Source organism: Ranitomeya imitator, chromosome 4 (assembly GCF_032444005.1).
Source record: "Ranitomeya imitator isolate aRanImi1 chromosome 4, aRanImi1.pri, whole genome shotgun sequence".
Classification (NCBI taxonomy): Eukaryota; Metazoa; Chordata; class Amphibia; order Anura; family Dendrobatidae; genus Ranitomeya; species Ranitomeya imitator.
In genome coordinates this window covers 681,566,013-681,706,633 of record NC_091285.1, presented here as the reverse complement: position 1 = coordinate 681,706,633, position 140,621 = coordinate 681,566,013, and the positions used below count along the sequence as shown (strand labels likewise).

Sequence of the window (140,621 nt, the reverse complement as noted above, 5' to 3'; positions counted from 1 at the left end):
CATATTTCACTGTTTTTATGCCTGAAATATCACCAAACCACTATCAGTACTTAAATATATCAATAGAACCATCTTTGGTAGATGAATACATCTCCAGAACCACCATCAGTACATGAATACATCATCAGAACTACCATCAGTACATGAATATATAAAAAAGAACCACTGTCAATTTATCTATAGAAATAAACTAATATGTTCGGAAAACGATCGTCAAACATGAATTCGGCATGAATATAGTACATTCGGATTTGTGATCAGTAACACAAGCATTTTTCTTAAAATCCGAAAAAGTCGGTGACATTCGGTAAAAGATAGAATAAAAGCCGGCAATTCATATGCCTCATTCAGTAAAATCACAGAGTGACAGGTTAGCATAGAAAAGATAGGATATACACACAGATAATACATAGATATATAGATGTCAGTGACACACACACATATATATATGTATATATATTACATACATAGAAGAAAAGCCGGCAATTCATATGCTGTATACAGTATAATCACAGGTTAGAATAGGATATATACACAGAATGCATAGATATATAGATGTCAGTGACATACACATGTATTGTATACAGTATATGTATATATATTACATAAATAGACAGAAGAAAAGCTAGCGATTCATCTGCCGCATACAGTACACTGTGTGCAGAATTATTAGGCAAGTTGTATTTTAGAGGATTATTTTCATTATTGATCAACAACTATGTTCTCAATCAACCCAAAAGACTCATTAATATAAAGCTTAATATTTTTGGAACTTGGAGTGGGTTTTTTTTTAGATTTGGCTATCTTAGGAGGATATCTGTCTGTGCAAGTAACTATTACTGTGCAGAATTATTAGGCAACTTAATAAAAACCAAATATATTCCCATCTCACTTGTTTATTTTCACCAGGTAAACCAATATAACTGCACAAAATGTAGAAATAAACATTTCTGACATGCAAAAGCAAAACCCCAAAAATTAGTGACCAATATAGCCGCCTTTCTTTATGATGACACTCAGCAGCCTTCCATCCATAGATTCTGTCAGTTGCTTGATCTGTTTACGACCAACATTGCGTGCAGCAGCCACCACAGCCTCCAGACACTGCTCCGAGAGGTGGACTGTTCTCCCTCCCTGTAGATCTCACATTTTATGAGGGACCACAGGTTCTCTATGGGGTTCAGATCAGGTGAACAAGGGGGCCATGTCATTATTTTTTCTTCTTTGAGACCTTTACTGGCCAGCCACGCTGTGGAGTAGTTGGAGGCATGTGATGGAGCATTGTCCTGTATGAAAATCATGTTTTTCTTGAACGATACCGACTTCTTCCTGTACCACTGCTTGAAGAAGTTGTCTTCCAGAAAATGGCAGTAGGTCTGGGAGTTGAGCTTCACTCCATCCTCAACCCGAAAAGTTCCCACAAGTTCATCTTTGATGATACCAGCCCATACCAGTACCCCACCCCCACCTTGCTGGCGTCTGAGTCGGAGTGGCGCTCTCTGCCCTCTACTGATCCAGACTCTGGCCCATCCATCTGGCCCATCAAGAGTCTCTCTCATTTCATCAGTCCATAAAACCTTTGAAAAGTCAGTCTTAAGATATTTCTTGGCCCAGTCTTGACGTTTTATCTTATGTTTCTTGTTCACAGGTGGTTGTTTTTCAGCCTTCCTTACCTTGGCCGTGTCCCTGAGTATCGCACACCTTGTGCTTTTTGTTACTCCAGTAACATTGCAGCTCTGAAATATGGCAAAACTGTCGGCAAATGGCATCTTGCCAGCTTCACGCTTGATTTTCCTCAATTCATGGGCAGTTATTTTGCGCCTTTTTTGCCCAACACGCTTCTTGCGACCCTGTTGGCTATGTGCCATGAAGCGCTTGATTGTTCGGTGATCACACTTCAAAAGTTTGGCAATTTCAAGACTGCTGCCTCCCTCTGCAAGACATCTCACAATTGTGGACTTTTCAGAGTCAGTCAAATCTCTCTTCTGAGCCATTTTGCCAAAGGAAAAGAAGTTGCCTAATAATTAAGCACACCTTATATAGGGTTTTGATGTCGTTAGACAACACCCCTCCTTATTACAGAGATGCACATCACAGGATTTACTTAATTGGTAGTTGGCTCTCAGGCCTGAACAGCTTGGAGTAGGACAACATGGATAAAAAGTATTACCCAAAACAAAAAAGTGAATTGCAGAGCAAAATACAATTAGATGTATAACTTTTATTAAGAATTAATACAAAAAAGTAGCCATTAAAATACATAAAAAGAAAAGTAACAAGGATGGTGACACCTAAGTGCCATGCCCAGCTAAAGCATAATACAATACAAGTGTACGGGGGTATACACAAGGTAAACAATCGGACAAATAAGCCCAATAGAGGGGGGGATAGTGGGACAAGATTAGTACACTTAAGAGTTAATATTATGGCTTACATAAAAATGCAAGTGCACAGACAATATAGATAAATAGTCACAGTATATTACGTCAATCAATATGATAAAATATGTATGTATGTATTTTATGTATTTTAATGGCTGCTTTTTTGTACTAATTCTTAATAAAAGTTAATTGTATTTTTCTCTGTGATTCACTTTTTTGTTTTGGGTAATATGTCGTATATGATGTGATAGAGCCAGGGGCGGACACTGACAGCTTTGGGCCCCTGTGTAAGAAATGTGTCTGGGCCCCCCGCCCTGCCCAAAATGCTACTTATGATGAGGGCAATCTGGCTCTGAGCAACCAACCAGATTGCCCTCATTATCGAAGGTTAAGATTTGGTTCTGCTGGTTCCAGCGCAGTCAGACTTGCAGTCAGGTGACAACTAGTGTTCGCGGTCAGTGAACAGAACACTGCAGACTCTCAAGTTGGCACATGGCAGCAAGCGTGCGAAGTGCATCCTCTTGGTTATGTGATTACTGTGGGAACCGGCAGAGCCTGACCATGTATATATTATATTACGTTATATGTCTGGTATCTGATAGTATACTACAAATAAAAGTATGGAATCATGTAGTAGACTGCAGTAATCTGTGTACTGGGTGTTATGTACTATAGCACTGATGGCGAACCTTTTAGAGACCGCAATCTAAAATCCACTTATTTATCGCAAAGTGCCAACACGGCAATTTAACCGGAATACTGTGGTTTTAGATTAGAAAATCTCCTACATTAGCGCGCTATAGCGTCTATAGCAAAGAGCTTGTAAGCGCTGCACTCCAAGCCAAAGATGCTAGCCACCGATTGCAGTGGAGGTCTGTTCTTGAGAATGAAGAGGATTTTTATTCCAAAGTAAAATTGCCAAGTTGTTTGTTTTTTACAGCCTCTTTGCAACTGTAACCCTTTATCATGATGAGAATAACCCTTTAAGCCAGGGATGTCAAAGTAAATTTGCATATTCCTCCATACAGTGAAATGGGCCTCACATAGTGCTCCATACTGTATAATGGCCCCACATGATGGTGTCTGCTGTATAATGACCATATATGATGCTGCCTACTGTGTAATGGCCGCACATGATGCTCCATACTGTATAATGGCTGCACATGATGCTCCACACTGTATAATGGCTGCACATGATGCTCCACACTGTGTAATGGCCACACATGATGCTCCATACTGTATAATGGCCCCACATGATGGTGCCTACTGTAAAATGGCCATATACAATGCTGCCTACTGTATAATGGCCACATATGATGCTCCATACTGTGTAATGGCCACACATGATGATGCATATTGTATAATGGCCCCACATGATGCTCCATACTGTATAATGGCCACACATGATGCTCCATACTGTATAATGGCCATATATGATGCTGCCTACTGTGTAATCGCCATACAATGCTCCATACTGTATAATGGCCACACATGATGATGCATATTGTATAATGGCCCCACATGATGATTCTCCATACTCTATAATGGCCCCACATGATGCTCCATACTGTATAATGGCCATATATGATGCTGCCTACTGTGTAATGGCCATACAATGCTCCATACTGTATAATGGCCCCACATTATGCTGTGCACTGTATAATGGCCCCACATGATGATGCTCAATACTGTATAATGGCCCCACATGATGATGCATACAGTATAATGGCCCCACATGATGATGCATACTTTATAATGGCCCAACATGATGATGCATACCGTATAATGGCCCCACATGATGATGCATACTTTATAATGGCCCCACATGATGATTTATACAGTATAATGGCCCCACATGATGATTGATACAGTACTAGATGTTGGCCCGATTCTAACGCATCGGGTATTCTAGAATATGCATGTCCCCGTAGTATATGGACAATGATGATTCCAGAATTCGCGGCAGACTGTGCCCGTCGCTGATAAATCGAGGCAACCTTTATGACATCATCGTCACCATGGCAACCATTATGACATCTACGTCGATACTGTGCCCGTCGCTGATTGGTCGAGGCGAATTCGCGGCAGACTGTGCCCGTCGCTGATTGGTCGAGGCAACCTTTATGACATCATCGTCGCCTGGCGGTCTTGACCAATCAGAGACGCGGGATTTCCAGGACAGACAGACAGACAGACAGAAAAACCCTTCTATTAGCAGCAGTATTACCCTATAGCCATGATTTAGTGCCCCTTTTATGGTTTTTCTTTAGCTGTGAATTTAGTCACATATACCGTATGTTATGGTGCACTGCTGCTTGCTATGCTCACCTTGTAGTGTCCCTGTTCATCCTCTATCAGCAGCAGTACGCGCGCCTGCTGTGGTCCTGGCTCCCTCGTCGGCTTGCGGCGTCTCTTGGTGTCATGGTGACGGTCATGTGATATGACGTCACGTGGCACATGACGCCGCTGCCGCCGTGCGATCCGGTTACCATAGTTGTGCGTGCGTCACAGGAAGCTGGCTATGGGACGTGATGTTAGGTATTCAGCGGCAGGTTATGCTGACACATGTGTACTGGATGTACGTATTAGGCTGTGATAGGCTCGCCGGTCTTTTTAAACTCCCTCTTCCTCTTCCTCTGTCACAGACAGACAGACAGACAGAAAAACCCTTAGACAATTATATATATAGATAATGGCCTCACATGATGATCCATACTGTATAATGGCCCCACATCATGACGCATACAGTATAATGGCCCCACATGGTGATGCATACAATAAAATGGCCCCATGTGATGATGCATACAATATAATGGCCCCACATGATGGTACATAGAGTATAGTGGCCCCACGTGATGATGCATACAATATAATGGTCCCACGTGATAATGCATATAATATAATGGCCCCACGTGATGATGCATACAATATAATAGCCCCACATGATGATGCATACAGTATAATGGCCCCACATGACGCTGCATACAGTATAATGGTCCCACATGATGCTGCATACAGTATAATGGCCCCACATGATGCTACATACAGTATAATGGCCCCATATACTGCTCCATACTGTGTAATGACCTTGCATTACAAAAAAAATACTCACCTCTGTCCGTTCCAACACTGATCTAGTCTCTTCATATATCAGTCCTACCTGTAGGCATGCGCACCATCTCGGCAATAGTGCCGCCGTCACTCTCCTCAGACTGCGCACCATCCCCGTCCTCAGCAAGAGCGCAGACTGAAGGAACGGCGTGCGGCCTGATGGGAGAGTTGGGGTGCGTGTCCACTGTCTGGATTACATCCAGATTAGCTGCGGATTGAACGCTTCGTGCAACCACAGCGTTCAATCCGCAGCGTCCAGATATTACAACATAGTGGAGGTGATTTTCTGAAATCCCATCTCCACTATGTGTGGTAACACGCACCCGGCGGCCCTGCGTTTTCGGACATGCGGCGCGTCTTTTTAGAACGCAGCATGTCTGTTTACCGTCGCCGCAAGGTAAATCCTTGAATGGGGTGTGGAGATTCCGGATATGTGCAATGAACACATCCGGAATCACCGGGCGTATAGAAGGGGGCGGTGCTTTGGGCGGAGTGAGTTTTCCGCTCTGTCCAAAGCGTCGGCAATCCTCAACGTGGAACCTTACCCTTAGGAGCAGAGTGGCCGTGGTGCTAGTGATGAGGGTCTGGGAGATTACAAGCGGGCTGAGAAAAGTGATGGCGGAGCTAGTTTTGAAGAGATGGCACGCGTGCCATAGGTTTGCTACCACTGTACTGTACTATGTGCACATTTATAGTGTTACATGCACTGAGCACTGACCAGGCTGGAGGAACTCACATTATAATATCTGATATATAATGCGGGATGTCCTGGAGCCGGGCTCGGGGTCACACAGGCGCGCAGGTGACGTCAGATCAGCAGACACACAGCCAGCTGTGTATCTGCAATAGGGGGATGCCGGCCGGCACTTGTACACTGCTAATACAGAGCGAGGCCTGCACCGATCTACAGCAGCAGAAAGCCGGGCCCCTGTATGCCCCTGCCTGCAAGGGCCCCTCTCCACCCCCGGGCCCCGGTGCGGCTGCAGCGGTTGAACCGGCGGTAGGTCCGCCCCTGGATAGAGCTATTTATTCTTGGCCGCTGTTTGGTAAAAAAAATGCATAAAAAGTATCATGTGATCAAAATACAACTTGCTTACTAATTCTGCACACAGTGTATAATCACAGAGTGACAGGTTAGAAGAGAATAGATATCTACACATAGAATGCATATATATATATATATATCTACTATATAATTGTCTAAGGGTCACTTCCGTCTTTCTGTCCTTCTGTCTTTCTGTCTGTCACGGATATTCATTGGTCATGGCCTCTGTCTGTCATGGAATCAAAGTCGCTGATTGGTCTCGCCACCTGCCTGTCATGGCTGCCGCGACCAATCCGCGACGGCCACAGTCCGATTAGTCCCTCCCTACTCCCCTGCAGTCAGCGCTCGGCGCCCGCTCCATACTCCCCGCAGACACCGCTCACACAGAGTTAATGCCAGCGGTAACGGACCTCGTTATGCCGCGGGTAACTCACTCCGTTACCACCGCTATTAACCCTGTGTGACCAAATTTTTACTATTGATGCTGCCTATGCAGGCTGGGCAATATACGACGTGGCTGGGCAATATACTACGTGGCTGGGCAATATACTACATGGCTGGGCAATATACTACGTGGCTGGGCAATATACTACGTGGCTGGGCAATATACTACGTGGCTGGGCAATATACTATGTGGCTGGGCAATATACTGTGTGGCTGGGCAATATACTACGTGGCTGGGCAATATACTACGTGGCTGGGCAATATACTACATGACTGGGCAATATACTACGTGGCTGGGCAATATACTACGTGGCTGGGCAATATGCTACGTGGCTGGGCAATATACTACGTGGCTGGGCAATATACTACATGACTGGGCAATATACTACGTGGCTGGGCAATATACTACGTGGCTGGGCAATATACTACGTGGCTGGGCAATATACTACGTGGCTGGGCAATATACTACATGACTTGGCAATATACTGCGTGACTGGGCAATACACTACGTGGCAGGGCAATATATTATGTGATCGTGCAATATACTACGTGGCTGGGCATTATACTACGTGGCTGGGCAATACACTACGTGGCTGGGCAATATATTATGTGATCGTGCAATATACTACGTGGCTGGGCAATATACTACGTGGCTGGGCAATATACTACGTGGCTGGGCAATATACTACGTGGCTGGGCAATATACTACGTGGACATGCATATTCTAGACTACCTGATGCGTTAGAATCGGGCCACTATCTAGTATATATATATATATATATATATATATATACAGTTAGGTCCATATATATTTGGACAGAGACAACATTTTTCTAAATTTGGTTATAGATATTACCACAATGAATTTTAAACAAAACAATTCAGATGCAGTTGAAGTTCAGACTTTCAGCTTTCATTTGAGGGTATCCACATTAAAATTGGATGAAGGGTTTAGGAGTTTCAGCTCCTTAACATGTGCCACCCGGTTTTTAAAGGGACCAAAAGTAATTGGACAGATTCAATAATTGTAAATGAAATGTTTATTTTTAGTACTTGGTTGAAAACCCTTTGTTAGCAATGACTGCCTGAAGTCTTGAACTCATGGACATCACCAGACGCTATTTCCTCCTTTTTGATGCTCTGCCCGGCCTTCACTACGGTGGTTTTCAGTTGCTGTTTGTTTGTGGCCTTTCTGTGTGAAGTTTAGTCTTTAACAAGTGAAATGCTGCTCAATTGGGTTGAGATCAGGTGACTGACTTGGCCATTCAAGAATATCCCACTTCTTTGCTTTAATAAACTCCTGGGTTGCTTTGGCTTTATGTTTTGGGTCATTGTCCATCTGTAGTATGAAACGACGACCAGTCAGTTTTGCTTCTTTTGGCTGGATCTGAGCACACAGTATGGCGGCTCTGAAGACCTCAGAATTTATTCTTCTGTCCTGTGTCCCATCATCAATAAACACTAGTGACCCTGTGCCACTGGCAGCCATGCATGCCCGCGCCATCACGCTGCCTCCGCCATGTTACAGATGATGTGGTATGCTTTGGATCATGAGCTGTACCACGCCTTCGCCATACTTTTCTCTTTCCATCATTCTGGTAGAGGTTGATCTTGGTTCCATCTGTCCAAAGAATGTTCTTCCAGAACTGTGCTGGCTTTTTTAGATGTTTTTTAGCACAGTCCAGTCTAGTCTTTTTATTCTTGATGCTTATAAGTGGCTGCACCGTGCAGTGGACCCTCTGTATTTACTTTCATGCAGTCTTCTCTTTATGGTAGATTTGGATATTGATACGCCTACCTCCCGGAGAGTGTTGTTCACTTGGTTGGCTGTTGTGAAGGGGTTTCTCTTCACCATGGAGATTATTCTGCGATCATCCACCACTGTTGTCTCCCGTGGTTGCCCAGGTCTTTTTGCATTGATGAGTTCACCAGTGCTTTCTTTCTTTCTCAGGATGTACCAAACTGTAGATTTTGCGGATCCTAATATTGTAGCAATTTCTCGGATGGGTTTTTTCTGTTTTCGCAGCTTAAGGATGGCTTGTTTCACCTGCATGGAGAGCTCCTTTGACCGCATGTTTACTTCACAGCAAAACCTTCCAAATGCAGCACCACACCTCAAATCAACTCCAGGCCTTTTATCTGCTTAATTGAGAATGACATAACGAAGGGATTGGCCACACTTGTCCATGAAATACCCTTGGAGTCAATTGTCCAATTACTTTTGGTCCCTTTAAAAACAGGGTGGCACATGTTAAGGAGCTGAAACTCCTAAACCCTTCATCCAATTTTAATGTAGATACCCTCAAATGAAAGCTGAAAGTCTGAACTTCAACTGCATCTGAATTGTTTTGTTTAAAATTCATTGTGGTAATGTCTATAACCAAAATTAGAAAAATGTTGTCTCTGTCCAAATATATATGGACCTAACTGTATATATATATATATATATATATATGTCAGTGACACACACACATATATGTATATACAGCTCTTGCAAATATTAAGAGACCACTGCAAAATGTTCAGTTTTTTCTCTTGAGAGGTATATTTTTGAGTAAAATGTAAATTGTTCTTTTATTCTATAAACTGCTGACAACATGTCTCCAAAGTTTCAAGCAATACATTTTGTATTTATTTTCTGAAAATGAGAAATGGTCAAAATAACAAAAAAATGCATTGCTTGCAGACCTCAAATAATGAAAAAAAAAGTTCATAATCATTTAGAAATAACAATACTAATGTTTATACTCGGGAAGAGTTCAGAAATCAATATTTTGTGGAATAACCATGATTTTTAATCACAGCTTTCATGCGTCTTGGCAGCTTTCCACCAGTCTTTCACACTGCTCCTGGTACATAAATGTAAGCAGTTCTTCTTTGTTTGATGGCTTGTTACTATCCATCTTCCTCTTGATTACATTCCAGAGGTTTTCATTGGTTTTCAGGTCTGGAGATTGGGCTGCCCACGACAGGGATTTGATGTGTTGGCCCTTCATCCACACCTTGATTGACCTAGCTGTGTGGCATGGCGCATTGTCCTGCTGGGAAAGCCAGTCCTCAGAGTTGGGGAACATTGCCTGAGCAGAAGGAATCAACAGTTTTTCCAGGATAACCTTGCATGGGGCTTGATTCATACGTTTTTCGCAAACATTAACCTGCCCAATTCCAGCCTTGCTGAAGCGTCCCAAGATCATCACCGATCCTCCACCAAATTTCACAGTGGGTGCAAGACACTGTGGCTTGTACGCCTCTCCAGGTCTCTGTCTAACCATTAGATGACCAGGTGTTGATCTGAGGATTCACAACTGTATACTTAGCCTTTACTGGCTATGAAAATGAGGGACCCTAAAAAAATGATGTAGGGCCCCCCTATAATTAATAACCAGCAAAGGCTATGCAGACAGCTGCAGGCTGATATTAATAACCTAGGAAGGGGCCATGGATACTGCCCCCCGAGGCTAAAAAATATCAACTCTCAGCCGCCCCAGAAAAGGCGCATCTCTAAGATGTGCCAATTCTGGAACTTAGCCACGCCCCCATTACTAGCCCCATAGTCATATTGTATAAAAACACAGACACCCAGAAAAAAGTCCTTTAATTGAAAGAAAGACACAGACCCCTTTAATATTCTTAATTAAACCATATTTATGACCTCGCCCATTCCCCGATGCCCTTGTCATCTATGAAAGAGGTAAAAAAAAAAAAACAACCATATTCCTCACCTTTTCGCAGAGATGCTTGTAATCCAATTGTCCCACGAGGGGTCTAGCTCTGTTACATCTAGATGGCAGGCTGCATGGTTGAGCTCAGTGTCTGCGTGTGAACTGCTATTCCCTGTCTGAGGGCACCACGAGCGTGAGAAAGTTCTCCTGCTCATGGTGCCATCTGACAGGTCCTGTGAGTTCACGGCCGTCTGACAGGTCCTGCTAGTTCACGGCCAATAAACTTTCTGACGTCAGCGCTAGCGCCGTGGGAAAATTTTAATAAAATGGAAAACTGTGTTTAGTGTTACAGTATTTCTAATAAAGAACTTTATTCTGTGTCTTTATTTACCATACATCTATATGATTAGTAATGGATAGGTGTCTTATAGATGCCTCTCCATTACTAATCTGTAGGCTTGATGTCACCTGACAATACAAAAGTGACATCAACCCCACAAATATGAACCTCACTTGCCACTGCTACAGGGCAAGTGGGAAGAGCAGGGCAAAGGGACAGAATTTTTGCATCTAATAGATTTTCTGGGCGGCTTCTGATGGGTTCAATACCCATGGTTCCTTACCAGCATGAGAATACAGCCCCCAGATGTCTGCTTTAGCAAGGCTGGTTGTCAAAAATAGGGGGGGGCTCATGCCATTTTTGTATTATTTCTTTAAATAATTAAAAAATATGTCATGGGGACCCCTCTATTCTTGATAATCAACCTTGCTGAAGGTAACCCACACAGGCTTTTTTATTATTTATTTACAATGCAGGAGTGGCTGATGAATACTGCCATCTGCCGCTTCTGCTCTCACTGTTATTAGCGGCAGCAGGCATCAGCTAATGGGAGCTGTAGTCCCATCAGCTGACACCGTTGAACGGGTGAACGGAGGTAAAGTTTATACCTCCGATCACAGCTGAGCGCTCACGCTGTCTTCTGACAGCGTGGGAACCATGGCTCTCTGACTGGAGGGGATGATTTCACCTCCGATCAGAAGCGCTACGCTGGTGTTTCCCATGCTGTCACACAGCTTGGGAAACACTGGTCATTGTGCTGTATATGTTCGGCTATATTCAGCGATCGTGAGCTGAACAGAACATTGAAATATTTGCTCATCTCTATTAATGGGCAGCAGGGTGGATAAAAATCAATGTTTTTTTTAAAAAAATCAAAAAAATCGGATTTTTTTTATTTAAATCGGGTTTTTTTTATTTAAATCGGATTTTTTTTATTTCAATCGGATTTTTTTCAACAAACTGCTTTTTGAGGAAAATATTTTACCATCCAAAGGTTCTTCCATCATGAGATAAAGCTGAGTTGTTTAACTCAGTAGAATAAAGGCTGTATACAGTGGGGCAAAAAAGTATTTAGTCAGTCAGCAATAGTGCAAGTTCCACCACTTAAAAAGATGAGAGGCGTCTGTAATTTACATCATAGGTAGACCTCAACTATGGGAGACAAACTGAGAAAAAAAAATCCAGAAAATCACATTGTCTGTTTTTTTATCATTTTATTTGCATATTATGGTGGAAAATAAGTATTTGGTCAGAAACAAAATTTCATCTCAATACTTTGTAATATATCCTTTGTTGGCAATGACAGAGGTCAAATGTTTTCTGTAAGTCTTCACAAGGTTGCCACACACTGTTGTTGGTATGTTGGCCCATTCCTCCATGCAGGTCTCCTCTAGACCAGTGATGTTTTGGCAACACGGACTTTCAACTCCCTCCAAAGGTTTTCTATAGGGTTGAGATCTGGAGACTGGCTAGGCCACTCCAGGACCTTGAAATGCTTCTTACGAAGCCACTCCTTCGTTGCCCTGGCGGTGTGCTTTGGATCATTGTCATGTTGAAAGACCCAGCCACGTTTCATCTTCAATGCCCTTGCTGATGGAAGGAGGTTTGCACTCAAAATCTCACGAGACATGGCCCCATTCATTCTTTCATGTACCCGGATCAGTCGTCCTGGCCCCTTTGCAGAGAAACAGCCCCAAAGCATGATGTTTCCACCACCATGCTTTACAGTAGGTATGGTGTTTGATGGATGCAACTCAGTATTCTTTTTCCTCCAAACACGACAAGTTGAGTTTCTACCAAACAGTTCCAGTTTGGTTTCATCAGACCATAGGACATTCTCCCAAAACTCCTCTGGATCATCCAAATGCTCTCTAGCAAACTTCAGACGGGCCCGGACATGTACTGGCTTAAGCAGTGGGACACGTCTGGCACTGCAGGATCTGAGTCCATGGTGGCGTAGTGTGTTACTTATGGTAGGCCTTGTTACATTGGTCCCAGCTCTCTGCAGTTCATTCACTAGGTCCCCCCGCGTGGTTCTGGGATTTTTGCTCACCGTTCTTGTGATCATTCTGACCCCACGGGGTGGGATTTTGCGTGGAGCCCCAGATAGAGGGAGATTATCAGTGGTCTTGTATGTCTTCCATGTTCTAATTATTGCTCCCACTGTTGATTTTTTCACTCCAAGCTGGTTGGCTATTGCAGATTCAGTCTTCCCAGCCTGGTGCAGGGCTACAATTTTGTTTCTGGTGTCCTTTGACAGCTCTTTGGTCTTCACCATAGTGGAGTTTGGAGTCAGACTATTTGAGGATGTGCACAGGTGTCTTTTTATACTGATAACAAGTTTAAACAGGTGCCATTACTACAGGTAATGAGTGGAGGAAAGAGGAGACTCTTAAAGAAGAAGTTACAGGTCTGTGAGAGCCTGAAATCTTGATTGTTTGTTTCTGACCAAATACTTATTTTCCACCATAATATGCAAATAAAATGTTAAAAAAAACAGACAATGTGATTTTCTGGATTTTTTTTCTCAGTTTGTCTCCCATAGTTGAGGTCTACCTATGACGTAAATTACAGACGCCTCTCATCTTTTTAAGTGGTGGAACTTGCACTATTGCTGACTGACTAAATACTTTTTTGCCCCACTGTATGTGTAACATTCACAATGCCATGCTCTTCCAGAGGTTTCTGTAGGATTAGTGGGCAGTTTCTCTCCTATATTATCACAGACGCTCGCTTTACTTACGCAGTTCTCAAAACTGAATTTGACTCCGCAAAGGTCCCAGCCTCTTCTTCACGGCAAAAATGTTACAACATGAACAGAGTTGAGAAAAAGACCTTAATCCTATTGTTCTACAAACCTATGAATACAGAATCAACCCCTTCAGTGCCAAGTCCAAGAATTTAGACAATATGTTTCTGATTGTTTGGAGTGAGAGAATCAGCTGTGGAGGATATCCACTAATAAAACATAACTTTTAATATTAAATGCTAAAAACTGCACATCCAACAGGACACAAATGAAAAAAACATACAAAGTGCTCAGGTGAACCAGTGCTCAATAAAAAAGAATGGTTGGATCTCACCCAAGCTGCCGGACACTGTATACTTCCGTACGACACAGTAGAGATCCAATTAGATGAGGAGGGGCAGGGCTGAAGTAGTATGTCTACCCTGTAACCCCTCTGTAACTCCTGTCCTGACAAGGACAGGCCCCAAATGGACCTTGCTCTAAGGGACCAGCCCACCCAATATGTGTAAAGGCAGAGTCCCAAAACCTCTTGAAACGTAGAATCTTCCTCCCTACGCGTTTCAACTCCGGTCATGGAGAATCATCAGGGGAGTCATATGGAAAAAAGTGCCAACGGGCACAGAGATGTAATAGATCTATAGCTTTTTGGGGCATACAGTGCACATGGTTTATTAGGCAGTTTGATCCGTTCCGGGTTTTCCCATATCCCAGTATATCAGGTACTAGGGGGAGGGGCTTTGGGTATATAGAGAGGCTTCACAGAGGTGGGTTGTACTCTACCAGAGACTGTGGACACAGACGGTCATCTCCAGCGTGGGTTACCTAGCCACTGCAGGCCCCACAATTTAGACGGACTTACATCTCTGTGCCCATTGGCACTTTTTTCCATATGACTCCCCTGATGATTCTCCATGACCGGAGTTGAAACGCGTAGGGAGGAAGATTCTACGTTTCAAGAGGTTTTGGGACTCTGCCTTTACACATATTGGGTGGGCTGGTCCCTTAGAGCAAGGTCCATTTGGGGCCTGTCCTTGTCAGGACAGGAGTTACAGAGGGGTTACAGGGTAGACATACTACTTCAGCCCTGCCCCTCCTCATCTAATTGGATCTCTACTGTGTCGTACGGAAGTATACAGTGTCCGGCAGCTTGGGTGAGATCCAACCATTCTTTTTTATTGAGCACTGGTTCACCTGAGCACTTTGTATGTTTTTTTCGTTTGTGTCCTGTTGGATGTGCAGTTTTTAGCATTTAATATTAAAAGTTATGTTTTATTAATGGATATCCTCCACAGCTGATTCTGTCTTGAGCCAGGGGGTATATATATGGTGTGTTTTTTGCACACTATTGCTTTTTCTGTGATTGTTTGGAGTGGAATAGATCTGCACAACACAAGAAGAATGTGAATCTAAGTGTGAGGAGGAGGAAGGGCAAGCATAAAAGAAAATGAAAGTGAAACTTTGAGCACAATACTGCAGCATAGCCACAGACAGACAAGTCTGGATCTGTTTGTGTGTACGATCTGAGGTTTATTACATTCTTTCCTTATAATGGCAGCAGGCCGTAAAAGAGACCCAGTTTGGGAATATTTTAATGAAGCTCCTTCGCCTATCGGTAAGGCAGGCATGCGTGCAAAATGCAAACGATGCAACAAAGAGATGCAAGGCCAGGTGGCGCGAATGAGGCAACATCATGAGAAGTGCGGTGATGAACATGACCAAAGAAACACTTCTGAACAGGCAGGATCTTCAGGTTGGTAAACATTTTTATTGAATCCTATTTCTAAAGACTGAACTGTCATGTGTGAGAAAAATTATATTTCTTATTATTACTGCATGTTACTGTCATTTGGTACAGTTATGAAGAAAAACAAATATTCCTTTTGGGGCAGGGGCAGTGATGTGTTGTGTACAATAAGCAGAAATTGTATAAACAATAAAATAACAGCATTGACTTTTTTTGTTTAGGGGAATTCATGGATTCTGGAAACTATCCACCTCCAAGATCACCATCATCCTGTTCTACAGTTTCAGAGTTCTCCATCCAGGATAGTGCTTCATTAGCAGCAGCAGCAGCATCATCATCAGACACCCACAGCCACATATCACCATCACCCAAAAGGAAGAAAAAACCTTTACCTCCTGGAACCACCATAGATAGGTTTGTGATAAGAACTAGCAGATTAGAAAAAGTTGATTGATGAAAAAATTGCCCAGTTTATTTATGCAACGAACTCTTCTTTCCGTCTGACTGAGAACCCACATTTCATTAATATGGTTCAGTCACTGAGACCAGGATACAGTCCACCCAGCAGAGCTGATGTTGCAGGGAGACTGCTGGATCAAGTGTATGACAGAGAAATGGAGCAATGTGCAACAGCTCTGGAGGGTAAAATTGTTAACCTAAGTATTGATGGGTGGAGTAATGTCCACAATGATCCTATTGTATGTGCTTGTATAACAACAGAAGAAGGTAAAGTCTTCCTTGCACAAACAACTGATACGTCAGGAAATGTACACACAGCAGAATACTTACAAGAAGTGGCAGTAAAAGCTATAACGACATGTGAACAAAAATTCAAATGTCTAGTACGCAGTTTGGTCACTGACAATGCTGCAAACGTATCCTAGATGAGAAGAGATTTAGAAGAGCAGGGAGGGAATACAAAGCTGCTAATAACATATGGTTGCAGTGCTCATTTGCTGCACCTCTTAGCCAAAGACTTAAGTGTTCCAGAAATAAAGGCTAATGTTGTTGAAATTGCTAAATACTTCCGTAATAATCATTTTGCTGCAGCAGCTCTGAAAAGGATGGGTGGAACCAAGCTAACGCTCCCACAAGATGTTAGATGGAACTCTGTGGTGGACTGTTTTGAGCAGTGTATCAAAAACTGGCCTATTCTGATGACACTTTGTGAAGAAAATCGAGATAAAATAGATGGCACTGTCACGGCCAAAATCCTCAACATTGGGCTTAAGAGAAATGTTGAACATATGCTGAGCTTCCTGAAACCCATCTCTCAAGCTTTAAACAAAATACAGAAAAATAGCTGTTTTATTGCAGATGCTGTTGAAATTTGGAAGGAACTGAGTGAACACTTAAAAACAGAACTACACATGGACAGAATTAAATTACAAGCAGTAAACAAATGAATGGGACAAGCACTGACTCCAGCTCATTTTTTGGCAAATATTATCAATATCCAATATCAGGGTCAAAACCTAAGTGCTGAGGAAGAGGAGTTAGCTATGACATGGGTATCCAGCAATCATCCATCTTTAATGCCAACTATAATAAACTTCAGAGCTAAGGGGGAACCATTCAAGAAATATATGTTTGCTGAAGATATTTTAAGGAAGGTCACACCAGTAAACTGGTGGAAGTCACTTAAGCGCTTGGATTTAGAGACTGTTCAAGTAATGATTTCACTTTTAACAGCAGTAGCTTCTTCTGCAGGCGTTGAAAGAATATTCTCTTCCTTTGGACTCATTCATTCTAAATTGAGAAATCGGTTGGGACCCAATAAAGCAGGAAAGCTTGTTTTTCTTTTCCAGATTATGAATAGGAACAAAGAAGAAGATGATGATGAAGATGACAACAAGTGAGCTACAGAGGACAGCAGGGACAGTAGTATTTAAGTTTTTCATGTGTCGGCTGGGCTGACAGTCTAAGTTTCTTATAATATATATATATTTTGTTTAGCCAAATTAGTTAACAAACATGGATGTTTGTTTAAGCAAATAACTTATGATGTAATGTTGTTATTGTTTCAGTTGAATAAATCTATTTAAATTGTTATTAAGGTCAGGATTATTTTTCTCCTTCCTAAGTACAACAGAACAGTGGTGTCCAAATATGAATGATTAACCCATTAAACTGGGGAGAAAAAAGTAATATAAAAAGTGATTCTAAAAATCTTCATCTACTTGCATGTTAAAGTAGCAAGAACTAGTTTAGGTAGAAACTTTGATTTAAATCACTGATTTAAATCAAGCCTTACTGACTAGTGATTTAAATCGTGATTTAAATCGTGATTTAAATCAGTTAGATTTAAGTCAAATCCACCCTGATGGGCGGTCACCAGATACTGATGATGGAGGAGAAGGGCAGTCACCAGATTCTGGTGATGGAGGAGACATGCTGTCACCAGATACTGATGATGGAGGAGATGGGCGGTCACCAGATACTGATGATGGAGGAGAAAGACTGTCACTAGATACTGATGATGGAGGAGAAAGACTGTCACTAGATACTGATGATGGAGGAGAAAGACTGTCACTAGATACTGATGATGGAGGCTACGGGCAGTCACAAGATACTGATGTTGGAGGTGATGGGCGGTCACCAGATACTGATGATGGAAGTGATGGGCGGTCACCAGATACTGATGATGGAGGCTACGAGTGGTCACCAAATACTGGTGATGAAGGAGACAGACTGTCACTACTGTAGATACTGATGATGGAGGTGATGAGCGGTCACCAGATACTGATGATGGAGGCGACGTGCGGTCACCAGATACTGACGATGGAGGTGACGTGCGGTCACCAGATACTGATGATGGAGGCGACGTGCGGTCACCAGATACTGATGATGGAGGCGACGTGCGGTCACCAGATACTGATGATGGAGGCGACGTGCGGTCACCAGATACTGATGATGGAGGCGACGTGCGGTCACCAGATACTGATGATGGGGGTGACGTGCGGTCACCAGATACTGATGATGGGGGTGACGTGCGGTCACCAGATACTGATGATGGGTGTGACGTGCGGTCACCAGATACTGATTAGATTTACATTACTCTTTTGTTCATTCATTTTCCATTTTGTTAATTTATCAAAAATAAACTATTATCACTTCTAGTTTTATAATTTTCTGGCTTTGCAGCATTTTCTCCTGCCTAAACCTTCAGCACTGTTCTGTACATTGCGACATGTTTTGTTAGGACAGCATCTATAGACGCGTTCTCCCTGTATACAGACATTTCTGACATATTCTTGTGTCGGCTCCTGGACGCCTTTCTCTGCTCTAAGGAAACAATGACAGTAAAACGTTTTCACAACTCTAGAAAGTCCCATCCGTGGGAGAAATGTCATGGGAGCGGCAGATGGTAACTATGTGGACAGAGACACGAAGATCAAGTGTCAAGATTCTGCTACATAGCTGCATAGTTCTGCTTTTTTTTCCTTTTTCTTCTCTTGTGGATTGTATCTTCCATACCTACTGATTACAGTGAGACTGGCGCGGGCTCCTTCCATCTCTCCAGATGACATTTTAAGGAAGGAGTAAGGATAGGCAGTTACTTCAACCTTCCTGTTAAGAACACATGCATGCTCGGTGAAGCTGAGCGTGCATGTACGTATGTGGTGGGACTGAGAGAAACAGCTGTCGGCTGAGCGATCCGGCACTTGTCAGACATATAAGGTGAATAGACAGAGATGTGACGTAACCACTGGGAGAGTAGAGAGGGCGGTTGCCCTGTGCCCCACTCAAGATGGTTCATCCGGAGCTACCGCTATCACTAACTGTATCGGAGAGGGCAGCTTGTGTGATGGAGCAGGTTGACATGTTCTCCCTGCACTAACACTCTCCTTTCTGTAGGGCGCCAATTGCTTTAAGCCTGTGGTCTACAGAACGGCAGGGTGATGCAGAGACAGAGGCACCGGCGCACGCACAGGGCGTCAGAGTCCAGAGAATGGTGATGTCCTCACGCAGCTCCAGATGTCAGGCGCATGCTCCGGCGCTGTGCAGGATTGGGTTACTATAGCATGTTTTTTGTTTTAACTTAAATGTGTGGTATGACTGTGGAGGCATCATAAAGTATGGCGACCCTTCATATATTGTAGGGATTACTGTGGGGGCACCTCATACATTGTAAAGGCTAGTGTGGGGCCTTCGTAAAGTGTGAGAGCCATTATACTGTGTGGGAGCTAATATGTGTTCCATTATACAGTTTAACGGCTACTGTGCTACACCCTCACACAGTGTGGGACCCTCATAAAGTGTGGAGGCTACTGTTGGTGCCATTATACAGTGTGGAGGCCATTATACATTGTGGGGCCTACTGTAGAAGCCATTATACAGCGTGAGTGCTCTCATACTGTGCGATGACTGCTGTGGGGCCCATCATACTGTGTACAAAGGAGCTGTGGGTCCATCATACTGTGTATAAAGGGGCTATGGACTCATTATACTGTGTATAGAGGTGCTGCAGATCCATCATACTGTGTATAAAGGAGCTGTGGGTCCATCATACTGTGTATTGAGGAGCTATGGGATCATCATACTGTGTATAGGGGAGTTGTGGGTCCATCATTCTGTTTATAGGGGATCTGTGGGTCCATAATACTGTGTATAGAGGAGCTATGGACTCATACTGTGAATAGGGGAGCTGTGAGTCGCCCTCCAGGGCATTGGGGTACCTGGTACCGGGTCCGGTGTTCACAGGGGGATATCACGGTGGCAGCCCGGTCCGTGGCCCTGTGCACCCATGTAAAAGGGGATAATTGAATAAAGTTTATGTTCATGACACCACCTGTGGTATTCGGTCAGTGGGACCGACGCTATTTTAAGGGGTCCTCTGGGGTGATGTTATGGCAGCTAGATGGTGTACCTTCCCACAGGTGAAGTGTATCCCCAGGGCTCCCGGTGTGTAGATGGAAGATGATGAGAGGTGCAGTGAAGAATGAGGACACAGGTTTGCAGTCTCTTTACCTGGTTTACTGAAGACTTCAGGCAGCCACAGTCCAGGGCACCAAATCACAGGGCAGGCAGAGTCCGTCTGGCTTGGAAGCGAATCCAGAGTCCCCTTTACCAGGTGGAGATGAAAGCCTTCCTCTAGTGCGGTGGTGTTGTAGTCCCTTACTGCCTATGGCTTCAGATAAAGTCCTCACAGTTCTTCTCTCTGTCCCCCATATAGGATAGGACAATACCTGCATGACAGGTAACTCGAGCCTTTTTACAGGGACTCTAGCATGCCCCAGGCTCTATGTGTTACTGTGTCTCAGGTGTGTGTGGCGGACAGGTACCTTGCAGTTCAGCTGTCCTGCTGGTCTCTGCTGTAAGTCGTAGAGTCCCTTACAACCTCGGTGGTCCGGCTACCGGTTATCTGCGCTTCAGAAGGAGGCAGCCTGCTCGTAGCTGGTCTCCCTGATGTTACTCTCCTGTGCTTCGCTCTCCTTCACGCTCACTGAACAATGTTCTTTCCTTCTGTATGTCTCCTTCTTTAGGAGCTGTAGTGCTTCAGACTACATGGCCCCTTCAGTCCTTCTAACACTCTATGTCAGTCTGCTTCCTCCTCTGTCCTTTGACAGAATCCAACTCACTTCCCTCCATACCACAATATATCTGCATATGCAGGGGAGTCACCTAGAAATAGGATCAAAAGCTCCCCCTTGTGGCCTGGAGGGTGAACATGTTGTGTGCATTGTGGATACCTGATAAAGAAGATCTTTCATCGCTTCCAAACGTAACATCACCCTTCCCGTGAGGAAAGCAATATTACTGTGACGACCAGGACCCTGGGGCGCCACAACTGAGTGCGCGGAAGGAGCGACGGCCGGAGCGCAGGCAGAGAGGGGTTAGGGGTGTCGGCGACTGCTCCCCTGTGTGCCCGTGCTTCCGCCATCACTGTGCTGAATGCCTGCGGTCGGAGGAAGGTGACAGACGGCCACCACGGTTGAGGGGCCATTTATATGCCTCGTCCCCCTAAGCTGAACTCCCAGCTGCCCCCTGACCTCACAGTGTATCAGAGCTCTGCCAGACTGCGGAGACTACAGCCATGATAAAACATCAGGACAAACACTCCTCCATCTGGCTCGTTGGTCTAGGGGTATGATTCTCGCTTTGGGTGCGAGAGGTCCCGGGTTCAAATCCCGGACGAGCCCAATTTTTTTCCTTTTTTTTTCATAAAATGCTATAATAATGAAATTATTCATTATATTCATTATAGTGTTTTATTAAAAAAAAAAAAAAGGAAAAAATTGTTGAAGAGAAACCTATTTTTCAATAAAAATGTTGCATTTTTCCTATTTAAATCTCCAGAAAAATAGGAAATAAGAATCGATATATAACGTTATAAAACGCAGTGAAGAGCCAGGGTCTGCAGATGACTGTTCACACAGGAATTACCGGATAAAATGGAAATTTAGGAGGACAAAAAAAACATTCCTGGCAGCGGTGGGATTCGAACCCACGCCCCCGAAGAGACTGGAGCCTTAATCCAGCGCCTTAGACCGCTCGGCCACGCTACCGTGGTGACAGAGCCCATCACACGAGGCTCAGACTGTCGCAGGCAGAGAGATTAATATGAGTTTTCGGATTTTTTTATTTATTTTCCATTTATTATTTTTATTCCATCTTATAATAAATGCAGAAGGAGCCGCAGGTTCTCGGTTTATGTCGGGTTGTACCACACGAACCTCCTCATTCCCGCCATGAACGTCATCGGAAGCAGATCTGCTGGGCCTGAGTCGCTGAAAGTCCCCGGAATTTCCCTCTTTGTCTATTCTGAGCGACATTTCTCCTGCGCTTTAATATTTTCGAGGTTCTGTGAATTGGGTGCACTTCATATTTTGACCACCAGGTGGCAGGAGATTAGATGTCTTCATGGGTGTAACTGCGTAGTTTGGACACCAGGTGAGGATAACGGTTCACTGTAGTTGGTAAACAAATGTAATTCACACGTCTCAACACTAGGTGGCGAAATTCCGTTTTTTTTCTGGGCAAAGTAAGATATTGTAGTTTGCATATCTGGACACTAGGTGGCGAGCGTTACCAGGTTACTACTATACTGACGCAGCAGGGAATGCAGTTCACATTTGTTACCGCTTGATGGCGACGGTACCACAGACAAGCTCTTCCGCCAGTGAATGATGCCTGGTGATGTCGTCACTTCCGGGATTTTTATTGCCAGTACTTCCTGAAGTTTGTAAAGCATGGAGTGAAGTTGGGGCAGGAAAGTGTCTGGTTGCCATGGAGATTCCGAGGTCTCAGGTGGGTGTCGGGCTGTGATTGGTGGAGATGATGGTTGTCAGCAGGTCCTGACTCTTTCTGGTTGCAGGAAACCTCCTGGCTGCAGGCGGCGGAAAAACACATCCAGGAGCAGCTGAGAGCGGGGGAAGAAGGGAAGGAGCTGATCCCATGTGTGCGGGCGCGGAGCCCCCGACTGCCGCTGAGCTACAGGTACGGTCCTAGAGTCCCCGGCGGAGGCGCACAGTCCCCGGTAGCTATACTCAACGTGAGGCGGCCTCCCCCGCAGTGTCCCCGGAGGAGCGGCGTCCCCCGCAGCGTCCCCGGAGGATCGGCGTCCCCCGCAGCATCCCCGGAGGAGCAGCGTCCCCGGAGGAGCGTCGTCCCCCGCAGCGTCCCCGGAGGAGCGTCATCCCCCGCAGCGTCCCCGGAGGAGCGTCATCCCCCGCAGCGTCCCCGGAGGAGCGTCATCCCCCCGCAGCGTCCCCGGAGGAGCGTCGCCCCCCGCAGCGTCCCCGGAGGAGCGTCGCCCCCCGCAGCGTTCCCGGAGGAGCGGCACCCCCCGCAGCGTCCCCGGAGGAGCGGCGTCCCCCGCAGCGTCCCCGGAGGAGCGGCGTCCCCCGAGGAGCGTCATCCCCCCCCCAGCGTCCCCGGAGGAGCATCGTCCCCCCGCATCGTCCCCGGAGGAGCGTCGTCCCCCCGCAGCGTCCCCGGAGGAGCGTCGTCCCTCGCAGCGTCCCCGGAGGAGCGTCATCCCTCGCAGCGTTCCCGGAGGAGCAATGTCCCCAGTAACTCCCTGCAGGAGCGTTGTGTGTGGCAGTTCTCCGCCTGTCCTGTAGGGGTCAGTGTGTACTGAGGGGTTTCGCCTCTGTGACTATCTCGTTTCTTCTCTCGCAGTTTCACACCGATCTCGCAGCTTCTCGCCCTTCAGCGCTCGCCCTGCGTCTCCCTCCTGGGCTGGGACACTGAGCAGTTCCAGCAGTGGAGCCGTGAGGGGTTGGGGCGTGGGACAGGATCGGGCGGTGCGCCCCCCACCATACTGCCGCGGGCACGTCTCCTCCTGGTGGGGTACATCACAGACCAGTCCGCTGATGGGAACCTCTACATCCAAGATGCCAGCGGCTGTGTGCCATGTGAGGTGAAATGCCACAGACTTCACTGAGGGCCCATAACCTGCAGTGCCTGAGAACACCACGAGAGGGCGCCACTCCACCAGCGATGCATTGACAATGATTGTTTCTCTACAGATGTCTCGGTTTGATTGCTCCTGTCTGGGCTTGCTGCACGTCTTCCCCTGCTGGACTTTTATCCCGACTTCTCAGACAGGAGGCTACGTGGAGGTCCTGTGCCCCCCGGTCCCTGTTATCCGTCCCGAGGTCCCAACAAAAGTCCCAGTAGATTCCTCCTCTATCTCCCCTGAGTCTGCAATTCTGCTTCTAGGTGACGGGTAATGAACCTCTCCTGGCACTCCTGATACCTCTCTCCCTTCTCCTACTGACACCCTGCAGCTTCTCTCCTCTTCTTCTCCTATCTCCCTGCAGCTTCTCTTCTCCTATCCCCTTACAGCTTCTCTGCTCTTGTCCTCTTCTCCTTCTGCAGCTTCTCTCCTCTTCTCCTATCCCCCTGCAGCTCATTTCCTCTTCTCCTCCTATCCCCCTGCAGCTTCTCTCCTCTTCTCCTCCTATCCCTCTGCAGCTTCTCTCCTCTTCTCCTCCTATCCCCCTGCAGCTTCTCTCCTCTTCTCCTATCCCCCTGCAGCTTCTCTCCTCTTCTCCTATCCCCCTGCAGCTTCTCTCCTCTTCTCCTCCTATCCCCCTGCAGCTTCTCTCCTCTTCTCCTCCTATCCCCCTGCAGCTTCTCTCCTCTTCTCCTCCTATCCCTCTGCAGCTTCTCTCCTCTTCTCCTCCTATCCCCCTGCAGCTTCTCTCCTCTTCTCCTATCCCCCTGCAGCTTCTCTCCTCTTCTCCTATCCCCCTGCAGCTTCTCTCCTCTTCTCCTCCTATCCCCCTGCAGCTTCTCTCCTCTTCTCCTCCTATCCCTCTGCAGCTTCTCTCCTCTTCTCCTCCTATCCCCCTGCAGCTTCTCTCCTCTTCTCCTATCCCCCTGCAGCTTCTCTCCTCTTCTCCTATCCCCCTGCAGCTTCTCTCCTCTTCTCCTCCTATCCCCCTGCAGCTTCTCTCCTCTTCTCCTCCTATCCCCCTGCAGCTTCTCTCCTATTCTCCTCCTGTCCCCCTGCAGCTTCTCTCCTATTCTCCTCCTATCCCCGCAGCTTCTCTCCTCTTCTCCTATCCCCCTGCAGCTTCTCTCCTCTTCTCCTATCCCCCTGCAGCTTCTCTCCTCTTCTCCTCCTATCCCCCTGCAGCTTCTCTCCTATTCTCCTCCTGTCCCCCTGCAGCTTCTCTCCTCTTCTCCTATCCCCCTGCAGCTTCTCTCCTCTTCTCCTGTCCCCCTGCAGCTTCTCTCCTATTCTCCTCCTGTCCCCCTGCAGCTTCTCTCCTATTCTCCTCCTATCCCCGCAGCTTCTCTCCTCTTCTCCTATCCCCCTGCAGCTTCTCTCCTATTCTCCTCCTATCCTCCTGCAGCTTCTCTCCTATTCTCCATCTATCCTGCAGCTTCTCTTCTCCTCCTATCCCCCTGCAGCTTCTCTCCTCTTCTCCTATCCCCCTGCAGCTTCTCTCCTCCTCTTCTCCTATCCCCCTGCAGCTTCTCTCCTCTTCTCCTCCTATCCCCCTGCAGCTTCTCTCCTATTCTCCATCTATCCTGCAGCTTCTCTTCTCCTCCTGCAGCTTCTCTCCTCTTCTCCTCCTATCACCTCTCCCCATTATATTCCCTGTATCCATCCTCTTCGTATCCCCATGTCTCAGGTGACTTCTCTCTTTTCCCTCTGCAGCCATCATCCCCGTGGAGCCCGAGTGTCAGTAACCGGTCACCTGTTGTCGGTCACGTCACTGGTCACCATCCGGAGCAAAACCTTCTTCTTCTTCTTCCTTCAAGATGCAAAACGGTCCATACCTGTGATCGTACATGTGAGTGATTGCTGTATCACCCTGCAGGGGGAGGAGACTCCAAGCTCCTCCTATCTGTATCACCCTGCAGAGGGAGGAGACTTGTAGCTCCTCCTATCTGTATCACCCTGCAGGGGGGGGAGACTTGTAGCTCCTCCTATCTGTATCACCCTGCAGGGGGAGGAGACTCGTAGCTCCTCCTATCTGTATCACCCTGCAGGGGGAGGAGACTCGTAGCTCCTCCTATCTGTATCACCCTGCAGTGGGAGGAGTCTCCTATCGCCTCCATTTTGTTGTGCCTCTTTTTTGCAGGTTCCCTCCAAGCTCTTCTGGTTTCGGGTGTTGGAGGTCGGTGAGACGTATGAAGTCACCTCGCTTTCCTTGTCGTCTCTCCGTGGGTCACCTCGGCGGGTGTTCGCTGTGACCTCCTCTTCCCTCATCGCCCCGTGTTCTGCACTTTCTCCATCTTGTTCCTCTACTCCCGTTATGGAGAATTCAGAAGAACTGACAGAACCGAGTGAGACCAAAGCGTCCGATTGTGGCCCCCGGGAGCGAGGGACGGCAAAGCGAAGTAAAGAATCCAAGACCTTAACCTACAAGGTGAGGCGCGAGGGTGGCACATGCTGGGAGTTGTTGTCCAGCCTCGTTACTTGATGTAATACCGTCGTCGGTCTCTAGTGAGCGCTGATGAGTTCTCCAGTGGTTGTGCACAGATCAGCGGTGCCCGGCGGCTGCTCATCTCCTCCGGGGTGAGGTGTGACTCCTGTTCTCTCTCTCAGGGGGTCGTCACACGGGTGTTGAATGCCCCCGCGGGCTTATATGAGCTGGACGGGGCGCTGCTCCTCTGCACGGCGTACACCCAGCTGCAGAACGGAGGGCGAGGACTGAGAGTTGGCGCCAGGGTGGAGGTAAGGTGACGGCACGGATGAGGGGTTGTATGCCGCCGTCCCTCGCTAATGTCTCCTGTCCCGGTGTTTAGGTCTGTGACGCCCACCTGCAGCAGTCTCCCAGCCCTCTCTTCCCCTCGCTCGTCCTCTCCTGTTGTCTCAGGAGCCGGGTCCGAATCTGCGACTTCTCCCGTCTTGACGCCCCGTGCGCCCTGTTCTCCGGGTCCGGGAACCTCTACCTCCACCTGCTGTTCTGCCACCGCCTGCGGCTGCCGGAGTTCCTGTGGACGTGTCATGTCCTCGACAAGCTGCAGGAGAAGTGAGCGGGGCAGCGGGGCCAGACACACCCTGGGGGGCTCGGGCAGGAGTAACGTCATGGGGTCTTCTGGCTTTCAGATTGTGTCCACGTTTGGTCAGACAGAACTGCGTCACCCGACCCCTCAGTGACGGAGCCCAAGGTCCGGCAGAGAAACTCCTGTTCCCCACCCTGTCCGCATGGTCCGGCGGCCGGAGAGAGAGGGATTTACAGGAAGAGATGGTGGCAGATCCACACGACTGTCCTCTGCGGCAGGTAGGCAAGGGTTAATAGGGGTGTCGGGGTGAGCGTCCCTGACCTGCTGATGGCCTGTCCTCCTTCCTCTTCAGTACTCTCCGCTGCCGCCACCATGGTGCCTCCCACCTCTCTCTCTCGTCCCCTCTTTGATCTGCTCCGCTCAGAACCTGCGACAAGAGGAGTCAAATCGCCGCCTTCACTGGTCCCGTTACTGGCTGCGATCCGGAGATCTGTCCCCACCTCACGTGAGCATGAGTAGATGCGGAGTGTCCCTTTAAGTAGGGCGGGATGTGGGACTGGGCATCCACCTAATCGTACTTTAGAGAATTCAGGCGACTTTCCCTTTAAGCAGTGACTTCACCCGTCGGGCTGACGGCTACACGTCTGTGTCCTAGCCGCCCTCTTGTCTGTCTCCTCAGGTTCTCCTCGGGGTTCTTCAGGCTTCTTCCTCAGGATCTCTCCTATTAAAGGATCAGTCGTCTTCTCTTACCTGCCTGGTTCTGCCGACTCCTCCGATCGCCTGGATCGGTACGTCTTCTCCGGGCGCTCGCCCCGATGTTATCTCTCCCATCGGTCCTCATGGTGACATTTGCCATGCTCAAAGACCCTTTTCCCATTTTTGTATGACCAGTACGGAAAACCGACTCAACATGGCTTCAATGTCTACAGACAGCCGAATTTAGGAATATAATGGGAAACCCAGAGTTAGTGAAAATGTTCTCATTGATTTCCAGAACGAAAGTTCCGCATGGGGAAGTAAACCCCTTTGACACTGCTTGGAGACCAGCAGCAGAAGAGAAATCTCTGCACAGCGCTGAAAGGGTTCATGTCTTCATGCCCGTCCCTTCAGTCTAGAAATTGGCGATGATCTAAGATCACAGGCTCCACCTTTTGGGAGTCACTTATCAGGCGATCACTTTTACTCACTCCCCTTAAAAAGAAGACCTCGCAACAAATATGTAATTATTTTTACCTGGTGTGAATGCCGCTGTTCTCCTGAATCCGGCGATGTTTTTCTTTTCTTCCTACGCCTCTTCGTTCCTGAGATACGGCCTCCTCTTCCCTGGATATATAAATCTAGCCTTTTTGTCCAACTGGGCGGAGTTCTAGACTCTGCGTTTTCTTGCGGTCACGCCCACTAAGTAACATGACCCGATTTGCATCCAGAGAATAGAAGGCCATATCTCGGGAACGGAGAGGAGCAGGAACAAAAGAAAAACATTGCCGGATTCAGGAGAACAGCGGCATTTACATCAGGTAAAATAATTACATATTTACGGGAAGTGATGGATCACCTTTAAGCTTCCAGGACTTTTGTTTTCTAGGCTGTGTCCTCGTAGTTCGTCACTATCAATTAGTGACGGAAAACATAAGGGATAAAGACAATGACGAGGATGCACGGAGCAAGTAAGAGTCTCCTCACAACTACATGCCACGTACGTGCCGAGGTCCTTCTTCTCAACTCCCGGCCTTCTTTCTCAGGACTTACGCCGTGTTCCTCACACAAGATGTGACGGTCCTTCACTCCTCCCATTCCTCATCTTCCTGCCCAGTTCTGGGATCCATTGAGCGACCTTTGGTTAAAATTCCGAGACTGGAGACCTCCTGGCCTCATCGCCAGCTAGTGGTGGATAGCCTGGAGGGGAGGCACATGAGACACGGCCATGACACGGGACTTCAGTTCCGGGCTACAGTTTCATGGGTGGACATCACAGAGACGCCTCCGGAGAAAGTGGACGGAGATGCCAGAAGATCGGGTAAAGGTGACTCCAAGGTACGAGTAGTGGGAGCTGTTGTCCTTTGATTCTCTGTTATCTGTCAGTGACCCGGAGTAACTGATTCTGTTTGTGTAGGTGATACTCCTCTTCTCCTCCTCGTCTGTCCGCTGGTTCAGTTTCCTCCAACCTAACCGCTTGTATCGTCTGACTGCAGCAGGTGTAATGGTGAGCGCCGCCATCTTTTCCTGCACTTTCTGCCCTACCGATGATCACTTTTCACCTTTTGGTCCTTGAATTAGGACTCAGGGATATTTGACGGTGTCTCTGCTCCTCCGGGGAATATCGTCCATGCTCCTCGGTGTCTCCAGGTCCTCGCTGACTGGACGCTAGAAGATGTAGAGGTGACTTATCCGCTGTCTCTTCCGCTCTGAGCTAGGTCTTCTCCACATGCTCATATGTCCTGGCTTTGTGTTTAGGGCACCGCGGTCTCACCAGGTGCGGCTGATGGCCTGTCTATAGAAGAAGCGCTGAGGGACAAGTAAGTTGCTCCTCAGACATGGCCTCGTGTCTCAGCCGCCATGTTTGATCCTCACACACTCGTGCTGTCTCTTCCAGCTCCAGCGGTTCTCTGCTGACTGTGACCGGCGTGGTGTCCAGCCGTACCATGTGCCATACACAGATGAGGGCAGTGCCGTCTAACCATGGTGAGCATGGCGGCCCATCTACTGCCACAGGGTAACGTCTGGTGTGACCCCCTGTCCTCCTCCACAGATGGCTTCCTGCCTCCCGGAGCCTCCATCAAAGTGATCCTAACCCAACCCCAGAGCCATTCATCTGCCTCTGTATATCTGGATGTCTCAGGTGGCCCCTACCCTCTGGGGCTTCTCCCGGGGGCCACGGTTATGCTGCAAGGACTGGAGAGGAAAGTGTCCAGGTATTGTCAGATCTCCCCTTACTGCTTAACATTGTAAGATGAGCATCAGCTCCTATTATTCAGCACAATATCTAGGAGTATACAGTATATATGAGAAAGGCATGAAAATATCGCTATAAACACACATTACTGCTCCAGAGTGACATCCTGTATTATACTCCAGAGCTGCACTCACTATTCTGCTGGTGCAGTCACTGTGTACATACATTACATTACTGATCCTGAGTTACATCCTGTATTATACCCCAGAGCTGCACTCACTATTCTGCTGGTGCAGTCACTGTGTGCATACATTACATTACTGATCCTGAGTTACATCCTGTATTATACCCCAGAGCTGCACTCACTATTCTGCTGGTGCAGTCACTGTGTACATACATTACATTACTGATCCTGAGTTACATCCTGTATTATACCCCGGAGCTGCACTCACTATTCTGCTGGTGCAGTCACTGTGTACATACATTACATTACTGATCCTGAGTTACATCCTGTATTATACCCCAGAGCTGCACTCACTATTCTGCTGGTGCAGTCACTGTGTACATACATTACATTACTGATCCTGAGTTACATCCTGTATTATACCCCAGAGCTGCACTCACTATTCTGCTGGTGCAGTCACTGTGTACATACATTACATTACTGATCCTGAGTTACATCCTGTATTATACCCCAGAGCTGCACTCACTATTCTGCTGGTGCAGTCACTGTGTATATACATTACATTACTGATCCTGAGTTACATCCTGTATTATACCCCAGAGCTGCACTCACTATTCTGCTGGTGCAGTCACTGTGTACATACATTACATTACTGATCCTGAGTTACCTCCTGTATTATACCCCAGAGCTGCACTCACTATTCTGCTGGTGCAGTCACTGTGTACATACATTACATTACTGATCCTGAGTTACATCCTGTATTATACCCCAGAGCTGCACTCACTATTCTGCTGGTGCAGTCACTGTGCACATACATTACATTACTAATCCTGAGTTACATCCTGTATTATACCCCAGAGCTGCACTCACTATTCTGCTGGTGCAGTCACTGTGTACATACATTACATTACTGATCCTGAATTACATCCTGTATTATACCCCAGAGCTGCACTCACTATTCTGCTGGTGCAATCACTGTGTACATACATTACATTACTGATCCTGAGTTACATCCTGTATTATACCCCAGAGCTGCACTCACTATTCTGCTGGTGCAGTCACTGTGTACATACATTACATTACTGATCCTAAGTTACATCCTGTATTATACTCCAGAGCTGCACTCACTATTCTGCTGGTGCAGTCACTGTGTACATACATTACATTACTGATCCTGAGTTACATCCTGTATTATACCCCAGAGCTGCACTCACTATTCTGCTGGTGCAGTCACTGTGTACATACATTACATTACTGATCCTGAATTACATCCTGTATTATACCCCAGAGCTGCACTCACTATTCTGCTGGTGCAATCACTGTGTACATACATTACATTACTGATCCTGAGTTACATCCTGTATTATACCCCAGAGCTGCACTCACTATTCTGCTGGTGCAGTCACTGTGTACATACATTACATTACTGATCCTGAGTTACATCCTGTATTATACTCCAGAGCTGCACTCACTATTCTGCTGGTGCAGTCACTGTGTACATACATTACATTACTGATCCTGAGTTACCTCCTGTATTATACCCCAGAGCTGCGCTCACTATTCTGCTGGTGCAGTCACTGTGCACATACATTACATTACTGATCCTGAGTTACATCCTGTGTTATACTCCAGAGCTGCACTCACTATTCTGCTGGTGCAGTCACTGTGTACATACATTACATTACTGATCCTGAGTTACATCCTGTATTATACCCCAGAGCTGCACTCACTATTCTGCTGGTGCAGTCACTGTGTACATACATTACATTACTGATCCTGAGTTACCTCCTGTATTATACCCCAGAGCTGCACTCACTATTCTGCTGGTGCAGTCACTGTGTACATACATTACATTACTGATCCTGAGTTACATCCTGTGTTATACTCCAGAGCTGCACTCACTATTCTGCTGGTGCAGTCACTGTGTACATACATTACTGATCCTGAGTTACATCCTGTATTATACTCCAGAGCTGTGCTCACTATTCTGCTGGTGCAGTCACTGTGTACATACATTACTGATCCTGAGTTACCTCCTGTATTATACCCCAGAGCTGTGCTCACTATTCTGCTGGTGCAGTCACTGTGTACATACATTACATTACTGATCCTGAGTTACCTCCTGTATTATACCCCAGAGCTGCACTCACTATTCTGCTGGTGCAGTCACTGTGTACATACATTACTGATCCTGAGTTACCTCCTGTATTATACCCCAGAGCTGCACTCACTATTCTGCTGGTGCAGTCACTGTGTACATACATTACTGATCCTGAGTTACCTCCTGTATTATACCCCAGAGCTGCACTCACTATTCTGCTGGTGCAGTCACTGTGCACATACATTACATTACCGATCCTGTATTATACTCCAGAGCTGCGCTCATTAGCTTAGTCTCCAGAGATGGCTGCTCTGACTATAACCTGTGTGATCGGTGGCTGTGGATGCTGACGTTTGCTCCTCTCTAAGGTCCGGCAGTGTGTACCTCCGCAGCGTGCCCACCACCCTTGTGAGCATCGTGAGCCCACCATCGGAGAATGTGTGAGTTGGATAACGCTGACAGTAGTTTCTGCAGTTTTCCACTTTTGTGTGACTGAAAGCGGTAAGATGTGAACTTTTCCTGGTCAGCGTTCTCTTTCCAGACCTCCGCTGGCTGTCATTTGTTCTCGTATTCATGTTACATTTTGCCTGCACTGATACATTGTAACAACCCCTCAGCTGTAAAATATATATATCTATTTCTAAAATCACTGCCAGCAAGCAGATATAGTAAAAAGGTGACTACACTGAGTGTGATGGATCTCGTCCTCTGTGCTTTCAGTGATGATGTTGCTGCGCCCCCCCTTATACTGCTCAGGCATCTGACAGGGACCCCCATTCCTCAGCGTGCGCTGTGCTCCGTGACCTGTGTCCTCAATATGACGCTGTGCTGGGACTGCTCACGGTGTGGGGACACATTCATGCAGGTAATGCCACTGTGCGCCCACCTGGTACCCGTGCCGTCACTCACCCTCCACCTGTTACCCTGCAGGGAGCCTGTGGACGCTCGCCCTCCTGCACCGCCCAGTCCGGGGTCTTCAGAGCCAAAGCCTGGTGAGCAGAGAGCGGCCCCCGATCTCCTCTTACCTGGAGGAAGAGAAGAGCACAACTGTGGTGACCTTGTCCTTCTTCTCAGGGTGAAGGCGGAGGACGGATCCGGAGAGGCGCAGGTCTTCCTGCAGGACGAGGCGGTCTCCGTAATGCTGGGAATCTCCCGCCGGCTCTGGGGGGCTCTGCAGGGGCGGGTCTTATCAAGAGGGAAAGTGATGGTGAGGAGCCGAGGAAGGAGCGAGATGCCGGTACGTGTAGAGACCCTCATAGAGCGTGATTGTAGACAGTGACCAGGAGACTTACACCCGTCCTCTCCTGCAGGGTGAGGAGGACAGCACAGACCCTCTGGTAGACCACCTAACCTTCCTGACGACCCGGCCAGCCATCTCCCGGCCTTTGCTGCTCACCTTCAAGCAGCGGGTGGAACCTGTAGGATCCGTGACTCCAGGTGAGACCCCGTAGCGCTTCTACTCCTTCCTTCCCATCTCTTTATTTCTTTAGGGCGGGGGCCACAAATCCTGATCTATGGTTAGGACTGGAATATTTCAGGAGGTGCATGGAGTACGCACCCGCCTCTAACAGCAGCGACCGGCGCCAGCTGCAGAGACCAGGGCATGCAGGGACAGGGACATTGCAGGGTGTCAATGGTAGCCGGGGTCAGCTGCCATCTTGGTGTGTCTGGAAAGCCAAACCACAGGCTGGGTTTCCAGAGGACACCGTGATTTGTACTACCGCATTTCCCCCAAAATAAGCCCTACTCTGAAAATAAGCGCTAGCGTGATTCTCTTAGGGGCCCCAGCATTTCTATTCCGAGGTTCAGACTGTTTAAGGACCTTTTGGTGACATCTCGATCATGTGACTAAAATGTCACCAAAGGTCCTTTAACTGCATGAGTTTAGAAGAACTGAAGAGGATGCAGGCTGGTGTGTACCGTATGGGACGTGTGTATATACCCGTATATGTATGTGTGCATTGTGTATATACCCGTATATGTATGTGTGCGCAGTGTGTGTATATACCGGTATATGTATGTGCAGTGTATATACCCGTATATGTATGTGCAGCTTGTGTATATACCCGTATATGTATGTGTGTGCAGTGTGTGTATATACCCGTATATGTATGTGCAGTGTATATACCCGTATATGTATGTGTGCATTGTGTATATACCCGTATATGTATGTGCAGCTTGTGTATATACCCGTATATGTATGTGTGCGCAGTGTGTGTATATACCGGTATATGTATGTGCAGTGTATATACCCGTATATGTATGTGCAGCGTGTGTATATACCCGTATATGTATGTGTGCAGTGTGTATATACCCGTATATGTATGTGCAGCGTGTGTATATACCTGTGTATGTGTGCGCATTGTGTGTATATACCGTATGTATGCGCAGTATATGTATATACCCGTATATGTATGTGTAGTGTGTATATACCCGTATATGTATGCGCAGTATGTGTATATACCCGTATATGTATGTGCGCATTGTGTATATACCCGTATATGTGCGCAGTGTGTATATACCGGTATATGTATGTGTGCGCATTGTGTGTATATACCCGTGTATGTGTGCGCAGTATGTGTATATACCCGTGTGTGTGCGCAGTGTGTATATACCCGTATATGTGCAGTGTGTGTATATACCCATGTATGTATGTGCATTGTGTATAAATGTATGTGTGCGCAGTGTGTGTATATACCCGTATATGTGCAGTGTGTATATACCAGTGTATGTGTGTGCAGCGTGTGTATATACCCGTATATGTATGTGCAGTGTGTATATACCCGTATATGTATGTGCAGTGTGTGTATATACCGTATGTATGCGCAGTATATGTATATACCCGTATATGTATGTGCAGCGTGTGTATATACCTGTGTATGTGTGCGCAGTGTGTATATACCCATATATGTATGCGCAGTATGTGTATATACCCGTATATGTATGTGCAGCGTGTGTATATACCTGTGTATGTGTGCGCAGTGTGTGTATATACCCGTATATGTATGTGCAGCGTGTGTATATACCCGTGTATGTATGTGCAGCGTGTGTATATACCCGTGTATGTATGTGCAGCGTGTGTATATACCGTATGTATGCGCAGTATATGTATATACCCGTATATGTATGTGCAGTGTGTGTATATACCCGTGTATGTATGTGCAGCGTGTGTATATACCCGTGTATGTATGTGCAGCGTGTGTATATACCCGTGTATGTATGTGCAGCGTGTGTATATACCCGTGTATGTATGTGCAGCGTGTGTATATACCCGTGTATGTATGTGCAGCGTGTGTATATACCCGTATATGTATGTGCAGTGTGTATATACCCATATATGTATGCGCAGTATGTGTATATACCCGTATATGTATGTGCAGCGTGTGTATATACCTGTGTATGTGTGCGCAGTGTGTGTATATACCCGTATATGTATGTGCAGCGTGTGTATATACCCGTGTATGTATGTGCAGCGTGTGTATATACCCGTGTATGTATGTGCAGCGTGTGTATATACCGTATGTATGCGCAGTATATGTATATACCCGTATATGTATGTGCAGTGTGTATATACCCATATATGTATGCGCAGTATGTGTATATACCCGTGTATGTATGTGCAGCGTGTGTATATACCCGTGTATGTATGTGCAGTGTGTATATACCCGTGTATGTATGTGCAGAGTGTGTATATACCCGTGTATGTATGTGCAGTGTGTATATACCCGTATATGTATGTGCAGTGTGTATATACCCATATATGTATGCGCAGTATGTGTATATACCCGTATATGTATGTGCAGCGTGTGTATATACCTGTGTATGTGTGCGCATTGTGTGTATATACCGTATATGTAGATTCAAGATTCAAAGAAGCTTTATTGGCAGGACCAGATACGCATCAGTTTTGCCAAAGCAAGTGTATAAAGGCAATAGTGATAGGGACTGTGGGGGTGTTGGGTAGGAGCTGTAAGGAAGGTGGATGGGGGCAAATCCAGGGTGGGGGCTATAGTCCATGGCATAGGGGAGGTGGATGGGGGCAGATCCATTGTGGGGGCTATAGTCCATGGCATAGGGGAGGTGGATGGGGCAGATCCATTGTGGGGGCTATAGTCCATGGCATAGGGAAGGTGGATGGGGGCAGATCCATTGTGGGGGCTATAGTCCATGGCATATGGGAGGTGGATGGGGCAGATCCATTGTGGGGGGTATAGTCCGTGGCATAGGGGAGGTGGATGGGGGCAGATCCAGGGTAGGGGCTATAGTCCATGGCATAGGGGAGGTGGATGGGGGCAGATCCAGGGTAGGGGCTATAGTCCATGGCATAGGGGAGGTGGATGGGGCAGATCCAGGGTGGGGGCTATAGTCCATGGCATAGGGGAGGTGGATGGGGCAGATCCAGGGTGGGGGCTATAGTCCATGGCATAGGGGAGGTGGATGGGGCAGATCCAGGGTAGGGGCTATAGTCCATGGCATAGGGGAGGTGGATGGGGCAGATCCAGGGTGGGGGCTATAGTCCATGGCATAGGGGAGGTGGATGGGGCAGATCCAGGGTGGGGGCTATAGTCCATGGCATAGGGGAGGTGGGTGGGGCAGATCCATTGTGGGGGCTATAGTCCATGGCATAGGGGGGGTGGATAGGGGCAGATCCAGGGCGGGGGCTATAGTCCACGGCATAGGGGAGGTGGATGGGGCAGATCCATTGTGGGGGGTATAGTCCACGGCATAGGGGAGGTGGATGGGGCAGATCCATTGTGGGGGCTATAGTCCATGGCATAAGGGAGGTGGGTGGGGCAGATCCATTGTGGGGGCTATAGTCCATGGCATAGGGGGGTGGATAGGGGCAGATCCAGGGTGGGGGCTATAGTCCATGGCATAGGGGAGGTGGATGGGGCAGATCCAGGGTGGGGGCTATAGTCCATGGCATAGGGGAGGTGGATGGGGCAGATCCATTGTGGGGGCTATAGTCCATGGCATAGGGGAGGTGGATGGGGCAGATCCAGGGTGGGGGCTATAGTCTATGGCATATGGGAGGTGGATGGGGCAGATCCATTGTAGGGGCTATAGTCCATGGCATAGGGGAGGTGGATGGGGGCAGGTCCAGGGTGGGGGCTATAGTCCATGGCATAGGGGAGGTGGATGGGGCAGGTCCATTGTGGGGGCTATAGTCCATGGCATAGGGGAGGTGCATGGGGCAGGTCCATTGTGGGGGCTATAGTCCATGGCATAGGGGAGGTGGATGGGGGCAGATCCAGGGTAGGGGCTATAGTCCATGGCATAGGGGAGGTGGATGGGGGCAGATCCAGGGTGGGGGCTATAGCCCATGGCATAGGGGAGGTGGATGGGGCAGATCCATTGTGGGGGCTATAGTCCATGGCATAGGGGAGGTGGATGGGGGCAGATCCATTGTGGGGGCTATAGTCCATGGCATAGGGGAGGTGGATGGGGGCAGATCCAGGGTGGGGGCTATAGTCCATGGCATATGGGAGGTGGATGGGGCAGATCCATTGTGGGGGCTATAGTCCATGGCATATGGGAGGTGGATGGGGCAGATCCATTGTGGGGGCTATAGTCCATGGCATAGGGGAGGTGGATGGGGCAGATCCATTGTGGGGGCTATAGTCCATGGCATAGGGGAGGTGGATGGGGGCAAATCCAGGTTGGGGGCTATAGTCCATGGCATCATAGTTCTCTTTCTCGCAGTCTATGACATTCGCTCACATACCGCGCTGCTATCTCCACTGCTCTCTCTTCTTCTCCCAGCAAGATATAGGTTTTCTCTTCCTCTTTCATGGTGATGAAGTCCGGGAAGAGATGTGAGAGTCTCCTGAAGTGAGTGTCCCTCACTGCTGAGTATTTGGAGCAGTGTAGCAGGAAGTGGGTTTCGTCCTCTATGGCCTCCTGATCAGTGTTGGCATAGTCTTTCCTCCCTGGGCTTGTAGCTCTGCCTGTGTCGGCCACATTCGATGGTCAGACTTTGGGCGCTGAGTCTATATCGGCTCAGGATCTGGCGGTCTCTGGGGTCCGGGAGTTTCTCCAGATATGGGGCCAGTCTGTAGTCTCTCTGTAGGCTCCGGTACATGGTCAGTTTCTGTGAGCTGATGATATCATTCTTCCAGTCACTGACATACCTCTCCTGGCCTTCGTCTGCCATCTTCCTAATTCCGGCTTTTGTCAGGTTGTTGTGATTGGTGTTCTGGTCCGGTTGGGTTTGCCTGGGCTGTTCCGAGGGTTCTGGTTTTTCTGTTTCACCTTCATGTATCAGGGCTTTATGGTGATAGGAGCTTGGATTGCTCCTATGCAGGTGAGCCCGGAATGACAGCGCCCTCTTTAGAACTGTTAGGTGTAGAGGGAATCTGCCCAGCTCGGCCCGACAAGCACTGTTGGAGGTGCTCCGATGGACCTGGAGAAGGTGCTTGCAGAATTCCAGGTGGAATATTTCTGTTGGACTGGAATCCCACTTTGACCAGTCTGGGTAGGTGTGAGGACCCCAGACTTCGCTGCCATACAGGAGGATTGGGGCGATGATGGAGTCGAAGATTTTTAGCCAGACCCTCACTGGTGGCTTCAGATGGTAGAGTGTCCTTCAGATGGCATAGGTTTTGCAGGCCATATACCCATATGTATATACCCATATATGTATGCGCAGTATATGTATATACCCGTATATGTATGTGCAGTGTGTATATACCCGTATATGTGCAGCATGTGTATATACCCGTATATGTATGTGCAGTGTGTATATACCCGTGTATGTATGTGCAGCGTGTGTATATACCTGTGTATGTGTGCGCATTGTGTGTATATACCGTATGTATGCGCAGTATATGTATATACCCGTATATGTATGTGCAGTGTGTATATACCCATATATGTATGCGCAGTATGTGAATATACCTGTATATGTATGTGCGCAATGTGTATATACCGTATATGTATATACCCGTATATGTATGTGCGCAGTGTGTGTATATACCCGTATATGTATGTGCAACGTGTGTATATACCCGTATATGTGCAGTGTGTATATACCTGTGTGTGTGCAGCATGTGTATATACCCGTATATGTATGTGCAGCGTGTGTATATACCGGTGTATGTGTGCGCATTGTGTGTATATACCCGTATATGTATGCGCATTATATGTACAGTGGGGCAAAAAAGTATTTAGTCAGTCAGCAATAGTGCAAGTTCCACCACTTAAAAAGATGAGAGGCGTCTGTAATTTACATCATAGGTAGACCTCAACTATGGGAGACAAACTGAGAAAAAAAAATCCAGAAAATCACATTGTCTGTTTTTTTAACAATTTATTTGCATATTATGGTGGAAAATAAGTATTTGGTCAGAAACAAAATTTCATCTCAATACTTTGTAATATATCCTTTGTTGGCAATGACAGAGGTCAAACGTTTTCTGTAAGTCTTCACAAGGTTGCCACACACTGTTGTTGGTATGTTGGCCCATTCCTCCATGCAGATCTCCTCTAGAGCAGTGATGTTTTTGGCTTTTCGCTTGGCAACACGGACTTTCAACTCCCTCCAAAGGTTTTCTATAGGGTTGAGATCTGGAGACTGGCTAGGCCACTCCAGGACCTTGAAATGCTTCTTACGAAGCCACTCCTTCGTTGCCCTGGCGGTGTGCTTTGGATCATTGTCATGTTGAAAGACCCTGCCACGTTTCATCTTCAATGCCCTTGCTGATGGAAGGAGGTTTGCACTCAAAATCTCACGATACATGGCCCCATTCATTCTTTCATGTACCCGGATCAGTCGTCCTGGCCCCTTTGCAGAGAAACAGCCCCAAAGCATGATGTTTCCACCACCATGCTTTACAGTAGGTATGGTGTTTGATGGATGCAACTCAGTATTCTTTTTCCTCTAAACATGACAAGTTGTGTTTCTACCAAACAGTTCCAGTTTGGTTTCATCAGACCATAGGACATTCTCCCAAAACTCCTCTGGATCATCCAAATGCTCTCTAGCAAACTTCAGATGGGCCCGGACATGTACTGGCTTAAGCAGTGGGACACGTCTGGCACTGCAGTATCTGAGTCCATGGTGGCGTAGTGTGTTACTTATGGTAGGCCTTGTTACATTGGTCCCAGCTCTCTGCAGTTCATTCACTAGGTCCCCCCGCATGGTTCTGGGATTTTTGCTCACCGTTCTTGTGATCATTCTGACCCCACGGGGTGGGATTTTGCGTGGAGCCCCAGATCGAGGGAGATTATCAGTGGTCTTGTATGTCTTCCATTTTCTAATTATTGCTCCCACTGTTGATTTCTTCACTCCAAGCTGGTAGGCTATTGCAGATTCAGTCTTCCCAGCCTGGTGCAGGGCTACAATTTTGTTTCTGGTGTCCTTTGACAGCTCTTTGGTCTTCACCATAGTGGAGTTTGGAGTCAGACTGTTTGAGGGTGTGCACAGGTGTCTTTTTATACTGATAACAAGTTTAAACAGGTGCCATTACTACAGGTAATGAGTGGAGGAAAGAGGAGACTCTTAAAGAAGAAGTTACAGGTCCGTGAGAGCCAGAAATCTTGATTGTTTGTTTCTGACCAAATACTTATTTTCCACCATAATATGCAAATAAAATGTTAAAAAAACAGACAATGTGATTTTCTGGATTTTTTTTTCTCAGTTTGTCTCCCATAGTTGAGGTCTACCTATGATGTAAATTACAGACGCCTCTCATCTTTTTAAGTGGTGGAACTTGCACTATTGCTGACTGACTAAATACTTTTTTGCCCCACTGTATATACCCGTATATGTATGCGCAGTATATGTATATACCCGTATATGTATGTGCGCAGTGTGTATATACACTTATATGTATGTGCAGCGTGTATATACCTGTGTATGTGTGCGCATTGTGTGTATATACCCGTATATGTATGCGCAGTATGTGTATGTGCCCGTATATGTGCGCAGCGTGTGTATATACCCGTATATGTATGTGCAGCGTGTGTATATACCCGTATATGTATGTGCAGTGTATAAACGTGTATGTATGTGCAACGTGTATATACCCGTGTATGTATGTGCAGCGTGTGTATATACCCATGTATGTGTGCGCAGTATGTGTATATACCCGTGTGTGTGCGCAGTGTGTATATACCCGTATATGTGCAGCATGTGTATATACCCGTGTATGTGCATTGTGTATAAATGTATGTGTGCGCAGTGTGTGTATATACCCATATATGTGCAGTGTGTATATACCCGTGTATGTGTGTGCAGCGTGTGTATATACCCATGTGCAGCGTGTGTATATACCCGTGTATGTGTGTGCGTGTGTATATACCCGTATATGTGCAGTGTGTATATACCGTATATGTGTGCGCAGTGTGTGTGTATATACCCGTATGTCAGTGTATATATACCGGTGAATGTATGCGCAGTGTGTGTATTGTTATGAATTCTGCTCTTGGGTTCCCTCCAGTGGTTGTAGGTGGGAATGCAGTTGTCTCTGAGTCACAGTCCTGGCCAGGTGTATCTGCTGATTGCAGTTCTGACTGGGATATTTAGGTGTGCAGGATTCATTAGCCCTTGCCAGTTGTCAATGTTTCTTCTGAAGTGTTGGATCACTTTCTGGCTTCTCCTGCTTAGCTGTCAATTCAGCAAAGATAAGTGTCTGGTTTTTGTTTCAGTGGCACACATGCAGTGTGCTTAATAATTCTGTGCTATTCGTGTTTTTCTCTTGTCCAGCTTAGACTGTGTCATTGTCTTGTTGGATTCTCTGGAGATGCAGATATACGCTCCACATCTTTAGTTAGATGGTGGAGTTTTTGTATTTTCTGCTGTGGATATTTTTGGAAGGATTTTTAATACTGACCGCTTAGTATCCTGTCCTATTCTTTCCTATTTAGCTAGTGTGGCCTCATTTGCTAAATCCTGTTTCCTGCCTGCGTGTGTCTTCTACTACTCACAGTCAATATTTGTGGGGGGCTGCCTATTCTTTGGGGTTCTGCTCTGAGGCAAGGTAGTATTCCTATTTCCATCTATAGGGGTATTTAGTCCTCCGGCTGTGTCGAGGTGTCTAGGTTTTGTTAGGTACACCCCACGGCTACTTCTAGTTGCGGTGTTAAGATCAGGGTTTGCGGTCCGTATAGTTACCACCTACTCCAGTGAAAGTTTTCATGCTGCTCCAAGGTCACCTGATCATAACAGTGTATATACACTACGATTCCAAAGTTTAGGGTCACCCAGACAATTTTGTGTTTTCCATGATAAATCATACTTTTATTAATCCAATGAGTTGCCAAATGAATGTAGAATCTAGTCCAGACACTGACCAGGATAGAAAAAAAGATTTTTCTTGGAATAATAATTTTCTCCTTCAATCTTTGCTCCCTTTGCAGCAATTCCAGTATTGCAGACGTTTGGCATTCTAGCAGTTAATTTGCCGAGGTAATCTGGAGAAATTTCCCCCCATGCTTCCAGAAGCCCCTCCACAAGTTGGTTTGGCTGATGGGCACTTTTTGTACCATAAGGTCAGTCTGCTCCCACAACAGCTCAATGGGGCTGAGATCTGGTGACTGCGCTGGCCGCTCCATTACAGATAGATACCAGCTGCTGCTTCTTCCCTAAATAGTTCTGGCATAATTTGGAGGTGTGCTTTGGGTCATTGTCCTGTTGTAGGATGAAATTGGCTCCAACAAGCGCTGTCCACATGGTATGGCATGGCAAAATGGAGTGATAGCCTTCCTTATTCAAAATCCCTATTACAAATCTCCCACTTTACCAGCACCAAAGCAACCCCAGACCATCACATTACCTCCACCATGCTTGACAGATGGCATCACTCTTCCAGCATCTTTTCAGTTGTTTTGCATCTCACAAAGGTTCTTCTGTGTGATCTAAACACCTCAAACTTTTTTCCAATCTTCCTCTATCCAATGTCTGTGTTCTTTTGCCCATATTAATCTTTTCCTTTTATTAGCCAGTCTCAGATATGGCTTTTTCTTTGCCACTCTGCCCTAAAGGCCAGCATCCCGGAGTCGCCTCTTCACTGTAGACGTTGACACTGGCATTTTGCGTGTACTATTTAATGAAGCTGCCAGTTGAGGACCTGTGAGGCGTCGATTTCTCAAACTACAGACTCTAATGTACTTGTGTTGTTGCTACGTTGTGCAGTGGGGCCTCCCACTTCTTTCTACTCTGGTTAGAGCCTGTTTGTGCTCTCCTCTGAAGGGAGTAGGACACACCGTTGTAGGAAATCTTCAGTTTCTTGGCAATTTCTCTCATGGAATAGAATTCATTTCTAAGAACAGGAATAGACTGTCAAGTTTCACATGAAAGTTCTTTTCTTCTGGCCATTTTGAGAGTTTAATGGAACCAACAAATGTAATGCTCCAGATTCTCAACTAGCTCAAAGGAAGGTCAGGTTTATAGGTTCTCTAATCAGCCATACTGTTTTCAGCTGTGCTAACATACTTGCACAAGGGTTTTCAATGGTATTTTAACCAGCCATTAGCCTTCTAACACAGTTAGCAAACACAAAGTACCATAAGAACACTGGAGTGATGGTTGCTGGAAATGGGCCTCTATACACCTATGAAGATATTGCATTACAAACCAGACGTTTGCAGCTAGAATAGTCATTTACCACATTAAAAATATATAGAGTGTATCTTTGAATCACTTCATGTTAGCTTCATTACAAATTTCCTTATTTTTTTGAAGAAACGCAGTTTTTTTTCCAAGTGACCCTAAACTTTTGAATGGTAGTGTATATGTGTATATATATATAATATATATATATATATATAATCGTATTTAAGCGGAGTGAGTGTATATATACATGTTTGTATGAGCAGTGTGTGTGCATAATATATATATATATACGTGTATAATTATGTGCAGTGTGTATATACACACACACGTGTAACTATGTGCAGTGTGTGTATGAGCAGAGTACACTATATTTCTAATTGGAGGCATTTTCTGATATTATTACACCTGCTACATATTGGGATTGGCACCGACCTTTGTCTGTCTGTAAATCTTCTTGTCCCGCACTCATGTTGTTACTACTGATCCCCAGCCTCATCGCAGCCGACGCGCTTCACGCGGGCAGAGAGAGAATACGTCACCCGTGTCCCGCCCGCCCCTATGGTCACCTGTGTACAGCTCCAGGAGGTGGAGCCTCGGACCTTGTGTCACATGATCAGAGGCCGCAGGAAATCAGAAGTTAGATAAACGACGTTGTAAAGAATCATTTGTAATTAAATAATTTTATAGCTAACATTTCCTTGTAGTCATTAAAGGGGAACTCCAGCAAATCCGCCGCTCTCACAATTGAGTTCTATGAGGGCAACAAAAATTCCCGCACAGGCTCCTTCACCAGTTAAGAGCTCCCATAGAAAGCGAGATCACGGCCACCTCCATTTCTGACAGCCACCGCCCGCGTCCCATTCTCCTTCCCGCCACTGCCATCTATCGGACGTGCTTCCAAGACAGATTCAGATCTCTGCGGTTGAAAAGCATCATGGCGCTCAGGGACCGCTTTTGAAGAAGTAGATTTACGTTATCATCTCTGATCATTTCATTTCTGAAGGGGCTGACCTTTTTCTGATGTCAAAAACCACGTAAACGTGTGTGTACTGGCGTGTAAGACACAGATGTGCCCATTGATGACAGATTCAGCGCAGTCTAATGAATATCGGGCCTCTGACTGATGATTTCAGGGAGAGATAAGGATCTGGATTATCTGATTTCAGACTGTGGATCCTTTTAAGTGATAAGCAGCCGCCAGAGATGTCTGGCAGCGTCCCTCTCATGGTGCACATAAGTGCACTCGGCAGAGTGAGCACTCCAGTGTATGGGAGAGTCGGGCGAATGATTGGAGGTCTATAGTGGATGGGGGATTTCAGTCCAGCACATTGACCCTATAATGATCTAGTATCACATCTAAAAAATTAAAGGGACATTTAAGTGCACCATGCCATCTGCTTGTTTTCCCCCTATCTACAATCCCCCTTCTTTGATTGACAGCTCTGGTTCATAAAGGCAGAGGACGGAGACTGATGAAACACAAGTAGGTGGGAATGTATATTCACATGTCTGACCACACCACTGTGCAAGGAGCACCGGTACTTGGCTAGAGCGGTCATTCTGTCTTCCCTTTAACAATTATTACATCTACATGAATAAAGCACCAGAACCACTATCAGTACGAGTACGTCACCACTAGTATATGTAAACATTACCAGAATCATCATCAGTATATAAATAAATCAACAGAACCTCCATCAGTATGAATATATAGCCAGAACCATCATAGTACAATAATACATCACCAGAACCATCATCCGTACAAAAAAAACAGCACAGGAACCACCATCAGTACATGAGTACATCATCATCAGTATACACTACTCACAAAAAGTTAAGGATATTTGCCTTTCCGGTGAAATTTATGCAAAGTATAAAAAGTTCACATTACATATATTTTATCATGAAAGTAGGGCATTTAAGTAAAAGCATGTGATGGAGATTGTTTCAATATATTGTTTGAGATGAGGCAAACGCCAGCAACAGTGGTGGGTTCACATGTAAAGCGCCATGGAACAAATGGCGCTATAACAATAAATAATAATAATAGTATAGCCCAGCAAAAAAATTTCAGTATATCAATAACTTGTCGTGTGGCCTTGAGCATCAATTACATCTTGACAATGATGTCTCCTGCTGTTCACAAGTGGAGTTATTGTCTGCTGAGACATGGTGTCACACTTTTCTTGAAAGGTAGCCCTCAGGTAATTGAGGTTCTGGGGCACAGTTACGAGCCTCTATACGGCGACACAGCTGATCCCATAGGTTTTCTATGGGATTAAGGTCTGGATAAAGTGCAAGCTGCTCCATTTGAGGTTCCCCAGTCTCCAGCAGTCATCCCCCAATGATGCAACCTCGATGAGCTGGAGCATTGTCATCCATGAAGACGACATTAGGCCAGTGTTGTCCGTGCAAGAGGCACAATGGCTGGATTAATTAGGTTATTCCAGTAGTATGGGCTTGTGACTGTACCATTCACACAGTGTAGGGCAGTTCTGACTAGACACACCTGTTCACACTGCGGCACCACCAAAGGCTTGTCTGGTGACCACAGTGGCTGATGTACAGCCCTCTCCATGATGTCTAGAACATCGTTGGCGGCAATCATTTCTGCTCAGCAGGAATAGACTTGAATCAGTGAACAGCACTGAGGCCCACTGGTCCCTCATCCAATCGCTCATGTGGGACAATGACGCCTGGGGGTCATTTAGGATCATTCTGAAATTGCCCTCAAAACCCAAATTTACCTTTTTGTGAGTAGTGTATGTAATCATTTCCAGAACCATCATAAATATATAAATCAACAGAACCTAGATCACTATATCACCGGACCCATCATTTGTACAAAAATACATCACCAGAACCACCATGAGTACACAAGTATATCACCAGAACCACTAACAGTATGAGAATACAGCACCAAGCTTCGTACAACTACCGTAATTGTCATATTAGCTCAGCCCCATATACAGTTGTATCTCATGAAATTTCAACTCCCAATATGTCCTTAAAAACAGCTAGGAGTTATTATTGCCAGCCATTATCAGACTGAGGATCATACAAGACCCACAGTACAGATTAGATGCAGGCAGGCAGAAGCACTATTAAATATTTAAAGAGTAGCTAGGTAAAAAGGAAAATATCTGCCTCACAGTGTTTTCAATCCGAAGAGATCGCTGACCATTGTTAATAGTAGAAAGTCATATTCCGGGCTCCCGAGCTTTGCGCATCTAACAGGTCTTTTGAGCGATTGGTGGGGGGGTCTTGCACAATTCTGAAAAGTAGTGGGTCTTAAAAGGCCTAAAACCTATGAAAAATATGCCAAAAGTTTATCAATTACTCTTTAAAAGGTGCATTTACACTGTGGGTGATAACTGGAATCATCTAAACGGGTTGTTTGTTCGTAGGGTGAAATGATTTTTAAGCTTAAAGTATCCTCATGCTCGGCAGCACATCATCCTGTGTACACATGTGCTGCCGAGAACAGTTCTGTGAGCACAGACCAATAATGTTACTAATCATTTTATGCACATAAAAATGCAGTTGACCGGTCTATAAATCTAATAAACTGCTGTTCGGCTTCATGGACTAGAGCTGTGCTCCTGAATAAGTAATTGCCCCTCACTGTGGTCCATGTAAAAGAAAAAAATTTTTTACAGAATGACCTCAACACTGTCCTTCCCCGTAGGATACCGACTCCACACTATCCGCCCCTAGAATAAATACACCACACTGTCCACCCTTGAGAACTACATGCCGCACACACCTTGCTCCTTACTGAGCCCACTCTTCACACTGCCCCCCCCACACTCTATGCTGGTCCCTTCTCCATACGGACACCCCCCATATTGCACCATCTCCATACAGACCCCTTCAGTGTGAGGAGGTGACGTCATTGTCTGCATTTAGGCCCCCCAACCTGGGGCAAGGAGATCCTCCGTATCCGGCTCTGCATACAGACTCCATAGTAGAGGAGATGGAACGAGGGGGGAGAAAGTGCAGAAAGAAACAATGGGCATTCGGGGTCTCATGGTGGGAAATTAGAAAAAAAAAAAAAAACTCCAATGTAACTGCATAAAAAGCAGAAAAGATGTTTTCTTTTTATTTACAGAACCGTAGAAATGTCGGACATAAGACTACGACCAGCCCGTCCCCCGCCCGTCACACACGGCCAAGATAAATTAAGACAGTTCACAAAAATATATATATATACATATATATATAAAGACGCATCCATCCTGTTCTTCATATTTAAAAATGGCAGCACTCGCGTATCTGCAGTCCGCAGAGATCACGTTCGATAAAACAGTTTTTGAGGGTCCCGTGTTTCCATGTCTAAGTCACATAGGAGGAGATGGGGGTGTAGTAAGAAGTCTTCACGCCCCTTCCCTCCCACCGCTCCTGGCATGAATCACAGTGGCATGGATATATACATAAGGCAGCTTGGAATTGAGAAATAGGTGGAGGGGCTCAGCTCGTCACCGCCGTGTCCCTTGTGAATTCTTCGCCTCCCGCTCTGCACTCCTCGCCCTCCTCCATCATTATGGACAAATCCAGATCTTCCTCGTAATTGGGGGCATCCGGGGAGCAGCCTGTGCAGGACTAAAGAGGACAACACCGGGTTAATACCACTAAAACATGTAGGTGGGTGGAGGTCTCTGCGTGTCCGAGGGCTAGGACGAGAATCAGATGGGCGACATCTAAAAAGGCAACACTTGGGCCATTGTAGGGGGATACAACCTCTGCTCTAGATAACTAGACAGAGCCTCCCGCTCACATCCAGGTGTAAACTCACTGTGATGTTGATGACGTGGGGTAACCTGCCCTTCCGGACCCAGGTGTGGACCTCTCCCAGCTCCCTCTTCTGCTCCTCGCTGAACCTCGGCTGGTTCCTCTGCAGCTGTCGAAGCTTCTCGCGATCTTCCTGCAGGACTCTCTCTAGGTCTCTGTGAAGAAGGATTGACCTTACGTAAGAAGGCGCCGACCCAAGACCACATATTAGCAATGAGCAGTCGTACTCTAAGTGTCTAACCTCGATGGAAGCTGGTAGGACATCATGACCTCGTGGTCCGCGTTGGCCATCAGAAGCCACAGAGGGTCCTGCATGACGTATCTGATCACTTTCTGCTCTACCTCTTCCCTCTCTGCCTTTTTGACTCTGAGGTCAGTCTCCGAAGAGTCGATGCTACCAAAATATTTGCTGGTGTTGCTGCTCTCGCTGCTTCCTAGGGGATATTAGAAAGGATTTGATTGTGCATAAAGCTCTAAAAAATAAAATATGTAAATGAGTAAAATAATTTTCTACGGCTCGGGATCACGTCTTGGCACACAAGTCTATACATTGGACAGCTTTTGGCTTCGCACCACATGCCATTATGGCCAAGCAATTTCTCCTGACGATACTTACGGGTTCCACAAGCCGATGTGCTGCCTCCGTTAGAGCCCATTGATCCTGAGGCAGCGGATCCGGTGCCAGACCAAGATTCCTCATGGAGAAGCAAATCCAGGAGATCGCTGGAGCTGGAGAGAGCGTCGTTGTGCGATGAGGACTCTTGCAGATCGCCCTGAGAGGTTGAGGAGTGAAGGTCATGGACAAGACGAAGACCAGACAACCAAAAGGGGTCATCAGACACGTGGAAACCTAAGTGATGTGTGAAAGCCTCACCATGCAGTTCTCGGGCTGTCTGTTGTCTTCTCCGTTCCCAGCTTTGGCCCCGCCGGCGGTGGTACTCCCAGGGATCACTACTCCTTTATCTTCTTCAGTCTCCCATTCCCCTCCAGGAGCAGCGGAGACTCCTGCTCCTCCACTGCTCAGCTGCGGGAGCTCCTCCATCTGCAGCAGGTCTAACTGCAGCGGGGAGCTGCACCGTGATGGGAATAATCGCTGGGGAGGGGACGAGGAGCGCGATGGAGGTGGGCAAGTCACCAGGGGTTGTGCAAGAGGAGGAGCTGGAGTCTGAGGTGGAACTTCAGAAGCTGCGGTCGACGTGTCGGGTGTGGGATTAAAGGTAGGAAACCCAGAGACTCCGGGATAAAAAGGAGGTGGCACTGGCGGAGGCTGGAAAAGATAATTGGGCAGCACAAGGGCTACGATCGGGGTGACAAGAGGGTATCTAGGGAGTGAAGGTGTAGGTTCAGGAGCAGGGGCCCGGGGAGAAATCATGGGAAGGGGATAACTAGGAATGCCTGGGGGCGGAGGAGGAAGGAGCGGCGGCTCCGGATGAGGGGCTGTAGGAATGGCGCTTGGCAATGCCAGTTTGCCTTGCTTTGGTCGCTTGGCTTTTGATTTCCTGCTTTTGCTCCGACGCCCCCCTGTATTCGCACCTTCCTGTGATGGGGTAGAAGGCTTGTGAGCGGCATGTTGCTGGTGGGAGAGTGAAGCCTTAGTGCCTGTAGGATTAGGAAAAAAAGTGTGAAAAAAAATAAATAAATAAAGAGTACGAGAAATGCACCAAAACAGAAATATCAAACCGAAGAAAGAACGGACCTCTCTGAACGCGTTGGTTCTGCTCGTCCCAAACACCAACAGGAATCGGCTCAAAGACCCTGATCTGGCTAAGATTGTGGACTCGGGTGAGGAAGGCCTGCTCTTCACGCTGCGTGTGGACCGACAGAACCTCTTTGGTCAGGCCCAGTGGCCGTATCGGAGGTGGTGCTGGGCACGAGGGCTCTTCCAAAGGAACCATTTCGCCTGTGGATGTTTGTCAGCAATAGAGGAGAAGGAGGAAAGATGATAAAACGCGTTAGACGTATCCAATATGGATGACACCACCGCACAATTATTGGCACAGACTCCTGCGGGAATTCCACTTCCCCCACTCCACGGTATTAAGTTAGAAATTTACCCGAGTCTGGTGGCTTTTTGTCTCCTACATGGACGATTGTGCTGCTAAAGCTTCCTTGGCTGGTGATGGAAACCACGCTCTCCGCCTTGCTGGGCGGTAATGGAGGCAGCGGAGTGAGAGGAGCGGACCCGACTGCGGAGGGCGTAGGAGGAGGGCGCAGTTCTGGCCTTTGCCGTGGACCGTTTGAAGGGTCTGCAGAAACATACAACCGGGCGTATGAAACCTCATTTCTCTTCTCCTGCGTCTTCCCGCTTCCAACTGTCCGGATTCTCACCCTCTTTGTCACTCTCGCCAGTTTTTAGCTTCTCCTCCTCTGAGGTTGAGGACGTGTAGGACGAAGAGCCACATTTCCTTTTCACAGTGCTGGGAAGGTTACAGCTTTCCAGGTATCTAGAGGAGAGAAAGGAAGAGTGAGAGGAAAGGGATGACGGTGGTGCGCAAAGGGACAACGTCGGTGCGCAAGGGGTAGACGGAGCGGAAAGGGATGGCGCAGGTGCGCAAAGGGACGACGTTGGTGCGCAAGGGGATGACGGCGGAGTGGAAAGGGACGACGGTGGAGCGCAAAGGGACGACGGCGGTGCGCAAAGGGACGACGGCGGTGCACAAAGGGAGCATTGCTGGGGTCTGCCCTCACCGGATGATGCTGTCTAGGCAGTTGATCTGCTGATAAGAGTAGTTTGAGGTCTCCTTCCGCGTCAGCTCCTCGGGGACACATTGAGGGCGGCTGGGCGCAGTATCAGGTGGTGGATTGTCTGCACCAGCGAGAACAGTGCGAGGAGGGGCGAGAGCTAAAAGAAAAGGAGCAGTGTAAAAAATAAATGTCTCAAACGGACAGCGATTCTCTGAAGCCGCACATACCCTGAAAATGTCCTCTGTGGTGCGGGCGGATCACCCGGGACCCCAAAAACATCTGCTGACCCTGACTCTTCACCTTATGCACGTTCTGACAGAACTCCTGAAATGTCATCTGCAACGGAAAAACACAAACCTATAACTTTAACGCCCTACAGTGGGTGGGGCAGACAGCTGTATCACCCTGCAACGGGAGGAAACTGCTAGCGTTCGGTTTTATCAATGGCCACAGGTATATTGTGATTTCGGAGTCGCCCACTCACAGGTTTGGGGTCTGTGCCCTCTTCGATGACCATGGCGTTGCTGTCAGTGGATGAAGCGTTGCAGTGAAATGGCTCCTGGGAGGTGTTGCTGCCGCCGCTGCCGTTACCGCCAGGATTGGTGTTGTGTACGGGCTGCAAGATATAAGGGGGAAAAAGATTGAAGTCAATCATCCAGATGTCAGAAAACCAAGCGCTCACAACTTCATGACCGGATTCGTCAGACTGCGGCCCCCACGATGAGATGACCACTAAATGTAAGGCGCAAGCCCCCATAACAACGCCGTACCTGCATCAGGATCCGGTGGATCTGCTCGGATAGCTCCTGAATATCAGGATCTAGTGACTTCATCTCTGCCCCTTTGGGCGCTGTAAAGACGTCTTCATTGAGAGGGCTCCTGCAGAAGAACGGTCGGGTGAGACGGTGCAGAAAAGGGGAAAGAGGATATGGGCCCCCCGACCTCGTGGGGAGGGGAGATTACTCACGTCCTGGTGCGAGTACGCGGAAAAGAGGATATGGGCCCCCGACCTCGTGGGGAGGGGAGATTACTCACGTCCAGGTGAGACTATGCGGAGAAGAGGATATGGGCCCCCCGACCTCGTGGGGAGGGGAGATTACTCACGTCCTGGTGCGAGTACGCGGAAAAGAAGATATGGGCCCCCCCGACCTCGTGGGGAGGGGAGATTACTCACGTCCAGGTGAGACTATGCGGAGAAGAGGATATGGGCCCCCCGACCTCGTGGGGAGGGGAGATTACTCACGTCCGAACTTTATGTCTTCCAAGTATGAAAGAAACTTTTCTGCTCCAAGGATTCACAAAGCTGCTCCAGCTGGTATCGATGGTGACGTACTCCCCGGAGCGGGCGCACAGACGAATGGGCGAGTGGTCGAAAGGCTGCCCCGCCTGCTGCAAAACTGGGAGGTGAGAAAACAGGTCGGTCATTATGACACCCAGTGCCCTACTGGGTGACTACCCTAAGGGCACCCGCTGGATGAGCGGCAGGCGTCTGGCAGAGTTACCTTTCTTGTGAATGGCCAACATGAGCGGCCGGTCCTCGGGATGGATGAAGAAGAGGACGGGCATCCCGATGAGATCCTGCGGGAGGTATCCAAGCAGAGGGACCGCCCTACCACAAATAATAAGGAGAGGGTGAGGCCGGCGATGGCTGGGACGGGGCGGACGGAGGCGTAATACACTCACCTCTCATCCACCTCCTGGAACACGCAGCTCGGCGTATGTCTGGTGGTGAAGATCCTCTTATCTGCAGGGATGCGGGGGGCTGCGGACGACAGGGGCCGGTCACACAGGCAGAAACCACACTGGGTGTCCTCCCTCCCAAACCTCTTATATTAATCCCCCAACTATACTCCAGTCACATCCAAATCTGCAGAGACGTTTCTGGCACCATGAACTGCAGCCAGAGACTGACAAATGGTGGCTGCGGTTACCGGCCTCAGCAGCTGACCCCGCGCCATACGTGGGGACCAGGCCGAGTGTATGCTTATACACCCTACGTCGGGAAGGGGTTAAATGCAGCTTTGGTTGTGACTGGAGAAGAAATAATCACTTGGCATCAGTATAACATATTTGGCGTCTCACCCTCGTATCCAGAGTGGATTTTCTCGGCGATCAGCAGACAGCATGGCTGACCCTCGGCGTGCTCAGAGTCTCGTACCTTCATCAGGTACGGGGTGAGGCGGAACGGGTGATAGCGGAGATTCATATCCCGCTCTCGGCCCCCACTGAAAACACACACCTGCAATAAGACCAGAGCCGGGGAGACCACAGCAGCAAAGGGGGCACGATAACGTGGAGGGTGACAGTGGAGGGGGCAGAGATGGGACACAACGGGGTGAAATGGAGACACAGAGGAGGGAGAATAGGGGCTGTCGTGTGTGTGCCGCCGCTGCAGCCCGGTCTGCAGGACACTGGTGTGACCGGCGGTGCCAGAGCCGGTGCCCTCCACGTACATGTGTCAGCGACACCGATACACCCACCGGGGCGGAGAGAGGAGCTCACACACAGCGATCTGCAGAGGGGGCGAGCGAGGGGAGAATGACGCACATCGTGTCTATGTTAATTACAGGGTCCTTTGTGTCGTGGCAGAAGGAGACGGATTAAGTGAGGTGGGCGAGAAAGAGGGAAGGTCTCGCCTGTGTGTATGTATATGGTCGTGTGAATGGCGTCCTCCCCACCTCTGTACAGTCACCCTTCTTCATACACACCGGTGTGAGAATACGTACACCGCGCTCACATCACCGGGGAAGGCCGGACCTCCCTCCGTCCACAGATCACTAACGAGACCACCAGGGTCTATACTAATAGATCCCTCCATCCACAGATCACTAACGAGACCACCAAAGTCTATACTAATAGATCCCTCTGTCCACAGATCACTAACGAGACCACCAGGGTCTATACTAATAGATCCCTCCATCCACAGATCACTAACGAGACCACCAGGGTCTATACTAATAGATCTCTCCATCCACAGATCACTAACGAGACCACCATGGTCTATACTAATAGATCTCTCCATCCACAGATTACAACGAGACCACCAGGGTCTATACTAATAGATCTCTCCATCCACAGATCACTAATGAGACCACCAGGGTCTATACTAATAGATCCCTCCGTCCACAGATCACTAACGAGACCACCAGGGTCTATACTAATAGATCCCTCCATCCACAGATCACTAACGAGACCACCAGGGTCTATACTAATAGATCTCTCCATCCACAGATTACAACGAGACCACCAGGGTCTATACTAATAGATCCCTCCATCCACAGATCACTAACGAGACCACCATGGTCTATACTAATAGATCTCTCCATCCACAGATCACTAACGAGACCACCATGGTCTATACTAATAGATCTCTCCATCCACAGATTACAACGAGACCACCAGGGTCTATACTAATAGACCCCTCCGTCCAGCACTGTATTACTACTCTACTAGACCACCAGGGCTGGCAGTCTAATTATCAGTAGCCAGGAGTGGGACTGGCACACACTGCGTATACTGGTCAGTCCTGCACCGTCTCTGTATACACCGGGCTTGTGTCGTCAGTGTCTAGGGGGCGCAGTATAACGGGGGCAGCACTTCTCTCCTCTCTGTATAAAGTAATTATAAATGAGTGACGTCACTTTGCAGCATCCCCCGATTGTACAATACCCACCTGATCCGGCAGAACACAGACTTCTCCTGCGTGTAGTCCATGGACGCCGTCTCTGTAGTAAAGAGAAAAAAGGATGAGAGGAAACCGATCGCCGTCATCATTATCTCACACCATTCCAGGGACTGAATCTAGATAACAACCACTCGGCCACTGGACCCCCTGGGAATGTGTCACCCCGTTACACCAAGAAAAGTATTATTAATCCACTAGACCAGACGGTAAACATAAACCACTAGACCACCAGGAATAATACTCACTAGGTAACTACGGTACCAGGGAGATTATTATAAGCCACTAAAAATAATACAAAACTAAGCAACTAAAGCACCAGGGAAATTATTATAAACCACCAGGGACAGTACTCACAGGACAACTAGAAGACCAGGTAAATAAATTAGATACTATACAACAGGGGATCGAAAATAGAAGCAAGGTATTTGGGCACCGCATAGCAGTATTACATTTATAATGAGAAAAGTATATTTGAGGGGTGGCTAATGTACGCAGAGGGTAGGGGAAAAAATGTACTCGAGGGGGGTGGCACTAATGTACTCGAGGGGGGTGGCACTAATGTACTCGAGGGGGGTGGCACTAATGTACTCGAGGGGGGTGGCACTAATGTACTCGAGGGGGGTGGCACTAATGTACTCGAGGGGGGGGGCACTAATGTACTCGAGGGGGGGTGACACTAATGTACTCGAGGGGGAGGGCACTAATGTACTCGAGGGGGGTGGCACTAATGTACTCGAGGGGGGTGACACTAATGTACTCGAGGGGGGTGGCACTAATGTACTCGAGGGGGGTGGCACTAATGTACTCGAGGGGGGGCACTAATGTACTCGAGGGGGTGACACTAATGTACTCGAGGGGGGTGGCACTAATGTACTCGAGGGGGGTGGCACTAATGTACTCGAGGGGGTGACACTAATGTACTCGAGGGGGGTGACACTAATGTACTCGAGGGGGGTGACACTAATGTACTCGAGGGGGGTGACACTAATGTACTCGAGGGGGGTGACACTAATGTACTCGAGGGGGGCACTAATGTACTCGAGGGGGGTGACACTAATGTACTCGAGGGGGGGTGACACTAATGTACTCGAGGGGGGGTGACACTAATGTACTCGAGGGGGGTGACACTAATGTACTCGAGGGGGGTGACACTAATGTACTCGAGGGGGGTGACACTAATGTACTCGAGGGGGGTGACACTAATGTACTCGAGGGGGGGCACTAATGTACTCGAGGGGGGTGACACTAATGTACTCGAGGGGGGGTGACACTAATGTACTCGAGGGGGGTGACACTAATGTACTCGAGGGGGGTGACACTAATGTACTCGAGGGGGGTGACACTAATGTACTCGAGGGGGGGGACACTAATGTACTCGAGGGGGGGGACACTAATGTACTCGAGGGGGGTGACACTAATGTACTCGAGGGGGAGGGCACTAATGTACTCGAGGGGAGGGCACTAATGTACTCGAGGGGGGTGACACTAATGTACTCGAGGGGGGGGACACTAATGTACTCGAGGGGGGGGACACTAATGTACTCGAGGGGGGTGACACTAATGTACTCGAGGGGGAGGGCACTAATGTACTCGAGGGGAGGGCACTAATGTACTCGAGGGGAGGGCACTAATGTACTCGAGGGGGGGTGGCACTAATGTACTCGAGGGGGGGTGGCACTAATGTACTCGAGGGGGGTGGCACTAATGTACTCGAGGGGGGTGGCACTAATGTACTCGAGGGGGTGGCTTAGACAGGGAATGTGGAGAACAGACAAGCTTTACCTCCAGAGGTGCAGTTGCTCCAAGATGGAAGGTGATAAGGTGCTGTGGATCCATAAAACACGCTGACGTCCTGCGGAGCCAGAAACTCTGCAAAGATGGCACCTTTGAACACGTCCCGTTTGCAGTGCAGGATCAGGGATGCCTGGTCTGAGATGTACACGATGCGACCAGAGATGAAGGAGATCGCCACCGAGAAGGTGTCCTGTGATACGGGCACAGAAGAGTCAGCACAAATGTTTCCTACTGCTCTCACTTCACTGCACTGTTCTCTCCACTCCTCTACCCATGTCAGCCTCTGAAGGGCGCTACAAGACACGTATGAAGAGGGTTTTCTACTCTAACAAGGATCTTCTTCACACTTACCGGGTTTTTTAGCGTGTACTCTGACGTGACGCTCTCCACCTCCTCGATGGTGAAGCTGGACATGTCCAGGCTGCAGGGCTGAGATTCATCAATGGTCCATTGCTGGTAATATTCCTGATTTGCTGAGAGGAGAAGTAAGAAATGGCGTTGATATTCCCTAATATTTTTTAGGAAACTCGATAATTAATAAACTCTACGACTTTCTGATTAAAAAAAATAATAATAATAATAATACACTGTAGAGCTCAATGTCAACAAGCTGCTCAGAAAGCCCAACAGTTGCCACAGCCCAAACAAGGTTGCACTCCACGACTACTGACCTCGGACTTGTTTAACGCAAGAGAGTGCGTACTGGAGCGTAGCAAGGGTCCCCGATTTTCCTTTCCCCCTCTTTTCAGATGGGAGACGAATCTTCAGCTCTTTCAGGGCCTTCATCAGCTCTTTCTGATTTTTCTCGCGGGCGGACTGCTCACTACTGTGGGTACAACAGTGGAAAAGTGAAGTGAGAGGAGATAGAAGAGACCGGAGGTCTTGTGATGACTCGAGGGGAGATACTGTGCAGGATCATCACCGGCTTTACCGTCAGCCGGCAGCCTACTGACACTGAGAGCATATGTCCTCATCTACAAAGTCTGAAGCTTCCGGACAGCATTTCAAAATCTTGGCTAAGCTGAATTGTGACTACAGCTCTGGATATTAGGTTTGGAGACCTACCTGCAGCCGCTGGTGGAGGGGTTGTCTTGCTCGGAGCTGGCGCTCAGGAGGCTGTAGGCGATGGAGCTGCTCGGAGGCGACAGGCTTTGAGAGTTTGTACTATAGAAGGAGAGGACGATACGTTTCTATACAGTGAAGAAACCTATGGGCCAACACTTGACCAAAACACAAGGACCCCCATGCTGACCACGCAGCCCACCTTTTACTGCTCTCTGTGGTCTCCAGCATGGCGGAGTCCTTGCCGTTGCCGCTGGTGCTGCTGTGGGAGCTGCGGCTTTGCCTTGACTCGTTCCCGTTGGATTCGTTCCCGCTGGAGCCGTGGCTGTTTGTGTCGGTCTCATCTTGTTGGGTTCCTTCCATCTCCCGATTCCCCCGTGTTCTCCTCGCCCTCTCCCCGAGAGGAGGAGGAGGTTCACATGGCCCATTCATCCCCTGCGTGTCGGCCTGTCACAAGCGCTGACCAAGAGAAGAAAGGAGACGATCTGCCGAGGAGGAGAAGGAGGATGCAGGTGAGGACCTGGGCAGACACCGCCTAGGACACTGTGCACATTACATCTCATAATCCCAACCTGGTTATGTCACAACGCAGGAATCTGCCCGCGACACCTACACAACACTGCCTGCATGACCCTTATATAACGCACAGCCTACAATACGGCGAGAGAGGACACCTGATCTGCAGGGACATGTAACACGCACATCCCACACCAGCGATGCAGACCCCAAATGTACCGCAGTGGTACACACCAACCAGCCACAACAATAAAACCACCAACATGCGACAAGAGCATCAATTGTCTCCTTCAGATGGAGCCCGTCAGGGGGTGGGATACAGGAGAAGGAACAGAGGGCGAGGACAAGACCACACCATCTCCAAAACAGCAAGACTACTAGGTATTACCACTATTATCTTACATCTACACAAGGGGCAGTATTATAATAGTTATATTCTTGTACATAGGGACAGTATTATAATAGTTATATTCTTGTACATAGGAGCAGTATTATAGTAGTTATATTCTTGCACATAGGGACAGTATTATAATAGTTATATTCTTGTACATAGGAGCAGTATTATAGTAGTTATATTCTTGTACATAGGGACAGTATTATAATAGTTATATTCTTGTACATAGGAGCAGTATTATAGTAGTTATATTCTTGCACATAGGGGCAGTATTATAGTAGTTATATTCTTGCACATAGGGGCAGTATTATAGTAGTTATATTCTTGTATATAGAGGCAGTATTATAGTAGTTATATTCTTGCACATAGGGGCAGTATTATAATAGTTATATTCCTGTACATAGGAGCAGTATTATAATAGTTATATTCTTGCACATAGGGGCAGTATTATAGTAGTTATATTCTTGCACATAGGGGCAGTATTATAGTAGTTATATTCCTGTACATAGGAGCAGTATTATAGTAGTTATATTCTTGTACATAGGGGGCAGTATTATAGTAGTTATATTCTTGTACATAGGAGCAGTATTATAGTAGTTATATTCTTGTACATAGGAGCAGTATTATAGGAGTTATATTCTTGAACATAGGGACAGTATTATAGTAGTTATATTCCTGTACATAGGGGCAGTATTATAGTAGTTATATTCCTGTACATAGGAGCAGTATTATAGTAGTTATATTCTTGTACATAGGGGCAGTATTATAGTAGTTATAGTCTTGTACATAGGGGCAGTATTATGGTAGTTATATTCTTGTACATAGGAGCAGTATTATAGCAGTTATATTCTTGTACATAGGAGCAGTATTATAGTAGTTATATTCTTGTACATAGGGGCAGTATTATGGTAGTTATATTCTTGTACATAGGAGCAGTATTATAGTAGTTATATTCTTGTACATAGGGGCAGTATTATAGTAGTTATATTCTTGAACATAGGGACAGTATTATAGTAGTTATATTCTTGTACATAGGAGCAGTATTATAGTAGTTATATTCTTGTACATAGGAGCAGTATTATAGTAGTTATATTCTTGTACATAGGGGCAGTATTATAGTAGTTATATTCTTGTACATAGGAGCAGTATTATAGTAGTTATATTCTTGCACATGGGGCAGTATTATAGTAGTTATATTCTTGTACATAGGAGCAGTATTATAGTAGTTATATTCTTGTACATAGGAGCAGTATTATAGTAGTTATATTCTTGTACATAGGAGCAGTATTATAGTATAGTCTTGTACATAGGAGGCAGTATTATAGTAGTTATATTCTTGTACATAGGGGCAGTATAATTACCGTACTTTATTATTGTACAGAGAACACAGACCACTCCCTCCAAAGCTGATCCTGTCCTGGACTCTCCTGTTCCTACCAGTAGTGGATAAACCAGTATAATAACTGCACTACAGATGACGGTATACACCAACAATTGCCTGATTTGTCAGATTTAGGAGCTTTCCTTACAGAAGTTATAGTCTTGAGTCCTGTCAGTGTCACCTCGCCCCCATCAGCCTTTAGGATCCACTAGCTTACTCTCACTGTCCTGATACATATGAGCAGCCATTGGTGATGTGAATCGCACCCTGACAGGTGCGTCGGACTCCTCTGGTGTCGGTGCGGTGATGGACAGCGCTGTGTGGGGGGGTGGGGCAGCCATCATTGTTCTCTAGTGTTGCAGACTGGTGCCTTTGTACTTCAAGCTGATGGGAAACCACAACCCACAGCATGCACTGACATCTGCCATACATATAGGCCATGTTCACACAGTGCATTTTTTACTGCGGAACCGCAGCGTTTTTGCCGCTGCGGTTCCGCAGCTGTTTTCCATGCAGGGTACAGTACAATGTACCCTATGGAAAACAGGAACCACTGTGCACATGATCCTGAATTTCAAAAAAAAAAGCCGCGCTGAATAACTGCGGGAAAAAAGAAGTACCATGTCACTTCTTTTTTCGGAGCCGCAGCGGTTCTGCACCCATAGACCTCCATTGTGAGGTCAAACCCGCAGTAAAACCCGCAGATCAAAAATAGATCTGCGGGTTTTATTGCGGTTCGTGGTGCAGAACCGCTGCAGCAGGAAGTGTGGGGAAGCGGGCGGAAGTGCGTGGGTGGAGTGTGGCTGCCCCGATCCCACCCCCCCCCCCCCCATGCTCCGATGCCCCTCCCCCGTGCTCCGATGTCCCCCCCCCCCCGTGCTCCGATGCCCCCCCCCCCCCGTGCCCTAATCTCCCCCCCTTATACTTACCCGGCCTCCCAGTGTCCGTCCGGCCGTCTTCTCCCTGGGCGCCGCCATCTTGCAAAATGGCGGGCGCATGCGCAGTGCGCCCGCTGAATCTGCCGGCCGGCAGATTCGCTCCAAAGTGCATTTTGATCACTGAGATAGGTTATATCTCAGTGATCAAAATAAAAAAATAGTAAATGACACCCCCCCCCTTTGTCACCCCCATTGGTAGGGACAATAAAAAAATTAAGAATTTTTTTTTTTTTTTTTCACTAAGGTTAGAATAGGGTTAGGGTTAGGGTATTTTCAGCCATTTTAGCCCTAAAAAGCTTCCTAGGAAACACACAGTCTCTGCATAGAAAACTGCATAAAAAAAGGGATCAAAAAACGCATCAAAAAACGCATCAAAAAAGGACAAAAAAAGGACCTGTGTTTTCTGCCAAGAGCTGCAGTTTTTTAAAAAAAACAGTCCTGAAAAAAAAAGGATGGAAATCAGGAACGTGTGAACATACCCATAAGCTCCAGCCCCGGACAGAGGCCCCCCCATGTATGAACCGATGCAGCCAGTGACCCCCCCCATGCGTCAGCGGTGCGGCCGGTGACCCCCATGCGTCAGCGGTGCGGCCGGCGACCCCCCATGCGTGTGAGCGGTGCGGCCGGCGACCCCAGTGCGTGTGAGCGGTGCAGCCGGCGACCCCAGTGCGTGTGAGCGGTGCGGCCGGCGACCCCAGTGCGTGTGAGCGGTGCGGCCGGCGACCCCAGTGCGTGTGAGCGGTGCGGCCGGCGACCCCAGTGCGTGTGAGCGGTGCGGCCGGCGACCCCAGTGCGTGTGAGCGGTGCGGCCGGCGACCCCAGTGCGTGTGAGCGGTGCGGCCGGCGACCCCAGTGCGTGTCAGCGGTGCGGCCGGCGACCCCAGTGCGTGTCAGCGGTGCGGCCGGCGACCCCAGTGCGTGTGAGCGGTGCGGCCGGCGACCCCAGTGCGTGTGAGCGGTGCGGCCGGCGACCCCAGTGCGTGTGAGCGGTGCGGCCGGCGACCCCAGTGCGTGTCAGCGGTGCGGCCGGCGACCCCAGTGCGTGTCAGCGGTGCAGCCGGCGACCCCAGTGCGTGTCAGCGGTGCAGCCGGCGACCCCAGTGCGTGTGAGCGGTGCAGCCGGCGACCCCAGTGCGTGTGAGCGGTGCAGCCGGCGACCCCAGTGCGTGTCAGCGGTGCAGCCGGCGACCCCAGTGCGTGTCAGCGGTGCGGCCGGCGACCCCAGTGCGTGTCAGCGGTGCGGCCGGCGACCCCAGTGCGTGTGAGCGGTGCGGCCGGCGACCCCAGTGCGTGTGAGCGGTGCGGCCGGCGACCCCAGTGCGTGTCAGCGGTGCGGCCGGCGACCCCAGTGCGTGTCAGCGGTGCAGCCGGCGACCCCAGTGCGTGTCAGCGGTGCAGCCGGCGACCCCAGTGCGTGTGAGCGGTGCAGCCGGCGACCCCAGTGCGTGTGAGCGGTGCAGCCGGCGACCCCAGTGCGTGTCAGCGGTGCAGCCGGCGACCCCAGTGCGTGTCAGCGGTGCAGCCGGTGATGGTGAGAGCGCCCTCTGCCCGTCTGTCCCCGTGTCACACACCTGTCCTCCTACCTGTGCGCCGCAGCCCGCAGAGGACGGCACCGTGTAACATCCGGGGCTCAGTGTGGGGCTGCTCTGGACACACTGTAACGCACCTTCTGCTGTGCTCACTAACACTGTACTGACAGCAGGCAGAGCCCCCACAGACCGGACCCAGCCCCGCAGGAGGCGACAGGAGCCCCCCCAGAGTCTCTCACCGGCTCCCCGGCAGCTCCGCGCCTCCTCGTTCTCTGCCCGTCGCCGTCTTCTTCTCTTCACTAACCTCCAGTCCCTGCCCTCCTATAGGCTGCCGCTGCTGTGACGTCACGGCTCCGCCCAGTGAAGTAATCGCCCCCACACGTGGATCGCAGCGTTGCTGGCCCCCCTCCTCCGAGTGCTCCGATTGGAGGAGACAAAGCGGCCAATGGCGGAGCGGCTCCTGCATAACATGCAAATGTGGAGCGTGCGGCTGTCCGCGCTTAACCCCTCAGCTGCTGCAGCGCGCCTGTCATTAACCAACGCACATTCCCTGCAGGTCTGGGTACAGTAGGAAAAAAAATGAAAAATCAAGATTTTATCAAGTCATTTCTCATGATTTATTTTAATAAAATTTTGATTTTTTTTTTTTTTTTTATTAAAACCTATATTCAACGTTTTTCATCAAATTGTACATTTATCACGTTCATTAACTCTTAGATGTCACTTTCTTTTTACAATACAGATTTCCTTTTATATAAAATATATATATATATTACATCAGGCTGGACTGGCCCAGAGGGCAGGAGGGGAATCCCCCGGGGGCCCCCGACCCCACCATATGGGGGCAGCTCCTCACTGTGGAGATATAGGACGAGGCTGAAGTTGGTTTCTTATTCAGCAGATTCTTATTCGGCTATTTTTTATTTTCTGTTTTTTTCAGGTTTTGGTATAAAAATAAACCATTCTGAGTATATAATAATATGCGGTCATGTGTCCTTTTGTGAATACACTTAAAAACAGATACAAAATTTAGAAGGCTGGCACAAAAATGGGCATCAAAGTGGGCACTGAGGTATGGTATTGAAGGGGTTAAATGCCTTTGTGCCACTGATCTAACACCTGATTTACATATTTACTGATGCCCCACGTGAAATCCATGTCACTCCAGCCTGGCACAAATGGGTTCTGGGCATCAAAACTGGCATCAAAGTGGGCAAATCACCCATTTTCACAGATTTGAATAAGTAACAGCTATTTTTAAGGGGTTAAATAGCTTTGTGCCACTGATCTAACACCTGATTTACATACCTACTGATGCCCCACATGAAATCCATGTCACTCCAGCCTGGCACAAATGGGTTCTGGGCATCAAAGTGGGCAAATCGATGCCCAGAACCCATTTGTGCCAGGCTGGAGTGACATGCATTTCATGTGGGGCATCAGTAAATATGTAAATCAGGTGTTAGATCAGTGGCACAAAGGCATTTAACCCCTTCAATACCATACCTCAGTGCCCACTTTGATGCCCATTTTTGTGCCAGCCTTCTAAATTTTGTATCTGTTTTTAAGTGTATTCACAAAAGGACACATGACCGCATATTATTATATACTCAGAATGGTTTATTTTTATACCAAAACCTGAAAAAAACTGAAAATAAAAAATAGACGAATAAGAAACTGAACGAATAAGAAACCAACTTCAGCCTCGTAGATATAGGTGTGAACGGGGGTCGTGTAATATGTGTATGCAGGTGAAAAGTGGCCCCCAAAGTCAGTGTTACTGGGGGGCCCTGGGCGGGCACTGTATTACATATAATAACTGCCATGGACAGTGTGGGGTCTCCTGACAGTGTGGGGGTCTCCCAGCCGGCGCCTTTAACGCTTCTCCTGCCAGTGTCTGAGCACAAGGACTTTGGCGCAGAGAGCGGCCAGCACCGGAGACGGTGCCAAGAACATCCTGTTCTCGCCTAGGGAAACACAGACTGTGTGGAGAGAGACCGCAGGGAGGAGATCCGGGGGAAAAGAGACCGCAGGGAGGAGATCCGGGGGGGAAGAGACCGCAGGGAGGAGATCCGAGGGAGAGGAGACCGCCGGGAGGAGATCCAGGGGGGGAAGAAGAGACCGCCGGGAGGAGATCCGGGGGAGAAGAGACCGCCGGGAGGAGATCTGGGGGGGGGCAAGAGACCGCCGGGAGGAGATCCGGGGTAGAAGAGACCGCCGGGAGGAGGAGATCTGGGGGGGGGGGGAAGAGACCGCCGGGAGGATATCCAGGAGAGAAGAGACCACTGGGAGAAGATCAAGGGGTAAAGAGATCACCGGGTGGCGATTGGCGGGGGGGGGGGGGGGGTAAAGAGATCAGGGGGCAAAGAGACAGGGGGGGAAAGACTGCCAGGAGGAGATCAGGGGGGGAAAGAGACCGCCGGGAGGAGATCCGGGGGGGAAAGAGACCGCCGGGAGGAGATCCGGGGGGGAAAGAGACCGCCGGGAGGAGATCCGGGGGAGAAGGGACCGCCAGGAGGAGATTGGGGGGGGGGGGGGAAGACCACTGTGAGGAGATCGGTGGCGGGGAAGATCAGACCACTGTGAGGAGATCGGGGGGGGAGACCACCGTGAGCAGATCGGGGGGGGGGGGGAGACCACCGTGAGGAGATCGGGGGGGGGGGGGGAGACCACCGGAAGATCAGGGGGGGGGGAAAGAGACCACGGGAGATCAGGGGGGAAAGAGACCACCGGGAGGAGATCAAAGGGGGGGAAGAGACCGCCGGGAGGAGATCAGGGTGGGGAAAGAGACCGCCGGGAGGAGATACGGGGGGATCCCCCACTGATATCACAGCCCGTCACATAACGAGCTCCCCACACACAGGGGTGACGCGCGCTGGACGCTCTCAGGTTACCGCTCCCTTACATAAAGCCCGGTGTCATGATAACGGCTTATATAAAGGCTTATTATGTAAAAGTGTGCGAGGCAGTGTGAGCTGTGGAGCCGCAGCCGAATCGGATTACCTCCGTAATGGGTGGGCTATCAATTACAAAGTTATCTAATCATACAAGGTAATGGCCAGGGGTCCCAGGGTGGTCACAGGAAGGGAACAGGGTCCCAGGGTATGGTCACATTGTGATTTTCACTCATATCCTCATGGCGCCCACCAGCTTTTTTGTGAAGCCGTGACCTGAACACCCTGCTGGATGGGAGCAGGACCGACAGCCTGCCGTGCTTCCTGGAGGATTAACCCGTGCCCGCATCCTCCACCAAATGCGGCAGAAATCCAGATGGATGCAGCGTATTCTTATTGGAGAATCTCCCACACTGCACACAGGGTGTGATCGGTCATTATTGTGGCAGAATCAGGAGTGGATAAATCTACATCTGTGGCAGCGGAGACTGCACAACAGGCGTGTGAACGCCACCCTACGGTGAGCACGGAAAGCAGAGTCAAAAGGGGCCCGGGTCCGGCCATGATGCACAGAGGGGTCCAGGCCCAAATGCAAACAGTGCTCCCCTCGGATTCCCAGGGAGAATCCAAGTGATGAACCCCCAAATCTATGTGCAGGGTGTAAAACAGACACTTAAGGAGTGGAACCTCCAAGTCCGACTTTCCAGGGTCACCATAAAGCATAGTGCCCTCCTGCCGTATGCAGCACGGCCATCTCTCCAGTCTCTCATATACTCCATCAAAGCCGGCATCCATCCTTCTGTCTAACCAGCTGTATCATCCTCTGAAACAGGAGCAGCGACCACAACAGACTCTCCTCATCAATGTCTAACATCCGGCGTCTCCCCCGTGCCAGGGCGAATGCTGCTCATCTATTCATACAAGCCCCCAGGACCCCAGAACATGACGCATCAGCCACCACCAGCCAGAGGAAAAAAACATAGACTCATTCCCAACATCGGCTCAGTCGAGGTCCCACTCATTACGTAAAGAGGTGCAATGTCTTCTATCCCCTCCCGGAAAACCACACCAAGTCCTACTCTAGTGGAAACAAAGAGTGGGGGTCCGAGTGATGGAAAATATCTGCAAGGATGTAGAGGAAAACTGTAGTTACTGTAGTTATCCTAGCGCAACCGCGACCATATGCACAACACAGGACAATCAGTGACCTCCTCATGCTCGTCCACAAGGATCCTCCTCGTGATCGTCCGCAAGGATCCTCCTCGTGATCGCCCGCAAGGATTCTCCTCAGGCATCCCTAGCAAAGACCCTCCTCACGCATCCTCCTCAAGGACCCTCCTCATGGCCATGACGCTTCCTTCCGTCATCCCATCTTGTTATCACCCTTGCAAAGTTCTTCTCAAACACAGTTCAGAGGGTCCATGCTGGGTGGTTAGACACTAGTGTGTCCATCCAGGCCCATTATCAGGTTTTCAGGTGACTCCTCGTGAAGTACTGCCATGCATTCCTCACAAGGAAAGCGATTCGTACACGTTTTTTTCGGAGTTCCTGGTGAATATTACTTCGGACCATTAATTACCCCTTTGTATGTTTGTGTGTTAGGAAGATTGAGATGTGAACTCCGTGGGCACAGCCAGGGGAACTAGAGGGCACCTAAGCGTCCCACCACAGCGGTGGTTACTGCCCTAGGAGACCAATATTCCCAGGCTTGACTATTGAGTAATGTGGGAGCTGGAGTTGTACCAAAGCCTTATGACCCTTACCTTGGGGTCCATACCACTTGCCCTGTTGCTGGAGCTCTCAGACAACAGTACTAAAACCGCATCTGGCCCCGCCACCCATGTATGATGGAGTCTAGCTGTTCATAGGGTGGATCAACAACTTCTTGACCAGACGTTCGGTCAATGGGGAATCCATCGCGGCATAGTCAGCATCATACGTCTCCGCGCCCATGCGTGGAGTCACAGAGTCAGGCTGTGATGGTAACTCTTATTAGATTACCGCTGCCGTCAGTTACAAGTAGAGGAATCGCACGGCCAGCATGCAGGATATAGGTAATGGAGGAGTGTGTGACTGACGGCTGAGGAGGACAAGAAGAGGAGGGAAATGTGCAATCAACAGGGGGATTACTCTCCAGAGTACAGCGAGGATCCCTCCCATACAATCCACACCAGTGACCCAGAAACCACCTGGGGGGATTCTCCACAAGGAGGTGTCCCGAGGTGCAGCAAGTTCTGCGCGCTGCTCGGTGCGGCCTGTTATGATCCGGTGACCTTGGAACCGCATGAAACTTTCTCTGGAGTAGGTGGAAACTGTACTGACCGCAAATCCTGATCTTATCACCGCAACTAGAAGTAGCCGTGGGGTGTGCCTAACAAAACCTAGACACCTCGACACAGCCGGAGGACTAAATACCCCTATAGATGGAAATAGGAATTCTACCTTGCCTCAGAGCAGAACCCCAAAGGATAGGCAGCCCCCCACGAATATTGACTGTGAGTAGGAGAGGAAAGACACACGCAGGCAGGAAACAGGATTTAGCAAAAGAGGCCACTCTAGCTAAAAAGGAAAGGATAGGACAGAATACTAAGCGGTCAGTATTAAAACCCTTCCAAAAATATCCACAGCAGATAATACAAAAAATTCCACAATCTAACTAAAGACGTGGAACGTATATCTGCAACTCCTGAGAATCCAACAAGACTGAGAAAATACTGACACAATCTAAGCTGGACAAGAAAAAACAAATGAATAGCACTGAATTATTAAGCACACAGCATGTGTGCCACAGAAACAAAACCAGACACTTATCTTTGCTGATTTGGCAGCAAGGCAGGAGGAACCAGACAGTGTCCAACACCTCCCAACAACCATGGACAACTGGCAAGGACTAATGAATCCTGCACACCTAAATACCCCAGTCAGAACTGCAATCAGCAGATACACCTGACCAGGACTGCAACCCAGGGACAACTGCATTACCACCTACAACCACCAGAGGGAGCCCAAAAGCAGAATTCACAACAGCAGCCTCTGGATCGGAGACGTTTCCCCAGCAGATCCCACAGGTGATCGATCGCAACGAGATCTGTGGAATCTGGAGACGAGTCATCACATGGATCGTTGTCACGTTCCTCCGACCACTGCTGACAGATCACACAATGACTGACCACACCGGAAAAGGCACTGGCATTCGGGAATCTCGCTGCCATGTAGGAGGGTATTGTGCGGTCACATCCACATGATGCCAGGACACAACGTTTCCCGCAGAACATTGCCCCATCGAACTGCTTCCGCCGGTGTGTCTTCCCATAATGCATCTCCTCCATGCCATCTGGTGAAACCCCGGGCTGACCACATGATGGGAAACGGGATCAATCAGACCGAGCTGCCTTCTTGTATGGTGCCAAAGTCCGGATATTACCATATCCCACAGGGCACGTCGTCTGCACTGGAAACGCCACACAGGGCCCGCCGTCTGCATCGGGAACACCACACAGGGCCCGCCGTCTGCACCGGAAACGCCACACAGGGCCCGCCGTCTGCACCGGAAACGCCACACAGGGCCCATCGTATACCGGGAACACCACACAAGACCCGCCGTCTGCACTGGAAACGTCACACAGGGCCCGCTATCTGCACCGGAAACGCCACTCAAGACCTGACTGTCAGGAGACGCCAAACAGGGCTCGCTGTCTGCACCGGAAACGCCATACAGGGCCCGCCGCCTGCACCGGAAACGCCACACAGGGCCCGCCGCCTGCACCGGAAACGCCACACAGGGCCCGCCGCCTGCACCGGAAACGCCACACAGGGCCCGCCGCCTGCACCGGAAACGCCACACAGGGACAGCCGTCTGCACCGGAAACGCCACACAGGGCCCATCGTATACCGGGAACACCACACAAGACCCGCCATCTGCACTGGGAACGCCACACAGGGCCCGCCGTCTGCACCCGGGAACGCCACACAAGACCTGACTGTCAGGACACGCTCTGCTCCCATCTCATTATCGGCCTCATTTTTACTGTAACTTCAGGACCTGACGTGACTCGCAGTGAAATATGTCGCAGGTGTAACCAAGTGATCGCCCCTCAGGCTGATGGGGTCTACGGATGCAGCTGTATTAACACTTGGCTTTATGATTTCTCATTCTCTGAGCTCTCTGCTTGCCGTCAGTGACTGGAGACCTTCCTTATCTCAGCTCCTGCACACGTCACTCGCCAGTGACCTCAGATGCTAAGGACGGCCATTTTGCGAATGGGCAGGGTAATGAGGTGATTGGCTACTTTGAACGCAGTGAGTGTGGTCTTCAGCCCTGCACGCTCGGGGACACGGGTCTGCGCCGATACTTCTCACCTTCCTTCTGTGAGCTTCTCTCCCTGGCCACGGGGCATGAGCGAGGTTAGTGGGGCAACCAATGAGGGCGCAGCTCAGAGGATCCACACACGACCCGAGCATACGTTGGGGCAGCATACGAGTGGGGGATGTTCTGTGCGTCACTGCTCGGATCACACCCATACTGGGCCAAGAAAGAGCAGAGAAAGAAACCGAGATACACAACGTGGTGGCAGGTTAGCGCTGCCCGCGATCAGCCCTGATGTCATCAGCACAAGGGGGTCCGGTCTGACGACATCATAAAAAAACCCAACTTCTGAGACCCAATGGAGAGAGAGAGGGCACTTATATAGGCAAACTACATGATCAATACACCTAGACGTATCACATGACAGAGTGACGCCCGAGTCCTAAACCCACACAGGGACAGACCTGCCGTCCACGTACAACCGCTGTAACATGGGGATGAGCGGCAAGAAGGCGAGCGGTGACATAATACTCTATCACCGGACTCCACGTTATGTAATAACAGCATCACGTAATAACAGGGAGGAGGGAACCAAGGACAGCAGCTACATCACCACAAGGGGGCAGTATTATAGTTATATTCTTGTACATAGGAGTCAGTATTATCTACTATATAATTGTCTAAGGGTCACTTCCGTCTATCTGTCCTTCTGTCTGTCTGTCATGGATATTCATTGGTCGCAGCCTCTGTCTGTCATGGAATCCAAGTCGCTGATTGGTCATGGCAAAACGCCCATGACCAATCAGCGACGGGCGCAGTCCGGCGACAACATGGCCGCTCCTTCCTCCCCGCAGTCAGTGCCCGCTCCGCACTCCCCTCCAGTCAGCCCTCACACAGGGTTAATGCCAGCGTTACCGGAGCGCGGTGTAACGTACTCAGGTTACGCAGCTATTAACCCTGCGTGACCAACTTTTTACTATTGATGATGCGTATGCAGCATCAATAGTAAAACGGTCTAATGTTAAAAATAATAATAATTAAAAAAAAAAAAAAAAACGTTATTCTCACCCTCCGATGTGCGCCCTGTCCTCGGCAGTGCAGGCGGCAGGTTCCGCTTCCAAAGATGCTATAGGAGAAGGACCTTTCATGACGTCACGGTCATGTGACCGCGACGTCATCACAGGTCCTGCGCTCATACCAACCCTGGGACCGGACACCGCACACAGGCGCCGGAACTACAACGGGCTCTTCGGATGGTGAGGATATGTTTATTTTTTAACCTGTTACATACGTGGCTGGGCAATATACTACGTATCTGTACTGTATACTACGTGGCTCTGTGCTGTATACTACGTGGCTGGGCAATATACTACGTGGCTGGGCAATATACTACGTGGCTGGGCAATATACTACGTGGCTGGGCAATATACTACGTGGCTGGGCAATATACTACGTGGCTGGGCAATATACTACGTGACTGGGCAATATACTACGTGACTGGGCAATATACTACGTGACTGGGCAATATACTACGTGGCTGGGCAATATACTACGTGTCTGGGCAATATACTACGTGGCTGGGAAATATACTACGTGGCTGGGCAATATACTACGTGGCTGGGCAATATACTACGTGTCTGGGCAATATACTACGTGGCTGAGAAATATACTACGTGTCTGGGCAATATACTACGTGGCTGAGAAATATACTACGTGGCTGGGCAATATACTACGTGGCTGGGCAATATACTACGTGGCTGGGCAATATACTACGTGACTGGGCAATATACTACGTGACTGGGCAATATACTACGTGACTGGGCAATATACTACGTGGCTGGGCAATATACTACGTGTCTGGGCAATATACTACGTGGCTGGGAAATATACTACGTGGCTGGGCAATATACTACGTGGCTGGGCAATATACTACGTGTCTGGGCAATATACTACGTGGCTGAGAAATATACTACGTGTCTGGGCAATATACTACGTGGCTGAGAAATATACTACGTGGCTGGGCAATATACTACGTTTCTGTGCTGTATACTACGTGGCTCTGTGCTGTATACTACGTGGCTGAGCAATATACTACGTGGCTGGGCAATATACTACGTGGCTGGGCAATATACTACGTGGCTGGGCAATATACTACGTGGCTGGGCAATATACTACGTGGCTGGGCAATATACTACGTGGACATGCATATTCTAGAATACCCAAATGCGTTAGAATCGGGCCACCATCTAGTAGTAGTTATATTCTTGTACATAGGGGCGGTATTCAGTAGATATAAATCCAACTAGATGGTGGCCCGATTTTAACGCATTGGGTATTCTAGAATATGCATGTCCACGTAGTATATACCCTGGATCTGCCCCCATCCACCTCCCCTACAGCTCCTACCCAACACCCCCACAGTCCGTATCCCTATTGCCTTTATACACTTGCTTTGGCAAAACTGATGTGTATTTGGTCCTGCCAATAAAGCTTCTTTGAATCTTGAATCTTGTATATTGCCCAGCCACGTAGTATATTGCCCAGTCACGTAGTATATTGCCCAGCCACGTAGTATATTGCCCAGCCACGTAGTATATTGCCCAGTCACGTAGTATATTGCCCAGTCACGTAGTATATTGCCCAGCCACGTAGTATATTGCCCAGTCACGTAGTATATTGCCCAGTCACGTAGTATATTGCCCAGCCACGTAGTATATTGCCCAGCCACGTAGTATATTGCCCAGTCACGTAGTATATTGCCCAGCCACGTAGTATATTGCCCAGTCACGTAGTATATTGCCCAGTCACGTAGTATATTGCCCAGCCACGTAGTATATTGCCCAGTCACGTAGTATATTGTCCAGTCACGTAGTATATTGCCCAGCCACATAGTATATTGTCCAGCCACGTAGTATATTGTCCAGTCACGTAGTATATTGCCCAGCCACATAGTATATTGTCCAGCCACGTAGTATATTGTCCAGCCACGTAGTATATTGTCCAGTCACGTAGTATATTGCCCAGCCACCTAGTATATTGCCCAGTCACGTAGTATATTGCCCAGTCACGTAGTATATTGCCCAGTCACGTAGTATATTGCCCAGCCACATAGTATATTGCCCAGCCACGTATGTAACAAGTTAAAAAATAAAGAATAAACATATACACACCCTCCGAGGGCCCCTTGTAGTCCTGGCGCCTGTGTGCGGTGCACGCGGCATCTTCCGGTCCCAGGGTTGGTAGCGCAGGACCTGTGATGACGCCGCAGTCACATGACAGTGACGTCATGGAAGGTCCTTCTCGCATAGCATCTTTGGAACCGTAACCTGCCGCTTGCACTGCCGAAGACAGCGCAACGTCGGAGGGTGAAAATAACCTTTTTTTATTATTATTATTATTATTATTATTATTTTTAACATTAGATCGTTTTACTATTGATGCATACGCAGCATCAATAGTAAAAAGTTGGTCACACAGGGTTAATAGCTGCGTAACCTGAGTACGTTACACCGCGCTCCGGTAACGCTGGCATTAACCCTGTGTGAGAGCTGACTGGAGGGGAGTGCGGAGCGGGCACTGACTGTGGGGAGGAAGGAGCGGCCATGTTGTCGCCGGACTGCGCCCGTCGCTGATTGGTCGTGGCAATGGTCGTGGGTGTTTTGCCATGACCAATCAGCGACTTGGATTCCATGAAAGACAGAGGCCGCGACCAATGAATATCTGTGACAGAAAGACAGAAAGAAAGAAAGACGAAGTGACCCTTAGGCAATTATATAGTAGATATCACAATAATAAACACACTGCAGCGAGGAGCCCTGATGTGAATACATCTAACAGCAGCTACAAAGTGTATAAAACATGCACAAAAATGGGCATCAAAGTGGGCACTGAAGGGCGCGACATGACTTTGGGCCACCGATCTCACACTGCAGACACAGACAGGGATGCCCAAATAATGCCCAGGTGACTGCGGTTGGCCCCAGCGGGTTCTGGGCATCAAACTGGGCAAAAAGCCAATTCTCCCTGATTAGAGTAAGGCAACTCTTTTTCTAAAGGCCCCTTCACATTAAGCGACGCTGCAGCGATACCGACAACGATTCGGATCGCTGCAGCGTCGCTGTTTGGTCGCTGGAGAGCTGTCACACAGACCGCTCTCCAGCGACCAACGATGCCGGTAACCAGGGTAAACATCGGGTAACTAAGCGCAGGGCCGCGCTTAGTAACCCGATGTTTACCCTGGTTACCATGCTAAAAGTAAAAAAAAACAAACACTAGATACTTACCTACAGCCGTCTGTCCTCCAGCGCTGCGCTCTGCTTCTCTGCTCTCCTCCTGTACTGTCTGTGAGCCGGAAAGCAGAGCGGTGACGTCACCGCTCTGCTTTCCGGCTCACAGCCAGTACAGGAGGAGAGCAGAGCACAGCGCTGGAGGACAGACGGCTGTAGGTAAGTATCTAGTGTTTGTTTTTTTTTACTTTTAGGATGGTAACCACGGTAAACATCGGGTTACTAAGCGCGGCTCTGCGCTTAGTTACCCGATGTTTACCCTGGTTACCAGTGAAGACATCGCTGGATCGGTGTCACACACGCCGATCCAGCGATGTCTCCAGGGAGATCCAGCGATGAAATAAAGTTCTGGACTTTGTTCAGCGACCAACGATCTCCCAGCAGGGGCCTGATCGTTGGTCGCTGTCACACAGAACGATTTCATTAACGATATCGTTGTTACGTCACAAATAGCAACGATATCGTTAACAATATCGTTATGTGTGAAGGTACCTTAAGGTTTAAATGACCTTGGGCCCTGATCTTATAACAGCAGCACAAAACAGGACGACTCAGGTTCTAAGGCTGATGGAGAGGTTACTGGTCAGACAAAAAACCTGCAAAGGGAGAAACTTGTCTCTGTACTGATTATCGCCTGTGTGATGGCGAGTATCAGGGACGCAGTCATATAAAGGGGCTTTCCTACAAACAAAAGTTTGCTAAAATCAATACATCTTGGAATAACAATAGGTTCCACAATTGGATGTGTGTAAATAAAATGTTCCTGTGCTGAGATAATCTTATAAATGTGCCCCTGTTGTGTGCTGTGTAATGGTCGTGTCCGACCATACAGGGACATGTTCAGATCATACCACAGCTCCTGGGGTGAGGGGGGGATCACAAATGATAAATGATTATTTCTTCGAAGTAAAACATTGTTTAAAAACAGGCAGAATCAGCTGTGATCCCGTGCTGTAAGCTCTGTATATTCCCCCCCCCCTGGCCAGTAGATGTGGTATGATCCGACCATGTCCCTGTATGGTCGGACACGACCATCACACAGCAGGGGCACATTTATAAGATTGTCTCAGCACAGGAACATTTCACTTACACACATCCAATTGTGGAACTTATTATTATTTCAAGATCTATTGATTAAAATCTATTTTTATTGATAGGTAAACCCCTTTAACCTCTTAAAGAGAACCTGTCAGCATGATGTGACCTGGTACAGTAAACGTTTGGCCCATAATGGCCTGATGTACCGATGTAATGGAGACTCGAGGGAAGAAATCCGGAGCCCGGGGTTTGTTTAATCCACCCGAGAAGTTTTTGTGTGAGGGAGGAGGGGGGAGACAGCGGCTCCGCTATGGCCCCCAGCACGAGCCTGTGTTAGAGCAGCCCATGCAGATACATGACCTGCACCTGCCCAGCAGAAGGGCGCCGGTGGCCGCACATGCCCAGAATAACATTGTGCTCTCCAGTAAAATGGAGGGGCATGCGTAGGCCGAGGGCTCAGCTCGTCATCAATATCCCAAACTGCACAAGCGCCACCTACAGCACAGAAGGAGCGTGCAACATGTAAAAAAGGAGGCTCATACAAATGGAGAGGGGCCACGGCAGAGGCGAATACCTGACTCATAGCTCCGCCCCCAGCTACACCCCCACAGTACACGTCTCATAGCTCCGCCCTACAATCCCCGTCCCATAGCTCCACCCAGCAGTCCCGCCCAAGAGTCCCCACCCCATAGCTCCGCCCCACAGCTCCTCACCAGTCCCCACCCCATAGCTCCGTCCCACAGCTCCTCACCACAGTCCCCACCCCACAGCTCCTCACCACACTCGCAACCCCATAGCTCCGCCCCACAGCTCCTCACCAGTCCCCACCCCATAGCTCCGCCCCACAGCTCCTCACCACACTCCCCATCCCATAGCTCCTTGCCACAGTCCCCACCCATAGCTCCTCACCAGTCCCCACCCATAGCTCCGCCCCACAGCTCCTCACCAGTCCCCACCCCATAGCTCCTCACCAGTCCCCACCCATAGCTCCGCCCCACAGCTCCTCACCAGTCCCCACCCCATAGCTCCTCACCAGTCCCCACCCCATAGCTCCGCCCCACAGCTCCTCACCAGTCCCCACCCCATAGCTCCGTCCCACAGCTCCTCACCACAGTCCCCACCCCACAGCTCCTCACCACACTCGCAACCCCATAGCTCCGCCCCACAGCTCCTCACCAGTCCCCACCCCATAGCTCCGCCCCACAGCTCCTCACCACACTCCCCATCCCATAGCTCCTTGCCACAGTCCCCACCCATAGCTCCTCACCAGTCCCCACCCATAGCTCCGCCCCACAGCTCCTCACCAGTCCCCACCCCATAGCTCCTCACCAGTCCCCACCCATAGCTCCGCCCCACAGCTCCTCACCAGTCCCCACCCCATAGCTCCTCACCAGTCCCCACCCCATAGCTCCGCCCCACAGCTCCTCACCAGTCCCCACCCCATAGCTCCGCCCCACAGCTCCTCACCAGTCCCCACCCCATAGCTCCGCCCCACAGCTCCTCACCAGTCCCCACCCCATAGCCCCGCCCCACAGTCCCCACCCCATAACTCCTCACCACACTCCCCACCCCATTGCTCCGTCCTACAGCTCCTCACCACAGTCCCCACCCATAGCTCCGCCCCACAGCTCCTCACCAGTCCCCACCCCATAGCTCCGCCCCACAACTCCTCACCAGTCCCCACCCCATAGCTCCGCCCCACAGTCCCCACCCCATAACTCCTCACCACACTCCCCACCCCATAGCTCCGTCCTACAGCTCCTCACCACAGTCCCCACCCCATAGCTCCACCCCACAGCTCCTCACAAGTCCCCACCCCATAGCTCCGCCCCACAGCTCCTCACCACACTCCCCACCCCATAGCTCCGCCCCACAGCTCCTCACAAGTCCCCACCCCATAGCTCCACCCCACAGCTCCTCACAAGTCCCCACCCCATAGCTCCACCCCACAGCTCCTCACCACACTCCCAACCCCATAGCTCCACCCCACAGCTCCTCACAAGTCCCCACCCCATAGCTCCGCCCCACAGCTCCTCACCACACTCCCCACCCCATAGCTCCGCCCCACAGCTCCTCACCACACTCCCCACCCCATAGCTCCGCCCCACAGCTCCTCACCACACTCCCCACCCCATAGCTCCGCCCCACAGCTCTTCACCACACTCCCCGCCCCATAGCTCCGCCCCACAATCTCCACCAGTCCCCACCCCATAGCTCCACCCCACAGCTCCTCACCAGTCCCCACCCCATAGCTCCACCCCACAGCTCCTCACCACAGTCCCCACCCCATAGCCCCGCCCCTCACCAGTCTCCACCCCATAGCTTCGTCCCACAGCTCCTCACCACACTCCCCGCCCCATAGCTCCGCCCCACAGCTCCTCACCACACTCCCCACCCCATAGCTCCGCCCCACAGCTCCTCACCACAGTCCGCACATGAAGAGACTGTTGTACCACAGTAGTCAGTGAGGTCCTCCAGCAGATGAGGCCAGGGCCGCCATCAGGGCATTACAGGCATCACTGCAGTATGGGGCCCGGTGATGAGGAGCAAAAAGGGGGGCCCGAGCGAGCACGCTGGCAGCCGGTCCGGTCCGCGCTCTGCTCGGGCCCCCCCTAAACATTTTTATTCAGGCTGCGGCTGCGCGGCTGCCACTGTGCCTAAATGAGCCCTGTAGCTTTAAGGCGGCCGGGCCCGCGGTGCATCATGGGCCGCAAGTTCGTGACGTCACATGCTGCCCTGCTCCACTTCCTCATTCCGGAGCAGAGCAGCGTGCAATGTGCCACCACGTGGCTGCACCTGCGGATGGTGGAGGAGCAGACGGCGGAGGGAGCAGAAGAGACAGGCGGCAGCGGGGGACCACCGGATGACCAGACGGCGGAGAAGAGGCAAACGGCAGCGGTGGACCACCGAAGACACTGGGGGCAGAATGCTGGAGACACTGGGGGCAGAATGCTGGAGACACTGGGGGCAGAATGCTGGAGACACTGGGGGCAGAATGCTGGAGACACTGGGGGCAGAATGCTGGAGACACAGGGGGAGGATGCTGGAGACACAGGGGGAGGATGCTGGAGACACTGGGGCAGAATGCTGGAGACAGTGGGGCAGAATGCTGGAGACACTGGGGCAGAATGCTGGAGACACTGGGGCAGAATGCTGGAGACACTGGGGCAGAATGCTGGAGGCACTGGGGCAGAATGCTGGAGACACAGGGGGAGGATGCTGGAGACACTGGGGCAGAATGCTGGAGACAGTGGGGCAGAATGCTGGAGACACTGGGGCAGAATGCTGGAGACACTGGGGCAGAATGCTGGAGACACTGGGGCAGAATGCTGGAGACACTGGGGCAGAATGCTGGACACAGATACAGGGGTAGAATGCTGGACACAGTGACAGGGGCAGTATGCTGGACACAGGGGCAGACTGTGAGACCCGGGGGCAGAATGCTGGACATTGGGGCAGAATGCTGGACATTGGGGCAGAATGCTGGACATTGGGGCAGAATGCTGGACATTGGGGCAGAATGCTGGACATTGGGGCAGAATGGAGATACGGGGCATGATTAGAGACATGGGGCAGGATGAAAGACATGGGGGCATGACTGGGGAGGATTGGAGAAGGGGCAGAATGGAGACACAGGGGGCATGATTGGAGACAAGTGGCAGGATTGCAGACATGGGCAGAATGGAGACATGGGGCATGATTGGAGACACTGGGAACAGAATTGGAGACAGATCGTGCAGGATCATGGGGCAGGATGAATATGATGGAGACAGATGGGGCAGGATGGAGAGATCACATGGGGCGATCATATGGGGCAGGATGGGGAGATCATATGGGGCAGAATGGATACTCATGAGGGCAGGATGGGAGAACATATGGCTGACGCCAGGAATGAGACACACGGTGGCCAGGATGGGGAATATTATTACCATAGGGGCTAATTTAGGGATATTATTACTGCAGTGATGTACCATATTTATTTTATTTTTTGAGGACACGGTTTTAAATGGGGGGGCGGTCCTGTTACTGTGTAGAGTGACACCATGTTGCCTCTTTTTCTTCATGTGGTGTAATGTAGAAGTTGGGAAAAATTAAGTAATGTATTCTACAAGCGGAGCTCGAGATAACTGTGTTATTTCCAGCAGAGAGAAGTCCTGGCTGGATGAAATGATGGAGGTCTGTGCTGGATGAAAGATGAAGGACTTCACCTAGAGACGTCACTGGTGAGTCAGTGTGTTACCTATACACTGACACCATACACTGTATACTATATACAGAGGTCCTGTGTACAATGTCACCAGTGATCTCTGTATTATCTGTACACAGACACTACATACTAAGTACAGATCTTCTGTGTATAATGGCACTTATGGTGATCGTATGGTGCTTTTTTTTAATTACTGATCAGAATTGTAGTATTCAGTCACTATGTGGTGGTATTATGTGGTCTGGTCATGGTGTTGTGGTATATGTTCTTTGTATGTGATATTATTCGATCACTGTGGTGGTAATATGTCATCTGGTCATGGTGTAGCGTTATTTGTTCTTTTTATGTGATATTATTGGTCATTTTAAAAATTGAAAAATAAATAAAAATATACCTAAATTGTATTGCATATTTTAACAAATATTTAATAGGTTACAGTAGAGTAGGGCCCGGCCAAAAGTGTCTACCGTGTTATGGTGGCGGCTTAAAAAATCTTTTGGCCAAAACAAAAGCTGCCGGCTATATGTGTGATCTGGTGATGGGAACTGTTAATGTGTGATTGGTGAGAAGTGGAGATTTTCCAAGAGAGAGTGGTGGGACTGTGGACAGTTCGTGGGGTGGAGCCTGGAGGCGGGGCTGGGGTGGAGCCTGGGCGGAGTCTCAAGGGGGCCCCCAAAATTTCAAGTGGCAGCCCTGGATGAGGCCACTCACCCCGCGGGGTCAGGCGCTCTACATTCTGTAATCACAGGGTAGGTCGGTCACTTAGATGCCGGCGGTGCTGCCCAGGACCCCCGGGGCCGCAGTCACCGGGATTAGATGCAGGTATCGCAGTGAGATCGGCGGCCCAGTGCCGTTGACCCTTTGGCGGCCGCCTGTAGCGCCTCCTCGCGGTCATTTATTATTGGGATTATTGTTGCTAAACAGGTAAACAAAAATCAGAAGGAAAAACTCCAAGTAACCCCCATCAGCTGTGACAGGCAGCAGCCTGCACATCCCTCACACCTGCTGACGGCTTCCAGGAGAACATGCCCCGGATCACTGTGGAGATGCGGTAACCATGACAACAGACGATCGGCCGATCTGTGAGCGAGAATGATCGTGCGATGTCTTACCTGAGCCGTTATCTCCGTGTGGCCCCCTGCAGGCGGCGCTGGTAACTGGCGCAGACCTGTCCGGTCACCGGATAAATGCGAGGACCGGGGACGTATCGGGTCACAGTCTGCGGCCGCCAATCCGGGTCTCTCCGGGTATCGCTATGTTCCCGGTACCCCCGCACGGGCGTCTCTCCGGGTGTCTCTATGCTCCGGGTTACCCGGTGTCCGGGCGTCTCTCCGGGTTACCGTCTCTGTGTCCCGGGCGTCTCTCGGTCTCCGCCGCTTTCTCCTGTGACAGCACTGTGTGTACCATTCCTCGCTCCACGTGAGGGCGAAGCACAGAGACTCATCTCAAGTGCTGATTGGCTGTCCCAGATTCTTATCCCCGCCTCCTGTATGGTGATTGGTTGGAAAAGAGGCGGGAACGAAACGAGGTGAGGAGACACGAGACCAGGAGTGTGTGTGGTAAACAACAGGCACCGCAGCGTCCTCCACCTACATTGCAGACACCGCACCGTCCTCCGCCTGTACACTACACACCGCACCGTCCTCCGCCTGTACACTATACGCCGCACCGTCCTCCGCCTGTACACTACACACCGCACCGTCCTCCGCCTGTACACTACACGCCGCGCCGTCCTCCGCCTGTACACTACACGCCGCGCCGTCCTCCGCCTGTACACTACACGCCGCGCCGTCCTCCGCCTGTACACTGCACGCCGCGGCGTCCTCCGCCTGTACACTACACGCCGCGCCGTCCTCCGCCTGTACACTACACGCCGCACCGTCCTCCGCCTGTACACTACACGCCGCGCCGTCCTCCGCCTGTACACTACACGCCGCGGCGTCCTCCGCCTGTACACTACACGCCGTCCTCCGCCTGTACACTACACGCCGCGCCGTCCTCCGCCTGTACACTACACGCCGTCCTCCGCCTGTACACTACACGCCGCGCCGTCCTCCGCCTGTACACTACACGCCGCGCCGTCCTCCGCCTGTACACTACACGCCGCGCCGTCCTCCGCCTGTACACTACACGCCGCGCCGTCCTCCGCCTGTACACTACACGCCGCACCGTCCTCCGCCTGTACACTGCACGCCGCGCCGTCCTCCGCCTGTACACTACACGCCGCGCCGTCCTCCGCCTGTACACTGCACGCCGCGCCGTCCTCCGCCTGTACACTGCACGCCGCGCCGTCCTCCGCCTGTACACTACACGCCGCGCCGTCCTCCGCCTGTACACTACACGCCGCGGCGTCCTCCGCCTGTACACTACACGCCGCGCCGTCCTCCGCCTGTACACTGCACGCCGCGGCGTCCTCCGCCTGTACACTGCACGCCGCGCCGTCCTCCGCCTGTACACTATACGCCGCGCCGTCCTCCGCCTGTACACTATACGCCGCGCCGTCCTCCGCCTGTACACTACACGCCGCGCCGTCCTCCGCCTGTACACTACACGCCGCGCCGTCCTCCGCCTGTACACTACACGCCGCGGCGTCCTCCGCCTGTACACTACACGCCGCGCCGTCCTCCGCCTGTACACTACACGCCGTCCTCCGCCTGTACACTACACGCCGCGCCGTCCTCCGCCTGTACACTATACGCCGCGCCGTCCTCCGCCTGTACACTACACGCCGCGCCGTCCTCCGCCTGTACACTACACGCCGCGCCGTCCTCCGCCTGTACACTACACGCCGCGCCGTCCTCCGCCTGTACACTACACGCCGCGCCGTCCTCCGCCTGTACACTACACGCCGCGGCGTCCTCCGCCTGTACACTACACGCCGCGCCGTCCTCCGCCTGTACACTACACGCCGTCCTCCGCCTGTACACTACACGCCGCGCCGTCCTCCGCCTGTACACTACACGCCGCGCCGTCCTCCGCCTGTACACTACACGCCGCGCCGTCCTCCGCCTGTACACTACACGCCGCGCCGTCCTCCGCCTGTACACTACACGCCGCGCCGTCCTCCGCCTGTACACTACACGCCGCGCCGTCCTCCGCCTGTACACTACACGCCGTCCTCCGCCTGTACACTACACACCGCGCCGTCCTCCGCCTGTACACTACATGCCGCGCCGTCCTCCGCCTGTACACTACACGCCGCGCCGTCCTCCGCCTGTACACTACACGCCGCGCCGTCCTCCGCCTGTACACTACACGCCGCGCCGTCCTCCGCCTGTACACTACACGCCGCGCCGTCCTCCGCCTGTACACTACACGCCGCGCCGTCCTCCGCCTGTACACTACACACCGCGCCGTCCTCCGCCTGTACACTACACGCCGTCCTCCGCCTGTACACTACACACCGCGCCGTCCTCCGCCTGTACACTACACGCCGCGCCGTCCTCCGCCTGTACACTACACACCGCGCCGTCCTCCGCCTGTACACTACACGCCGTCCTCCGCCTGTACACTACACACCGCGCCGTCCTCCGCCTGTACACTACACGCCGCGCCGTCCTCCGCCTGTACACTACACGCCGCGCCGTCCTCCGCCTGTACACTGCACGCCGCGGCGTCCTCCGCCTGTACACTACACGCCGCGCCGTCCTCCGCCTGTACACTATACGCCGCACCGTCCTCCGCCTGTACACTACACGCCGCGCCGTCCTCCGCCTGTACACTACACGCCGCGCCGTCCTCCGCCTGTACACTACACGCCGCGCCGTCCTCCGCCTGTACACTACACGCCGCACCGTCCTCCGCCTGTACACTACACGCCGCGGCGTCCTCCGCCTGTACACTACACGCCGCGCCGTCCTCCGCCTGTACACTGCACGCCGCGGCGTCCTCCGCCTGTACACTGCACGCCGCGCCGTCCTCCGCCTGTACACTATACGCCGCGCCGTCCTCCGCCTGTACACTACACGCCGCGCCGTCCTCCGCCTGTACACTACACGCCGCGCCGTCCTCCGCCTGTACACTACACGCCGCGCCGTCCTCCGCCTGTACACTACACGCCGCGGCGTCCTCCGCCTGTACACTACACGCCGCGCCGTCCTCCGCCTGTACACTACACGCCGTCCTCCGCCTGTACACTACACGCCGCGCCGTCCTCCGCCTGTACACTATACGCCGCGCCGTCCTCCGCCTGTACACTACACGCCGCGCCGTCCTCCGCCTGTACACTACACGCCGCGCCGTCCTCCGCCTGTACACTACACGCCGCGCCGTCCTCCGCCTGTACACTACACGCCGCGCCGTCCTCCGCCTGTACACTACACGCCGCGCCGTCCTCCGCCTGTACACTACACGCCGCGCCGTCCTCCGCCTGTACACTACACGCCGCGCCGTCCTCCGCCTGTACACTACACGCCGCGCCGTCCTCCGCCTGTACACTACACGCCGCGCCGTCCTCCGCCTGTACACTACACGCCGTCCTCCGCCTGTACACTACACACCGCGCCGTCCTCCGCCTGTACACTACACGCCGCGCCGTCCTCCGCCTGTACACTACACACCGCGCCGTCCTCCGCCTGTACACTACACGCCGTCCTCCGCCTGTACACTACACACCGCGCCGTCCTCCGCCTGTACACTACACGCCGCGCCGTCCTCCGCCTGTACACTACACACCGCGCCGTCCTCCGCCTGTACACTACACGCCGTCCTCCGCCTGTACACTACACACCGCGCCGTCCTCCGCCTGTACACTACACGCCGCGCCGTCCTCCGCCTGTACACTACACGCCGCGCCGTCCTCCGCCTGTACACTACACGCCGCGCCGTCCTCCGCCTGTACACTACACGCCGCGCCGTCCTCCGCCTGTACACTACACGCCGTCCTCCGCCTGTACACTACACGCCGCGCCGTCCTCCGCCTGTACACTACACGCCGCGCCGTCCTCCGCCTGTACACTACACGCCGCGCCGTCCTCCGCCTGTACACTACACGCCGCGCCGTCCTCCGCCTGTACACTACACGCCGTCCTCCGCCTGTACACTACACACCGCGCCGTCCTCCGCCTGTACACTACACGCCGCGCCGTCCTCCGCCTGTACACTACACACCGCGCCGTCCTCCGCCTGTACACTACACGCCGTCCTCCGCCTGTACACTACACGCCGCGCCGTCCTCCGCCTGTACACTACACGCCGCGCCGTCCTCCGCCTGTACACTACACGCCGCGCCGTCCTCCGCCTGTACACTACACGCCGCGCCGTCCTCCGCCTGTACACTACACGCCGCGCCGTCCTCCGCCTGTACACTACACGCCGCGCCGTCCTCCGCCTGTACACTACACGCCGCGCCGTCCTCCGCCTGTACACTACACGCCGCGCCGTCCTCCGCCTGTACACTACACGCCGTCCTCCGCCTGTACACTACACGCCGTCCTCCGCCTGTACACTACACGCCGCGCCGTCCTCCGCCTGTACACTACACGCCGCACCGTCCTCCGCCTACATTGCAGACACCGCACCGTCCTCCGCCTGTACACTACACGCCGCGCCGTCCTCCGCCTGTACACTACACGCCGCGCCGTCCTCCGCCTGTACACTACACGCCGCGCCGTCCTCCGCCTGTACACTACACGCCGCGCCGTCCTCCGCCTGTACACTACACGCCGCGCCGTCCTCCGCCTGTACACTACACGCCGCGCCGTCCTCCGCCTGTACACTACACGCCGCGCCGTCCTCCGCCTGTACACTACACGCCGCGCCGTCCTCCGCCTGTACACTACACGCCGTCCTCCGCCTGTACACTACACGCCGTCCTCCGCCTGTACACTACACGCCGCGCCGTCCTCCGCCTGTACACTACACGCCGCGCCGTCCTCCGCCTGTACACTACACGCCGCGCCGTCCTCCGCCTGTACACTACACACCGCGCCGTCCTCCGCCTGTACACTACACGCCGTCCTCCGCCTGTACACTACACACCGCGCCGTCCTCCGCCTGTACACTACACGCCGCGCCGTCCTCCGCCTGTACACTACACGCCGCGCCGTCCTCCGCCTGTACACTACACGCCGTCCTCCGCCTGTACACTACACGCCGCGCCGTCCTCCGCCTGTACACTACACGCCGCGCCGTCCTCCGCCTGTACACTACACGCCGCTCCGTCCTCCGCCTGTACACTACACGCCGCGCCGTCCTCCGCCTGTACACTACACGCCGCGCCGTCCTCCGCCTGTACACTACACACCGCGCCGTCCTCCGCCTGTACACTACACGCCGCGCCGTCCTCCGCCTGTACACTACACACCGCGCCGTCCTCCGCCTGTACACTACACGCCGCGCCGTCCTCCGCCTGTACACTACACACCGTGCCGTCCTCCGCCTGTACACTACACGCCGTCCTCCGCCTGTACACTACACGCCGCGCCGTCCTCCGCCTGTACACTACACGCCGCGCCGTCCTCCGCCTGTACACTACACGCCGCGCCGTCCTCCGCCTGTACACTACACGCCGCGCCGTCCTCCGCCTGTACACTACACGCCGCGCCGTCCTCCGCCTGTACACTACACGCCGCGCCGTCCTCCGCCTGTACACTACACGCCGCGCCGTCCTCCGCCTGTACACTACACGCCGCGCCGTCCTCCGCCTGTACACTACACGCCGCGCCGTCCTCCGCCTGTACACTACACGCCGTCCTCCGCCTGTACACTACACGCCGCGCCGTCCTCCGCCTGTACACTACACGCCGCGCCGTCCTCCGCCTGTACACTACACGCCGCGCCGTCCTCCGCCTGTACACTACACGCCGCACCGTCCTCCGCCTGTACACTACACGCCGCGCCGTCCTCCGCTTGTACACTACACGCCGTCCTCCGCCTGTACACTACACGCCGCACCGTCCTCCGCCTGTACACTACACGCCGCGCCGTCCTCCGCCTGTACACTACACGCCGCACCGTCCTCCGCCTGTACACTACACGCCGCACCGTCCTCCGCCTGTACACTACACACCGCACCGTCCTCCGCCTGTACACTACACGCCGCACCGTCCTCCGCCTGTACACTACACACCGCACCGTCCTCCGCCTGTACACTGCACCGTCCTGCCTGTACACTACACACCGCACTCAGCGTACTCCGCCTGTACACTACACACCGCAGCGTCCTCCGCCTGTACACTACACGCCGCACCGTCCTCCGCCTGTACACTACACGCCGCACCGTCCTCCGCCTGTACACTACACGCCGCACCGTCCTCCGCCTGTACACTACACACCGCACCGTCCTCCGCCTGTACACTACACACCGCACCGTCCTCCGCCTGTACACTGCACCGTCCTGCCTGTACACTACACACCGCACTCAGCGTACTCCGCCTGTACACTACACACCGCAGCGTCCTCCGCCTGTACACTACACACCGCAGCGTCCTCCGTCTGTACACTGCACCATCCTCCGCCTGTACACTACACACCGCACTCAGCGTCCTCCGCCTGTACACTACACACCGCAGCGTCCTCCGCCTGTACACTACACACCGTGGCGTCCTCCGCCTGTACACTACACACCGTGGCGTCCTCCGCCTGTACACTACACACCGCGGCGCCCTCCGCCTGTACACTACACACCGCAGCGTCCTCCGCCTGTACACTACACACCGCAGCGTCCTCCGCCTGTACACTACACACCGCAGCGTCCTCCGCCTGTACACTACACACCGCAGCGTCCTCCGCCTGTACACTACACACCGCACTCAGCGTCCTCCGCCTGTACACTACACACCGCACTCAGCGTCCTCCGCCTGTACACCACACACCTCGGCGTCCTCCGCCTGTACACTACACACCGTGGCGTCCTCCGCCTGTACACTACACACCGTGGCGTCCTCCGCCTGTACACTACACACCGCGGCGCCCTCCGCCTGTACACTACACACCGCGGCGTCCTCCGCCTGTACACTACACACCGCAGCGTCCTCCGCCTGTACACTACACACCGCAGCGTCCTCCGCCTGTACACTACACACCGCAGCGTCCTCCGCCTGTACACTACACACCGCACTCAGCGTCCTCCGCCTGTACACTACACACCGCACTCAGCGTCCTCCGCCTGTACACCACACACCTCGGCGTCCTCCGCCTGTACACTACACACCGCGGCGTCCTCCGCCTGTACACTACACACCGCGGCGTCCTCCGCCTGTACACTACACACCGCATTGCCCTCCGCCTGTACACTACACACCGCAGCGTCCTCCGCCTGTACACTACACACCGCAGCGTCCTCCGCCTGTACACTACACACCGCAGCGTCCTCCGCCTGTACACTACACACCGCAGCGTCCTCCGCCTGTACACTAAACACCGCAGCGTCCTCCGCCTGTACACTACACACAGCAGCGCCCTCCGCCTGTACACTACACACCAGACACTGCACCGCCCTCCGCCTGTACACTACATACCGCAGCGCCCTCCGCCTGTACACTGCACACCGCAGACACTACACCGCCCTCCGCCTGTACACTACACACCGCAGCGCCCTCCGCCTGTACACTACACACCGCACTCAGCGTCCTCCGCCTGTACACTACACACCGCAGCGTCCTCCGCCTGTACACTACACACCGCAGTCAGCGTCCTCCACCTACACTGCACACCGCACTCAGCGTCCTCCGCCTGTACACTACACACCGCAGCGTCCTCCGCCTGTACACTACACACCGCAGCGCCCTCCACCTACACTGCACACCGCAGCGTCCCCCGCCTGTACACTACACAACCCGGCGCCCTCCACCTGTACACTACACACCGCAGCATCCCCCGCTTGTACACTACACACCGCACTCAGCGTCCTCCACCTGTACACTGCACACCGCACGCAGCACCCTCCGCCTGTACACTACACACCGCAGCGTCCTCCGCCTGTACACTACACACCGCACTCAGCTCCACCTGTACACTGCACACCGCACTCAGCGTCCTCCACCTGTACACCGCACGCAGCACCCTCCACCTGTACACTACACACCGCAGCGTCCCCCGCCTGCACACTACACACCGCAGCGCCCGCACCTACACTGCACACCCCAGCGCCCTCCACCTGTACACTACACACCGCAGCGTCCCCTGTTATGAATTCCGCTCTTGGTCTCCCTCCGGTGGTTGTAAGTGGCACTTTTGTGAGTTCTGCTCTTGGGCTCCCTCTTGTGGTTTCTAGTGGTATGGCTGCTCCTTGGAGTTAGCTGTCATCAGCTGCCTCCACTTATCGTCTCTTCTGCTCGGCTATTTAAGTCTGGCTCTATCTTCAGCCAGTGCCACTTGTAAATGGTTCCTGGTTGGATGGTTCATTATTGCCCCATAGCTGTGCCATATAGTGCTCTGCACCGTTCATTATTGCCCCATAGCTGTGCCATATAGTGCTCTGCACCGTTCATTATTGCCCCATAGCTGTGCCATATAGTGCTCTGCACCGTTCTTTATTGCTCCATAGCTGTGCCATATAGTGCTTTGCACCGTTCATTATTGCCCCATAGCTGTGCCATATATTGCTCTGCACCGTTCATTTTTGTCCCATAGCTCTGCCATATAGTGCTCTGCACCGTTCATTATTGCCCCATAGCTGTGCCATATAGTGCTCTGCACCGTTCATTTTTGTCCCTTAGCTGTGCCATATAGTTCTCTGCACCGTTCATTATTGCCCCATAGCTGTGCCATATAGTGCTCTGCACCGTTCATTTTTGTCCCATAGCTGTGCCATATAGTGCTCTGCACCGTTCATTATTGCCCCATAGCTGTGCCATATAGTGCTCTGCACCGTTCATTATTGCCCCATTGATGTACCATAGAAAGCTCTGCCATTGCTGCTGCTGCAATAAAAAAAAAAAAAAGCCATACTCACCTCTTTTGCTTGCAGCTCCCAGCGTCCGGTCCCGGCGTCTCTCTGCACTGACTGATCAGGCAGAGGGCGCCGCGCACACTATATGCGTCATCGCGCCCTCTGACCTGAACAGTCAGCGGAGAGATGCCGGGAAGATGGAGCGACGCCCGGCGTGTGGAACGGGGATAGGTGAATATGCGATACTTACCTGCTCCAGGCGTCCCGCTCCTTCTCCCGGACAGCTGGTCTTCGGTGCCGCAGCCTCTTCCTCTATCAGCGGTCACCGTTACCGCTGATTAGAGAAATGAATATGCGGCTCCACCCCTATGGGAGTGGAGTCCATATTCATTTATCTAATGAGCGGTCACACGTGACCGCTGAAGAGGGGAAGAGCTGCAGCACCCGAAGACCGTGGGACGGCAGGGGGAGCGTCAGGATCGCCGGGACTAGGTAAGTATGCCTCAGCGCCCTCTCCCACTCACCCATCGACCCCACCGCTACCGTGACTCGAGTATAAGCCGAGAGGGGCAAATTTTTGGGCTGAAAATCTCGGCTTATACTCGAGTATATACGGTTATTATAAAATAAAGGGATTTAATGAGAAAAGGTAAAACTCACACGTTCTCAGTTCATTTCAGGCAAAACCATGCTGGTAGGCGGAACCCCAAATGTCCCAGTGCATCAGGAGGTCTGGATAGGAACAGCTCCTCAGGAAAGACTCAGACTAAAGGCTGGGTTAAGTGTAAAGACTTATAAACTCCAGCCTCGTGACATCATTAAAAGGGTTGGTTTTCTCGGACCCTCCTCTCTCCTCAGATTCACCAAATTTAACACAAATTTGTATAATGCTTGTATCTTCGCTCCAGAACATGTCAGAATCATAACACACTCAGCATTCATCTTATTTTACTATTGGCTTTCTATTGATACTAAATTTGGGCTCGTTGGGACGCCCGGTTCCGGAGAAATCTGTACTCTTTCCCTGTTGGAATTAGAGGCTCATGCTTACAGTGGCTGATAGATCCGCCGATGGAGATTCGCAAAATGGACTTATTATTTTCCTAGCCCAAATCGGTGGCCCAATATCTTATAATGGGACAAAGGACTTTCTGCCTTTAGAGACATTCCATCCCAGTTCTAGCTGGAGGGAGATTTGAGCCTAGTCGTAAAAATTCCTTGGGTGGGAGCAGAGGAGTAAGTCGCTCCGAACCTAGAATTTGCAGCTAGAAGCAATAAACCCTCAGCAAAGCACAGAGTGAAGGAGGGTCAACGCCCACCCTATACAGTTAGGGCCAGAAATATTTGGACAGTGACACAATTTTCGCGAGTTGGGCTCTGCATGCCACCACATTGGATTTGAAATGAAACCTCTACAACAGAATTCAAGTGCAGATTGTAACGTTTAATTTGAAGGGTTGAACAAAAATATCTGATAGAAAATGTAGGAATTGTACACATTTCTTTACAAACACTCCACATTTTAGGAGGTCAAAAGTAATTGGACAAATAAACATAACCCAAACAAAATATTTTTATTTTCAATATTTTGTTGCAAATCCTTTGGAGGCAATCACTGCCTTAAGTCTGGAACCCATGGACATCACCAAACGCTGGGTTTCCTCCTTAATGCTTTGCCAGGCCTTTACAGCCGCAGCCTTCAGGTCTTGCTTGTTTGTGGGTCTTTCCGTCTTAAGTCTGGATTTGAGCAAGTGAAATGCATGCTCAATTGGGTTTAGATCTGGAGATTGACTTGGCCATTGCAGAATGTTCCACTTTTTGGCACTCATGAACTCCTGGGTAGCTTTGGATGTATGCTTGGGGTCATTGTCCATCTGTACTATGAAGCGCCGTCCAATCAACTTTGCAGCATTTGGCTGAATCTGGGCTGAAAGTATATCCCGGTACACTTCAGAATTCATCCGGCTACTCGTCTGCTCTTATGTCATCAATAAACACAAGTGACCCAGTGCCATTGAAAGCCATGCATGCCCATGCCATCACGTTGCCTCCACCATGTTTTACAGAGGATGTGGTGTGCCTTGGATCATGTGCCGTTCCCTTTCTTCTCCAAACTTTTTTCTTCCCATCATTCTGGTACAGGTTGATCTTTGTCTCATCTGTCCATAGAATACTTTTCCAGAACTGAGCTGGCTTCTTGAGGTGTTTTTCTGCAAATTTAACTGTGGCCTGTCTATTTTTGGTATTGATGAATGGTTTGCATCTAGATGTGAACCCTTTGTATTTACTGTCATGGAGTCTTCTCTTTACTGTTGACTTAGAGACAGATACACCTACTTCACTGAGAGTGTTCTGGACTTCAGTTGATGTTGTGAACGGGTTCTTCTTCACCAAATTAAGTATGCGGCGATCATCCACCACTGTTGTCATCCGTGGACGCCCAGGCCTTTTTGAGTTCCCAAGCTCACCAGTCAATTCCTTTTTTCTCAGAATGTACCCAACTGTTGATTTTGCTACTCCAAGCATGTCTGCTATCTCTCTGATGGATTTTTTCTTTTTTTTCAGCCTCAGGATGTTCTGCTTCACCTCAATTGAGAGTTCCTTTGACCGCATGTTGTCTGCTCACAGCAACAGCTTCCAAATGCAAAACCACACACCTGGAATCCACCCCTGACCTTTTAACTACTTCATTGATTACAGGTTAACGAGGGAGACGCCTTCAGAGTTAATTGCAGCCCTTAGAGTCCATTGTCCAATTACTTTTGGTCCCTTGAAAAAGAGGACGCTATGCATTACAGAGCTATGATTCCTAAACCCTTTCTCCGATTTGGATGTGGAAACTATCATATTGCAGCTGGGAGTGTGCACTTTCAGCCCATATTATATATATAATTGTATTTCTGAACATGTTTTTGTAAACAGCTAAAATAACAAAACTTGTGTCACTGTCCAAATATTTCTGGCCCTAACTGTATGTGCTGGCAAGAGAAACTAAAATTTATATTATACATTTTCCTCACACCTCCCCCTTCTGGTGTGCACTACGAAGGCAGGACCGCTCGATGCTCCTCCTTGCGCACCTCAACAGGTTCACCCCGGCAGGACAGTCCATCTGCATTGCCATGCTCCCTGCCCGTTTTGTGTTCAATGGTGAAGTCAAGCTGCTGAAGGGCAATGCTCCAGCGTAGCAACCTGCCGTTGGTTCCACACATGGCGTTTAGCCAGAGCAGAGGGTTGTGGTCGGTCACCATAGTGAAGGTGCGACCGTACAAGTAGGGCTGCAAGCGCTGCAGGGCCCAGACTATGGCCAGGCACTCCTCAATGGTGGAGTAGGCCACTTCCCTCAGCAGACGTTTCCGGCTCAGGTACAACACGGGGTGCTCTTGGTCCCCTGAGTCAACCTGGCTGAGCACAGCACCAAGGCCAAACTCGCTGGCGTCGGTCTGCACCATTTTCAATGCCTGGAAGGCCCCCTCACAGCCATCGGTCCAGTTGACGATGTTGGGTAGCTTCTTCCTGGTGAGGTCCGTCAAGGGTTTTGTACGAAGCGCCTATAGTACCCTGCAGTGCCCAGGAAGGACATCACCTGTTTCTTAGTCCTGGGGGTGGGCCAGTTCACGATCGCTCCCACCTTCTTAGGCTCTGGCTTTAGGGTGTCCCCACCTACCTGGTGCCCCAGGTAGTGGACCTCACTCATGCCCGTCTGGCACTTTGCCGGCTTGATAGTCAGTCCAGCTCGGTGAATTCGCCTGAGCACCTCCTCGAGATGCTGCAGGTGTTCCTCCCAGGAGGAACTGAAGATGGCAGTGTCATCCAAGTACGCCACGGCGTACTCCTCCAGTCCCCGAAGCAGGAGGTTGACCATCCACTGGAAAGTGGCAGGGGCATTCTTCATGCCGAAGGGCATAACCGTGGACTCGTACAGTCCAAAGGGTGTGATAAAGGCGGACTTCTGCGCCTCGGGGCTCAGGGGAATCTGCCAGGATCCTCGACTCAGATCCATTATGGTTAGGTAATCTGCGAATCAGAGGCTGTGATGGCGTTGAGCCCCCTGTAGTCCACGCAGAATAGGGTGGTCTGATCCTTCTTGGGCACGAGAACTACAGGAGAGGCCCACGCACTCTTTGACTGTCGAATCACCCCCAGCTGTAACATCTCATCGATCTCCTGGCACATAACCTGCTGCACCTGGTCGGAGATTCCATAGGGTGTTCGCCGTGGTGGGGCATGATTCCCGGTGTCCACCTCGTGGACTGCTAACTCAGTCCTTCCAGGTCGGTTGGAGAACATGGCCCGGAAGGGTTCCAGCTTGGTCTGCAACTGCGACCGCTGGGGTTCGGTTAGTGAGGCGCTTACCTCCACATCCTCGATGGACCCACCGGCCTTGGCTTGGGCCAGCATGTCCAGGAGGGTGTCTTCCTCCCCATCTTCGGGCAAGCTGCAGACCGGTAGGACGAAAGATTCACGTTCGTGATGAGCCTTCATCATGTTGACGTGAAAGGCCTTTTGCCTACCCCGAGCGTGGTCAAGCGTGACCACGTAGATGACCGGATTGAGCTGTTGGTGGATGACGTACGGGCCCTCCCAGGCTGCCCGAAGCTTATCCTTTGGTACGGGGATCAGCACCCACACCTTTTAACCCACGTGGTAGGTCCGCTCCCGGGTGTTCTGGTCGTACCAGTGCTTCTGGTCAGCCTGAGTCATGTTGTCATGCACCAACTGCGTCAAGGTCTGCATCTTGTCACGGAAGCGCATGACATACTCCACTCTGGACACTTCAAAAGGGTTCAGCTCCTCTTCCCAGGATTCCCTTACCAACCCAAGGGGCCCACGGACTCGCCTGCCGTACAGGATCTCGAAGGGGGAGAACCCCCATCGAGGCCTGCGGAACCTCTCGGAAAGCGAATAGCAGGTGTGGGAGGTACCGCTCCCAGTCACGCCATTGGGTCTCAACCAGCATGCGTAGCATCAGTTTAAGGGTACCATTGAAGCGTTCACACAAGCCATTGGTCGGTGGGTGATACGCACTCGATACCAGGTGCTTCACCTGCATTCTCTTACAGAGAGCCTCCATTAGGCGAGACATAAATTGGGTCCCTTGATCAGTAAGCATCTCCCTGGGAAATCCTACACGTGAAAAGATAGCCAACAGGGCGTCCGCCAACTTATCTGCCCTAGTTGACGACAGAGCTCCTGCCTCTGGGTACCGGGTAGCGTAGTCTACCACAGTAAGGATGTATTGCTTTCCAGATCTGCTGGGTACGGCCAGCGGGCCCACAATGTCCACCGCGATCCTCTGGAAAGGCTCCTCTATCATTGGCAAAGGGATCATGGGAGCCTTAAGAGCAAGCCTCGCCTTCCCCACTCTTTGACAGGTGACACAGGAGCGGCAGTAGTTTGACACATCTGTCCCCATCTTAGGCCAATAGAAGTGTTGAGACAGCCGGGCCTTAGTTTTGCTGATCCCCAAGTGTCCAGCTAGCGGGATCTCATGGGCAATCCGCAACAACTCACCCCGGAATTGCTGCGGGACGACCAGCTGTCTTTCCCTCAACCACTCCTTTTGTGATTCTCCGGGTACTGTCTCCCGGTACAAGCTTCCTCCTTCACAGAGCACCCTCTCCTTCTCAGTCACGGAGGTGGGCGTCTCGGCGAGTTGTCTCAAACTCTCTAGGCTCGCATCTGCGCGCAGAGCAGCCTGAAACTCCTGGCTAGGGGAAGCCAGAAGCGATGTCAGGGTCCCTTCCCCACGGTAACCCTCTGGGACCTGCTCTGGGTCCACCTCTGGTTGTCACAGTGATGACTGAGGAGGGTCCGGAAGGCAGACAGTTATCTGCGTTCCAGGCACTCTGACTGCACGTGACAGCAGCTACATAGGCTGTCTCCCCAGGGATTTCCACAGCCCCATCAGCCGGCGCTGCTATGGGCTCTACCTCCCCATCCACCCCCAACACTTCAGGGGCAGTGCTACTTATGGGCCAGTTACCTTCCTCGGTGGCACTGGTCATTTTCATGGCGTCACCTTCCTCATGGTTCCCATGTATCTCCCAATTTCCTGTAGCACTGACACTTGCCCCTTCTAGGGGTTCCTCAGCCGTCTCACTCCGCAGAGCGGCGTGGCTGGGCACGCCTGTACCTATGGACACATTAACCTTCACAGAAAAATCATTATCAGGTTCAGTTGGCACAGGTACAACATTTTCACCATCGATCCTAGGGAAAAAATGGTTATCAGGGTTAATGTTACCCTTATTAGCAGATTGGGGAGGGGTTTCAGGGACGTAGTATGCAACCATCCTCCCCAAATCAGTCCCCAACAAAACATCAGTGGGCAAATTATCAGACAGCCCCACTTCCTTCACCCCGCTCCCGGCACCCCAATCAATATAAACCCGGGCCATTGGTAAGGGACAGCTGATGCCCCCAATCCCAGTGACAGTTAGGGTTTTCCCCGGAATGATCTCTTCAGGGGCCGCCAGCTCGGGTCGGATGAGGGTCCGTTCAGCCCCGGTGTCCTTGAGGCCTGTAGCCACATGGCCTCCCACCGTGACGTGCTGTACGTTGTTACACACCCTCCCAACCACACCACCCACCAAAAGAACTGCTGCATTAGGCCCTGGGGCCTTGGTTGGGGGGTTTTTCTGCTTGTCTGGACAGTAGGGACTGATATGGCCAGTCCGCGTGCAGAAGAAGCACTGGCGACGTTCGGTAGTAGGTCTGGTGCTCTTGGCCACGGGGACAGGAACTCTGGTGTGTTGGCTGGCAGGGGTACTGGCGTTGGTTGCAGGCTTACCCCCTCTCCAGCTGGTGGTGACTGGCTTCCGCACTTCCGATCTACGGTTGGCCTCAAAGGCATCAGCAATCTGCGCTGCTTTCGTCACGTCTTTGGGTTCTCTGTCCATCACGAACTGTCGCACCTCAGCTGGGAAAAGATGTAAGAACTGGTCTTTGATCATCAGGTCTCCCAGCTGCTCACTGACAGTCCTTGGATCCACTGGTTAAAGTGGGTCCTGAGTCCATGCACCACATCGCTGTAGCTGTCGTGTGGGCCACGTTGGAGGTTCCGGAACTTTCTACAGTAAACCTCAGGTGTAAGTTGGTACTTGGCTATCAGGGCCTGCTTGATGGCCTTATAGTCTTTTATCTTTTATTTTTTTTTATATAGCGCTAACCTATTCCGCAGCGCTTTACAGTTTTGCACACATCATCATCGCTGTCCCCGTTGGGGCTCACAATCTGTCGTGTGGGCCACGTTGGAGGTTCCGGAACTTTCTACAGTAAACCTCAGGTGTAAGTTGGTACTTGGCTATCAGGGCCTGCTTGATGGCCTTATAGTCTTTTATCTTTTTTTATATAGCACTAACGTATTCCGCAGCGCTTTACAGTTTTGCACACATCATCATCGCTGTCCCCGTTGGGGCTCACAATCTAAATTCCCTATTAGTATGCCTTTGTAATGTGGGAGGAAACCGGAGTACCCGGAGGAGAACATACAAACTCTTTGCAGATGTTGTCTTGGGTGGGATTAGAACCCAGGACCACAGCGCTGCAAGGCTGCTGTGCTAACCACTGTACCACCATGCTGCCCAATAGTCACCATCTTGTTCTTGTGGGAGGGCAGCAAGCGGCTCCAGAGCTTTGCCTCTCAGCCCTGGGGTCAGGTATCGTGCCCATTCTGGTGTATGCAGCTGGTACTGCCTGCAGGCTTTCTCAAAGCCCGCAGAAAAGTGTCCAAGTCCCCATCCTTTTCCATAACAGGAAAGTGATCGGGCCGGAGCCTCAGTATTTGAGCGCTGCTGGGCTCACGGCTCCGGGCAGTGGAGGATATCCCCCCTGCCGGACCATCTCCAGTTCATGGACTCGCTGGGCTTGGCGCTCGGCTCTCTCAGCCTCTCGCTCGACTCGGGCCTCCTGCCGGTATTGCTGAATCAGCTGTAGACGTCCATCATGGTCATCAGTGAGGAATTCTTCCAAGGCCCCCAGCAGGTGGGGGTCCACTTCACCCTGGTTGCTAGTGGGGCCGGCGTTCAGTGGTTGGACCTCTGCTGCAGCACCCCCTCTGCTTGGGCCAGGTTCTGCGCCCACTGGGCTCTGGCCGGTTTCCCATTGCACCAGAGCCGCGACCAGTTTGCCTTTGTTTTTGTTCGTGGCGTCGATCCGCCACACCCCGCACAGGGCAATAAGAGCGTCTTTCTTAAGCTGCTTATACCACTCTTCTCCGATTGCAGCCATGTTTGCCAAATAAAAGATAGGACAGAAAAACAAAGGGAAGGGGATAATTACCTGTACACACAATTGTCTAAGGACTAATAAACACTGAGTTCATTCTCCAAACTTATTTGCGCAGAGTCCTCGCAAGAACTTTGCAAGTTTTTAGTGAGAGGAATGATTGCTCAAACCAAATCACTAATGCTCTAAGATATCCCACCGCTCTGCCACCAATATGTCACGATTCACACCGTGACAGTCACCCCTACGTCACGGATCGGAGTGACTTTAGGCCAACAGCTATCACATGTGCAGGGGGCTTATCTTAGTTATCCCTCCACTGCTATAATGTGATGAAAAAACACACAAGGCTATTGACCTCTTAGTTTACAGCAGGGGCATATTTTAGTTATCCCACTGCTCTTCAATATACCACGATCTGCAGGGATTTATGTATATCCCGCTTTACAGTTCTGCTTGAATTTGCAGCTCTCTAGCGCCCCCTTTATCCTCAGGTCAGATTAGGTACTGCACCTTGGGTAATTAGTCGCCAGAAAGGCTGCCTGCTATGTACTGGCTATTGGGTACGCTGCAGCGAGGCGATATAACTACTCCAACTCAGGCAGGAACAATAATTATCAACGCCACCATCGCTACGACTCCCAAAGGCACAGCACACGGTATGCTGCCACCAGCTCCGAAGCTAACCCAAAACAGTAGCGTAATTCCCTTCAGAAGACTTAGGGTACGTTTTAGAACAGGAGAACGAAACTAGTAATTTATATATTTTACTACAAAAGTTTAAGGTAGTGTTTATAAAAAAAAAAAAAGGCATATAAAGATGTTACAAAAGAGACAATTGAAAATATGTACAAGGTAATTATAAAATAAAGGGATTAAATGAGAAAAGGTAAAACTCACATGTCCTCAGTTAATTTCAGGCAAAACCATGCTGGTAGGCGGAACCCCAAATGTCCCAGTGCATCAGGAGGTCTGGATAGGAACAGCTCCTCAGGAAAGACTCAGACTAAAGGCTGGGTTAAGTGTAAAGACTTATAAACTCCAGCCTCGTGACATCATTAAAAGGGTTGGTTTCCTCGGACCCTCCTCTCTCCTCAGATTCACCAAATTTAACACTTTGTGTAATGCTTGTATCTCCGCTCCAGAACATGCCAGAATCATAACACACCCAGCATTCATCTTATTTTACCATTGGCTTTCTATTGATACTAAATTTGGGCCCGTTTGGGACGCCCGGTTCCGGAGAAATCTGTACTCTTTCCCTGTTGGAATTAGAGGCTCATGCTTACAGTGGCTGATAGATCCGCTGATGGAGATTCGCAAAATGGACTTATTATTTTATGCAAAAGCACAAGAAAAAAGAAGCGCACTTACCCCAGGTACGGTGGTCACAGTTTTATTCGGACATATATTAAAACATCGGCAGGGAGGAAAGTGAACAGTGAACGGACTACGGCCGTTTCGTGCTATACAGCACTTCAACGGGTCCTTGATTTGGATTTTTCTTGAAGCTGCACCCCCAATGGTATTAGAGGGAACGTTCTTAGTAGGCATTGAACGCTGTTCACACTATCTGGGTTGAAGACTTTAGGGTCAGGCATATAGCAGCAGTGCGGTGACATTTTTCTTTTGCTTTTGGCTGGACTGTTGGACTTATTATTTTCCTAGCCCAAATCGGTGGCCCAATATCTTATTATAATGGGACAAAGGACTTTCTACCTTTAGAGACATTCTATCCCAGTTCTAGCTGGAGGGAGATTTGAGCCTAGTCGTATAAATTCCTTGGGTGGGAGCAGAGGAGTAAGTCGCTCCGAACCTGGAATTTGCAGCTAGAAGCAATAAACCCTCAGCAAAACACATAGTGAAGGGGGGTCAACGCCCACCCTATATGTGCTGACAAGAGAAACTAAAATGTGTATTATACATTTTCCTCACAGTGAGTATATGTTTATTTTTTTTATTTTAAGTCTGTATACTACATGGCTCTGTGCTGTATACTCCGTCGCTGTGCAATATACTACGTGGACATGCATATTATAGAATACCCTATGCGTTAGAAACGGGCCACCATCTAGTAGACTATACTTGTAAATTGAAGAATCACTCTGAAGAAAGGATCAGAGGAGGATGTGAAGTATTAGGCTGACGTCAACACTAGCAGTATTTGGTCAGTATTTCACATCAGTATTTGTAAGCCAAAACCAGGAGTGGAACAATTAGAGGAAAAGTATAATAGAAACATATGCACCACGTCTGCATTTATCACCCGCTCCTGGTTTTGGCTTACAAATACTGATGTAAAATACTGACCAAATACTGATAGTGTGACGGCAGCCTAAGGGTATGTGCACACGTTGCGGATCCGCAGTGTTTTTTTTGAGGTGCAGAAACGCTGCAAATCCGCAATTGATTTACAGTACAATGTAAATCAATGAGAAAAAAAATGCTGTGCACACTTTGCGGAAAATCCGCTGCGGAAATGCTGCGGTTTAAAAGAAGTAGCATGTCACTTCTTTTTTGTGAATCTGCAGCGTTTTTATACCCATTCCATTATAGAAAACCGCAGGGGTAAAAAACGCAGCAAATCCGAAAGAAAAACGCGACAAATCCGCAGGTGCGTTTTCTGCCAGGAGAGGCAGAATCCGCACTAGAAATTCCTAAGCCTAATCCGCAATGTGTGCACATAGCCTTAGGCTGATGAAAAGGTCAGAAAAAGAAGTGAAGAAACCCTTCAAATGAAAGGATCCGAGGGTGATGTGAAGAAACGTTCTCATTAACAGGATCAGAGTGGGAAGTGAAATTTTTTTGTGGAAAAAAGCATTATAGACGGAGTTTAAGAATCATTTGGATGAAAGTACCAGAGGAGGAGGTGAAGAATTTTTCTAAGGAAAGGATCAGAGGGAGATGTAAAAAAAAAAACTCAATGAAAGGATCAGAAAAGGATGCGAAGCATCATTATGATTAATACATCCGTGGAGGATGTAAAGAATCATTCTGATGAAAGGATCAGAAGAGGATGTAAAGAATTGTTCTGATGAAAGTATTAGACGATATAAGGAATCTTTCTTATGAACATGATCAGAGGAAGAAGTGAAGAATAATTCTGAGGAAAGCATTAATGCATCAGAGAAGGACATGAAAAATCATTCAGATGAAAGGATTAGAGGAGGATTGCCACGCTGCGATGGTCTTCAGTAAGGCACAGGGGCCTCAAACTGTCCCTGGAGCTGGGACCCTAACTATCCCTGTCTCGAGGCTACACTTAAACGTAGAGATGCCTGAGTCTCCAACCTTACTATACTAGTCCCATGAGGCCTGGGACAGAAATGTTAAATAAACTAGACACAAAAACAAAAGCAGGGATAAAAGAAAACCTCTATCATACAAAAGCACTAACCAGCAATCGGGACTGGGAGGAATAAACAAAATGGGAAAAAGGACCGGGAGATAAACACATACGTACTACAGCAAACCACAGAATGCCGCAACTCCAAACTTAAGGTACTTATCCTTAGCACAAGAAGATGAATCTCCAAAAGCAACAACAAACTCCTATTCAGCACAATGTCTCCTAAGTGCAAAGAAGCAAAGCTTTCCTCAACAGGACAGAGAGGGTCTGGACAGATTTTATAGGAAGAGGTAATGACCAGATCAGAAGCAGCTGAAAACGGAGCTGCAAGTTTCTGACCAGCATAGAGAGGGTCGTTAACCTCTTTCGCAAACCAAATTCATTTAATATGGGTTCCAACAGGCTAAATGGAAGATCTGTGATTCACAATACGCAGTGATCTTCTACCCTCAGATCGCCCAGGTTGGCGTGACACACTTGTGTCAAGGATATAACGAATTGTCCTGAGCAAAAAAATCAGAGGAGAATGTGAAGACTCGTTCTTTTAAACATGTTCAGAGGAGAATCCAAAGAATTATTCTGAAGAAAGGATCCAAGGTGAATTTGAAAAAAATCATTCTGCTAAACGTGCAATGTGTAGTATCGTTCTGATGAAAGGATCAGAGGAGGAAGTGAAAAATCATTTTGCTGAACAGTATTAGAAAGGATGTGAACAATTGTTGTGAAGACAGGGTCAGAGGAGGGGGTAAAGTATTTTTCTGATGAAAAGAGGATTTTTTATGATAAAAGTATCATAGGAAGAAGTGAAGAATTATTCTGAGAAAAGGATCAGAGGATTTGAAGAATCGTTCTGACAAAACACTAAGAAGAGGACTTAAAATCGTTTAATGTACAAGATTGGGAAAGGATGTGAAAATTTTTCTTGAAGACAGGATTAGAGGAGTCAAATTATTGTTCTGATGAAAGGATCAGAGTAGGATGTTATGAATGAATCATAAAAAGGAGAGGAAAATGTGAATAAATATTCTGATTAAATAGTGGAAGAAGTGAAGAATCGTTCTGATGAAAGGATCAGAAGAGGATGTAAAGAATCATTCGGATAACCAAGATCAGAGGTGGATGTAAAGAATCTTTCTGATAAACAGGCAGATGACTTGTTCCTCTCAGGTTAATGGAGGTGAGTAATGTTGTAAAGAATGTTTTCTTGGCACATTCTGCCTCCTCTGATACATATGGATGGATGATCCCATACTGTCAGGTTGGTACAGGTGGAGTAATGTTGTTGAGGTTTTCCTAGCACAAGCGGACTCACCTGATACATGTAGATGAATAATACGTTTCTGTCAGACTTGTGCATGTGGTACAAGGCACACTCTGCCTCCTCCGATACATGTTGATGGATGCTTCCTTACTTTCAGGTTGGTAGAGGTAGAGTATGGTGTGGAGAATACTTTTTTGCACACTCTGCCTCCTCTGATACATGTTGATGGATGCTCCCTTTACCCTCAGGTTGGTAGAGGTGGAGTAAATTTTTTTTGTAACACTCTGCCTCTTCTGATACATGTTGATGAATGCTCCCTTACTGTTAGTTTGGTAGAGGTAGTGTACGGTGTGGAGAATTTTATTTTGGTACACTTTGCCTCTTGTGATACATGTTGATGGATGATCCCTTACTGTTAGTTTGGTAGAGGTAGTGTACGGTGTGGAGAATATTTTTTTTTTGTACACTTTGCCTCTTCTGATACATGTTGATGGATGATCCCTGTTAGGTGGGTAGAGGTAGTGTACGGTGTGGAGAATATTTTTTTTTTTTGTACACTTTGCCTCTTCTGATACATGTTGATGGATGATCCCTGTTAGGTGGGTAGAAGTAGTGTACGGTGTGGAGAATATTTTTTGCCACACACTGTCTCCTCTGATACCGGAGTTTCGAGGTCCAACCTTCTGCTGGACGGGTGTCTGTTATTATGTGGCCACTCAGTGTATCTGTATAATTGGCCTATTTAGTGGCACTAATTACCCTGCATCTGCTAACGAGGCTGCCCCTCCCGGTAGTTATATAACCTCGGAAACCACAGCTAAATCTAGGAAGAAAAAAAAATATCTCTATAAAACATCCTTTATTCTCATACTCTGTTATATAACCTTGACGAAAAAAATAAAAAAAAATATTCCTGGGTGATTGCAACAAATGACATAATAATAGACATAAATGACTGGGGAAATAAGCGAGTCTCCGGCAGCGAGAATATTAACTGATGACTCACAGCTGCAAGATGCGTCACAGTGAGAGATTGTGTACCGGTGCCAAGCGACGACCAACCAGCCGCGCCGGCCGTCAGCTGGAAACACACAGACGTGATGCAGCAATCCAGGAAGACAAAGGCCTGCAAACGCTATATATAGAGAAAAAAAATACTTTTTTTGCAGACCCACATTTTTTTTTTAACACGCACGAAAAAAAAAAAAGACAATTTTTAATCAGTGTTCAGGATCCAAATTTCATCCATTTTTGGTCCTTGTGTCCATTTTTACAAACATTTTATTTTTTTGTCTTTTTACTGCTTTTTTTTTTAAATGTGTAATTTTTTTATATATATTTTTTTTTTTTTTAATTCATCCACGTCTGTTTTTTATGGACTGATTTTGACCCGTGACTCCTATAAAAAAAAAAAAGTCTACTTTTTTTTTTTGCAGACACTTAGTCTGAAAAAAATAAATACAAACGTGTCGACTGCCTCAGACTATAATTAGTATGTGCGAAAAAAAAAAAACAGACAATTCTCTTCCTGATATCCTGATTTCTTGAGACTTTCCCATGATGCTACACAAAGAAGCAGTGTGTTTCAGGTGTGCATTAAAATACATTCACAGGTGTGTGAGAAATGAAAGTGTGCATGAAAAATAAAATTGCTAAAACAAAAAAAAGTATAATAAACTATAACAGAATAAAGGAAAAAATAAAAAAAAAAAATCAGCAAAAAAGATTAACGAGAAAAATGAAAAATCGGGGTTTCAACAAAAATATATATTTTACAAATGGATAAAAAAGAAGACAGATTCGGAGAAAGAAATGAAAAATGATATATGCTGTAAAAAAAAATATATATATATATATAATCATAAACTATCCTAAAATAACAAATCTTTATTCATATATGCAAAGAACCTGTATTGGTTCACACCGCAAAAAACCGGACAAAAATAACAAAAACAAAAAATGTGCTCAAAACAAAACACCAAGTTAAAATTAGGGGGTACTATGAATCCCTAATTAGTACTATGCTTGTACCCTATCTGGCTGTGGAGGTTGAGCCATGACACCGCATCAGGACACACGTCAGTGAATCTTGCCTCCTGAGGAGCCCGCGGAGGGCGAAACGCGTTGAGGCGCTGTGGTCTAGGGCAAAGGACGTACGGAGGGAGATAAGTGCTCACAATGTATCATCTAGAGTTGTGATTACACTTGTACACATGCTTGGGTGACACTGGTCTGCGGGTTCAGCCAGGGTCAAGTGGATTGGCCATGACTGGCAGTATATACCTGTATGAGACTGTGCCCCTATAAGCACTCCCCGACGAATACGTCTGCATCGATGTGCCTTATGTGTTCTGCACGTTGTTTTTATTTTGTGGGGATCTAGTGTTCCCTTAGTACAGGAGCTTCTCTGTTTAGCCTATAGTGGGCCCTAGGCTGTGGGTAGTGGGTGTCCCGTGGCTATCGTAGGGTGCTTTAGTAACCCAGGGACAGCCGCCGCGGAGTGGGGGCGCCACAACGCTCCCCCGTAGGGTGTCAACCTCCACAGCCAGGTAGGGTAGAAGCATAGTACTAATTAGGGATTCATAGTACCCCCTAATTTTAACTTAGTGTTTTGTTTTGAGCACATTTTTTGTTTTTGTTATTTTTGTCCGTTTTTTTGCGGTGTGAACCAATACAGGTTCTTTGCATATATGAATAAAGATTTGTTATTTTAGGATAGTTTATGATTAGTTTCTTGAGATCCTATGGTATTATATTAGTTTCTGAAATTTAAAAAAAAATATATATATATATATATATACAAATTAACAATGGAAATTGAGAATTTTTATACAAAATATATAAAATAAAAATCATGGTATAAAAGTGTAAAATATAGAATGTACAGTAAGCGAGACAATAGGAAATTAATGCAGCGGAGAATGTGGGGGCGTCGGGGGTCTCCGGGATGATCAGGCTCTGAGTCAGTGACAGGTGCGGCGAGGTACAGAGTAATGATATCCTACGTTCTGCGTGGGTCGTCCTGGTGACATCAAACTGTTCACAGCGTTTTTTTATTTTACTTTTTTTTATTGTTTTTTTATTCTTTTTCACATCTCTTCTCTGTTGCTCCCACACAAGCTGAGAAAAGCCTCATGTGGGCTGAAGCCGCATCAATGACACGTAAAGGGATTCTCCGCCGCCTCCTATTGTGATCGACAGGTCAGGAGTGCCCGATATCTGCCGATACCTCCCGATGTTGGGAGTGCGGAGCGTCCGATAGCCCCTTTAAAAGTGGGGGTTTCCATGGTTAAACATGATTCCTCGGAGTTCTAACATTCCGTTCTGAGTTCTTGGCTTCGGTCACGTGACGCGAGTGATTTGGATACGGTGAGAGCTCATGTCTATCAGTCACACGTCCTAGGTTGTGGCTGTGCACAATGCGCAGAGTAGCTGGATTCATGCGCGAAGGAAATAAGAGCTGCCATACAGATAGGACAAAGCATTGTTTATACCTTATACTGAGCTCTCTGACTGGGCCATTACGGGCCGCAGCTTGTTCTGGAGAGGAAACACCAGAGAAGAGGGATTTTTTTGGAGTTCTTTGGTGTTTTTTTTGGCATTTTTTCATGTGTTTTCACAGATGGGAGCGTTATATGGCACATGCGCAGTGAAGACGAGAGTTCTATCCCCGATTTAATCTCGCACTGAGCGTATCTCATTACCTGAACCCACAAGGGTTTTTATGTCATGTCTCCTTCTCCTAGCCTTTGGGTCTTTGTTGTTTCTTGTGCCATCTTCTCAATTCCTGAGTGGGAGGAATCTAAACCAAGTCTGTGTACGGCAGACAGGAAGTCTCATGTAAAGCAGATGGTTTCCTATTATCACTTCGATACTTAGACGACTTGTCCCATATTCAATATGTATTACTTACCCGTGGAGTAGATGAGAGATGTGGAGTTTGGAGGCTGTGAACCCCGCCACTGTCGAGTACAGGGGGCTCAGAGTTCCTGAGAGGTAGTGAGCATGTGCAGCGACCACCGCTATAGACAGTAGGCGGAGCCAAGTTTGCACATGCTCACCGCAGCTCCATTCATACACGGGCTCCCAGGCGAATGTCCTTTTCGATAGGCGATGTATATGGGACTCCCGTCTCCATGCCTTCCCCCGAAATAACCAGTCAGAACACCACTTTTTTTTTTGGTTAAACAACATTTATTTTAATATTTATGTTGTGGGTTAGGAGGAGGGGAGGGGAAATTCAGAAGGTGGAGGGGTAACAAGGAGAGAGGGGGAGATTTACCCTATTGCCCCTGGACACACTCGCCCCCTCCCTCCTAATGATTCACAGGGCAACCAGACACATGTTGGGGGGGATTCTGCAGAGGGGTGGTGGAGTAGGAATTTGGGGGTCAGTCTCAGCTTGGTATGTGCCTCGTTGCCCGGCTGGTTGCAGCTACATAATGGCCGTTCCCATGCAGGGGTTTGGATGTCATGGGTGTAAGAAGGAGGGTCCTCGGGATAAATGGCGTCCTCTCTTTCAGTTATGGGGTAGTAAAAGTTGGGATTTGACACAATTACCCATCATGGCATATATGGTTTACGAGGGACAGTGTTATTTAGGAAGTATACCCCCATCGGGGGAGGGGTAATACGAAGCATCCCATGCCACCTCGCAGTGCCACTTCCCTCCTAATGTGGCAAGGGGGCGGCTAGGAAGCTAACCTGCCCTCGCTATAATCACCTGACCCTCTCTGGGTCTCCACCTGCCGGTTCTGCCCCCTGCAAGGCAGAAAAACGAGGGCATGGGGGTGGGGGAAGCATCACCCCAAATCCTTACACCATATCCCTCCAGATCAGCGGAAGCAAAAGGGGGTCCCCACCCTAAGTGCCCGACCAGCCGCATGGTGGAGCCTTCTGAGAAATCCAAGAGCCAGGGGTCCATTGCTTCAACCTTATCTATTGGCACCGGGATGGGGGGGTAGGGGCGCGGATCTGAGGATTCATATATTATATATATTTTTTTATTTTATTTTTATTTTTTTTTATTACACACATACTGTACACACACACGTAATTCTCCTCCATAAAATCCTCAAATTAACTTAAAAAAAAAAAGGAAAAAAAATATTTTGAGAGGGCAGAGGAGGGGGGTATATAAGAGACCAGTTTGGGGGTAATTGCCCCTCCCTCCCCCCTTGGGGGGGGTCAGTGTATAAACATCACAGACACACAGCGTCACGGGAAAACGAGGGAACAGAAAAACCTGCACACGGACAAATTAAATATATATATATATGTATATGTGTGTGTATATATATAAGTTAGGGGGTCTCCAGTCATCGGGTATTTACATGGGAGAGAGCGAGAAGGGACGGCTTCTACACAACATGTCCCCACTTCCCTGTGTTCGGAGGGCAGGGGGGCGGGAGAGGCAGGAAAAAAGAAGGGAATTATGACGAGTTTTTGTCTGGTCCCAGCTGGGGGGTACAGATGATAGATCCGGCGAAGGAGGGGAGAAAAATTAGACAGAGAGACGGTGGGGGGAGAGATACGCGGTCCTTAGGTGCTGAAGTAAACTGGTAGGAAAAACGAAACACAGAGATAGGGGGTGACAAAATGTCGGGGGAGACAGAAGGCAAGGCGAGGGGAGACAGTAGGCAAGGCGAGGTGTGGGAAGGCCGGGGTGTTATAAGAAAAAGGCATGGAGTGCAGAAAGGCGGGACAAGGGTCATAGATGATGAGATGGAAAGGGAGGAGGTGATGGGAGGAAGAGAGAAAAAAAAGCAAGAGAAAAAGAAGAGGTTAGTACAGTCAGCCATGTATATATATACAGCACAGATCACAGAAGCGGGTATACACACACACTATATATGCACACGCTACATATACACACGCTACATATAAACACACCACAACACACACGGCACTCACCAATAATTATGATGAGGATGATAGCACATATCACTCCCATAATGATCATCATCTGAGGGGAGAAGAAAAAACAAAAATGGAGAAAGTTAGCCATGGCTGAGCGAACGATGGACAGTCAATGTGGGGACTTTAATGGAAAATGGGCAAAATGGCAGTACAAAAGGGTCGTACGGCACTCTACACCTATGGCTGGCCCAATCCCGATTCAGCAGATCGGGACAAATCTCAACTCCGCAAATCAACCCTCTCTCGATCAAGTAGATTGAGATTGGGCCAATCTGGCAGATCGGCTCAATATCAAACTGGTGGCTTTGTCCCAATTTCAGTGAACTGGATCAGTCCAATCTCAACCTGATGGATCGAGGCAATATCATTTCGGCGGATTACACTGATCTTAATCCGGAAGATCATCTCAATCTCAAACCGGTGGATAGCACCAATTACAGTCTAGTGGACAGGCCAAATCTCAACCTGTCAGATCAAGGTAATCTCATTTAGACCAATCTTAATCCTGTAGATCGCCTCAATCTCAAACCGGTGGATTGTCCAAATTTCAGTCTAGAGGATCGTCCCAAGCTCAACACGATGGATTGTGGTAATCTCATTCCAGTAGATCAGTATAATCTTAATCCAGTAGAATGACCAAATCTTGAGACTTTGGATTGTTCTAATCTCAGTACAGTAGATCAAGCCGATGTCAATCCAGCAGATCAGTCAAATCTCCATCCAGCTGATTGGCCCAATCTCAAACCAGTGTATTGGCCCATTCTCGACGACCCAAAACAGACAATCCAATGTCATAGCTTCAAAAGTGTTTTGCACCAACAACGCTTGGTACTTTTCGTGTCTACTGTGGCAGAAGTGGGCTTGTGATGTAATGTCTAAATGAGCTGAACCCCAATTTATCTCTCGACCCAACAACTCCACCCATTCCCCTCCAGAGCATCCCAATCTCAGCCATAGATTTCGAGGCCATAGCAGTGGTGGACAGAGTTTTGGAGTATCAGGTAGACAGCCTTTATACACACCTTGAGGTTCTTCCACCAGTACTTGCGCTTAAGTTTGGCCGCGCTGGTTTCAAACTGCGAGGCTCCGGCCTGCAGAGCGTCCGCGCGGTCATCCAACTCGGACAGCTTCTGATCTCGTTCCAAAACCTTGTCTACATTCACACGCATAATATCCACCACCTGTAGGGGAGGAGAAGAGACATTGAGCGCACTCTGTCTGTCGTAAGGATGTATCTTCATGGTGTATCTCCAACCTCGTCTCCTCAGGACTCACCTCATCGACCTGTGCCTGGGTTTGTTGGAGCCTCCTGTTGCTGGTAAGGTTGGGGGGAGCTGGGGGTGCTCCACCTTCACCGGGCGCAGCGGGGGGACCAGCAGCTGGGGCAGACCTAAAAGAGAGAGAGAAAACTTTGACTGCCTCATATTACCATGTCCAGTGGGCCTAGCCCATGATAATGTCTGCCATGGCTCCCTCAGAAGATAACCCAATATGGATTCAACTTTGGAGCCAATCATTTACAATCTTTATCGGGGTGATGAGGGCACGGAGGTTTGGAGGAGGAGGAAAAATAGCCGCGGGATTGAGTTTAAGGTATAAAAAAATAAGATAATCTGGCCACATTTACACACAGGGTTATATCCGTCCTGTAAATCCACGAGGTACAGAATTTGCAGGTGGAGGGTACAGCAATGGACGTTGGGGCACTTATCGGAGGAGGAATGTTGTAACTTCAGCCGAGGCCGATGCTAGCCATCGTGGAGGAGGATTTACAAACACAGTATACACCTATAACATCTGATTCTACAATAATGTTATTATAAAAACAAAAAAGGAAACTTCAAAAAACCACAAAAAGGTGATGAAACGGTAAAAGGCACAAGGAAGAAAAGGAGGATGAGGATGGAAACAAGGAAAAAAAAGACAATAAAAGAAAGAAAAGATCAAGCCGAAAAAAAGATAAAGATAATAGACGACAAAAAAGCTAAAACAATTACAAAGTCAACAAAAGAAGATGATAAAAGATAAAAAAAAGATGAAAAAGGCAAGGAGAAGGTGAAGATGAAAATAAGGAAAAAAGGCACCAACAAGGTAAATTAACAAAAAAGTCAGCTAACAAAAAAAGTGAAGAAAAAGAAGATGAAGACAAAAAAAAGAGAAAAGCTCTACAACGAAAATGATGAAGAAAGAAGGAAAGATAATGATGGAAATTACATTAAAGATGAAGTTGAACAAAGGTAAGATGTAACAACAAAAAAGTAAAAGACCTAAATCAAGCAAAAAGAGAAAAAGGGATAAAACTCCACAAAGATGATGCTGAAGAAAGAAGGAAACATAATAAAGATGGAAATTATATTAATGATAAAGATGAAAACAAATCCAAAAAAAGTAAAAGAAAAAAGGTGAACAAAAAAACTGACAAAGAGAAAGATGATAGAGAAGAGAAAGAAAAAAAAAAAGATAAAATTAAGTCAATGAAGATTATGAAAGTGACATGGAGATGTGAAGATGAAAAAAAAATGTATAAAAAGGTCAAAAATAAAAAAGATGAAGAGAAAGTCAATTTAGAAAAAGGAAGACAAAAAGGAAAAAACTACAGAGAAAATGATGAAGAAGGAAAGATAATAAAGATGGAAAGGACATTATTGATGAAGATGAGCACAAGGTAAACTAGGTAACAAAAAGAAACACAAAAACGGATTATCAAGCAAAAGTAAGTGAAGAGAAGGATGATGGAAAAGAGGAAGACAAAAGAAAAGGAATAGGAAGGATGTCAATGAAAAAGATGATGAATGACGAAACAAATGTAAAGAAAAAAATGACATGAAGCTGGTGAACATGAAAACAAGGAAAAAATGCAACTAAAAACTAAAAGAGATGGTTAACAAAAAAAGATGAAGGGAAAAAAAACACAGAGGAAGACAAAAAAGATAAGTACAGTAATCTATGAGGAGGAAGAAAAATCCTGGTGTTCTGTGGCAAATGCCATCGTCTTGCACGGTGTTGGGCTGTGAGTACAACCCCCATCTGTGGACGTCAGGTACTCAGACCATCCTCATGGAGTCGGCTTCTAACCGTTTGTGCAGACATGCACATTTGTGGCCTGCTGGAGGTCAATTTGCAGGGCTCTGGCAGTGCTCCTCCTGTTCCTCCTTGCACAAAGGCTGAGATAGCAGTCCTCCAGCCTCTGTACACTACGCTGACAGACACAGCAAACCTTCTTGCCACAGCTTGCATTGATGTGCCATCCTGGATGAGCTGCACTACCTGAGCCACTTGCGTGGGTTGTAGAGTCCGTCTCATGCCACCACGAGTGTGAAAGCACAACCATCATTCAAAAGTGACCATAACATCAGCCAGAAAGCATTGGTACTGAGATGTGGTCTGTGGTCCCCACCTGCAGAACCACTCCTTTATTGAGTGTGTCTTGATAATTGCCAATAATTTCCATCTATTGTCTGTTCCATTTGCACAACAGCATGTGAAATTGATAATCAGTGTTACTTCCTAAGTGGACAGTTTGATTTCACAGAAGTTTGATTTACTTGGAGTTATATTCTGTTTAAGTGTTCCCTTTATTTTTTTGAGCAGTGTAGAAAAGAACAAGACAAAAAATATACAAGGAATAGAAAGAAAACAAAGAAAATGAGGAGACAGAAGGAAAGATGATGAAGATGAAACAACGGAAAGGTAAAAGAAAGCGACGGTCTACCAAAAAAGGATGACAAAGAGAAAGGCGATAGAGAAGAGGAAGAAAAAAAAACAATAGGAAGTCAACGAAGAAGATCATAAAGATGAAAAAGAAAAGACGATGAAAAAGATGGTGCAGAAAAGTATGACAGATGATGGGAGCAAGGAAGACAAAAAGAAAATGACAAGACAAAGTAGAAGAGAAGATGAACACAAGAAAACAACAATGTGAATAAGATACAATTTATCTATCAGTTATCAATCATCTATCTATCATCTATCTATCATCTACCTATTATCTATCTATCAATCATCTATCTACTATCTATCTACTATCTATCATCTATCTATCATCTATCTATCATCTATCATCTATCTATCATCTATCTATCATCTATCTATCATCTATCTATCATCTATCTATCATCTATCTATCATCTATCTATCATCTATCTATCATCTATCTATCATCTATCTATCATCTATCTATCATCTATCTATCATCTATCTATTATCTATCTATCTACTATCTATCATCTATCTATCTATCTATCTACTATCTCATCTATCTATTATCTATCTATCTACTATCTATCATCTATCTATTATCTATCTATCATCTATCTATCATCTATCTATCTACTATCTATCATCTATCTATCATCTATCTATTATCTATCTATCTATCTACTATCTATCATCTATCTATCATCTATCTATCATCTATCTATCATCTATCTACTATCTATCATCTATCTATTATCTATCTATCTACTATCTATCTATCTATTTTCTATCTATCTATCTACTATCTATCATCTATCTATTATCTATCTATCTACTATCTATCTATCTATTTTCTATCTATCTATCTACTATCTATCATCTATCTATTATCTATCTATCTATCTACTATCTATCATCTATCTATCTATCATCTATCTATTATCTATCTATCTATCTACTATCTATCATCTATCTATTATCTATCTATCTACTATCTATCATCTATCTATCATCTATCTATTATCTATCTATCTATCATCTATCTATCTATCATCTATCTATTATCTATCATCTATCTACTATCTATTATCTATCTATCTACTATCTATCATCTACCTATCATCTATCTATCTATCTATTATCTATAATCTATCTATCTACTATCTATCTACTATCTATCTACTATCTATCATCTATCTATTATCTATCTATCTACTATCTATCATCTATCTATCATCTATCTACTATCATCTATCTATGTCCTGCCGCCATCTTCCTCATACATTAGTGCCGCTATAGCTGGAGAACCTCTTCCCACTAAGGGGTTAATCCTACAATTAATGAGCGTGTGCGGTTACGAGCAGATGGATTATATCTCGCAGTCGGCCTCATCCAGATATTCTATATTAAAGCCTCTTCATAAACAATAGTAGGAATACATCATGTTATGTCCCTACGACAACACTTCCTGCTTCACATCATCCAAACAGAATCCTTTATGATGAAAATGAGGGCAGGGATCAGGCAGGGAGCCGCGCGCTGCGGAGTGTCCCCATGATAACACTGACGGAGCCGCCCCAGCAGAGGACGTCTCGTGCTCCTCGCTCCAATACACTGGCATTAAGTGTTGTCATGGGGATTCAAGTTTTCATTTTTAGTCCTTTTGGGGGAATCTTATTCCTGAGCAAAGCTTCATGGGGGAAAAAAAGGTATGCAAATGAGATCATCTCCAGAAAGAGACAGATGTCCTATAATCCTGGAGGAGAGATCATTAGCAAACTACTAAAAGGACAGATTGTGATTGGTTGCTCCGAGGCCTAGCGTTCTTTATGGTAAAACATGAAGCGTTTGTCATGGGAACATTTGCCATTCAGGATCCCAGGAAAGCTGGGTGCAGACCTCCTCTGGGGGAATGATAAACCTGGTGACAATAATGACACACGATTAGGACGATCTCGGCCACAAGTCCTCGACTCCACGTCTGTGATCCGGAGACCATACATGTCGGTGTGCGTCACTAAAAGGGAGCAAAAACATCCTTCATGGTGTAGGATGCGATTCATCTGACTGCAGAGCAGCTTGTGTGACAGCCTGACGCAGCGGAAGCCACGGCGTGGGGAGGAAAGACAACGGCTGCCATACTGGGCTACGCCAGCTGCCACCCAGCTTTCCCAGACTCCCGAATGGCCTAGATATACACTGATACACCTCCGGCACACATCCCGGTCACTTGGGGAGTCTAGGATAGATGGGGTGACCCTTTCTATAGTAAAATACCTGAGTCATCACTCAGCTTTCCCAGACTCCAGAATGGCAGACATACACTGATACACCTTTGACTCATATCTCGGTCACTCAGGGTGTCTGGGATAGTTGGAGCGACCGTTTCTGTAGTAATATACACATGAGTCATCACCCAGCTTTCCCAGAAGCTGACAGTACTACAAGGTGGCTTTCCCCACCACTAGGCCCTTACTGTTGATTTATTTTGCAGTCTGGAGCTCCCTCTGGTGGCTCAATGCGTTATTGCGGTGCAGAGATCTGCATTACTCATTATTGGCTGCGGCTGCCGACAGCTGAATCAGGAGGGCGACGCGCTGCCAGAAAGAACGTTTTGGAAATTGTAATTTCTAATGAGTCAGGGGGGAAAAAAATGATCATTTTTGCTGCGTAATGAATAATAAAAAAAAAAAAATGTCCATTGAATCTGCTGGGACCAGTGCCGACTACCTGTGTCAGTATCTGCCTCATCTTGTTACAAGGCCTGCACCGCACAGCAACTTTCACCGAAAAATATCAGGAACAGGTTATATTCCCAGACTCTTCTGTCTGGAGACAGAAGGGTCTGCGAGTATAACCTGATGATGACCTTTGACACTCTCAGTGCAGGAATGAATGTGTCACATGGATTTATGTCTATTTACATCAATTAAGGAATTTGATCCTCAGACCCTGTGGGGGTATCAGAGCACAGAGCCAGACCCCAATCAGAGGACGATAAAACATTCACACTCCTCATCTATGAACTGTTCCAATATTTACGGACACAACTGTTTATCACTCTCACATAATGGTAGTTCTGCTTCACGTCACCTGTCTTATCTATGGCATTTTTCTGTGCTGTGTTGTACGTAGTATATAGGAGTACTACGTGGCCTGTGGTATATACCATGTGGCTGCTATATACATACATACATATTCTAGAATATCCGATGCGTTAATATAGGCCATGTAGTAAATAACACAGCCCACGTAGTATAACACAGCCCACGTAGTATAACACAGCCCACGTAGTATAACACAGCCCACACAGTATATAGCAGCCACACAGTATATAGCAGCCACACAGTATATAGCAGCCACACAGTATATAGTAGCCACACAGTATATAACACAGCCCACATAGTATATAACACAGCCCACATAGTATATAACACTGGCCACGTACTATATAATACAGCCCACACAGTATATAGCAGCCACACAGTATATAGCATCCACGCAGTATATAGCAGCCCACGTAGTATGTAACACTGGCCACGTAATATATAACACAGCCCACGCAGTATATAGCACAGCCCACATAGTATCTAACGGTGGCCACGTAGTATATAGCACGCAGTATAGAACACAGCCACGTAGTATATACCACTGCCCACGTAGTATATAGCAGCCATGTAGTATATAACGCAGCCCACACAGTATATAACACTGGCCACGTAACATATAGTACAGCCCACGCAGCACAGAACACAGCCCACATAGTATGTAACACTGGCCAGGGAGTATATAGCAGGCACACGGTATCTAACACAGCCCACGTAGTATTTAGCAGTGTGGGCACCATATCCCTGTTAAAAAAAATAATTAAAATAAAAAATAGTTATATACTCACCCGGCGGGATCCAGCGGACCTCTGGCGATGCGCGCGGTTGCCGCCATCTTGCGTTCCCAGGATGCATTGCAAAATTACCCAGATCACTTAGCGGTCTCGCGAGACCGCTAAGTCTTCAGGGTAATTTCGCAATTCATCTCTGGGACCGGAAGCTGGCGGGAGCGCATTGTCGGACTACGGAAGGTGAGAATAGCAGGTTTTTTGTTTGTTTTTTTCATTATTTTTAACATTAGATCTTTTTACTATTGATGCTGCATAGGCAGCATCAATTGTAAAAAGTTGGTCACACAGGGTTAATAGCGGCGGTAACGGAGTGAGTTACCCGTGGCATAACGCAGTCCGTTACCGCTGGCATTAACCCTGTGTGAGCGGTGACTGGAGGGGAGTATGGAGCGGGCGCCGGGCTCTGACTGCAGGGAGTATGGAGCCGGCACTGAGTGCGGGGAGTATGGAGCGGGCGCTGGGCACTGACTGCAGGGGAGTAGGGAGGGACTAATCGGACTGTGGCTATCGCTGATTGGTCGTGGCAGCCATGACAGGCAGCTGGCGAGACCAATCAGCGACTTGGATTCCATGACAGACAGAGGCCGCGACCAATGAATATCCGTGACAGAAGGACAGACAGACAAAGACGGAAGTGACCCTTAGACAATTATATAGTAGATTATAGAACTGGACATTTGGGGTTGAGCTACCCTTAGAGACGGGCCTGTTATCCTACCCACTAAATAGGGGGTAAAACCTTCAGCCGAAAAGAACCCTATGACAACACTGAGCTGCTGGGGATCATAAGTTGGACGTTTTGCTAAGGGGATACATGAAGAAAAAGTATTTTCAGCACAAAAGAGGGCTGGTGACTAGAGAACAAGCACTGATGTATGTTATATCTGTTCATGGAGAACTTGGGTGAACAAGCAGTGATCCTGGTTCCTAAAGATCAAGCACTGATGCTGGTACCTAAAGAACAAGCATTGATCCTGCTGCCTAGAGAACAAGCACAGACGCCAGTGCCTAGAGATCAAGCACAGACGCCAGTGCCTAGAGATCAAGCACAGACGCCGGTGCCTAGAGATCAAGCACAGACGCCGGTGCCTAGAGATCAAGCACAGACGCCAGTGCCTAGAGATCAAGCACAGACGCCAGTGCCTAGAGATCAAGCACAGACGCCAGTGCCTAGAGATCAAGCACAGACGCCGGTGCCTGAAGGACAAGCACTGATCCTAATGCCTAGAGAACAAGCACTGATCCTAATGCCTAGAGAACAAGCACTGATCCTAATGCCTAGAGAACAAGCACTGATCCTAATGCCTAGAGAACAAGCACTGATCCTAATGCCTAGAGAACAAACACAGACGCCGGTGCCTAAAGGACAAGCACTGATCCTAATGCCTAGAGAACAAGCACTGATCCTAATGCCTAGAGAACAAGCACTGATCCTAATGCCTAGAGAACAAACACAGACGCCGGTGCCTAAAGGACAAGCAATGATCCTAATGCCTAGAGAACAAGCACTGATCCTAATGCCTTGAGAACAAGCACAGACGCCGGTGCCTGGAGAACAAGCACAGACGCCGGTGCCTGGAGAACAAGCACAGACGCCGGTGCCTGGAGAACAAGCACAGACGCCAATGCCTAGAGAACAAACACAGACGCCGGTGCCTAAAGGACAAGCACTGATCCTAATGCCTAGAGAACAAGCACTGATCCTTTGATACTGTTAAACTGTAAAGCGCTGCGGAATATGTTGGCGCTATATAAATAAAGATTATTATTATCCTGGTGTCTAGACCACAAGCACTGATTCTTGTGCGAATAGAACAAGAACTGATCCTTGTGCCTAGAGAACAAGCACTGATCTGTCATGTATTACTATCACTTAGTTCTATCTATTATTGGGAAAAGTAGGTAACAATCTAATTACACATCCCATTGCGGCATAAGCAGCCATTTTTGCTGTTTACAACACTGGAAAAGATGGGTGACCACCTTGCTGGGATCTATGATGCTAAAGCCCATTATGGCTACCAAAGAAACATGGCCACCCAGGGTTTGTGTAAGCGAAAATGTGGCGGCAGCCAAACAGGTCTCGGCCGCTATTCTACAATATGTAACGGCCCTTTAGATACGATCACAGCCGGCATTATTGGAGTACGAGCCCTATGACAAGGCGAAGGATGTCCGGACCTCCGCGGCCACATCCTCGTATTTCATGCCTTCACCTCACAGGAGGCGGCCATTTTGTGAGCCATCAGCATCTTAGTATTGATTTGCAGGCGTGGGACTGTGACTTATTAATCATCTTATACGGCCGGGGTGGGATATTGTTTGCTCGTACGCTTGTTAGTATTGGTCCAGCCTACACAAAATGGCTGCTCTCCTCAGTAGCCTTCCGTTTCTATGGTGATGGTGAATGTCGGCTATCACTCAGTTTTCCCCAAAACACTGAATTCAGGAACATTTTTTCCTGTTTTGGGGAAATTTGGATGACAGCAAATAAGGCTACTTTCACACTAGCGTTAACTGCAATCCGTCACAATGCGTCGTTTTGCAGAAAAAACGCATCCTGCAAAAGTGTTTGCAGGATGCGTTTTTTCTCCATTGACTAACATTACGCGACGCATTGCGACGGATTGCCACACGTCGCAACCGTCGCGCGACGGTTGCGCCGTTTTTCGGCCGACCGTCGGCCGCAAAAAACGTTCCATGTAACATTTTTTGCAGCCGACGGACCGTCTTTTCCGACCGCGCATGCGCGGCCGGAACTCCTCCCCCACCTCCCCGCACCTCACAATGGGGCAGCGGATGCGCTGAAAAGCAGCATCCGCTGCACCCGTTGTGCGGCGGAGGCAACGCTAGCGTCGGTAACCTCGGCCCGACGCACTGCGACGGGCCGGGCCCGACGCTAGTGTGAAAGAAGCCTAAGTCCATGGGCGTAACTCCCACCGAGGTCATCATGTCAGCCAGATATGGAGCTGTGATGGCAGCCATGTACTGTACAGAGCAAAAGTTTGGACACACTTCTCATTTAAAGATTTTTCTGTGTTTTCAGGACTATGAAAATTGTACATTCACACTGAAGGCATCAAAACTATGAATTAACACATGTGGAATTATATACTTAACAAAAAAGTGTGGAACAACTGAAATTATCTACTATATAATTGTCTAAGGGGCACTTTCTGTCTGTCCTTCTGTCTGTCTGTCACAGATATTCATTGGTTGCGGCCTCTGTCTGTCATGGAAATCCAAGTTACTGATTGGTCGTGGGCGTTTTGCTACGACCAATCAGCGAAGGGCACAGTCCGCCGGCAAAATGGCCGCTCCTTCCTCCCCTCCAGTCAGTGCCCGCTCCATACTCCCCTCCAGTCAGCGCTCACACAGGGTTAATGGCAGCGTTAATGGACCGCGTTATGCCGCGGTGTAACGCACTCCATTAACGCAGCTATTAACCCTGTGTGAACAACTTTTTACTAGTAGTAAAAAGATCTAATGTTAAAAATAATAAAAAAAAATAAAAAATCATTATATACTCACCTTCTGTCGGCCCCCGGATGCAGCCCAGGCCTTTCCTGCTCCTCGCAACGCTCGGGTCCAAGCATTGCGGTCTTGCGAGACCGCTACGTCATCATCTCGCGAGACCGCAATGCACTCTTGGGAGCGACCGGCACAGTCCGGCCACAAAATGGCCGCTCCCTACTCCCCTGCACTCAGTGCCCCCTCCATACTCCCCCCCACCCCCCACCCCCAGTCAGCATGACATTGGCGCGGAACTTAAATCCCGCTTCCCTGATTGGTCGCGCCCAGCAATCAGCAAAGCGTGATTTAATTCCCGTGCCAATGTCGCCGATTGGTCGCGCCGGCTGGGCACGACCAATCAGGGAAGCGGGATTTAAATCCCACGCCAATGTCGCTGATTGCTCGTGCCGGCTGAGCGCGAGCAAACAGGGAAGCGGGATTTAAATCCCGTGCCAATGTCGCTGCGACAGGCGTAGTCCGGCAGCGAATAGGCGCGGGATTTTAACCATGCTTCAGGCTAGACTGCGCCTTTCTCTGATTGGTCGCGGCACGCCGGCGGCGAATCAGCGACATTGCCGCCGGATTTAAATCCCGCTTCCCTGATTGCTCGCACGGGATTTAAACCTACGTGATGAACTTTTTACTATTGATGCTGCCTATGCAGCATCAATAGTAAAAAGATATTATGTTAAAAATAATAAATAAAAATAAAAAAATCATTACATTCTCACCTTCCGTTGCCTCCGCAGCAGCTTTTCCTGCAGCTCGCGATGCTCCGGTCCCAACGCTTTGCTGATTGGTCGCGCCAATCAGCGACATTGGCGCGGGATTTAAATCACGCTTCGCTGATAGCTCGCGCCCAGCCGGCGTGACCAATCAGCGACTCCCTGCGTTATATACTGCGTGGCCACTGTTATATACTGCGAGGCCACTGTTATATACTGCGTGGCCTGTATTAACGCATCGGGTATTCAAGAATATGTCGTGCCCTGTGCTATATACTATGTGGCTGCTACATACATACATATTCTAGCATACCCGATGCGTTAGAATCGGGCCACCATCTAGTGTCTTGTATTCTAGGTTCTTCAAAGTAGCCACCTTTTGCTTTGATGACTGCTTTGCACACTCTTGGCATTCTCTTGATGAGCTTCAAGAGGTAGTCACCGGGAATGGTTTTCACTTCACAGGTGTGCCCTCTCAGGTTTAATAAGTGGGATTTCTTGCCTTATAAATGGTGCTGGGACCATCAGTTGTGTCGTGCAGAAGTCTGGTGGATACACAGCTGATAGTCCTACTGAATAGACTGTTAGAATTTGCATTATAGCAAGAAAAAAGCAGCTAAGTAAAGAAAATTGAGAGGCCATCATTATTTTAAGAAATGAAGGTCAGTCAGTCCGCAAAATTGGGGAAACTTTGAAAGTGTCCCCAAGTGCAATGGCAAAAACCATCAAGCGCTACAAAGAAACAGGCTCACATGAGGACCTTCCCAGGAAAGGAAGACCAAGAGTCACCTCTGCTTCTGAGGATAAGTTTATCCGAGTCACCAGCCTCAGAAATCGCAGGTTAACAGCAGCTCAGATTAGAGACCAGATCAATGCCACACAGAGTTCTAGCAGCAGACACATCTCTACAACAACTATTAAGGCTATGTTCACACGTTCAGGATTTCTTGCAGAAAATTCCTGAGAAAAACCTGAAATTTTCTGCAAGAAATCTGCATGCATTTTTTGCGCGTTTTTGATGCGTTTTTTTTTCCGGGCATTTCCCAATGCATTTTATAGTGGGAAATCCGCAAAAAAAACCCCGCAAAATTAATGAACATGCTGCGTTTTTTACCGCGATGCGTTTTTTTCGCGGAAAAAAAAACGCATTATGTGCACAAAACATGCGGAATTCATTCTAAATGATTGGATGCATATTGTATGCTGTTTTTTTTGCGGTTTTATAGCGTTTTTATCGCAAAAAATCAGCAACGTGTGCACACAGCCTAAAGGTACCTTCACACATAACGATATTGTTAACGATATCGTTGCTTTTTGTGACGTAGCAACGATATCGTTAATGAAATCGTTATGTGTGACAGCGACCAACGATCAGGCCCCTGCTGGGAGATCGTTGGTCGCTGAATAAAGTCCAGAACTTTATTTCGTCGCTGGACTCCTGCTGACATCGCTGGATCGGCGTGTGTGACACCGATCCAGCGATGTCTTCACTGGTAACCAGGGTAAACATCGGGTAACTAAGCGCAGGGCCGCGCTTAGTAACCCGATGTTTACCCTGGTTACCATCCTAAAAGTAAAAAAAAACAAACACTACATACTTACCTACAGCCGTCTGTCCTCCAGCGCTGTGCTCTGCACTCCTCCTGTACTGGCTGTGAGCGTCGGTCAGCCGGAAAGCAAAGCGGTGACGTCACCGCTCTGCTTTCCGGCCGCTGTGCTCACACAGCCAGTACAGGAGGAGTGCAGAGCACAGCGGTGGAGGACAGACGGCTGTAGGTAAGTATGTACTGTTTGTTTTTTTTTACTTTTAGGATGGTAACCAGGGTAAACATCGGGTTACTAAGCGCGGCCCTGCGCTTAGTTACCCGATGTTTACCCTGGTTACCGACATCGTTGGTCGCTGGAGAGCGGTCTGTGTGACAGCTCTCCAGCGACCAAACAGCGACGCTGCAGCGATCCGGATCGTTGTCGGTATCGCTGCAGCGTCGCTTAATGTGAAGGTACCTTTAGAGGAGACTTTGTGCAGCAGGCCTTCATGGTAAAATAGCTGCTAGGAAACCACTGCTAAGGACAGGCAACAAGCAGAAGAGACTTGTTTGGGCTAAAGAACACAAGGAATGGACATTAGACCAGTGGAAATCTGTGCTTTGGTCTGATGAGTCCAAATTTGAGATCTTTGGTTCCAACCACCGTGTCTTTATGTGACGCAGAAAAGGTGAACGGATGGACTCTACATGCCTGGTTCCCACCGTGAAGCATGGAGGAGGAGGTGTGATGGTGTGGGGGGGCTTTGCTGGTGACACTGTTGGGGATTTATTCAAAATTGAAGGCATACTGAACCAGCATGGCTACCACAGCATCTTGCAGCGGCATGCTATTCCATCCGGTTTGCGTTTAGTTGGACCATCATTTATTTTTCAACAGGACAATGACCCCAAACACACCTCCAGGCTGTGTAAGGGCTATTTGACCAAGAAGGAGAGTGATGGGGGGCTACGCCAGATGACCTGGCCTCCAGTCACCAGACCTGAACCCAGCCGAAATGGTTTGGGATGAGCTGGATCGCAGAGTGAAGGAAAAAGGGCCAACAAGTGCTAAGCATCTCTGGGAACTCCTTCAAGATTGTTGTAAGACCATTCCCGGTGACTACCTCTTGAAGCTCATCAAGAGAATGCCAAGAGTGTGCAAAGCAGTCATCAAAGCAAAAGGTGGCTACTTTGAAGAACCTAGAATATAAGACATCATTTCAGTTGTTTCACACTTTTTTGTTAAGTATATAATTCCACATGTGTTAATTCATAGTTTTGATGCCTTCAGTGTGAATGTACAATTTTCATAGTCATGAAAATACAGAAAAATCTTTAAATGAGAAGGTGTCCAAAGTTTTGGTCTGTACTGTATATGTCATAAAGACATCACTGCCCACATGAGGCGCCACCAGGCGACCACAGGCTTCTCAATGGCTAACCTCAATACACCCCTGACTTACTGGAGGAACAGTCCCTTAGATCTGGCAGCTAGAGGACGGACGTGCTGCAAAACCGGCAGCCATCATGGATTTCAGTTATTGGCAGGAAAGGGAGATGCTGCTAAAGTGACTACATCTAACGTCAGGTCTGCGGCCCATAGAGCTCACCCAAAATAATACACAACCCCCAAAGTGGGGTATACAGCGTACACAATGGGTAAGCAGCCCCGACCGTACACATGCCCTGTGGGGTATATGGCGTCAGCCCCGACCGTACACATGCCCTGTGGGGTATACGGTGTACACAAGGGGTATACAGATTACACAATGGGTAAACAGCCCTGACCGTACACATGCCCTGTGGGGTATACAGAGTACACAAGGTGTATACAGGCCCATACACATGTACTGTGGAGTATACAGAGTACACAAGGTGTATACAGGTCCGTACACATGCACTGTGGGGTGTACAGAGTACACAAGGTGTATACAGCCCGTGCACATGCACTGTGGGGTATACGGAGTACACAAGGTGAGGTGTATATAGCCCCATACACATGTACTGTGGGGTGTACGGAGTACACAAGGTGTGTACAGCCTGGTACACATGTACTGTGGGGTGTATGGACTACAAAAGGTGTATACAGCCTCGTATATGTGCAACGTGAGGTGTAAGGAGTACACAAGGTGTATACAGCCCCGTACACATGCACTGTGGGGTGTACGGAGTACACAAGGTGTGTACAGCCTGGTACACATGTACTGTGGGGTGTATGGACTACAAAAGGTGTATACAGCCTCGTATATGTGCAACGTGAGGTGTAAGGAGTACACAAGGTGTATACAGCCCCGTACACATGCACTGTGGAGTATACGGTGTACACAAGGTGTATATAGCCCCGTACACATGCACTATGGAGTATACGGTGTACACAAGGTGTATACAGCCCCTACACAAGGTGTATACAGCCCCCTACACATGTACTGTGTGGCGTATACTGCGCATTCCTGTGACGGAAAGTGGTGGAATGATGGGAATCACCAGATGGAGACGTCACTGATCTGCAAATGATGGAAAAACTGATTTTCTAAACATCTGGATTCCTTCAGTCATGTATCTGGTGACCGCCGCCAGATACTGATAATGGAGGCGACATGCGGTCACCAGATACTGATGATGGAGGCGACAGGTGGTCACCAGATACTGATGATGGAGGTGACATGCGGTCACCAGGTACTGATGATGGAGGCGACATGTGGTCACCAGATACTGATGATGGAGGCGACATGTGGTCACCAGATACTGATGATGGAGGCGACATGTGGTCACCAGATAGTAACATAGTAACATAGTTAGTAAGGCCGAAAAAAGACATTTGTCCATCCAGTTCAGCCTATATTCCATCATAATAAATCCCCAGATCTACGTCCTTCTACAGAACCTAATAATTGTATGATACAATATTGTTCTGCTCCAGGAAGACATCCAGGCCTCTCTTGAACCCCTCGACTGAGTTCGCCATCACCACCTCCTCAGGCAAGCAATTCCAGATTCTCACTGCCCTAACAGTAAAGAATCCTCTTCTATGTTGGTGGAAAAACCTTCTCTCCTCCAGACGCAAAGAATGCCCCCTTGTGCCCGTCACCTTCCTTGGTATAAACAGATCCTCAGCGAGATATTTGTATTGTCCCCTTATATACTTATACATGGTTATTAGATCGCCCCTCAGTCGTCTTTTTTCTAGACTAAATAATCCTAATTTCGCTAATCTATCTTGGTATTGTAGTTCTCCCATCCCCTTTATTAATTTTGTTGCCCTCCTTTGTGCTCTCTCTAGTTCCATTATATCCTTCCTGAGCACCGGTGCCCAAAACTGGACACAGTACTCCATGTGCGGTCTAACTAGGGATTTGTACAGAGGCAGTATAATGCTCTCATCATGTGTATCCAGACCTCTTTTAATGCACCCCATGATCCTGTTTGCCTTGGCAGCAGCTGCCTGGCACTGGCTGCTCCAGGTAAGTTTATCATTAACTAGGATCCCCAAGTCCTTCTCCCTGTCAGATTTACCCAGTGGTTTCCCATTCAGTGTGTAATGGTGACATTGATTCCTTCTTCCCATGTGTATAACCTTACATTTATCATTGTTAAACCTCATCTGCCACCTTTCAGCCCAAGTTTCCAACTTATCCAGATCCATCTGTAGCAGAATACTATCTTCTCTTGTATTAACTGCTTTACATAGTTTTGTATCATCTGCAAATATCGATATTTTACTGTGTAAACCTTCTACCAGATCATTAATGAATATGTTGAAGAGAACAGGTCCCAATACTGACCCCTGCGGTACCCCACTGGTCACAGCGACCCAGTTAGAGACTATACCATTTATAACCACCCTCTGCTTTCTATCACTAAGCCAGTTACTAACCCATTTACACACATTTTCCCCCAGACCAAGCATTCTCATTTTGTGTACCAACCTCTTGTGCGGCACGGTATCAAACGCTTTGGAAAAATCGAGATATACCACGTCCAATGACTCACCGTGGTCCAGTCTATAGCTTACCTCTTCATAAAAACTGATTAGATTGGTTTGACAGGAGCGATTTCTCATAAACCCATGCTGATATGGAGTTAAACAGTTATTCTCATTGAGATAATCCAGAATAACATCCCTCAGAAACCCTTCAAATATTTTACCAACAATAGAGGTTAGACTTACTGGCCTATAATTTCCAGGTTCACTTTTAGAGCCCTTTTTGAATATTGGCACCACATTTGCCATGCGCCAGTCCTGCGGAACAGATCCTGTCGCTATAGAGTCCCTAAAAATAAGAAATAATGGTTTATCTATTACATTACTTAGTTCTCTTAGTACTCGTGGGTGTATGCCATCCGGACTGATGATACTGATGATACTGATGATGGAGGCGACATGTGGTCACCAGATACTGATGATGGAGGCGACATGTGGTCACCAGATACTGATGATGGAGGAGACATGTGGTCACCAGATACTGATGATGGAGGAGACATGTGGTCACCAGATACTGATGATGGAGGAGACATGTGGTCACCAGATACTGATGATGGAGGAGACATGTGGTCACCAGATACGGATGATGGAGGAGACATGTGGTCACCAGATACGGATGATGGAGGAGACATGTGGTCACCAGATACTGATGATGGAGGAGACATGTGGTCACCAGATACGGATGATGGAGGCGACATGCGGTCACCAGATACTGATGGAGGCGACATGTGGTCACCAAATACTGATGATGGAGGCGACATGTGGTCACCAGATACTGATGATGGAGGCAACTTTTTTCCACACCTGCCTAAAAGTTTTACACAGTGCGGTGTGTGAGGGATGGGGAGCTGTAGCCCCACAGCTCGGCCCCGGACCTGCATGTGCCGCACCAAAACCCATCCTAGTGCAGTGTATGACGGGTTTGTGTAGATCTGACCATGTGTGATCACCGCTCCTCACTGATATAGCCATGTACATGGTGTGAATGACACTCTATATATAAGATCCTGGGACACTGACACCATCCTGTGTAGTGAGCTGTAAATGCAGTGAGGTGTTTGCGGCACCTATAGGGTGGTCTCCATATCGATAAGGGGCTGCAGGAGAAAGACAAGACAAGTATTTTGGGCCCCCAGTAGACCATTAGATATAACATAAAAAATAAGTGATGCATTCTTATATATTTTTTTTACTACATTTTTGTATTTATTTTTATGGAATTATTTTTGCCCTAGCACCAAACCTAATCCTATCCCTTGTCCTATCCCTAACCCTAGTCTTAGCGATAATCCTAACACTAAACCTAGTCTTAATCCTAATTAGAAAGTTTGTTTATTACCCTGGCACTAATCCTAGCCCTAAAGCTAGCATCATCTTTAACTTTAGTCCTAAGCCTAACCTTAGCCCAAGCCATATTCCTAACCCTACTCCTAACCCTAACCCCAGCCCAAGCCGTATTCCTAACCCATACCTTAGTCCTGACCCTACTCTTAGCCCTAACCCCAGCCCAAGCCGTATTCCTAACCCTTACCTTAGTCTAGACCCTACTCTTATCCCTAACCCCAGCCCAAGCCATATTCCTAACCCTTACCTTAGTCCTGACCCTACTCTTAGCACTAACCCCAGCCCAAGCCGTATTCCTAACCCATACCTTAGTGCTGACCCTACTCTTATCCCTAACCCCAGCCCAAGCCGTATTCCTAACCCTTACCTTAGTCCTGACCCTACTCTTAGCCCTAACCCCAGCCATATTCCTAACCCTTACCTTAGTCCTGACCCTACTCTTAGCCCTAACCCCAGCCCAAGCCGTATTCCTAACCCATACCTTAGTCTTGACCCTACTCTTATCCCTAACCCCAGCCCAAGCCGTATTCCTAACCCTTACCTTAGTCCTGACCCTACTCTTAGCCCTAACCCCAGCCATATTCCTAACCCTTACCTTAGTCCTGACCCTACTCTTAGCCCTAACCCCAGCCCAAGCCATATTCCTAACCCTTACCTTAGTCCTGACCCTACTCTTAGCCCTAACTCCAGCCCAAGCCGTATTCCTAACCCTTACCTTAGTCCTGACCCTACTCTTAGCCCTAACCCCAGCCCAAGCCATATTCCTAACCCTTACCTTAGTCCTGACCCTACTCTTAGCCCTAACTCCAGCCCAAGCCGTATTCCTAACCCTTACCTTAGTCCTGACCCTACTCTTAGCCCTAACCCCAGCCCAAGCCATATTCCTAATCCTTACCTTAGTCCTGACCCTACTCTTAGCCCTAACCCCAGCCCAAGCCATATTCCTAACCCTTACCTTAATCCAGACCCTACTCTTATCCCTAACCCCAGCCCAAGCCGTATTCCTAACCCATACCTTAGTCCTGACCCTACTCTTATCCCTAACCCCAGCCGTATTCCTAATCCTTACCTTAGTCCTGACCCTACTCTTAGCCCTAACCCCAGCCCAAGACATATTCCTAATCCTGGCGCTAACCTCACTGTAATCTTAACGCCCGATTCATTATTGCATTTGTGCTTTTTTTATGTCTAAAGTGTTTTTAACCTGTTCTCCATTTTCGCCTAATTCTTAATTTAATTTACGCCTTTCTTAAACTCTATTTTCTATGTGTTCGCCTGTTTTGTTTTTTTTTCTCGCCATTATGGATGGGCTTTGGTCTTTCCAGCAGTTTTCGGCTAACTCACTAATTGCGACAACCCCTCTCCCCCGCAGACTGATATTGCGTGCACCACATACCACAAACTCGTTAGTGTCACGATTCCCCTGACCGCTGTCACCAATGGGTCAGGATTCACACCGTGACCGTCACCCCTACGTCACGGATTGAGGTGACTTTAGGCCAACAGACGGCTATCACATGTGCAGGGGGGCTTATCTTAGTTATCCCTCCACTCCACGATGTGATGAAAAACCACACACAAGGCTATTGACCTCTTAGTTTACAGCAGGGGCTTATTCTAGGTATCCCACTGCTTTTCTATATACCACGAACTGCAGGGATTTATGTATATCCCGCTTACAGTTCCACTTAACACTTGCAGCTCTCTGGCGCCCCCCTTACTCTCAGGTCAGATTAGGTACTGCACCCTGGGTAATTAGTCGCCAGAAAGGCTGCCTGCTATGTACTGGCTATTGGGCAAGCTGCAGCGACGCGATAACTACTCCCACTCAGGCAGGAACAATAATTATTAACGCCGCAGCAACATAACCCAAAAGGCTGCACACTTCTCGCTGCCACCAGCTTCGATTAAACGGGTCCGAAGCTAACCCAACACAGTAGCGTAATTCTCTTCAAGAGACAGGGTACGTTTAGAGCATGGATGAACGAACTAATATGAAATATTATATCCCATAAAAATAATTAGGCAGTGCTTTATCAAAAATAGTTTATAAAGATGTTACAAATGAGACAATTGCAAATATGTACATGGGTAATTATAACATAAAGGGAATAAATGAGAAAAGATAACACTCACATGTTAAAAGCATGGCGGACACCCCAGGCTAGTGCAGTTTCCATACATCCCAGTCCATGGGATGTACTCAGCTCTTCCAGGACAATAGGACAAGAAGTCCAGAAGAAGAAATCAAGCAGAAGGACTGAGCTGGGGATGTGTGCCACAACTTAATACCTTAAGGTTTTGACATCACAGAAGGGCTGGCTTATCCAGACCCTCCTCTCTCTACATTCTGAGTATTTCAATATTAAATTTATCTACTTGCTATAACTTCGTTACAAAACATGACAGAGTCAGACTCAACCTATCATTCATCTCGGATTAACGTGAGCATTCTAATGAGATCAAATATGTCCTATCTGGGATACATATTTACAGAGAAAACCCTACTTCTTTACCAGACGGAGTTAGAAGCCCGAGTTTCAAGGGATGGGTAGATACACCGAGTGAGAATACGACTATATATTTTCATATTTCTAGCTTAAATCGTTTGCCTAATATATAACAAAAACTAAACAAAGAATCTTTCATGGATCCTTGAAGTTTCTACTTCACTGATAGCTGAACAAGAGCTTACACAGGAAATGCCGGTCGTAAATTCCGTTCGGCCATAAAACTCCCCACACTCTCTGAGAAGGAAAGCCAGGAATTGGCAGCTACAAACTGTTACTCCAAGAAGGGGGGCTTAGCCCACGCAGGCTAGCAAGAGAACTACTTATGATATTTCATACCATATCGTGACAGTTAGTGTTTTGTTTTTTTACAAAGGACACTTTATATAAAAAAAAAAAAAAAAAAACTTAGGGACAGATCCTCCAGCAGCTTTGTCTCTCCTTTAGCAAAATTACCAGTGCAGAGAGCAGCAGTCACAATGAGCTTATCAGCTGCTGCGCTCTGCACTGGCAGCGACCAAGATGATAAAGCTCTCCATCAACACCAGAGCTATGTTGTCTCGGTCACAATCGATTAAAGGCTCATCTTGACGGCTGCTCTCTGTATAGGACCCTGCGGCACCGATTTAGACATCAAAGCAGCCACTGGCGAATCATATAAGTACTCACTGCACCAATCCAACAATAAGAATCAGTGGGGTCGGGGCAATAGTTTGCACCTCCATAGAATTTGCCACCCGGGTCAACAGCCCTTGTGAACGCCCCTACACTACACCACAGGAAACACCACGAAGGGTGTATTCTGTATCCGGTGTGTCTAGTTGGATGCACTGTATATAGATGGGTGACAACAGGCTCTAGATTTGTGCATTGCGCAAAGATTTTAGGCATGAGTGGAAAAATGCTGCAAAGAAAGAAAGTTTTCATAAATTGAAGTGTTAATAGTTTATTTTTTAAGATTTAATAAAACAAACTGAGTGAACAAAAGAGAAGCATAAAGCCCATGAGTATCTGGTGACCGCCCGTCGTCTCAATCACTTCCTCTACGTTCACGTGTCACTTGTACAGTTTTTGAATGTAGGTTGTTCCAAACACCTTGGAGGACTGACCCCAGATCTTCCATGTATGAGGCTTGTGATCCTTCTGCCTCTTCATGTGATCCCAGACAGACTGGATGATGTGAGATCAGGGCTCTGTGGGGGCCGGATCACCTCCTCTAGGACTCCTCGTTATTATTGACAATGGCCGGATGTTTGAGGCTGTTGTCCTACTGAAGAATAAATTTGGAGCCCATCAGAAGCCTCCTGATGGTATTACATGATAAATAAGTATCTGCCTGCATTACTCAGCAATGAGGACACCAAGAAATAGATAGATGGTAGACGCATTGCTCGGACAAGGAAACTTAGTGCAGCAGCTGAAAAACACATGCTGCTTCCCTTCGAAATAGGAAGATGTCCAGCAGTGCCATCAGCTCAGAACTGGCTCACCCCTGTGACTCAGCTACACCCATCTCCTGTTCGGAGAAGTCTGTCCAGAAATGGTCTTCATGGATGAATTGGGACTAAAAAATACCATACCTTCTACATGGAATCAAGACATTCTGGCAAACGGAGATGGGAATTCTATCTGGATTATGGTGTTCTCAATACTGAGAAATACAGAGATACTTAACCATCATGTGATACCATCAGGAGGCGTCTGATTGGCCAAACGTATATTCTAGAGCCGGGTAACGACCCCCAAACATCCAGCCAATGTCATTAACAATGAGGAGTCCTAGAGGTGATGACCCGGCCACGGAGCCCTGATCTCACATCATCCAGTCTGTCTGGGATCACATGAAGAGACAGAAAGATCCGCACAAGCCTCTTACACAGAAGATCTGGGGTCAGCCCACCAAGATGTTTGGTACAACCTCCTGCCAAGATCCATCAATAAACTGTACAAGCGACAAGTACCGAGGGAAAGTGACGCAGAACAGAAAGGTCGCCAAATACTATGGGGATTTACATTTCATTTTTATTCCTTGGCTTGGGATATTGATGAGTTATAAAAAATATTAACACTTCTATTTTTAAACGTATTATCACAGAATTTTTTCCACAGCTGCCAAAACATTTGTTGAGTTCTGTATGCAGAGGGGTGACATTAGGCCCTAGTTGGGTGCACTGTATATAGATGGGTTACATTAGGCCCTAGTTGGGTGCGCTGTATATAGATGGGTTACATTAGGCCCTAGTTGGGTGCGCTGTATATAGATGGGTGACATTAGGCCCTAGTTGGGTGCGCTGTATATACATGGGTGATATTAGGCTCTAGTTGGGTGCGCTGTATATAGATGGGTTACATTAGGGCCTAGTTGGGTGCGCTGTATATAGAGGGGTGACATTAGGCCCTAGTTGGGTGCGCTGTATATAGATGGGTGACATTAGGGCCTAGTTGGGTGCGCTGTATATAGATGGGTGACATTAGGCCCTAGTTGGGTGCGCTGTATATAGATGGGTGACATTAGGGCCTAGTTGGGTGCGCTGTATATAGATGGGTGACATTAGGCCCTAGTTGGGTGCGCTGTATACAGAGGGGTGACATTAGGCCCTAGTTGGGTGCGCTGTATATAGATGGGTGACATTAGGCCCTAGTTGGGTGCGCTGTATATAGATGGGTGACATTAGGCCCTAGTTGGGTGCGATGTATATAGATGGGTGACATTAGGCCCTAGTTGGGTGCGCTGTATATAGATGGGTGACATTAGGCCCTAGTTGGGTGCGCTGTATACAGAGGGGTGACATTAGGCCCTAGTTGGGTGCGCTGTATATAGATGGGTGACATTAGGCCCTAGTTGGGTGCGCTGTATATAGAGGGGTGACATTAGGCCCTAGTTGGGTGCGCTGTATATAGATGGGTGACATTAGGCCCTAGTTGGGTGCGCTGTATATAGATGGGTGACATTAGGCCCTAGTTGGGTGCGATGTATATAGATGGGTGACATTAGGCCCTAGTTGGGTGCGCTGTATATAGATGGGTGACATTAGGCCCTAGTTGGGTGCGCTGTATATAGATGGGTGACATTAGGCCCTAGTTGGGTGCGCTGTATATAGATGGGTGACATTAGGGCCTAGTTGGGTGCGCTGTATATAGATGGGTGACATTAGGGCCTAGTTGGGTGCGCTGTATATAGATGGGTGACATTAGGGGCTAGTTGGGTGCGCTGTATATAGATGGGTGACATTAGGGCCTAGTTGGGTGCGCTGTATATAGATGGGTGACATTAGGGCCTAGTTGGGTGCGCTGTATACAGAGGGGTGACATTAGGCCCTAGATGGGTGCACTGTATATAGAGGGGTGACATTAGGCCCTAGATGGGTGCGCTGTATATAGAGGGGTGACATTAGGGCCTAGTTGGGTGCGCTGTATATAGATGGGTGACATTAGGCCCTAGATGGGTGCGCTGTATATAGAGGGGTGACATTAGGGCCTAGTTGGGTGCGCTGTATATAGAGGGGTGACATTAGGGCCTAGTTGGGTGCGCTGTATATACAGTACAGACCAACAGTTTGGACACACCTTCTCATTTAAAGATTTTTCTGTATTTTCATGACTATGAAAATTGTACATTCACACTGAAGGCATCAAAACTATGAATTAACACATGTGGAATTATATACTTAACAAAAAAGTGTGAAACAACTGAAATTATGTCTTATATTCTAGGTTCTTCAAAGTAGCCACCTTTTGCTTTGATGACTGCTTTGCACACTCTTGGCATTCTCTTGATGAGATTCAAGAGGTAGTCACCGGGAATGGTTTTCAGTTCACAGGTGTGCCCTCAGGTTTAATAAGTGGCATTTCTTGCCTTATAAATGGTGTTGGGACCATCAGTTGTGTTGTGCAGAAGTCTGGTGGATACACAGCTGATAGTCCTACTGAATAGACTGTTAGAATTTGTATTATGGCAAGGAAAAAGCAGCTAAGTAAAGAAAAACGAGTGGCCATCATTACTTTAAGAAATGAAGATCAGTCAGTCCGAAAAATTGGGAAAACCTTGAAAGTGTCCCCAAGTGCAGTGGCAAAAACCTCAAGCGCTACAAAGAAACTGGCTCTCATGAGGACCGCCCCAGGAAAGAAAGACCAAGAGTCACCTCTGCTTCTGAGGATAAGTTTATCCGAGTCACCAGCATCAGAAATCGCAGTTTAGCAGCGGTTCAGATTAGAGACCAGGTCAATGCCACACAGATTTTTAGCAGCAGACACATCTCTACAACAACTGTTAAGAGGAGACTTTGTGCAGCAGGCCTTCATGGTAAAATAGCTGCTAGCAAACCACTGCTAAGGACAGGCAACAAGCAGAAGAGACTTGTTTGGGCTAAAGAACACAAGGAATGGACATTAGACCAGTGGAAATCTGTGCTTTGGTCTGATGAGTCCAAATTTGAGATCTTTGGTTCCAACCTACGTGTCTTTGTGTGACGCAGAAAAGGTGAACGGATGGACTCTACATGCCTGGTTCCCACCGTGAAGCATGGAGGAGGAGGTGTAATGGTGTGGAGGTGCTTTGCTGGTGACACTGTTGAGGATTTATTCAAAATTGAAGGCATACAGAACCAGCATGGCTACCACAGCATCTTGCAGTGGCACGCTATTCCATCCGGTTTGCGTTTAGTTGGACCATCATTTATTTTTCAACAGGACAATGATCTCAAACACACCTCCAGGCTGTGTAAGGGCTATTTGACCAAGAAGGAGAGTGATGGGGTGCTACGCCAGATGACCTGGCCTCCACAGTCACCAGACCTGAACCCAATCGAGATGGTTTGGGGGTGAGCTGGACCGCAAAGTGAAGGCAAAAGGGCCAACAAGTGCTAAGCATCTCCGGGAACTCCTTCAAGATTGTTGGAAGACCATTCCCGGTGACTACCTCTTGAAGCTCATCAAGAGAATGCCAAGGATGTGAAAAGCAGTGATCAAAGCAAAAGGTGGCTACTTTAAGGAACCTAGAATATAAGACATATTTTCAGTTGCTGCACACTTTTTTGTTAAGTATATAATTCCACATGTATTAATTCATAGTTTTGATGCCTTCAGTGTGAATGTACAATTTTCATAGTCATGAAAATACAGAAAAATCTTTAAATGAGGTGTGTCCAAACTTTTGGTCTGTACTGTACATGGGTGAAATTAGGCCGTAGTTGGGGGCGCTATATATTGGGGGTGACATTAGGCCCTAGTTGGGTGCGCTGTATATAGAGAGGTGACATTAGGCTCTAGTTGGGTGCGCTGTATATAGAGGGGTGACATTAGGGCGTAGTTGGGTGCACTGTATATACAGGGGTGACATTAGGGCCTAGTTGGGTGCGCTGTATATAGAGGGGTGACATTAGGGCCTAGTTGGGTGCACTGTATATAGAGGGGTGACATTAGGGCCTAGTTGGGTGCGCTGTATATAGAGGGGTGACATTAGGGCCTAGTTGGGTGCGCTGTATATAGAGAGGTGACATTAGGCCCTAGTTGGGTGCGCTGTATATAGATGGTGACATTAGGCTCTAGTTGGGTGCGCTGTATATAGATGGGTGACATTAGGGCCTAGTTGGGTGCCCTGTATATAGATGGGTGACATTAGGGCCTAGTTGGGTGCGCTGTATATAGATGGGTGACATTAGGGCCTAGTTGGGTGCCCTGTATATAGATGGGTGACATTAGGGCCTAGTTGGGTGCGCTGTATATAGAGGGGTGACATTAGGGCCTAGTTGGATGCACTGTATATAGATGGGTGACATTAGGGCCTAGTTGGGTGCGCTGTATATAGAGGGGTGACATTAGGGCCTAGTTGGGTGCGCTGTATATAGAGGGGTGACATTAGGGCCTAGTTGGGTGCACTGTATATAGATGGGTGACATTAGGGCCTAGTTGGGTGCGCTGTATATAGAGGGGTGACATTAGGGCCTAGTTGGGTGCGCTGTATATAGATGGATGACATTAGGGCCTAGTTGGGTGCGCTGTATATAGATGGGTGACATTAGGGCCTAGTTGGGTGCGCTGTATATAGATGGGTGACATTAGGGCCTAGTTGGGTGCGCTGTATATAGATGGGTGACATTAGGGCCTAGTTGGGTGCGCTGTATATAGATGGGTGACATTAGGGCCTAGTTGGGTGCGCTGTATATAGATGGGTGACATTAGGGCCTAGTTGGGTGCGCTGTATATAGATGGGTGACATTAGGGCCTAGTTGGGTGCGCTGTATATAGATGGGTGACATTAGGGCCTAGTTGGGTGCCCTGTATATAGATGGGTGACATTAGGGCCTAGTTGGGTGCGCTGTATATAGAGGGGTGACATTAGGGCCTAGTTGGATGCACTGTATATAGATGGGTGACATTAGGGCCTAGTTGGGTGCGCTGTATATAGAGGGGTGACATTAGGCCCTAGTTGGGTGCGCTGTATATAGAGGGGTGACATTAGGGCCTAGTTGGGTGCGCTGTATATAGATGGATGACATTAGGGCCTAGTTGGGTGCGCTGTATATAGAGAGGTGACATTAGGCCACAGTTGGGTGCACTGTATATAGAGAGGTGACATTAGGCCCTAGTTGGGTGCGCTGTATATAGATGGGTGACATTAGGGTCTAGTTGGGTGCACTGTATATAGTTGGGTGACATTAGGGCCTAGTTGGGTGCGCTGTAAATAGATGGGTGACATTAGGGTCTAGTTGGGTGCACTGTATATTAGAGGGGTGACATTAGGCCCTAGTTGGGTGCGCTGTATATAGATGGGTGACATTAGGGCCTAGTTGGGTGCGCTGTATATAGAAAGGTGACATTAGGCCCTAGTTGGATGCGCTGTATATAGAGGGGTGACATTAGGGCCTAGTTGGGTGCGCTGTATATAGAAAGGTGACATTAGGCCCTAGTTGGATGCGCTGTATATAGAGGGGTGACATTAGGCCCTAGTTGGGTGCGCTGTATATAGATGGGTGACATTAGGGCCTAGTTGGGTGCACTGTATATAGAGGGGTGACATTAGGCCCTAGTTGGGTGCGCTGTATATAGATGGGTGACATTAGGGCCTAGTTGGGTGCGCTGTATATAGAAAGGTGACATTAGGGCCTAGTTGGGTGCGCTGTATATAGATGGGTGACATTAGGGCCTAGTTGGGTGCGCTGTATATAGAGGGGTGACATTAGGGCCTAGTTGGATGCACTGTATATAGAGGCGTGACATTAGGGCCTAGTTGGATGCACTGTATATAGAGGGGTGACATTAGGGCCTAGTTGGGTGCGCTGTATATAGAGGGGTGACATTAGGGCCTAGTTGGGTGCGCTGTATATAGAGGGGTGACATTAGGCCCTAGTTGGGTGCGCTGTATATAGATGGGTGACATTAGGGTCTAGTTGGGTGCGCTGTATATAGATGGGTGACATTAGGGCCTAGTTGGGTGCGCTGTATATAGAGGGGTGACATTAGGGCCTAGTTGGGTGCGCTGTATATAGAGGGGTGACATTAGGGCCTAGTTGGGTGCGCTGTATATAGAGGGGTGACATTAGGCCCTAGTTGGGTGTGCTGTATATAGATGGGTGACATTAGGGCCTAGTTGGGTGCGCTGTATATAGAGGGGTGACATTAGGCCCTAGTTGGGTGCACTGTATATAGATGGGTGACATTAGGGTCTAGTTGGGTGCACTGTATATAGTTGGGTGACATTAGGGCCTAGTTGGGTGCACTGTATATAGATGGGTGACATTAGGGCCTAGTTGGGTGCGCAGTATATATATATATATGAGTGACATTAGGCCCTAGTTGGGTGCGCTGTATATAGATGGGTGACATTAGGCCCTAGTTGGGTGCACTGTATATAGAGGGGTGACATTAGGGCCTAGTTGGGTGCGCTGTATAGAGGGGTGACATTAGGGCCTAGTTGGGTGCGCTGTATATAGATGGGTGACATTAGGCCCTAGTTGGGTGCGCTGTATATAGATGGGTGACATTAGGCCCTAGTTGGGTGCGCTGTATATAGATGGGTGACATTAGGCCCTAGTTGGGTGCGCTGTATATAGATGGGTGACATTAGGCCCTAGTTGGGTGCGCTGTATATAGATGGGTGACATTAGGCCCTAGTTGGGTGCGCTGTATATAGATGGGTGACATTAGGGCCTAGTTGGGTGCGCTGTATATAGATGGGTGACATTAGGCCCTAGTTGGGTGCGATGTATATAGATGGGTGACATTAGGCCCTAGTTGGGTGCGCTGTATATAGAGGGGAGACATTAGGCCCTAGTTGGGTGCACTGTATATAGTTGGGTGACATTAGGGCCTAGTTGGGTGCGCTGTATATAGATGGGTGACATTAGGGCCTAGTTGGGTGCGTTGTATATAGATGGGTGACATTAGGCCCTAGTTGGGTGCGATGTATATAGAGGAGTGACATTAGGGCCTAGTTGGGTGCACTGTATATAGAGGGGAGACATTAGGCCCTAGTTGGGTGCACTGTATATAGTTGGGTGACATTAGGGCCTAGTTGGGTGCGCTGTATATAGAGGGGTGACATTAGGGCCTAGTTGGGTGCGTTGTATATAGAGGGGTGACATTAGGGCCTAGTTGGGTGCACTGTATATAGAGGGGTGACATTAGGGCCTAGTTGGGTGCGTTGTATATAGAGAGGTGACATTAGGGCCTAGTTGGGTGCGTTGTATATAGAGGGGTGACATTAGGGCCTAGTTGGGTGCGTTGTATATAGAGAGGTGACATTAGGGCCTAGTTGGGTGCGTTGTATATAGAGAGGTGACATTAGGGCCTAGTTGGGTGCGTTGTATATAGAGGGGTGACATTAGGGCCTAGTTGGGTGCGTTGTATATAGAGGGGTGACATTAGGGCCTAGTTGGGTGCGTTGTATATAGAGAGGTGACATTAGGGCCTAGTTGGGTGCGTTGTATATAGAGGGGTGACATTAGGGCCTAGTTGGGTGCGTTGTATATAGAGGGGTGACATTAGGGCCTAGTTGGGTGCGCTGTATATAGATGGTGACATTAGGGCCTAGTTGGGTGCGCTGTATATAGATGGGTGACATTAGGGCCTAGTTGGGTGCACTGTATATAGAGGGGTGACATTAGGGCCTAGTTGGGTGCACTGTATATAGAGGGGTGACATTAGGCCCTAGTTGGGTGCGCTGTATATAGATGGTGACATTAGGCCCTAGTTGGGTGCACTGTATATAGATGGTGACATTAGGGCCTAGTTGGGTGCGCTGTATATAGAGGGGTGACATTAGGGCCTAGTTGGGTGCACTGTATATAGATGGTGACATTAGGGCCTAGTTGGGTGCACTGTATATAGAGGGGTGACATTAGGCCCTAGTTGGGTGCGCTGTATATAGATGGGTGACATTAGGGCCTAGTTGGGTGCACTGTATATAGATGGGTGACATTAGGCCCTAGTTGGGTGCACTGTATATAGATGGTGACATTAGGGCCTAGTTGGGTGCGTTGTATATAGAGAGGTGACATTAGGGCCTAGTTGGGTGCACTGTATATAGAGGGGTGACATTAGGGCCTAGTTGGGTGCACTGTATATAGAGGGGTGACATTAGGCTCTAGTTGGGTGCGCTGTATATAGATGGTGACATTAGGCCCTAGTTGGGTGCACTGTATATAGAGGGGTGACATTAGGGCCTAGTTGGGTGCACAGTGTGCGACGGTGGGGCACAGTGTGTGGTGGGCGCAGTGTGTCAGTTGTGGGGCGCAGTGTGTGACGGTGATTGGTGGGCGCAGCGTGTGATGGTGTGTGGGGGGCGCAGTGTATCAGTGGTGGGGCGCAGTGTGTGACAGTGTTTGGTGGGCACAGTGTGTGATGGTGTGTGTGGGGCGCAGTGTGTGACGGTGTGTGGGGGGCGCAGCGTGTGACGGTGTGTGGGGGGCGCAGCGTGTGACGGTGTGTGGGGGGCGCAGCGTGTGACGGTGTGTGGGGGGCGCAGCGTGTGACGGTGTGTGGGGGGCGCAGCGTGTGACGGTGTGTGGGGGGCGCAGTGTGTGACGGTGTGTGGGGGGCGCAGTGTGTGACGGTGTGTGGGGGGCGCAGCGTGTGATGGTGTGTGGGGGGCGCAGCGTATCAGTGGTGGGGCGCAGTGTGTGACAGTGTTTGGTGGGCACAGTGTGTGACAGTGTGTGTGGGGCGCAGTGTGTGACGGTGTGTGTGGGGCGCAGTGTGTGATGGTGATTGGTGGGCGCAGCGTGTGATGGTGTGTGGGGGGCGCAGTGTATCAGTGGTGGGGCGCAGTGTGTGACAGTGTTTGGTGGGCACAGTGTGTGACGGTGTGTGGGGGGCGCAGTGTGTGACGGTGTGTGGGGGGCGCAGTGTGTGACGGTGTGTGGGGGGCGCAGAGTGTGACGGTGGTGGGGTGCAGTGTGTCAGGGTGTGTGGGGGGCGCAGTGTGTGATGGTGTGTGGTGGGCGCAGTGTGTGACGGTGTGTGGGGGGCGCAGAGTGTGACGGTGTGTGGGGGGCGCAGAGTGTGACGGTGGTGGGGTGCAGTGTGTCAGGGTGTGTGGGGGGCGCAGTGTGTGATGGTGTGTGGTGGGCGCAGTGTGTGACGGTGGTGGGGTGCAGTGTGACGGTGTGTGGTGGGTGAAGTGTGTCGGTGGTGGGGCGCAGTGTGTGTCGGTGGTGGGGTGCACGGTGTGTGTACATCTGACGCCGGCCTCCAGCCCCGTGCAGTGCCGGTGTGTCAGTAGTGGGGCGCAGTGTGTGACGGTGGTGGGGTGCAGTGTGTCAGGGTGTGTGGTGGGTGCAGTGTGTGATGGTGTGTGGTGGGCGCAGTGTGTCAGTAGTGGGGCGCAGTGTGTGACGTGGTGGGGCGCAGTGTGACGGTGTGTGGTGGGCGCAGTGTGTGTCGGTGGTGGGGTGCACGGTGTGTGTACATCTGACGCCGGCCTCCAGCCCCGTGCAGTGCCGGTGTGTCACACAGGACGGCTGCAGCATGTGACAGCAGCAGATTGCAGTGCCCGTATCTATAGATTACACTGCGGGTGTACACTGTGGGTCCATGTGTGGCCCCCGGTGGGTGCAGTGTGTCTCCAGCCTGTGCGGTTTCCCTGCAGTGGGTGACACCACAGCAGACTGCGGTGGGTGCAGGGCTGGACCTGGGCTGGGTGCAGTGTGCGCGGCGCTGTACACGGGGTGCGCGGCCGTGTGTGGGGGGCGCCGCGTGCAGCTGTGGGGTGCAGGGAGGGGGATGGGGAAGGACACTCACATCTTGCAGGTCGCTTGCTCTGGTGCTGCTGCAGTTCCTTCTTCACCAGCTTCTGACAAAAGATGGCTCTCAATGACGTCACCAACATCCGGGGCTTTGCAGAGGGGGAGGGGGATGACGGAGGGGGATGGGCGGAGGGCCGGCAGCCATGTATAATTCATCCATACGATGTGTATACACGTTATATCACTATTATACCACAGCAGGCGCCCCTGTACAGTGCTGGGGATGGGGTCACTGTGGGGCACAGGCTGTCACCCATCACTACACCCTCAGCCCCACGTCAGGAAGAAATCAGCCACATGTCAGTAAATGGCTGCCTGATAGCAGCACAAAACACAGGGGCGCAGACCGTACCGTCACTCATGTCATTCAGGGTGGACGGTCAGCTCCTGGGCTCATTACTGGGTGTAACCGTCTACCGTGATTCCACGGCGTCAAATAATATTATAATGTATTAGTTATAATTATCA

The 140,621-nt window shown here is 49.1% G+C and overlaps 3 protein-coding genes and 2 non-coding genes across 8 annotated transcripts; 2 read left to right on the top strand and 3 right to left on the bottom strand.

The window, feature by feature from the left end:
• Window positions 1–21,547: 21,547 nt before the first annotated feature.
• Window positions 21,548–21,619, top strand: TRNAP-UGG (transfer RNA proline (anticodon UGG)). The gene has a single exon. It is a non-coding gene; the product is annotated as a tRNA-Pro (tRNA).
• A 284-nt stretch (window positions 21,620–21,903) lies between these two features.
• On the bottom strand, window positions 21,904–21,985 carry TRNAL-AAG (transfer RNA leucine (anticodon AAG)). The gene has a single exon. It is a non-coding gene; the product is annotated as a tRNA-Leu (tRNA).
• Window positions 21,986–22,638: 653 nt separating this feature from the next.
• CTC1 (CST telomere replication complex component 1) lies at window positions 22,639–44,311 on the top strand. 3 transcript variants are annotated; one of them, XM_069767396.1, is made up of 24 exons: window positions 22,639–22,727; window positions 22,795–22,916; window positions 23,601–23,841; window positions 23,951–24,150; window positions 25,594–25,729; window positions 26,021–26,308; window positions 26,488–26,616; window positions 26,688–26,914; window positions 26,992–27,166; window positions 27,241–27,393; window positions 27,568–27,676; window positions 28,474–28,555; window positions 28,631–28,922; window positions 29,002–29,091; window positions 29,166–29,267; window positions 29,343–29,404; window positions 29,482–29,570; window positions 29,638–29,800; window positions 32,435–32,506; window positions 32,787–32,931; window positions 32,997–33,058; window positions 33,141–33,303; window positions 33,377–33,503; window positions 44,111–44,311. In XM_069767396.1, the coding sequence occupies exons 1-24, from the start codon at window positions 22,707–22,709 to the stop codon at window positions 44,263–44,265; spliced, it is 3,405 nt and encodes a 1,134-aa protein (XP_069623497.1). In that variant the 5' UTR covers window positions 22,639–22,706; the 3' UTR covers window positions 44,266–44,311. The 3 variants fall into 3 exon arrangements, with proteins under 3 accessions (XP_069623497.1, XP_069623498.1, XP_069623499.1); XM_069767397.1 differs by lacking the exon at window positions 44,111–44,311 and adding an exon at window positions 42,426–42,609; XM_069767398.1 differs by lacking the exons at window positions 22,639–22,727; window positions 22,795–22,916 and having other exon boundaries at window positions 23,831–23,836.
• Window positions 44,312–47,687: 3,376 nt separating this feature from the next.
• Window positions 47,688–80,528, bottom strand: PER1 (period circadian regulator 1). Of its 2 annotated transcripts, none has more exons than XM_069767395.1 (23): window positions 80,239–80,528; window positions 57,840–58,122; window positions 57,641–57,739; window positions 57,247–57,401; window positions 56,927–57,048; window positions 56,564–56,765; window positions 54,770–54,821; window positions 53,179–53,321; window positions 52,780–52,858; window positions 52,599–52,705; window positions 52,340–52,493; window positions 51,867–51,975; window positions 51,581–51,712; window positions 51,324–51,432; window positions 51,100–51,253; window positions 50,740–50,855; window positions 50,466–50,657; window positions 50,108–50,311; window positions 49,286–50,010; window positions 49,028–49,184; window positions 48,653–48,845; window positions 48,416–48,566; window positions 47,688–48,222 (listed from the first exon to the last, which is right to left on the bottom strand). In XM_069767395.1, the coding sequence occupies exons 2-23, from the start codon at window positions 58,067–58,069 to the stop codon at window positions 48,091–48,093; spliced, it is 3,717 nt and encodes a 1,238-aa protein (XP_069623496.1). In that variant the 5' UTR covers window positions 58,070–58,122; window positions 80,239–80,528; the 3' UTR covers window positions 47,688–48,090. The 2 variants fall into 2 exon arrangements, with proteins under 2 accessions (XP_069623496.1, XP_069623495.1); XM_069767394.1 differs by lacking the exon at window positions 80,239–80,528 and adding an exon at window positions 62,635–62,722.
• A 25,440-nt stretch (window positions 80,529–105,968) lies between these two features.
• On the bottom strand, window positions 105,969–140,235 carry VAMP2 (vesicle associated membrane protein 2). Its single transcript, XM_069767393.1, has 5 exons — window positions 140,149–140,235; window positions 108,992–109,106; window positions 108,739–108,897; window positions 107,711–107,762; window positions 105,969–107,355 (listed from the first exon to the last, which is right to left on the bottom strand). Coding segments are annotated over exons 1-5 (345 nt in total). The 5' UTR covers window positions 140,151–140,235; the 3' UTR covers window positions 105,969–107,338.
• Between the last annotated feature and the right edge of the window lie 386 nt (window positions 140,236–140,621).

What these genes read in the sequence shown, in the direction of transcription:
- CTC1 (XM_069767396.1), top strand. Translation starts at nt 22,707, where the DNA reads ATGGAGATTCCGAGGTCTCAG. An exon ending in GACGAGGATGCACGGAGCAA is followed by an intron (nt 28,556 to 28,630) that starts GTAAGAGTCTCC and finishes CTTCTTTCTCAG; the next exon opens with GACTTACGCCGTGTTCCTCA. An exon ending in GGCAGTGCCGTCTAACCATG is followed by an intron (nt 29,571 to 29,637) that starts GTGAGCATGGCG and finishes CCTCCTCCACAG; the next exon opens with ATGGCTTCCTGCCTCCCGGA.
- PER1 (XM_069767395.1), bottom strand. Translation starts at nt 58,069, where the DNA reads ATGAATGGGCCATGTGAACCTCCTCCTCCTCTCGGGGAGAGGGCGAGG. An exon ending in AATCCACTCTGGATACGAGG is followed by an intron (nt 52,859 to 53,178) that starts GTGAGACGCCAA and finishes TGTCGTCCGCAG; the next exon opens with CCCCCCGCATCCCTGCAGAT. An exon ending in GGAAGACATAAAGTTCGGAC is followed by an intron (nt 51,976 to 52,339) that starts GTGAGTAATCTC and finishes GTTCTTCTGCAG; the next exon opens with GAGCCCTCTCAATGAAGACG.
- VAMP2 (XM_069767393.1), bottom strand. An exon ending in CCCAGGCACAGGTCGATGAG is followed by an intron (nt 108,898 to 108,991) that starts GTGAGTCCTGAG and finishes CCTCCCCTACAG; the next exon opens with GTGGTGGATATTATGCGTGT. An exon ending in ACTGGTGGAAGAACCTCAAG is followed by an intron (nt 107,763 to 108,738) that starts GTGTGTATAAAG and finishes TTCTCCCCTCAG; the next exon opens with ATGATGATCATTATGGGAGT.